Here is a 144,179-nt window from a genome sequence, read left to right on the forward strand (position 1 = left end):
CAGTACATCAACATCAGCAATATAAGATTACTTGTGCCACTGTTGACTTGAAAACATTAAAAGAATGCTTCAATTACCGGATGAGTTATTTGTTTCAGAGAGCATTTATCCACTCTGTTCAAGATAACAAAGATTTGACTTGGTTGGCTTAGATGACATTTTTGGATAACTTGAGTTTATCAATGTATATATAAGTATACTGTGTGAAGGAAGTCAAATTCAGCTGACCCCCATTTGCTTCCTGGCGTCTCCCAAGACCCTTGGGAGTTTCCCTTCCTCTGGTGGCTAGATATCCACACCTAAATGCTCATCAGTGTCTCAGATGCAGGTTTCAAGTTCAACTCAACTCTTCCCTCCACCTTGTCCCATGTTTGTTTATGATATGTTACACAGGCTTGGTTTCAAATTCTGACTTCACCACCCTTGAATTTGGGCACATTTTTCAAACTGTCTAAAGCTTCAGTTTTCTCTTTTGTACAATGGGAAGAATAATATTCACCTTATTTAGGATTGGTATAAAAATCAAAGGAGACATTGAATGTAAAGTGCTTGGCAGAGAGCAGATATAAAAAATACTTCTCCTTCCACACACTTCTCAAAATGTTAGGCATTAAGTCGCGAGAATTCAACTACTGTAGCAGGCTTTGAATCTGGTGCATCATTTCCAAAAATGTGGCCATCACCTTGCTTCTTCCCTAAATGGCTGCGATTATCGCCCATCTCTTCTTCCTTGCTCTGACTGCATGTTTTTTTGAGCCATCTTACTACAATTTTGCTTAGCAATCTACACTTAAAACAAAATAAAATTCCATTCTTAGGTTGTTACACTTGTTGATCAAGGCTATTATTCAGTCATGATCTGCAAGGCTCTGCCTTCCTCTCCAAGCCCATCTCTGCTCCACATCGTGTCTCATCTTCCAGCAGGCTAGCCCAAGCTTCTTCATATGGCAGACTCAGAGTCCCAAAGGGCAGTAGAAGACAAGCCCCAGTGAGCAAGTACTTTTCAAGGCTCTGTTTGTGTCTTTTTCTTACTGAGGTATAATTAACATATAACATTGTGTCTACTTGTGTCTTCTTTGTTAATGTCTGCTAGGACATAACAAGTCACATGGCCTAGAGTCAGTGTGGATAAAAGGGTATGTATATAAGGAGATGTCCCTCTTTGGGGGTCATTACTGCCAGTCTACCCCAGCCACTTCCTGCTTATGTGACACTGGGCAAGTCACTTACCTCACTGACACTGTTTCTTTAATCTGTAACATGCAGATACCATTTATATTGTATGGCCCCCGTAAAGATGAATAATTTTTAATTCTTTACATGTAAATTCTGTATATCTCTTGCAGTGCTGAGTATTGTGCCTTACACATAAACCTATTGTTATATTACTTTGCTAGGAACTAAGAAGGACCATAAAGATAAACAAATGGTGTCAGTAAATATCTGTTTATAGAAATAAAATGACTGCCCTGAGAAATGGACTGCTTGTAATATGGCCTTTGTCAGAGATGTTTTCCATTTTAATGACTTTTTTCTCCTGATTTAGAAATATATCTTCAGGGTAGAAAGATATAGGAAAGTACAAAGGAAAGTAAAATTAACTAAAATCCCATTCTTAAGAGAGAACCAGTCTTAACATCCCATCAGATTCCTCTTCAACCTTGTTCTCTATGGATTTTTTTTTTCCTAGAGATTTCACTCCTGTTAATAGCTTACCAGCAGTTAAAACAGCTTCTGAAAAGAGAAAATGGATGATTCCCACTTTGAAAACTTATTGAAAACATTTGTGTGTTGAAATAAAACCCAACTTACTGACATACCATATAATTTTTGTTAATAGGGCATCAGGAATGGTGACTGAGAGATTGCCAGGAGACAGAAAAACATTCAATTTGCTTGTTTGGCAGCTAACAAGAAGTCACAGCCATAAAACTCAAAATAACTGACAAATCATAAATATACCCTATTTTCTTTCCTAAAAAAATTCCTCATATAATCAAAAACTTTTCCTTTACTTGACTCATTACAGGTGCCTTTTGCTAAGAGTATCTCCTCCATGCAAGAGTGGAAAAAGCAGCTCCACCTTTTTAAAGAGGTTTTTTTTTCTGTGTGTTTTTGTTTGGCTTTTACGTAGACTGTATTCTCATCTTTCAGCAGTTTCTGCTTTTTCATGTGCTCCTTATTCAGCTCTTGGTTGCCCTGATCAATTTCCAGTTGACTTTCTCATTGAACTTTTAGCAAGTGTATTGGTGTATCCTTGGGGTCTTTACCATTCAAAATTGTTGCAAATACACATGAGCCACATGAATGTAGTTTCAATTGTCTCAATTTACCAGATTTCTCCTTCATTAGTGAGACTTTACACATGGTTAAAAAAGTAATATGGGCAAATAGAAAGAACTTTAATTACAAACCCATCTTTTTTTGTTTGTTTGTTTAATCTATTTTTGGCTACGCTGGGTCTTCGTTGCTGCACAGGGGATTTCTCTAGTTGCGGCGAGCGGGGGCTGCTCTTCGTTGTGGTGTGTGGGCTTCTCACTGCGGTGGCTTCTCTTGCTGCGGGGCACGGGCTCTAGGTGCATGGGCTTCAGTAGTTGTGGCACACCGGCTCAGCAGTTGTGGAGCACGGGCTTAGTTGCTCCGTGGCATGTGGGATCTTCCCGGACCAGGGATCGAACCCGTGTCCCCTGCACTGGCAGGCAGATTCTTAACCACTGCGCCACCAGGGAAGTCCCACAAACCCATCATTGACTTAATGATATGCTACTAATGTAACAAAGATGATTTCAGAGGCATTACATTTATTTCTAACTTACTGGAAGGAAAGAAGGGAGGAAGGGAGGAGACGAGGAAGGACTAGTGAGTGATTTCTAATTTCCCTATCATGAAGGATTAGGTCATCTTTCTATGTCTGTGTAAATACACATCCTTTTGGAATGAATTTTCAAAGGTAACCAAGTGAGCTAGGACTCCTCAGTTTCAGAATGACAGTCATGATGGAATGGGCTGAGGGAGTCCAGATAGCCTAAGGGGTAAAGTCAAAGAATTCATTTTAGGGGGAAATGGAAAAATTTTTTTCTGGCCAACCATTAGATTATTTGGATGGGATGAGGTTAGGCATATACTTTCACAATCAAAACACATCTGTTTAGTAGTTACCAAATCTCTACTTCAAGTTAATCCATCTCCCCCATCAAGCAATCTGTGAATAAGCGGGGAGCACTGCCAAAAGTTGTTGTGCATTGTTTCCTTTTTAAAAAGTAGTTTCATAACAATGGTGAAATCACTCTAGGCTAATCCTTTTCTCCAAATTTTACTCCCATCCAAAATGTGTCTGCTTTGGTTCACTCTCTGGAGCCTTTAGACAGTTTTTTATATTTTGTTCAGAGTTTTTAGTTCTCTGTTGCAGAGTCACTTTATTAGGAGCCGACTTGGCCACACAGGAAGTGGAATTCCTGCTGAATCACATTTAGCTCAGAGAACATGACCTTTATGGTACTGATTCTTTGAGCTACGTTGATACTTGTTTTGTGGACCAATTTTTATAAACTGTGTGTTTGAAAAGAGTATGTAATTTTGCCTCTATTGGGTGCAGTATTTCTCTCAGGTCACATGTGATTGTGTAGTTCAAATTGTCCATAGCCTTAATGATTTTTATCTTTTCGATATATTAAACCAGAAGTGTTAATATTTCCCACCATGATTGTGGATTTCTCTATTTATCCTTGCATTTCTATCAATTTTGACTCTAAATATTTGCAGTCTTGTACTAAGCATATAAAATTTTAGTTGTTCTGACTTCTTGGCATACTGAAACTTTTATCATAATAATCATTTAAAAAATCTTTGGAAAGGCTTTTTGCATGGTATTCTGTTCTCTGTTTAGACCTCTTGGCTGACGACTGGATTACAGACTTGTCTTGGAGAACTTCTATCATCTATCTCGTCAGAACAATAATCTTTAAGGAGATGCTCCTCTCTCACTTCATCCAGGCATTTCTGGAATTGCCAACCATAGTCTCTGTCCCCTTGTCCACAGCAAGTAGTCTGAGAAGAAGTCCAATGGCCCCAGCTGGGCCAAAGTTCTTCCCCAGACTTTTCTGGGTTATAGCTAGAGAAGAAGTTTTCCTTCCTCATTGGTCAGAAAACTGTTGAGAGGGGTGCCCAGGGTTCCCATGTGAGGTACTCTCTCTGTGGAAAATTCTCTCTGCTGTGGAAGACATTGAGACCAGTAGGGAGACAACAGCAGAGATAATGTAGTGTGTGTGTGCCTGTGTGTGTTGGCAAGAGTAGGAGTGGGAGCAGACATCACTGATGCCTATCTAGCGCCACTGCTGGTGGGTTACATGAGACAATAAATTTCTGCTCCACCCTTTTCCCATAAGGTAGTTTGATCGGTCTGTTGCAATAAGTAACACATCATGAAGTACTTTAAAGGGTGTTATGGAATTCTGGCCAAAGAAGACAGTGTACCAACCAATAGCCATCCTCGCCATTATAATTTTGTTCTAAAGCTTTACTGGAAAGAAATGAGTGCTTTTCTGTTTAATAATGAAAGTGTTCATGTTTACAGGAATGCAGTGATAAAAGTCTTTAAAATATTTAATATACCTGAATGTGTGAGTACACATAACCTGTACTTTTGGGATATACCAGGCAATGACTTGAAGAAAAACACTGACTTAATCAAGAAGACATAAGCTAATTTTAAAAATAATAATTACGACTTTATGTAGGTGGTAAAGCAATGATGTCATTTGTAAACACAAAAGCCACACAAAAAATAGAAAACCTCAGTCTGGAAGCAATAAAGTCTAGATGGTATGAAACAGGTTTTTGCATAAGTAAACTCTAATCAACAAAAAGGCCAAAGTTTAATTTACTGGTAGCATAAATTATTTTTAGCATATGCAAAAAATAATCATGAAAATGCTCTTTGAAGGCAAATTGCCTGTTTCAAAAAGGCCAAATCTACTGAGTGAAATCAGAATCATTAATTTTAAACTATATTCAATAGTAGCAGATGCAGATACTTTTCACGTGATCAATGATGAATAATCAAATACTACTTTATGCAAAACCTATTCAGCACATTAAACTCCGTAGTATGTTATGCTTTTTAGTAATTATATTTATCTCTTTAGTACACAAAATTTAATTCAAGAATAATTTACTAAAGGAAATAGACAAAGAAGAATTCTAGGTAAATATATGATAAAAAAGACATCATTCTATTCTCTCATTCTTGTCTGTGGTCATGATGCATGACCAAATATTTATGAACTCAGTTTTGATAACTTAATGATTCTTGCTTATAATCACATTTTCCCTGCCCTTTATTTTTGGCCTTCTATTTTATCTCAAAAAAAGAGAAATGAGATAAAGAGAAGCAAGTTGCTAGACTAGAGCTATATTGCAGTATTGCTCTGAACTTAGTCAAATGCATGACCTGGAGTGCTTCAAAATGTGGTCACTTTCATCCATTCAGTTTTTTCTGTATGAGTAATGTTAGGTAAACAGAAACAGCTGATATATATATAATTTGCTATTTATGATCTATTTAAAGCAATACCTGAAATATATTATTCAAATCGTGGTTGTGTGAAATGAATCAAACTTTTTGTGTGTGTGTGTGTGTGGTACGCGGGCCTCTCACTGTTGTGGCCTCTCCTGTTGCAGAACACAGGCTCCGGACGCACAGGCTCAGCGGCCATGGCTCACGGGCCTAGCCGCTCCGCGGCATGTGGGATCCTCCCGGACCGGGGCACAAACCTGTGTCCCCTGCATCGGCAGGCGGACTCTCAACCACTGCGCCAACAGGGAAGCCCTGAATCAAACTTTTGACAGTGATTTTTGTGTGTGTGTACAGCTTTCAAATACTGTGTTTTATACTAGTGGATAAGAATATGCCCTAAAAGGAATATTCTGTAACTAACAAGCAAGCTAATTTCCTAGGAGAGATCAGTTAGCAGTTTCTAGCTAACGCTACTTGTGGTTTGCTATTCATAACATTGAGATCACTAAGAAAGCAAGCTTTCGTATAGAGGACACCAATTATTTTTCAGCCTAAGCTGCACGGAGCTGAACTATCAGGGGTTGTCAACCTCTCCCAACCTCTGTGGTAGTGAAGAACAAGAGCAGGAAATGAGTGCTGACTACTCTAGTTGTATAGGATGCAGGTGAAGAAACCCATTTTTCTCCACCAGCACCCAGAGTACGGAGACAGGACCTCCACGACTGGGAGGAGGGAAGAGAACAAGAAAAAGGCAGAAAAGAATACCATATCAAAGAGTGTTAAAGGGACGTGGTTCCTGCTGAATACACTCAGCAGGAAGTCAAGCCTCTGGGAGTAGGACACCTGGGGACCTACCTACCAGGTCCGTGGGCACCTTCAATTCCCTGAATGCTAAATACACACCTCCCGCCACGCTGCAGCTGGTTGCTTGTGCACACTCCCAGGTACAGCAGTGAGAGCTAGCTCTGTAGATAGTGAGTGAGCTCAGAAAACAGGCCAGGGTTTAAGGGCAAGGGAAAAATCATAACGTGAGCTATAGTGCCACCTTCTGGAAAGCAAGAAAGGTTTCCAATAGCCATCCTGACGAGTTGTAAGAAGAGAAGACATAAAAGCTCAAGAATTGTGCCACAAGAGGAAGCAGAAAGAGCGGAGCAGTTGCACCCATACAGAAGTGGAGAAAATCCTAGATAGTAGCAGCACTAACAAACTGAATACTCTACCTGAAGGCAACTAGCAAAGATTTAAAGAAGTATCTGCTTGCTTTCACATTTGAAATAGTAATGCAAAACTTCAAGCAATATGAAAAAAAGAAAAATCAAGGAATCATGTCGTCATCAACAAAAGATACTTCTTCAATAACCAAGATGTAAGGCACAAAGTTTTGTGATCTAGTGGTAATGAATTCAAAAGAGCTGTTCTGAAGAAACTCAACAAGGTACAAAAAAACGAGAAAGACAATTCAATGAAATCACACACACACAGAAACACAAAAAAAATTGTGATTATCATAGCAAAGGAAACCATCAACAAAACAAAAAGGCAATCTATTGAATGGGAGAAAACATTTACAAATTATATATCCAAAAAGGGGTCAATAACCAAAATATATAAAGAACTCAAGAGCAAAAATGCGAACAATTGGATTTAAAAAATGGGCAGAGGCTCTAAATGCAGTTGACCCTTGAATAGCACAAGTTTGAACTGTGCAGGTCCACTAGTATGTGAGTTGCTTTCAGTAAATATGTACTATAGTATCATTACACAATCCACGATTGGTTAAATCCACAGATGCAGAACCAGGGATACAGAGAGCCGACTATATGGCTATTTGCAAATTTGACTGTGTTAGAGGGTTGGCACCCCAAACCCCTGCTTTGTTCAAGAGTCAACTATAGGTATTTTTCCAAAGAAGACATACATATATCTACAGAAAGATGTTCAACATCACTAATTATCAGGTAAATGCAAATCAAAACCACAATGAGATATCACCTCACAACTTGTTAGAATAGCTATTATCTAAAAGACAAGAAGTACGTGTTGGCGAGGATGTGGAGAAAAGAGAAACCTTGTCCACTGTTGGTGGGAATGTAAATTGGTGCAGCCACCATGGAGAACAGTATTGAGGTGCCTCAAAAAATTAAAAATAGAACTACCATACAACCCAGCTATTCCACATTTCTGGCTATTTATCTGAAGAATATGAAAACACTTATTCAAAAAGATATATGTACCCCTATATTCATTGCAATATTATTTACAATAGCCAGGATATGGAAAAACCTAAATGTTCATCATTGGATGAACGGATAAAGAAGATGTGGTGTGCATGTGTGTATGTATAGTGGAATACTACTCATTCATAAAAAGATGAAATTGTGCCTGTTGTGACAGTACAGATGGACCTTGATGGTATTATACTAAGTGAAATAAGTCAGAGAAAAACAAATACTGTATGATTTCATTTTATGTGGAATCTAGAAAGAAAAAGAAAAAAACAAAAACTCACAGATACTGAGAACAGATTGGTGGTTACCAGAGGAGAAGAGGGTTGGGGGTGGGCAAAATGGGTGAGGGGGGTCAACTGTATGGTGATGGATGGTAACTAGACTTTTGGTGGTGATCCCTTTGCAGTGTATACAAATATTGAATTATGTTATAGACCTGAAACTAATGTTATGTACTAACTTTAGGTCAATTAAAAAATAAACATTTGGGACTTCCCTGGTGGCACAGTGGGTGAGAATCTGCCTGCCAATGCAGGGGACATGGGTTCGATCTCTGGTCTGGGAAGATCCCACATGCTGCAGAGCAACTAAGCCTGTGTGCCACTACTACTGAGCCTGTGCTCTAGAGCCCGCGAGCTACAACTACTGAAGCCTGCATGCCTAGAGCCTGTGCTCTGCAACAAGAGAAGCCACCACAATGAGAAGCCCCTGCACCACAACGAAGAGTAGCCACCACTCACTGCGACTAGAGAAAGCCTGCGCACAGCAACGAAGACCCAATGCAGCCAAAAAATAAATTAAAAAAATAAATGTTCAAAATGAGGTATTTGCCAAAGAGAAAAATCATTTAAGAGAACCAAGCAAAATTCTGCAGCTAAAGAACTCAATGAATGAAGTGGAAAATGCAATAGAGAGCATCTGCAATAAAGTAGGGCAAATGGAAGACAGAATAAATGAGTGAGAGGATAGGAATTTTGAAATAATCCAGTTAGAAAAGAACAAAGAATGAAAAAGAGATAAGAAAGCCTATGTGACTTGTAGGATTCTGTTAAAGGAGTAAATATTAGAATATTCAGGGTTCTAGAAAGAGAAGAGAGGGAGAAGGGGTCAGATAGCTTATTTAAAAAAATAATAGCTGAGAACTTCTCAAACCTGGGAAGAGAACTGGACATCCAAATTCATGAAGCTAATAGATCAACTTGTTATCTCAATGCAAAAAGATCTTCTCCAAGACATTATAATAAAACTGTCAAAACTCAAAAATAAAGAGAATCCTAAAAGCAGCCATAGAAAAGAAATGATACCTACAAAAGGAATCCCCATTAGGCTATCAATGGGTTTCTCAGCAGATACTCTACAGGCCAGGACTGAGTGAAATGACACATCCAAAGAGTTGAAAGAAAAAAATCACCAGCCAAGAATACTCCATCCTGCACATAAGAAGGAGAAATAAAGACTTTCCAAGACAAACAAAAGCTGAGGGAGTTCATCACCACTAGCTCTATCTTGTAAGAAAAACTGAAAGTAGTTCTTTAAGTGGCAACAAAAAGACACTAATCAGTGACATGAAAACATATGAAAGTATACAGCACACGGGTGAAGAAAAATAAGCAGTCAGATTTTAAAACTAATTATGTAATGCAGTGGTGTGTTAACCACTTAACTACAGTATAAAGATCAAAGGAAGACTTAAAAATAATTATAGCTACTATCATTTGTTAATGAATATACAATATAAAAAGCAGTAAATAAAGGCATCAAAAATAGAAAAGGGGGGAGTAAAAGGATGACCTTTTTGTAGACAATTGAAGTTAAGTTGCTATCAGCTTAAAATGGACTGTTTTATTTTTGAGATGTCTTACATAAGCCTCATGATAACCACAAAGCAAAAAACGTAGAACAGATGCACAAAAGATAATCAGAAATAGAGCTTACCAGGCTTCCCTGGTGGCGCAGTGGTTGAGAGTCCACCTGCCGATTCAGGGGACGCAGGTTTGTTCCCCGGTCGGTCCAGAAAGATCCCACATGCCATGGAGCAGCTAGGCCCGTGAGCCATGGTCGTTAAGCCTGTGCATCTGGAGCCTGTGCTCCACAACGGGAGAGGCCACAACAGTGAGAGGCTCGCGTACCACAAAAAAAAAAAAAAAGAAAGAAAAGAAAGAAATAGAGCTTACCACTACAGAAAAACCACCTATTTACAAAGATAGGAAAAAGAATCAATGGAAATACAAAACAAACAGAAAACAGTAAGATGGCATTAGTAAATTCTTACCTACAAACAATGACTCTAAATGTAAATGGATTGAATTCACCAATCAAAAGGCACAGAGTGACTGGATGGAATTTTTTTAAAAAAATCAAGACCCAACCAAATGCTGCCTACAAGAAACTCTCTTCAACTTTAAGGACACACATAGACTCAAAGTGAAGGGATAGAAAAATATATTTCATAAGTGGAAAACAAAAGAAAGCAGAGGTAGTTACACTCCTACCAAGGTAGGAGGTAGTTGCGGTGAGGTAGTTACCACTCCTACTTTCTTGAAGCCAAAAATGGTAACAAGAGACAGTCATTATATAATGATAAAGGGGTCAATCATCAAGAAAATATAAGTCATAAATATCTATGTACACATCACAGCACATAAATGTATTAAGCAAATACTAACAGATCTGAATGGAGAAATAGACAACAATACAATAATAGTAAGGGACTTCAATATCCCACTTTCAGCAATGGATAGGTCATCCAGAAAGGAACCCAAGAAGGACACATTGGACTTGAAACACACATTAGACCAAATGGACTTAACAGACATTTGTAAAACATTCCATCAAACAGCAGCAAAATACACATTTTTTTCCAAGTGCACATGAAACATTTTCCAGAAGAGATCAACTGACAGTACTCAAAACAAGTCTAGCAAATTTAAGAAGATCGAAATCATACCAAGTATCTTTTCCAACCACACTGGTATGAAACTAGACGTCACAAGAAGAAAGCTGGAAAAATCTATGAATATGTGGAAATTAAACAATGACTCCTGAACAACCTTGGGTCAAAAAAGCAATTAAAAAAAATCTCTCAAAATAAATGAAAATAGAAATACAACATACCAAAACCTATGGGATGCTAAAAAAGCAGTTCTGAGAGGAAAGTTTAAAGTGATAAATGTATATATTAAGAAAACAGATCTCAAATAAACAACTTTATACTTCAAGGAACTAGAAAAAGAACAAACTAAGCCCAAAATTAGCAGAAGGAAGAAAATAACAAAGATCAGAGTGGAAATAAATAGAGACCAGAAAAACAACAGAAAAAAAATGAAACTAAGAATTGATTGTTTGAAAAGATAAACAAAACTGACAAACCTTTAAGTAGACTAAGAAAAGAAGACTCAACATCAGAAATCAAAGAGAAGACATCCCAACCGATACTATAGAAATACAAAGAATTATAAGAGACTACTCTGGATAATTAGCTAACCTAGAAGAAGAAATGGATGAATTCCTGCAAATATACAACCTTGTACCAAGACTGAATCATGAAGAAATAGGTAATTTGAACAGACCAAGTAAGGAGATTGAATGACTAATGAAAAATTTCCCAACACAGGGACTTCCCTGGTGGCGCAGTGGTTAAGAACCTGCCTGCCAATGCAGGGGACACGGGTTCGATCCCTGATCCGGGAAGATCCCACATGCTGCGGAGCAACTAAGCCCGTACACCACTACTGAGCCTGCACTCTAAAGCCCGTGAGCCACAACTACTGAGCCCGTGTGCTGCAACTACTGAAGCCCATGCACATAGAGCCTGTGCTCCACAACAGGAGAAACCACCACAATGAGAAGCCCGTGCACCACAACAAAGAGTAGCCCCCGCTCACTGCAACTAGAGAAAGCCCACACACAGCAACAAAGACCCAATGCAGCCAAAAATAATAAATAAATTTATATAAAAAAAATATTTTCCCAATACAGAAATCCTCAGGATCTAATGGCTTTACTGGCGAATTCTATCAAAATTTTAAAGAAGAATTAATACCAATCTTTCTCAAACTCTTCCAAAAACAAAAACAAAAATCCCCTCAAAATAAAAAAAAATAAATAAGAGGGAATACTTCCAAAATTATTTTATCAGACCAGCATTATCCTGATACCAAAGTCAAGTAGACACTACAATAAAACTATAGATCCATATCCCGATAAATATAGATGCAAAAATTCATGACAAAATAATATCAAACCAACTTTATAACACTTAAATAGGATTATATACCACAACCAAGTAGAATTTACCCCTGGGATGCAAGGCTAGTTCAACATATGTAAATCAATAAATGTCATATACCACTTTAATAGAATGAAAGGTAAAAATCGTATGATCATTTCGTTAGATGCAGAAAAAGTATTTGACAAAATATAACATCCTTTCATGATTTAAAAAAAAACAAAAATAAAAACAAAAAACTCGGGGCTTCCCTGGTGGCGCAGTGGTTGAGAATCTGCCTGCCAATGCAGGGGACACGGGTTCGAGCCCTGGTCTGGGGGGATCCCACATGCCGCGGAGCAACTAGGCCCGTGAGCCACAACTACTGAGCCTGCACGTCTGGAGCCTCTGCTCCGCAACAAGAGAGGCCGCGATAGTGAGAGGCCCGCGCACTGAGATGAAGAGTGGCCCCCGCTTGCCACAACTAGAGAAAGCCCTCGCACAGAAACGAAGACCCAACACAGCAAAAATAAATTAATAAATTAATAAACTCCTACCCACAACAACAACAACAACAAAAATGCTTTAAAAAAAAAACCCTCAAGAAACTGGGTATATAAAGAACATATCTCAGAGGGCTGCTCTGCAGGTCAGGGAGGCCACCAGCTGGAGCCATGACCCCGAACCTGCGCACCGCGCTCATTTTCGGCGGCTTCATCTCCCTGATCGGCGCCGCCTTCTACCCCATCTACTTCCCGCCCCTAATGCGGCTGGAGGAATACCATGGGGAAACTGAGACTCAGCGAGGTTGTTCAACATGCCCAAGGACACACAGCTAAGAAGGAACAAGCCATAAATCGAGCTGGTATTGTCCAAGAAGACGTGCAGCCACCAGGGTTAAAAGTGTGGTTGGATCCACTGGGCAGGAAATAAAAAGGCTATCACCACCTCTGATTATGAAAGTAGACAGAGTCTTCATGCTTTCAGTTCTGCAGCAAGTACAATAAATCACTTTGCTAAAGAACTATGGCTGGGGAAGAAAACTCTAGAAGGCTGTAAAGAAGAGTACTGTGCACCAGGATTAATTCCCTTCTTAAATATCAAAAGAACCCTGAAACAAATCACACCATTACGAAGGTTTTCATGACTTGGTTTCCTTTCTAAAAAGGAAGCTCTCTCACCCAGCTGGGGTTTGGAGGTGATCTACTTATTATTCAGTCTCTACCTCTTACCCAACTGAGCTGTGATATGAATACAAGCAACCAGTAGACTTGGGAAGATCCTAGTCTGTTTTGCCATCTTCCAAATAAGAAGTTTCAATGAAAAACCACCATACTGAGCAGCCTCATAGGGCTCTTTGAAAATGTTAAAGTTGATAAAACTCTGTGAGGACAAGAATAAACAGTTCAACTCAACTATCTCATAGGGTTGCTGCATGTTGAAAAATAAATAAATATGAAGCAAATCAAACTAAATGGGTATGCATGCCTAGTAGAAATCATGTTGAAGTAACTGAAGTGAAAATGTGAATATTAAAATTTCTTTACTTCAAAAAAAAAGAACATATCTCAACATAATAAAAATCATATGAGACAAGACTGCAGCTAACATCATAATTCAAGGGTGCAAAGCTAAAAACTTTTCCTGTAAGATCAGGAAAAAAAACAAGGGAGCCCATTCTCACCACTCTTATTGAACATAGTACTGGAAGTCCTAACTAGGCAAGATAAAGAAATAAGAGGCATCTAAATCAGAAAGGAAGAAGTCAATTGTCGTTATTTACAGATGATATGACAGAAAGGCCTACAGACTCAACCAAAATAATGGTTGGAATTAGCCAATAAATTCAATAAAGTTGCAGGATATAAAATCAACACATAGAAATCAATTTTTATACACTAACAGTGAAACATCTGAAAGAGAAACAAAAGTAGCCCACTCATAATAGCATCAAAAACAGTACTTAGGAATAGATTTAATCAAGGAAATAAAATATCTGTACATTGAAAACTATGAGACTTGGAAGATATTGAAAAAGACAAACAAAAGGAAAATATCCTGTGTTCATAGATCAGAAGAATTAATATTGTTAAAATGTCTATACTACTCAAAGTCATCTATAGATTCAATACATTCCCCATCAAAATTCCAATGGCATTTTTCAAAGAAATAGAAAAAAAATTCTAAAATTTGCATGAACTACCAAAGACCCCGAATAGCCAGGAGGTCAATAGTGGAAGCCCCACACATCCTGGTTTCAAACTATATTATAAAGCATTTACAGTCAACTAATACTTGACAAAGGAGCCAATAACACTCAATGGGGAAAGGATAGTTTATTTAACAATGGGTTTGGGAAAACTGGATAACCATGTGCAGAAAAATCAAATAAAAATACTGTATATCGCTTATGTTGAAAATCTAAAAAAGCCAAACTTGTAAAATCAGAGAGTAAAACGGTGGTCACCAAGGGCTGGGGAGCAGGAGAATTAGGGAGATGTTAACGGTACAAACTTCCGAAGAGTAGAAAAATAAGTCTTGGAGATCTAATGCATAGCTTAGTGATTACAGTCAACAGTATTGTATTATAAACTTCAAAGTTGCTAAGAGGTAAGTTCTTAACTGTTCCCACCACAAAAAAAGAATTATCATGTGATGTAATAGAGGTGTTCGCTAACACCATGGTGTTAATCATAATACTATATGTAAATGTATTAAATCAACACATACATCTTAAACTTATATAATGTTATGTCAATTATATCTCAATAATAAATTTTTAAAAATTAAGAAATTATAGAAGCCTACACTCTTTGAAATATTCACGTTTATTCATTAGTATACATTACTAATGCAAATTTTATTTTTGCATTCTGAGGCAGTCCTTGAAAGCATAATATATTTTTTTAAAAGTCTATGTTGCCCATGCAGTGACTTGTGTTACTAATGGAGCACATCCAAAGGAAACATTCTGATGGGCAATAGCTTCTGCAGCTAGTATGTATTTGCCTTTCATGAAAAACCAAACCAGCGTCAGGACCCCAGATGAAATTTGGAATTGCCTGCTTAGTATTCTCAGGCGGTACTTGCATCGGTGAATATGGGCAGGGAAAATGTGAAGGGCCCATCATCAAAGCAGATTGTTTCTTTTGCTCTAGTCATGCAGGGAATATTTTCCAAGTGGATATGGAGTTCTACTGGGGTCAACGTTGGAGTTTTTATTGTTCACCAGCTATATGTGCCTTTAAAAATATCTTCACCCCAGATGATGGGGAGTCTTACTTTGTGCTGATGTTCAAGTACCTGGTACTGGTTGTTCTCAAGTTTATCCCATCTTTTACTCCACTTGGTTCAGCCTCAAAACACACAGGGGTCTTCCAATGACTCTTTTTTGGCTGAAGCTATATAGTAGTTAGCTGTTACTATGTAACATACTATTGCAAAACTCTGGCTTAGAGCCAACATTTATTTAGCTCATGATACGGTGACTCGGCTGAATGATTCTGGGCTGGGCTGCCTTGGTCCACCTTGCCTGAGTTCACCCATGCACCACTCATGCTGGCAGATGGATGATCTAGAAGATGACCTCACTTTTACATCTGGCAGGTGGATGGGGGTTGGCTGGGGTGCTATGGAAGTGACTGGGCTCTAATGTGATTTATTGATTTAACGATCAATTTGTTATTTAACAGTAAATTACAATGTGATTTATTGTCCTCAGCAGGCCAGCTCGGGCTTCTCCACAGAGCAATCATAGGGTTCCATGAGGTACAAGAGGGGGCAAGCCCCAATGTGCAAGCACTCTTCAAACCTTTGATTGCCTCAGATGTTTTCAGGTCCCCTGGGCCAAAGCAAGTCACATGGTCAACCCAGATTCAAGGGGCGGATAAGACTACCCCTTGTGAAGGGAGGAAAATAATTATGGCCATGTTTGCAATCCACCACAGCTAGCTTAAACTGGTTTCCTATAGTTTGTGATCAACTACTGATAAAAACTGTTTTTAATTTTAATTTTAATTAATTAATTTTTCTGGCCACACCACACGGCTCATGGGATCTTAGTTCCCTGACCAGGGATTGAACCCAGGCCCTTGGCAGTGAGAGCGCAGAGTCCTAACCACTGGACCGCCAGGGAAGTCCTTATTTTTAATTTTTAAAGTGTTAATGTGGAATGTTTTTATAATCCCGGCTCGGCACAACGATCACGTAACTAATCAGGCAAACTTTACAAGAAACACATTTGAAATTGACAAACCAACAGGGGCTTCAAACCAATCTCCTACCAGCATTTTAACAGGGTAATTCCATTTTCCAGGACTTTACACAGGATATTTAATGACCTTGGAAACTCACATGGTATATATAGATATACAGTTTGTGTGCTGAAACTACTTCTTTTGTAAATTTAGTCAGTAATACTCCCAAGTGCTTTTCTGCTAGTAGGCAAAGAGGGACAGTTCTAGAAACTGCTGTTTGTGAAGACAATAACAGCTCACACATCCTGCTGCAAAAGAGAGCAGTTGTGATTACTTTGTCACACTTGGTGTATGTTTTACCAGAAATGCTGGAGGCTTAAATTTGAAACCCCTCCCAAAGTGGTAGAAGTGGCTCAGCACATATTATTTAATCTTCTAGCTCAATAAAACATTCCTATTTCCTCAAGCAGTGATGAGGCCATCTGGAGCCCAGAATGACCAGACAAATGGGCAGTATCGGTTACTATTGCTTCTCAAGGAACATTAACCAAAAAGTCCTTTTAAAGTAAAGCATCTGGACCTATTTATCACCGTTTAACAACTTGAAGGGGGGTGCGTCTTAACCAGAGGACTGCATTAAGATGCTGGGGATGCATGGAAAAGAAATTCAACAAGGAGAGAAATGACTGTCAGCATCTCTCCTTCTCCAAGACTTAGAACTCTCAGTGTCATGGGTGGCAAAAAATCCCCAATCCATGTTTCCGTGTTTTAGAGTCTCTTCGAATTTTCAAAATAAGGTAAAAAGTTGCCCCTAGATTAGATTCTTCAGAAACATATGTAATTTCATGGACACTGAGCCTTTCCCTGACCCACTCAAACACACACATACACACACACTCACACAGATCCGACCCAACTCCTGAATGAACCCTGACTTCTAAGAGGCCTCCTCATCCAGCCCCTGACCCCCCAGAATTGACGGTTCCTTCCTGAGGACCACTACTGAATCCTGAAGGTTCTTAAGCAGTGGCATGACATTTCAGGTTCATGTTTAGAAAACCATTAGAGCAGAAGGATTGGGACAGTTAGTTTTTGCTGTGTAAAACCATGAACCCCACAGAGGCTTAAAGAAACAATCATTTCATTGCTCATGATTCTGTGGGCAAAGCAAAGCACACGGCCAAACCCTGAGCCCGTGCACGTACGGACCAGTTAAAGGTGTGGATACAAACTGGGGACCGTCGCTGCAGCCATCTACTGCAGAGGGGTTCATTATTTCATCTGTGAGTTGCTTCAAAACTTGTGGATGGATTTTCTATGGCCCTGGTGATTTTTTTTTTTTTTTAATGTGAGAGATGATGAGGCTTTAAACAAGGTTCATGAGAAGGGTAATCAGGGGACAGGACAGTATGTATGTTGTGTTTTGATTTCTATTTATGTTTAAATTGACTTCAATGTATGCTCATTTTTCCACTGGGAAGAGTTCAGTGTTTTACAAACCAAGAGAATTCATCCTGTAGACTTAATATTTCTATAAAGTAATCATGATCACAATGTATGATGCCCTAGAAGCTCACGCTGTTTATAGATCTACAACCAGAGAAGTACCCATTTAAATTTATTTTTTGGTTTATAAGTTAGTTCTCTACATTAAGGAGACCACTTAATTATTTCAAGTATAAAAGAAACAAATTCTTGTTCTTCTGGTCAATATTTTTCTCTCTTCAAAGTGCCCTAATTAGATTACTCATTCATTCCAAAAATAATTACTTGGATTATGTGCAAGGAACACAGTGCCAGGTAAGATATGGTTTTCCCATTTGCTATCCCCTCCCTATCCCAGGCTTATTCATTCATTCCTTATTCATTCAGCAAATATCTACTGAGTATATTCTATATGCCAAACGCAATTATAACTCTGCATATCAAACTCATACATTCAATCAACAAATATGTACTGAGTGTCAGTTACGTGCCAGGCACTATGCTAGACAAACCTGCAAGGGTGAGCAAAGCTCAGCACTCTTTACTTTCTGTAGTTTACAGTGGACTTGGGAATACAGACATTAATCTGAAAAATCACACAAACGTGAGTATATTCAATCACAAAATGACATAAGAAAAGCACAATAAAGGAAAAGAAGAGCCTGCACTAGGGAGCCACAAAAGGCTTTCCTAAGTGATGCTTGAGCTGAGATTAGAGGTCTGGGAAGAGCCAGTGGGGGAACAAGAGAAGAAGAATCCATGGCAAAAGCCACAGCACACAAAAAGGCTCAGAGGCTGGAGTGACCAGAACTGAAAGAAGGGAGGGGTAGAGAGACTGAGGTGAGAAGTTGTGGAGATGAGACTGGAGGTGGCTGATGGGAGATGGCTCCTGCTGTTGAAACTGAGAAGGATCCTGTGGGACCCTCCTGGGTACAAAAAGCTTTTCTGTGTCCCCCATTTCTTATTTGCAGGAAAAGGGCTTCAGCCCCCTAGACCTTCCCTGCGTTTCAAAGGGCAGGTGCAAACAATTGCTAATCAGGGAAGGGAGGGAATGCAGAAACAGAGGAGGAGCAGTCAAGAAACAATAATGACAAATGCAAGACATGCAGCCACCATTATGGTATCATAGAGAACAGTTTCCTCACCCCCACGATTTCCTGTGCTTCATCTTTTCATCCTCCTCTACCCTCCCCCCAAACCTCACTCACCCCATATAAGGAACCAATTTACCACCCCCCAACCCGGGAGCAAGCAAGGGCACCTGTTACTTGTTTTCCCTCCCTCCATGAGTCCCAATTAAGCCTTGCCTGAAAAAAAAGAAACAATAGTGCAGAGATGGGGCAGCGTCCTTGGCTCTTCCTCAAGGAATACACTTAACAGTATATCTTTCAGTTCTTCTACTGTGACTAAGGCCCCCCTTCCACGTGGAGGATGGTAACTTCAGGCTGAGCACAAGAGTCCTGAAACACCACACTGTTACCTCACCACCAACCAATCAGAGGAAAGTCACACACTCTGCAGCTCTCACCCCAAATACTGCCTATAAAAACTTTTCCCCCCAAAACCATCGGAGATGGGGCTTCCCTGGTGGCGCAGTGGTCGCGAGTCCGCCTGCCGATGCAGGGGGCGCTGGTTCGTGCCCCGGTCCGGGAAGATCCCACGTGCCGCGGAGCGGCTGGGCCCGTGAGCCATGGCCGCTGAGCCTGCGCGTCCGGAGCCTGTGCTCCGCAACGGGAGAGGCCCGCGTACCGCAAAACAAACAAACAAACAAAAAACCATCGGAGAGTTCGTGCATTTTTGAGCATGAGCCACCTGTTCTCCTTGCATAGCCCTGCAGTCAACCTTTCTCTGCTCCCAACTTCGAAAATTTGGTTTGTTTGGCCTCACTGTGCGTTGGGCACACAAACTTGCGTTCGGTAACACCGTGAAGGGCTGTGGGTCATGGTAACTACATGGGCTTTTATCTTAAGATAAATGAGAGAAGCTGAAGGATTTTAAGTGGGAGGGGGACACTGTCAGATTTGTTTTTGAAGTGACTGCTCTGTCATGTTGGAGCAGAAATTGGCGTGGGGCTGGGTGGATGCAGGAAAACGAGGAGGAGGAATCCCTGTTTAGTAGTCCAAGTGGGAGCCTTGACGAGGGTGGTGCCAGTGTAAATGAAGAAAAGGAGATGGATTTCTGAATTATAGTTGGTAAAAACAACAGACTCTGGTGATGGGTGTGGTCGGGCTGAAGGAGAGGGAGGTATCAAAGCTGACTCCAAGGTCCCCAAACGGTTCAATAATACCTTTAGTAAGCTTTCTGCCTGTATCCATACCCAATTCCAATCCGTGTCTTTTGCCCGCACCAGCAAGCATTCTCTGACACCAGCTGGGTACCCTATAAGTCAACTCAATTCTGACACTATCTACACGGAGACAGCGTTAAAATGCCACAGGTTAAGGGCTCAGTCCCACAAAACTGCCCCCCTTCAGACACCAATCACAAGTCCAGGTTGTTACCTGTGCTTCTGACGCCCCTGGCTATAAGTCAGATCATAACCCCCTCCTCAGGTTTGATTAACTTGCTAGAGCAGCTCACAGCACTCAGAGAAACATTTTACTTACTTGGTCACGGGTATACGATAGAAGAACATAACTCAGGAAGAGCCGGAGAGAAGAGGGTTTTAGGGCACGTGGAAAGGGGTGCAGAGCGTCCATGCCTTCTCCAGGTGCGCCACTCTACTCAATCTTCACCAACCTGAAGCCTGTCCGAACCCAGTCCCTTTGGACTTTTCTGGAGGCTTCATTACGTTGGCCACTAGTGATAAAACTCAACCTCCTGCGCCCCTCTCCCCCAGCGATCTGGGGATGGGAAAGTTCCAACCCTCTAATCACGTGGCTGGTTCCCCTGGCAACCAGCCCCCCCGGCTTAGGTGCTTTCCAAATGACCTCATTAACATAACAAGAGACACCTTGATTACTCTCCTCACAGGAAATTCCAAGGGCTTTAGGAGCTCTGTGCCAGAAATGGGGAAAAAGACCAAATATATATATACTGTATTTCTCATTATAAATCACAGTATCACATTACCAACTTGTTAGAGATGGAAACAACACACTTTATTTTGCGTAAGAATTGCAGAGGCAATCCACGAGGTCGTCCACAAGATATATCAGTTTCTACTGTGTCATAAACCACTCCCAAAATGTAATGGCTTAAAACAACAATCCTTTACTTACAATTTTGAGGTTTGGCAATTCGAGCTGTGCTCATATGAGTGGCTCCTTTACTGCTGGCCTGTGGGCTTAGGCTGGTGAATGCAGTCAGCTGGAAGTTTAGCTGACTAACAGCTCTCAGCTGAGATGACCTATTGGCTGTTCCACCTGATCTCATCTTCCAGAAGGCAAGCCTGGCTTCTTCACATGGTGGTCTCCGAGCTCCAAAGAATAACAAGAGAATCTATTCCCAAAGGGCTATCACTTTTCAAGCTTTTGCTTGCACTTCATGTACTTTTGACCCATTGGATAATACAAGTCACATAGTGAAGCCCAGAGTCATTGTACAAGAGGATCACTAAGGGGCATGGATATAGGGAGATGTGAGCAAATGGGGGAAAATTACTGAAACAATCTGCCACACATGGTTTCATTGTTTTAACTACGAATGACCTGAAAACTGGGAGGATTTCTATGGTCTCAGGGATTTATTTACGTTTATGTAGAACCAATACAATGTTACTGCCAACTAAAGAATGTCACTCGTGTGGTGCTCCAAGGACAGTGGTGCTTCAAGGACAAAGGACGACCCTGCCTCAAAAAGTGTGAGCGTTACACCCCCTACAGGACTCTTTATCGCCCTCCCTGCCTTGTTGCGATGGTTACAAAATTCCTAAGCCCACCTGGGCTATGGGACCTGTCCCAAATGAGGAAAGGCATCTGGCCTGTCCCACTCCCACCCTATAGAAGGAAGGTGTACGTGCCTCGACCAATCAGTAAACGAAATTTTCACCTCAGACCATTCCTTTGTTTGCTGGCTATAAAAACTGATCAATAGCACATGTTCGGGGTCGACTCTCCCAGACTACTAGGAGACTAGTGGTAGTAGGAGACAACCTAGACTACTAGGTTGCTGTTCTGGCAGCAACCCTCTTCCCTCTAATAAATTCTATCTCCTTTACATTCTGTCTTGTGTCTGGAAATTCTTTTCCAACCCGCGCTCGGACCACGACAACTCGCTATCTGGCTCTGCAAGGATTCAGTCATCAGCCACTACAGTAGCTGACCTTCAACACACCCTGAAAGGAGTTCAGGGCGGAGTTCAGGAATGAAGCCCTCTGTGCTCTGGGAAGAACTGGCAGAACAGGACTTCAAATAGATATTTTCAGGAGAAATTTTTATGAAACCAATTTCTTGCATCTTCCCATACTTAGAAAAGCACTAAAATCATTAACTAAGGTGCCTGTTTTTCAGGACTAGCAGTTACCTTCTACCAAGATGTGTGCATGACTGCACGGAGCCCTTCTCCAAAATCAACATAATCACAAAATCCTGCTCTTTGGCGCAATTCCCCAGAGCTATCTGAACGGCTGTCTCCTGGGCTACAGGCCTCAGTAAGTCCCCAAATAAAACTGAAACTCACAGCTCCCATGTTCCGTGTTTTTATTTCATTCAACATTATCTAGGTACAACTACTACTTGATCTGGTGTTCTTGATTAAGCATCACATACACAGGTGTATCAAGTAAAGTTTGCTTAGTCAAACACCCCTTATCCCCTGCTAAATCTCATACTTTGTATGTCTATTATTGCCCTGCTATACCCTCAAAACAAGGCAAAATATACAAAATATACAAGATTCAACTAAATCACCTAACAAATATTACCCTTATTTCACCAAAGTCGGTATTATCAAAAACTAGCCTCCTAACTATATCAATGCATTACTTAGATATGTAAAGCTCATATAGACAGACATCCTCCTAGATCTGCCATTTACCTCCAACAAAATCAAAATTAAAGTACATTTTAATAATCTCCAAAAGAAAAAAATGTCAATACTAATTTTAACACACAATCCAAAGTACCATACCGAATACCAACATATCACTTAAATACATAATTCTTATATATATAAAATCGAACTCAACCTGTTAATGTAGCTTAATAATTAAAGCAAGGCACTGAAAAATGCCTAGATGAGCTTACTAACTCCAAAAACACATAGGTATGGTCCCAGCCTTTCTATTAATTTCTAATAAAATTACACATCCAAGTAGCTGCATCCCAGTGAGAATGCCCTCTAAATCATAAAAGATTAAAAGGAGTAGGCATCAAGCACACTAAAAAGTAGCTCACATCTTGCTTAGTCATACCCCCATGGGAAACAGCAGTGATAAAAAGTAAGCTGTAAGCGAAAGTTTGACTAAGTTACATTAACTAAACAGGGTTGGTAAATTCACACCAGCCACGGCAGTCATACAAGTAACCCAAATTAATAGAAATCCAGTGTAAAGCGTGTCAAAGAGTACCCCAAAATAAAGTCCTAGCTAAGCTGCCATAAGCCATAGCTAAAATAAAAATAAGTTACAAAAGTGACTTTAACATTTCTGATTACACAACAGCTAAGATCCAAACTGGGGTTAGATATCCCACTGTGTTTAGCCCTAAACCCAAATAATTCTAAAACCAAAATTATTCACCAGGGTACTACTGGCAATAGGCTAAAACTCAAAGGACTTGGCAGTGCTTCATATCCCTCTAGAGGAGCCTGTTCTATAATCAATAAACCCTGATAAACCTCACCAACCTTTGTTAATACAGTCTATATGCTGCCGTCTTCAACAAACCCTAAAAAGGAATAATAGTAAAGCATGATGACCAGTCATAAAAATATTAGGTAAAGCTGTAACCTATTGGATGGGAAGAAATGGGCTACACCTTCTACCTCAAGAAGATAAAATATTTTATAAGACAGTTTTTATGAAATTAAAAGCCAAAGGAGGATTTAGTAGTAAATTAACAATCAAGAGGGGGCGGGGGGAGGGATGGAAAAAAAAAGAATCAAATGCTTACCTGAATCAGGCCTGGAAGCACACAGGCCCCGCCCTTCACCCTCCCCAAATATCGAAAACTTCTTATAACCTATTAACAAGTACCAAACATGTGTTTGGATGAATCAAAAAGTGTGGCTTAAACAAAAGCACCTAGTTTACACCCAGGAGGTCTCATACTGTATGAACATTTGGAACTAAAACTAGCCCAAACTTCCCACCAAGCTCAACAATTAAAAGTAAATTAAATGAAGCATTGAAAGCAGCAAAAAGCAAAGCTTACCCCTTTTACCTTTTGTATAATGATGTAACTAGAAAACTTTAACAAAGAGAACTTAAGTTAAACACCCCGAAACCAGACGAGCTACTTATGAACAGTTTATAAGAACAAACTCACCTAATGGGCAAAATAGTGAGAAGACACATAAGTACAGGTGGCAAGCCTAAAAACCTGGTGCTAGCTGTGCTGACATAACGTGTGTCCTCAGTAGTCAAGATCAGAGCATAGAATTAATTGACGCTCATCCCATGGATACGCTCCTCCTGGATCACCGCAGCTCGAATGCACTGATTCCCAGCAAGCTCTCCAGCCCCTGCGGTCCAGCCCCTGTTGGTTTTATGCTGCTAATGAGGAAACTTGGAATTATTTTTTGGTCTCCATATTCTCTTGTATTTGACTTAACGTGTTTCTGGGATCGCTATACATTTGCTTATGTTAGCTTTCCATTTCCTAACAGACATAATGATTGTATCAGTCAGCTATTAGTATATAATTGACAAAACAAAATCTGTTGCATACAATAAACACTGATTTTGCTCACATGTCTGTGGGCCAGCTGGGGAGTCTGCTGATCTCAGCTCATCTGAGTCAGCTCCACGTATATCTTATTGTCCTTAATCCGCAGGGTTAGGTAATAAGGATTTTTCAGTAATGACTTATCTTTTAAATCTACTGGCCACACTGAGTTCCCCGGTTGGTTGGTTTGCTTGTTAGTTTTCTAATTTGCCTCTCTCCCCTTCCCTCTCCCTCTCCCTCCCCCCCCTCACCCTACTCATCCATGTTTAAAATGTGGTTTTAAAAATGTTTTAAGACACAGTAGCTTGTTTCTTTGACTTTTTATTTCCATTTTTTTTCCAATTTTTAAAATGATTTTTAAAAGATGCCTTTTCTTTGATCCACTTTTTAAATGAAATTTATAGAGACATTTTAGTTTGTCTATTGTTTCTACACCTGTCAATTGCCAGAACAGGTGGTAAGAAATTAGTTCACTAAACTAAGATATCAAGTGTATCACTCACTGTACCCTTTTTATTCCAACTATATCAAGACATTCTGTCCTTTTCTGGTATTATTCACAGAGGAAAGATCATTTTCTGTCCTTAACTTTATTTTTTTATTTTATTTTTTTTTTGCAGTACACGGGCCTCTCACTGTTGTGGCTTCTCCCATTGCGGAGCACAGGCTTCGGACACACAGGCTCAGAGGCCATGGCTCACGGACCCAGCCGCTCCGCGGCATGTGGGATCTTCCCGGACCGGGGCACGAACCCGTGTCCCCTGCATCAGCAGGCGGACTCTCAACCACTGAGCCACCAGGGAAGCCCCTGTCCTTAACTTTAAATGAAAGTTCTAGCTAGACATTTATCAAACACCTAGCACTTTCAGAGGCTTCTCAGGCTATTTTGCCAGTTATCGGAGAAGCAATGGCCATGAAAAGAAGCTCTGAAATCTCCCCCAGAGAATCAGTGATGAAAAAATAAATTACTTCTAGAATGGATAAATCTTCTGTGGTTGATGGGATAGGAATTTGCTAATTTAGGGTCACCCACTTAGGTACGATTACATATGCTTTATGGATTAATCATGGATATTAATGGCAGAAGTTACGGAAGTAGAAAATAAAGGCTTGCAAGTAAATACACCTGCAAATATTCATCATGGTAACTTTATTGAATGACAGTGAGCCACATTTCTAGGAAGCAAGCCCGTGTCATAGACTAGAATATGGAATCAAAGCTCACCCAGTAGGAGTTCAGGGCATGTGGCTGAATTGCACATGACCATCTACTCTCCCACCATCATTTCTTGGTAACACTTCTGAATGTGTACATCACCCAGATTTTGGCCCCAGAAATGCATATGGCAGGACAACAGTCAATCATGATCAGAAGAGAATCAGTAATGCTAAGAAATCTGGTAGTGTGGTTAAAAGCATTGGCTCTGGAGTCTGACATACTTGGGCCTGAGTCTCAGTTCCGTTACTCACTTGCTCTTTGACCTTGGGCAAATCACTCAACATCCCTGAGCCACCGCTAGGGATTCAGGGAGCTTGTCTGTCCTGGGGAAGATTCTAGTCCTAAGATCAGCCTCCTTGAGCACCACTCCACCATCTGCCCCTCCCCACCCCTGCCCACCCACGAGGCCTCTAAATTTCCCTCCTGGGGTTTCTGTAGGAAGAAGAACCTGAGTCTCCCCTCTGGTGGAGACATGGGGCTCTGTGTCCTTTCTTTCCTCACTCACTGCCCTTACAAGCATTTATCTTTGTACCCCCCCTACGCCCAGCCAAGCATAAAACCCTCCAATCGCTAAAAGGAAAAAAAACGTACAGCAGAAACAAAACACATTCTAATAGCTCAATAAATTATCTAGTCAGAGTGAAATAGTACTAACTAATTTTAAGGGTATTGATGAGAATTCAGTGTGATAATATACGGTAAAGTATATAAAAGCACTTAATGTGGATATATAGTAACATCTCAATAAATATTACTATTGTCTACCTCACAGGAGCAACATTTCATAAACCAGAGAGAGGGTCAATGCTTGATATTGAACCTCTTGGGCATTTCGCCTTGAAGACAGACAGGTCTAAATTCAAATTCTGGCTCCCCCTTTTTAAGGACATGCAATATTTTTCAAGCTTTGGTAACCTCTTCTATCTTCCAAGAGCTTCCGAATTTGAGGTTGTCTACTCTTACTTCCCAAATGTCTACTTTCTATGAGTAGCATTATGCTAATTAAGATAGGCAACAGGGGCCTGAATTCCCCCATAGCAACAACACAGGGTGTGTGGCCTCTGTTTCTAGAGCTCTGTCTCTGTTTTCTTTACTTTCTCTCTTCCCTTTTTAGGTTTCCTGTCTGGCCTCTTGGGGCACTTGACATTTTAACATGGGCACAAGGCATAAAGGCACCAGAAGGAAGCAAAAGGAAGGAGAAAAAACTCAGTAGACCCTCTTCCTTTTGTAACACCTTATCATTACCATTTTTCCTATTAAAAGATAATAATAGTTAACATTTATTGAGCAGTTGCTCTGTGACACCCCTGTTCTAAGCAATTTGTATGTATTATTTCTTTTAATCCTGACAACTCTAAGAGTTGGGGATCGTTACTGTCCTTATTTCTAGACGAGGGAATGATGCAAACAAACTGAACAACAAGACAAAGGCCACACAACTAATTATTGTGCATCAAACCCAGGCAGAGAGCCCAAGATCTTAACCACTACATTCTTTTTCCCCTTAGTTTTCCTCTGTTTTAAAAACATATTTTCTTTTCCTTCAGGATTCTTACCAGTTGTGATTTGCTTTCAGTTTGTTATCTATACAGTTGCAATTCTCACTAAACCTTTTAAAAAAAGTCAAACAATACAGATGTCTATACAGTAAAAGTGAAGTCCCCTTCCCCATACCTCACTAGGAAAGCACCATTAATTGTTCAGTGTAGACCTTTCTTATGAATCTCAATAGCATTCTCTACTGACATCACAATGGCCATACTAGGAGAAAACCAGTATCATGGAGTTTCTAATAGCATGACTATAATATGCAGGAACTATGTCCAGAATTGCTTTCTGAGTTCTGATTATTTCTGTTAAATTTTCTTCACTTTACCTCAACCTTTAAGAATTTAGAAGTAGAGGGGCCTCCCTGGTGGCGCAGTGGTTAAGAGTCCGCCTGCCGATGCAGGGGATACGGGTTCGTGCCCCGGTCTGGGAGGATCCCATATGCCGCGGAGCGGCTGGGCCCGTGAGCCATGGCCGCTGGGCCTGCGCATCCGGAGCCTGTGCTCCGCAACGGGAGAGGCCACAACAGTGAGAGGCCCGCATACCGCAAAAAAAGAAAAAAAAAAAAAAAAAAAAGAATTTAGAAGTAGAAAAGTGACTCCAGAGGCAGCTCCTAGGAGATAAAATGGCCCATGAGCCCTCCTTCAGACCAAACTCTGTGGGAAACTCAGTGGCCAATCACCATATACATGATGAAAAGTTATTATCCAAGCCACCAGGAGTTCCATCATTCATAAAGTGGCATCCTAAAACGGCCATTCCCAAACCTCTGGAACAATCTCTTTTGCAGCTAAAGGTAAATTCTTAGAATGCAATTCATTCAATCATTCATTCTACACATATATATTCAGCACCTACCACATGCTACACAATCCTAGGTACTTAGGATTAAGAAACAGACATATCAGAAAAAAACTCCCTGTCTTCATGGAGCATACATTCCAGAGGAGGGTAAGAGAAAAAGACAACAAAGCAAAGTCATTTAATAAAATACATAATGTGTCAGAAGATGGTAAGTATTATGGAGGAAAAATATCAGAGTAAAGAGGGTTGGATAGGCTGCAGATTTTACTCATGTTGCTTATTTCTCATTTAAGATATTTTCTTTTATGGTCTCAGCTGTTTTAAATATTTTGGCTTTTTATTGTGAGATGGAATTTACATACAGAAAAGTACCTAAAATGTAAATATGCAATTAAATAAATGATGTATTATTATAAGGTGAACACCCATGTACCCACCACTCCACTCATGAGATACAATGGCTGTCATCCTACATGCTTCCCACGTTACTGCCTGATATACACTGAGTGTTTGTGTCCCCCCAAAATTCATATTGTTGAAGCCTAATCCCCAAGGTGATGGTGTTTGGAGTCTTTGGACATGATTAGGTCATGAGGGTGAAGCCCTCATGAATGCCATTACTGACCTTGTAAGAGAGAGCCCAAAGAGCTCCCTTGTCCCTTCTGCTTTGTGAGACAGAGTGAGAAGATGGCTGTCTGTGTACCAGGAAGCAGGCCCTCTCCTGACACTGAATTTGCCGGTGCCTTGCTCTTGGACTTCCCAGTCTCCAGAACTGTGAAAAATAAATATTTGTTGTTTAAGCCACTAGTCTATGGTATTTTTGTTATCGCAACCTGAATGGACTAAGACATGGCCCAACCACAATACCCTCCACAGACTTCCAGAGGTAACCACTATTCTGACTTGCACATTAATCACTCCCTTGCATTTTTAATAGTTTTACTACCTACATATGCTTCCCTAAAAAAGATAGTATAGCCTTTGGGATTTCCTCTTTGTTGAGGTGCTTGCTCCATGCCTCTAGCCACTTTTCTAAATTGGGCTGTCTCCCATTTTCTTATTGATTTAGAGAAGTTCTTTTCGATTCTAGATACAAGTTCTGGGTCATATATGATGCAAATATTTGTCCCCTCCCTGACTAGCGTTTCCACTTCTTACGATGTCTGTGACAGGCGTGGAAGGGGCTCTGTTCACCTGAGAGGAGTGCGGTTAGCAGCTGTTGGCCCCTTTGGGTTCCTTCTCAGTTTCTGAACTGGGCTCATGCTTTTTGGGGTGGCTGCTGGCCAACGACTGAGCAAGTGGTGGTACTCAGGTCTGGCAATTTCTGCCCAATGCGGGGCTCCTTTAACAGTCAATCTGCCCTCCAGAAGTCCCTGTTGGGCTGGCAGAGGTTTTCCACTTTTTCTTTCTGTGCTCGATGCTGGATAATTTGTCCTGATCTGTCTTCCAGTTTACTCATTCTCTCTTCTGAGGTGTCCAATCCTTAATACATTCTTGACATTCTTAATTTTGGTTATGAATTTTTCTTTCCTAGAATTTCAGACGGATTCTTTTTCAAACCTGCTTTGCAGATGTTTTCAAGTTTGTCATAGATTTCTTTAAACCTGTTTAATAATATCTGAAATTATAAAAATCTCTTTCTGCTGTTATTTTAGCAGGTTCTTTTTCATGATGTCTTGTCTTCTAGTGGCACCGTGGACTCCATGCTGCTTGATGCCTTAGGGAAATTATTTCTGGTGGCCTCCAAAGGCCTAGGATGGAGAGGCTTTGTGGCTTGATTAGGTCAGACACCTTGCAGCACTTCCTGTTCAGATTGCATCAATTAAGTTCAGGCCTTGAGGGACCCAGCTCATTGAAGCTATGAGTTCTGGGGGTACAAATCTGCATGAGACAGCCATGTGCCAACTTCTCATAGACTCTTTTCCTTCTCTTTCTTCTTCTCTAGTTGTGCTCAGAGCCAAGGCAGCCTTCTCTGTAGTCTCCTGCGATAGGGAATAAGGGTTAGGGTGAGGGTTAGTCCTTATCCTGGAGGTGCAATCTTCCCGGGTCCTTCCATAATGCTGCAGAATCACCTGTAAGACTCCCTTTATTTTGAAGTGTCCTGGTCCTGGACATCTGGATCCCAAGTGTAAAGCCAATTCATCTTTGGTGCTCTGATAGCTTATACCTCAGATTACAGGCTATCATCCCAAAATTAAACATTAACCTGGGAGTTCACTATTGTTTTTGTAGCTCTTCAATACTTTTAAGGTATTATTTCAACATTTTCAATGAGAAGGTTGATCCAAATAACCTAGCGTGATAGATAAATATGGCCACAAACTATCTGCAGCTCTTTCTATCAAAAGATGGAAACTATTTTCCCTTCCCTTGAATTCAGGCTGGCCTTATGATTTGCTTTGACCAACAGAAAGAAGTGGAAGTGACACTGTAGGACTTCCAAGCCAAGGCCTCAAGAGGCCCTACAACTCCCACTCCTGTCCTCTTGGAACCCAGCCACCACTAGAAGAATTAAGAGCAACTTAGGTGCTCTGGCTGACAGTCTGAGCTAACTGTCAGATGTGTGACTAGGGTCAACTGGGGCCAGCCAGCTCCCAGCCAACTTGTCATCTGATTGCAGGCCCATGAATGATCCAAGCAAGATCAACAGCACTGCCCCTAATGAGCCCAGGCCAAACTGATGGTCCACAGAATTGTGATCAATAAAATTGTCATTGTTTTAAACCACAAAGTTTTGGGGCAGTCTCCTATGCAGCAATAGATAACTGACACACCCAGCTCACAAGTTATTAAAAACTACTGAAATTTTGATGCTAACAACGTCACTAATTTTATTTATTATTTTGAGATGAAATTTATGCAAAATTTGTTAATAATCTAAGTATATTCTACTTTAGTAACCAAATATTTGATGGCAGAATTGGATTTTAATCTTTTTCCTTTTGATTCCAGAAAATCTTTAAGCATACATGATTAGAATGGCCAAGTCTATTTGGATATACTAAAGCCAACTGATCAATAAAACATGATAAAAAGAACTTTACCTTCCTTTCTCCAATCCCTTCCCCAAGTGGACTAAAATTAGCTCCACTAAAAGCAATTTTAAAAACAAAACTCACTGGACCTAAAGATTATCATACTAAGCAAAGTAAGTCAGAAAGAGAAAGATAAATACCATATGGTATCACTTATATGTGGAATCTAAAATACGACACAAACGAACCTATCTATGAAACAGAAACAAACTCACAGACACAGAGAACAGACTTGTGGTTGCCAAGGGGGAGGTGGGGGAGTGAAGGATTGGGAGTTTGGGATTAGCAGATGCAAACTACTATATATAGGATGGATAAACAACAAGGTCCTACTGTATAGCACAGGGAACTATATTCAATATCCTGTAACAGACCATAAAGGAAAAGAATATGAAAAAGAATATATATATATATACATATATATATAACTGAATCACTTTGCTGTACAGCAGAAATTAACACACTGTAAATCAACTATACTTCAATAAAATAAAATAAAGTAAAATAAAATAAAATAAAGAAACAAAACTCATTCTTTAACCTAGAAACCTGAGTGTAGAGAAGGGAATAATATAACTCTAAGGCCATTCACTTTGTTTCAAGTTAACATCCTACTCACGTGTTTTGCATAAAAGCCTTTTTAACGTCTTTCTACAGCAAAGCTCCGAAAAGAATTTGGGGAGCAAAAGAATCTTTCACTACATCTTCCTGCTTATGTATTTTCAGCATCTATACATCTACAACTAAATTTCTTACTCATAGTACAATGCAAAGCAGAATAGCATTACTTCTTAGATAAAAATTAATTTGGATTACTCAATTCCAAAGTTGTTTATGATTCTTTTCAGAGTGGTGTATTTAACAAAATTTCTTTGAAAAAATGTATTATTTTATAGAAAAAGAATTCCATTTAAAATACAGTTTACCCAAAAGATACCTAAGGAATAAATTGTTCAAATTGTTGATTCAACAACTGTTTTATGATGAAAGGAACTTAATCCTATTTGTAGCTTACTAACATTGATATGAGTGATTGTTTTTTTCAAAGTATACCCTTTATCTCATACAATTGTATGTGGAAAATGTTTACAAATTATTATGTAAATTAGATTATTCACCATTTTCCAGATTAGTTGTGTTTTGTTATATATATATATATATATTTTTTTTTAATTAATTTACTTTTGTCTGTGTTGGGTCTTTGTTGCTGCGCGTGGGTTTTCTCTAGCTGTGGTGAGCCGGGGCTACTCTTCATTGCGATGTGCAGGCTTCTCATTGCGGTGGCTTCTCTTGTTGCGGAGCACGGGCTCTAGAGCGCAGGCTCAGTAGTTGTGGCACACGGGCTTAGGTGCTCTGCGGCATGTGGGATCTTCCCAGACCAGGGCTCAAACCCATGTCTCCTGCATTGGCAGGCGGATTCTTACCCACTGGGCCACCAGGGAAGTCCCGTGTTTTGTTATATTTGGATGCTAAAGTGCTTATAGTGGATATATGATCAACGTGCTGAAGGACTGTAGCAATAAAGAATATTTTCTTAATAACTGTAAAACTGAATATGTAAGAAGCTAATGACAATGATAATAGAGTTTTAAGAAACTTGCTTGGTATTGAAACAATAATGATGGTATCAACATAAGGTACAATTAACACAATTTTGCCTAAATTTGGTCATATTTGTGGATTGTTATAAAGAGATTATTTCTTTATAATATTCTAGAACTGCATAGGTGAAGCAGAAACAATAAAATAAGGAAGAACGAAAAATAATTTGGTTGGTATCAGGGGAAATAATGGATGCACAATATTGCCTTGGAATTGGCTTATTCTACTATGTCATCCCAAGAGTCAATTATGAAGAGAGGTATTCTAAAAAGGCTTTTAGGGCTTCCCTGGTGGCGCAGTGGTTGAGAGTCCGCCTGCCGATGCAGGGGACACGGGTTCGTGCCCTGGTCCGGGGGGATCCCACATGCCGCGGAGCGGCTGGGCCTGTAAGCCATGGCCGCTGAGCCTGCGCGTCCGGAGGCTGTGCTCCGCAGCGGGAGAGGCCACAACAGTGAGAGGCCCGCGTACCACAAAAAAAATAAATAAATAAAGGCTTTTAAAAGAAAATAGGCTATGAAGATCTTTATGACTGAATAAATTTAGGACAGTATATAATGTGTAATTAGCAGAGATATTTCAGTTTTTAAGTTGTTAAATGTTAAATTATAGATGATGAAAAAATTATCTATAAATCTGAGTTTTTTCATGAGCTGAAAAGTCTAAGAAAAATCAGAGCTGCAGGAAAGTGTAAATGGATTGATGGCTTCACTTAAGCCTTTGGTTTTTATGATCCTAGCATGAAGGCATCCTGGACATCTCCTATGATCACTACTATGCTTTCATGTAATTATGATTACCCAAAACAAGCACCCCAGCCACTTCTGCAGTATACGCTGATGGAAAGGAAGGCTACTTGAGAAGACAGAAAAGCCTGAGTGTTGAAAACAGTGCCACCTAGGAGGTGAATTTGTTTATAACAAGGCAGCTTTTCAAAAGGTAATCAGTCACTAGATTCTATTCCAAATGACCTCTAGGAAGCCAATAAAAAAATTTAGACTACAAGTGATGGACTTTGGAAACATAGGGGAATCTTGTATGGTACACATTGTGATTGGATATCTGAGACTTTTCAGCAGAAATGGCTCAGCATCCATCCATGTTATAATCACTTAATATTGGCATTACAGTATCCAAAGTATAACTCAATGAAAAAAAAAAATTACATTTGAAATCCTGTCTACTATGACCAGATTAAAGAAACCCACGTTAACACTTGTACCTTCACCAGTTCTTCTACTAGTTGTGGGACACAAATCCTTGGCTTGAACTACACAGTTGTTTGGCTCAAGCCAAGAATCTGGGAATGGGGATTTTCTTGCCTTAGTCCTGAAAGGCAACCTTCTTTCTGGGAGGCCCATGCAATTACCAGTGAGTGCAGTTCAATTAGCCAAACACACTGATCAAAGTTAATTAGGAAACAGTAATAAGCAGCAACAGGCTTCAGAGCATACTAAGCCCTGTGTGTTAGAGGCATGGTCCCGGGCAGGCCTGGCATACATGGGTGCCTCTTTCTGAGAAGGGGGGAAGGGGCACCTGGTGGCTCTCGTGAACACATATACACACTAGAGACATGGAAAAAATTCCCCTCTAATAATTCTTATTATCTATAACCCACAGAAGTCTATAACCCATAGGATGGCTCTGGTTTTGTGAATTACACCTACTTAACAGAAAATCTTAAGAAATTCTCTTATATTCACATGTGATGATGATACTGAAAATATGTACTCTGTGCATGCGTGTGTGTGTGTGTGCGTGTGTGTGTGTTGGGAGAGGTGAATGTGTATCCCTGCAGGATACACATATACACACATATTTAACAAAGAGAATGAGAGAATTATCCCAATCTGCAGGATGGATATGTAAACATAACACTGAAAAGTCAAGGAAAAATCTAAACAATTTAGTTTTATTCATTAGTCATGGCTCTTCCTTTACAAGTCTATTAGATAAAGCAACTAACTAGCAGTCACATCTCCCCGACTGTGAGTAAAGAGAAGTGAAATATCCAGCCATAATGGGGAAAAAGAAATGCAGCACAGGTGAACAGCTCCCACCAACCCATCCTCTCTGCTTTTCTGAGCACCCCGTCCCTCAGGGCGCCACCTCCCTCGTTCTTACTGTGTATGGTTTACTTCTCCAGACACCAGGGTCCTTGAAAGCAGGTTAAGCCTTCTCCTTTTGGGCACACTTGAGCTGCTGGCATGGGGCCGGGCACCTGGTAGTGGCTTATTGGTTGATTGATGTCATGGGGCAGGAGGGATGGGCCTGAAGGGAGGGCGACTGATTCCAGCTGAAGAACGAGGCAGGCGCAGGCCGAGGGCAATGAATGCCGGGAGGGTGGGGGCAGGAGGGTCAGTAGCTCCAAGGGAGTCTGCTCCCCCACCCCCGCCCTAGTGGCTCTGACCTAGGAGCTTAGGCTAAAAAGAATAGTTTACAGAAGTAATCCCTTAGAGTGATAAACTCTTAGAGGAAAACATAGGAAGAACACTCTTTGACATAAATCACAGCAAGATCTTTTTTGGCCCACCTCCTAGAGTAATGGAAATAAAAACAAAAATAAACAAATGGGACCTAATGATACTTAAAACCTTTTGCAAAGCAAAGGAAACCATAAACAAGACGAAAAGACAATGCTCAGAATGGGAGAAAATATTTGCAAACGAAACAACTGACAAAGGATTAATCTCCAAAATATATAAACAGCTCATGCAGCTCAATATTAAAAAAACAAACAACCCAATCATAAAATGGGCAGAAGCCCTAAATAGACACTTCTCCAAAGAAGACATACAGATGGCCAAGAAGCACATGAAAAGCAGCTCAATATCACTAATTATTAGAGAAATGCAAATCAAAACTACAATGAGGTATCACCTCACACCAGTTAGAATGGGCATCATCAGAAAATCTACAAACAACAAACGCTGGAGAGGGTGTGGAGAAAAGGGAACCCTCTTGCACTGTTGGTGGGAATGTAAACTGATACAGCCACTATGGAGAACAGTACGGAGGTTCCTTAAAAAATGAAATATAGAACTACCATATGACCCAGCGATCCCAATACTGGGCATATACCCAGAGAAAACCATAATTCAAAAAGACACATGCACCCCAATGTTCACTGCAGCACTATTTACAATAGCCAGGTCATGGAAGCAACCTAAATGCCCATCAACAGACGAGTGGATAAAGAAGATGTGGTACATATATACAATGGAATATTACTCAGCCATAAAAAGGAACGAAATTGGGTCATTTGTTGAGATGTGGATGGATCTAGAGACTGTCATACAGAGTAAGTCAGAAAGAGAAAAACAAATATCGTATATTAACGCATATATGTGGAACCTAGAAAAATGGTACAGATGAACCGGTTTGCAGGGCAGAAATAGAGACACAAATGTAGACAACAAACATATGGACACCAAGGGGGGAAAGCGGCGGGGGGGTGGTGGTGGTGTGATGAATTGGGCGATTGGGATTGACATGTATATACTGATGTGTATAAAATGGAAGACTAATAAGAACCTGCTGTATAAAAAAATAAAATAAAATTCAAAAATTCAAAAAAAAAGTTTACCGAAGTAATCGCTCTGAGAGTGATTAAATAAATTACCATAACTCCTGAGACAAAATATGACATCCATTAAGAGTTCTTTGAAAATTATGGGGATACGGCTTCCCTGGTGGTGCAGTGGTTGCGAGTCCGCCTGCCGACACAGGGGACACCGGTTCATGCCCCGGTCTGGGAAGATCCCACATGCCGCGGAGCAGCTAGGCCCGTAAGCCATGGCCGCTGAGTCTGCGCGTCTGGAGCCTGTGATCCGCAGCGGGAGAGGCCACAGAAGTGAGAGGCCCACATACCGCAAAAAAAAAAAAAAAAAAAAAAAAAACACACGAAAATTATGGGGATAATTGTTCAGTTTCAGAGCCCAATTTTCCCTCCCACAGAAGGGGCTAATCATTTTGTTCGCCATCCTACCGTTTTATTTTACCCACATCTTTGTGGTCTTTTATTTTTTAATGTATTTATTTATTTATTTATTTTTGCGGTATGTGGGCCTCTCACTGTTGTGGCCTCTCCCGTTGCAGAGCACAGGCTCCGGATGCACAGGCCCAGCGGCCATGGCTCACGGGCCCAGCCGCTCCACGGTATGTGGGATCTTCCCAGACCGGGGCACGAACCCGTCTCCCCTGCATCGGCAGGCGGACTCTCAACCACTGCGCCACCAGGGAAGCCCTTTGTGGTCTTTTAAACACATGTTTGGAAGGAAACAAATTTCAACCAATTTTATTATTTAGTGCTTTCTTTCAACTGTAATGAACTAGAACCTGGAATAGAATAAAACAGGTCTTGTGCCTGATTTGAAATCCAATATAATGGCAATGATCTTTTCCCCTTGATATTAAACTTAAATCTAGAATTGAGACTTTTCAGCCCAGAAATTTTCTAGCCTTAATATGTAATTATAAATGCGGTGGGCTGTCTGCAGTGCAATTATCTATTAAAATTTGTGGAAGTTTCTGTATTGGAAATAAGACAAGTATTGAGTCATGGAATTCATAACAAATGAATGGCTAAGCAAGGATATACTTTCTAATACACCTTCTTTATTCTGAATATTGATGCTTTATATGAAGTGCTTGAAATAATTGTGCCAGAAGATCAATAAGATTTCAGCCCTTTTAATTGGGAAGGGTGTCAGGATAAACAAAATTACATAATGGACAGTGAGTGGTGGACTTAGATACATACAATTAGGAGGACGATACACCTTATATTTTTACTATGAAACATTTCAAGCATACAGAAAAGTAGAGAATATAGTAAATACATCCGTACCCCACCACTCAGTCAAATCTTAAGATTTTGCTATATTTGCTTTAGCTTTTAATTTTTTAAGAAACACAACTTTTCAGGTTCCAGTGAAGTCTCTTGCCCTGATTCCATGCTCTGCCTTCCAGAAGTAACCACCATCCTAAACTTGGTATCTATCATCCCTATGCAAGTTTCATACTTCTAGTTCAACTGTATGTGTCCATACACATGATACGTTGTATTGTTGTGCAGGTTAAAATTTTTATATAAAGTTTATGAACATTCAAGATCTATGAAAATACCACCTTAAAGTTTGGAGAAAAAATAAATGATTTTCTACTCTTCTTTGTAACCTCTTATCTTCTCATTTTTCTAAGAGCAGTGTTACTCTGATTTCCAAACAAACAATTTGATCAAAAGAATTAAATGGACAGGAATGCTCATTTTACAAAGCACTCCCTCGGCTGTTGAGAAACCAGTGATGTAGAGTGTGAACTTGTAAACCTTCACTGCCATTTGAATTCGATTTACAATTATTTGAAGAGGTGGATGACAAACAGACCTATTGTTTCCTCCTCTAAACAGTAGTAAAGGAAAAGATGTGGTGGTAAATGAATGAAAGGTTGAAGGTTTAAAATGAGCTTGAGGAGAAAGAAGATGATAAACAGATGAGGCTAAACCTTCAAGAAAATTAGGAAACAGAATAGTTTCGTAACTAGAAGTCAAGTTACTGGTAATTATAGTGATACGATTTGCTTAATACGTTCAGAAGACTGCCTCTTCATTTATCAGGTCTTTGGGGAAAACGAGTTAGCTGCATCCTTTTTATCACTATATTCTATTGGACAGACCATGAAAACACCTGGGAAACTGAATGGGAGCCCAGACCTTCTACTTCATCATAATCTTTTATGTATCAGTGACTAAAGCATTTTTCTTATTTCCAGTATTAGATACTTAAAAAATAGTTAATGAAAGTGAAATAAAAAGGAGATAAATTTATTAACCTTCATTTTTCAAGGAGCAAATAAAATTTATTTCCTTCAGAGGGCTCATTTCAGGGACTACAAGTTCACATGCTATCAGGGACTGGTCATGTATATTTATTTTACATAAATGCAAATTAAAGTTACATTTTTATTGAAATATAATTCATATACCATAAATGCACTCCTTTAAAGTGTATAATTCAGTTTTTAGTATAGTCACAAAGTTGTGCAATCATCACCCCAAAAGAAACCCTGTCCATTAGCAGTCACGTCCCCTTTCCCCTCCCCCCAGACTCTGGCAGCCACTAATCCACTTTCTGGCTCTATGGATTTGTCTATTCTGGACATTTCATACAACTGGAATCATACAATATGTGGCTTTTTGTATACGACTTTTTTCACTTTGTGTAGTTTTCAAGGTTCATTTATGTTGCAGCATGTAGCCGGTACTTTATTCATTGTTATACCTGAATAATATTCCATTGTATGGATATACCAACTTTCACTTATCCATTCATCAGCTGATAGACATGTGGGTTATTTCCTTTTTGGCTGTTATGAATAATGCTGTCATGAACATTCATGTACAATGGCCTCTGAATTTAAGTTCAAAAATTTAAAATTAGTTTTGCAAAGTTAATATATTAACATGGTTCAATATTACACATATTAGCAATTAACACGGTTCAAATATATAACTTTTATGTTTTTCCCTACTCCTGTGTCCCACATGCCTGATCACTGCGTTCTGTTCCAGTACTATTTAACAGCTTCTTTTTTTCCCCCCCACATCTTTATTGGAGTATAAATGCTTTACAATGGTGTGTTAGTTGCTGCTGCACAGCAAAGTGAATCAGCTATACGTATACATATATCCCCATATCTCCTCCCTCTTGCATCTCCCTCCCACCCTCCCTATCCCACCCCTCTAAGTGGTCACAAAGTACCGAGCTGATCCACCTGTGCTATGCAGCAGCTTCCCAATTTCTTTATGTGTCCTTCCGGCACAGGCCAACATCCTAGTTTTTTCTTTTCTTTTCTTTTTTTTTAAATGGAAAGGTAGCACACTTATGCACTCCTCTGCACCTTGCTTTTTCACTTATCTTGGATGTTTCCATGTTTCTGGACAGCAACCTCATGCTTTTCTAAAGCTACATGTTCTATATTGTGTGGCTGTAGCACAGTTAATTTAACCAGTCTCCTTTTGATGAATGTTTTGGAGATGATTTAAATGATCTTTTATTTATGAAATCCACTTGTAAACTAGTCATATCATAATAAGCAATCAATGAGATAAATAATATCAGGTTTAATAATGGGGAATAAAAGAAGCTACTTAATTTTAATACTACACAGGAAAACTGAAAAAGGCCTGAGGCTGCTTTTTAAAATAAAATATTGTTATCCTCAACTATTATGCTGTCAGGTAGAACTAGTTACCTGAAATAGGATGAAAACTGGTAAACATAGATATTGGTCTAGTTAAGCAACTTGTTTTTAAACTATCTGCTGCTTCTCAGAATATTTATCTTTATAGGCCCAAATTTAATTTAATAGGTCATTTTCACTAAATCTGATGACAGGGAAACCTTTGGAAATACTTGCGAGAGTTTTTTGTCTATGATACTTAACACAATTTATACTTTATCATGAGACCAGAACTAAGATATGTACCTGTAAAGTACAGACCAAGTAGCAATCAAGTTGGTTTTAAAAAAGCCACTCAGTTTACCAATAATTGCCTGTTATGTGACCTTACAAATTGTTAGGTTGTTAGAACGGATCAAGTAAATTTCATTATTTAAATATTATTAGTTAAAACAAGTTATTACAAAGTTCTAGTTAAAAAATAATTTTTGGAACACCTGTAACATTGTTGGTGGCAATGTAAAATGGTACAGCCACTGTGGAAAACAGTATGAGGATTCCTCAAAAAAATTAAAAATAGAACTACCACATGATCCCGCAATCCCACTTTTGAGTACATATCCAAAAGCATTGAAATCAGGATCTTGAAGAGATCTCTACAATCCCATGTTCACTGCAGCATTATTCACAATAGCCAAGATATAGAAACGACCCAAATGTCCATTGACAGATGAATGGTTAAAGAAAACGTGGTATATGCATGCAGTGGAATCTTGATCAGCCTTAAAAAAAAGAAGGAAATTCTACTATTTGTGACAACATCGATGGACCTGGAAGATATTATGCTAAGTGAAATAAACCCGACACAGAAAGAAATACTGCATGATCTTACTTCATGTGTGGAATCTTAAAAAGTCAAACTCATAGAAACAGAAAAGAGATTGGTGCCTAGCAGGGGCTGGGGTGAGGGGGAAATGGGGAGTTGTTCAGTGGATATTAAGTTAATCACACAAGATGAATAAGTTCTAGAGATCTGTTGTACAACATAGTGCCTAGAGTTAACAATATGGTTCTGTGTACTTAAAAATTTAAGAGGGTAGGGCTTCCCTGGTGGCACAGTGGTTAAGAATCTGCCTGCCAATGCAGGAGACATGGGTTCGAGCCCTGGCCCAGGAAGATCCCACATGCTGCGGAGCAACTAAGCCCGTGCGCCGCAACTACTGAGTCTGCGCTCTAGAGCCCGAGAGACACAATTACTGAGCCTGTGCGCCGCAACTACTGAAGCCCACGCGCCTAGAGCCCATGCTCCGCAACAAGAGAAGCCACCGCAATGAGAAGCCTGCGCACCGCAATGAAGAGTAGCCCCTGCTCACCACAACTAGAGAAAGCCCGCACGCAGCAACAAAGACCCAATGCAGCCAAAAATAAATAAATAAATATTTTAAAAAATGTAAGAGGGTAGATCTCATGTTAAGCATTCTTAACACACAAACACAACAAGCAAAGGGATGTAAGAAAAATTTTGGAGGTGACGGATATGTTTATAACCTTGATTGTGGTAATGGGATAATGGGCGTATGCATATGTCTGAACTCATCAAAGTATATACATTAAATATGTACAGTTTTCTGTATATCAATTATACCTCATTAAAGCTATAAAAATAGTAATTTTTGAACTTCTATTTACGATTAGGTAGACACTGTGAGGTAAATACTACCGACTAGACTGCCAATACTGTTACAGTTTCTGCGCTATGACATATTTTGATTGGTGGTTCCTCCTAAATAGCTATCATTCTTCATTCCCACATGATACAAAATACCCATAAGCCAAAGAACTGACCTTTAGGCATTTCAAAAGAAACACACTAAAAAATTCTAAGATATTATTACAGAAGCAAAAATGCATTACTTATGTTACTGATTACCTGGAGAACAAAAGGTTGAGGTGTTGGCTATTGTGTTCAGAGAACAGTGGTGTACTTCACTCCACCAAATCACCCAGGTAGAGAGAAACTGAAGCAGAGAGTGGAACCAGTAGGTCATGGTTAGCCATGACCACAAGACCCTATTGATAATGGCTGCTGACCTCAGCAGGGTATTTTCTGGATGCTGAGATGGGACACTGTAGTCTTTTCTAACAGAACGAGTAAGGTGCTCATCATTCCAGAAACTACTTCTTCGGCTGTCAGTTAATTCTTCAGAGTATGCCTGATCAAGTGCTAACAGCTGAGCTTCACGTTTCCTGCAATTTCTTTCTCAATTTAACTTTGATCTAAGTTCTAGTCTGTAAATGAGAAATGCAAGTAAGAATGAGGGTTGATTTATTTTAAGTAAATTTAGCATTAAATATCACTGTGTATAATTTCAAACATTTATAAATATTGCAATTTATAGAAAATTAATGTAATCTTAAAATTATTTGAACAATGATTTTCACAACTATTTACATTAACTCAACCTACCTTTGTAGAAACATAATTATGTTTAAAAGTATCCTTGCCACAAAGTAATAATTTCATAGTACCTTTCTATAATATTTATGTCACTAAAGTGGCAGCTGCATCAATAAAACCCAGCAGATTCAATAATTTAGAAACAGCATAATCAGAACTGCAAATGAAAGCTACCATTAATTCCAAACAAAACAAAACCTTTTATATTAATACATAAATATTTTCCCATTTTCATCACTGATTGAAGAAAATAATTAGAAGGCAGTATCTTCTTGTTTGTAGTAAACACAAATTAATTTTAAGATATTTTAAAATTGACATTAAGAAGCTAGATTAGGTTAAGTTTTTACAACACATAACATTAAATTTTTTGAGAAATTCTTGGTTTTCGGTGGGGGGGAGAAAGAAATTCTTGGTTTTACTAGAAGCCATTTCTATCAGTAAAACCTTTTTTTTCAGTTGTAATATGACAATAAGCAGAGATAGCTATCTGTCATCTCAAATAGAAATTTAAATTGCTTATCAGCAATTGATAACATACTTGGATAGAAAGAGATTCTTGGCTTTTTTTCTACTTAAGTATTTTAACCTTTTTTGACATCCCCTCAAAAGTATCCTAAATATGTGTAAAATTACGTCAAAGGAAAAATAACTTTATATGAACTAGTGCTTGTATTTGAAAACAATATTTGCTGTAGTATTCCACAGTTTTTTCTTTTTTTTAGCATATAAAAGTATGGTATAAGAAATTATAGTCACAATAAAGTACATTTTCTTTTATTGACATAGAACATATACTTAAATTTTAAATGTTGGCTCTTTAAGAAAAAGTTTCTCCCGGTAAATAATATGCATAACCATTGCCCAAAAATGTATACAGCTGTTTTCTCCAAAATATTTATACACATAGAGGTCCACTTAAGACCAGCCCCATTATAACCTACCGAATACAATGTGCTCTTAGTTTATAAATGGGCTACCCTCAGTATATAAAATATAAAGGCATGTATGTTACACATACAAAGTAAGAAATATAAAAAGGAGAGACAAAAAGAAAAAAAAGAAAGTGTTGTTCCCTATAAGATCCAGACAGAAATTCAGTGTAATTAGTGAGAACACATACTCTTTTTATAAATGGGCTACCCTCGGTATATAAAATATATGGGCATGTATGTTAGACATACAAAGTAAAAAAATATATAAAAAGGAGAGATGAAAGGAAAAAAAAAAGGAAAGTGTCCTTCCCTATAAGATCCAGATAGCAATTCAGTGTAATTAGTGAGACCACGTTAAATACAATATATGAAGAATTTTCAGTTTTGGCAAATACTTTTCAGAGAAATACCTAAGCAATGAGGGTACTAAATTTCCATTTTAAGAATTTAGTAGAGGCTTCCATTTAAACATTCAGTGAAGATACTGTGGTCTCCCTAATATGCAGAAAAGAGGACTTTGGGTAGGGGGGTCTGTTAAAAAGAAGCAAACAAAAGGTCACCAATTTTTAGCCCATTAGTAACAGCCCCTTAATCAAGCATGTGTAGCTCAGCAATCAAATCCTGGCCCATCAGAGTTTGAATACATGTGATAAAAGATTCCAATGGACAGGATCTGAATTATTCCTAGATCTTAGAGGGAATGAGGCAGGAAATGATGGCAAAGGAGTGGGTCAGCCCCAAAGGTGGCTGGTCCAATCTTAACTACCGATGTCAGGAAACACACCAAATGTTTCTATAGCATTCTTTCTGCTGCATTTTCTTTATTTCAAGCCACAGGTCTACTTGGAGTGTCATGCAGCTAGTGGCTTATAAATAAAATCAGAGTCTATGAGTAGTGTCATCACATTAATAGACAGAATCACTGGATTCTCTCGATAGGTAAAGAGCTCGCATCTTTGGAATCCATGAGTTGGTAGTATTTATGGCATACCTAAAATGGGGGACAAAAATCATATATGTCAATAATAATATACATGCAATTCAGGAGTTAAAACAATGAAGACAATTCAATAATTTATTGAGCTAGAAATTCCATATGATTCCTAAATATTGCTTCACAGGTAAAAATGCAACAAATGTAACTGAGCCAATTCCAAAATTAGCAAATAAACACTATTGCTAACTGTTTACCAAGGCAAGCCATCCCCATTCTTTTCAAATCTCAGCATATGTTACCAAGAGAGATCCTAAAGATGGCAATCATATCTATTTTGGAAGCCTAGGAATTTGGACACTTACTGTATCCTTTAGCTTAGAGATATGCTACATATCCTAATTTTCATAGACCAAGCCTTTTCATTCTGTACTGGTATCAAAGGGGAAACAGAAGGAGAAAAAAAAATCAATGAAAACATTCAGCTGCAATGTTATTTTCTTTCCTTTTCCACATCATCATTATGCAGCCAAAAAAACTCACAGTAAAGAAAAAAAATAGAACTTTTCCTCAAACAGCATTTAAAAAAAAATTAATTTAAACTACAGTTCTTCTGGGGAATATTTGGACAGTTCCACCAAACATTCCCAAGAAGCAGAAAGAAAATAAGCATCTGCTAATTCTGTATAGATTTATGTATACAGAAGCCCTTTGTAAGGTATAAAGCACTAATACCAACATAAGGTATGATTATTATGGAAGTAGAAGATTTGAACAAATTTATCGTGAACATGAAGAATATAGAAAAAGGCAATCTAATTTTAAACTCTCATGCAAGTAACCCAAATTTTATCATTAACTAAAAGATAATTTAATGTTCTGCTAATGTAAATAATTTTCATCCCATTTCTGCTGATGTAAATAACTTTTCACTCCATATTTATATATAGCACTTTGGTGATGATGTCAAGCTGATTAATGCTTGTCAGATTTCTATAAAGAGATATTCTCCCATATTAATAAAAAATTTTATATTTTACACCCAGGTCATCTTCTAATTAATTAAGAAAAATAATTTAACTCTTTCCTTAATTAGGAAGATTGTTAAAATGTTTCACTTTCTTGGCAACATATGAAATACGTCATTTCCATTTAGGCCATTAATTTGAAGAAAAACTGAGAGCTATCATCAGCAACATCTTCCAAAAATGATTATTATATTTAAATTAATACAGGTTATGCAACGTGTTTTATAAAATACTGAGCAATTTTAGTTTTATAAGAATATTCAGAAGTTAATATGCAAAATAATAATTCAGTTTGAATTTCGACCCCAATTTATTTCAATAATAATTTTTTAAAAAACTTCATTTCACCAAATGTATTCTTTTAACTAAAATAAAAGTGATGATAAACTTTCCCTAGCTGTAGAGTTTTACAGAAACTCTGCTAACATACTCTGGCTGAAATTCTTACCAGAATTGAAATATTAAGACATGTGTAGCAGATTTTCATTAAGTATGAAAAACAACTTATGTACATTTGAAAGCCAATTTAATTGATTTCAAATACTATAAATTTCATCTATCACTCTCAACGTCCTTTCATTTAAACATTGACAGTAGTACTTTCACTTGTGCTTATTGTTGCAGCTGACAGCAGAATGTAGCCCCTCAAAGAAAATCGTCATCTACTAAAAAGAGAATAAAAGCAGAGTCACAGTCCTTAATTCTGACTGCCCCCAAAGATCAATTGGTCTAACTAATTAGACCTTTAATAGATTTTCCAGGTTCCTAAGAATAGGAAGAAGGAAAAACACCAAAAACTTTCTGCTGAGTCATACACAAATACATTAATGCTAACTAATACAATTGTCTAATGTAAAGAGGAACTGACCTGAGAGGTACCTTGCTCCGATTAACATTACCATGCTACTCACTATAAAAAAGCCCAAGGGTAGACTACAGAAGATACTAGGGTCACCTGTGGTCATCCAAGTAGGAGGGAATTCCAGTCAAGCAAACCAAAAGAGAGACACATAATTACAATATTTGTGTTAAGAATCACATGATAGCAAAAAAAAGTTATAAAAATAGTATATTCATAAAAGCTAGCAAAGAGTTATTACTTCAAATCAAAACCAGAATCAATATTGAAGGCTTATGACAGTCAACAAACAATACAGATAGCATGCCACAAGTAGCCAAGAACATAGAACATGCAGACCAACATAAACCTTCCACTGGCAAAGCCAAAGCTGATGAACTTTTTGGGAGGCTGTTTTTAGCTTTCTTGATTCTTCCCCGAAAGATACTAAATGAGCAATCCAATTCCCCTCAAATTCAAATTATAGATCCTTTGGCTATCAGAGAAGAGTTATATTCGTCTACTGAAAATGAATTTCAAACCCTACTGGTTTCATTTTCTTTTTTAAATAGACTTGGTGTATAAGGAAATGCACTTGAATATTAATGTTAGTATAATTAAAAAACCAAACTGTATTAATCTACATTTTAAAATATTGCCTGCGAACACGATTGTTTTGATATTTTCCAACCTGAATTCTCTTGGAAACCCTTCCTTTAAAGAATAGATAGATAGATGCTTTTCTTGAATATAAAAATTATATATCTAGAATATTTAACACTCTTTGAAAAAATATTTTGGTGGGTTTGGAGTACAAAGCCAAGAAGTCATCATTTATGATAAGCTCTCTCCAAAAAATATCAAACCCCCAATCACTTCTACAACATTTTAAACATATTGAATGTATGTTAAAAATTCTTTACACTCCATTCAAATATAGTTACAAACAAGAAGATAAATATGAATGCTTCAAAACTGGCAAAATGCTTTGGAAATTAAGCTAACATAATATTCTTCCCATAAATTAAACCTATTTAAAGAGGATAAGAGACCAGGTAGCAATTCCAATATCCTTTCACGATCATCAAAATAGGATTCTGTCTGTACTGCTATTATCAAATAGCTTATTGATAAGTCATACCGTTATATAGCTTATATTGCTTAAGGAATACAATCAGCATTTCACTAATTGAATATTATTAGCCTGTTTATTATACAGTTTTAGAGACTCTCAAAATATTATACATGAGTGCTTTTCATAAATCTACTCAAAAAGTTTTTCAAACTTTGCCTTAAATCCACTGCAGCCTAACTGAAACAAAGACAAAGTTTGAAAAATCGAAAGCTCTCAAAAAATCAAATTACTTTATCATCAATGCGGATGGCAGAAACAATAGAATCATGTAATTTTTTTATCAACTTTTTCTTGGCATTTTAAATTCACTGACAGGTAAGGTAAGCAAACAGAGAGAAAACGATCAATTGGTTTTGTGGGAACTTTGCAATTAAAATTATATCTTCAACTGCAAGTAAGGAGAAGGATGTGTGGCATTGACATGGAGGCAGCTGGGGCAGTGGAGTGCGGGAACAGGTAGGATTGTGCCATCTTATTTTATTTGGCCATGCCGCGTGGCATACGGGATCTTAGTTCCCCGACCAGGGATCGAACCCGGGCCCCTTGCATTGGAAGTACGTAGTCTTAACCACTGGACCATCAGGGAAGTCCCTGTGCCGTTTAAAAAAAATCTAACTTGTCAAAGAAAACATATAACTCATTTTCATTAGCCATTAATTAAGGGCAACCAGAAAATAAATCTAGGGCATGTCTGTTAGATCTTTCAAAGCAACTAGCACTGTGCTACAAAAATACCTATGATTGAGAAGTTTAGCTATAAAGGGTCTCAAAACTGCAAACAGTCTTAGCAAGAAAGGCTTTGCCACTATCTTAGAAAGAAAGATGAGTCTCAGAACAAAAGATTTAAAGAAAATGGATATTAAGCTTAAAGCTTATTTAGGAGAATAAACAAAAGCTTCAGGTAGGAACATCCAGGACTGAAAATACAGATCACGTAATCTGTGGTACTAGATGATCCCAGAAGCTTCTCCTAAAAGCCAGATACATTACAAGTGGTTCTATACTCGCTTTGGGGTTGGAAGGCAGGCCATATTTCATTTATATTCTCTTCTCCATTAAACTATACGCTTCAATATATTATTGGCCATTGTTTCATTCACTATGTTTGAAATCTTACATTTAGCAAAGAATTAAAATATTATGCCATATTAAAGGCATGTTTAAGGCTGTTTCTATATTAAAGGCAGCTCAGGGCTGTTTACAATTAAATGGTTTACTTAAGGCAATACCTTCCCACCTAAGAGGTTGAAAAAAAATAGTCCTCTATTTTCTGCCAAGGGCATTTGCCAATTATGACATTTCTAATTTACTATGCTTGGTACTTTTCTTCCTCTGATTCCAATGAGTTCTCATAACATACACTCACTAAGGGCTTGGAAGCAGTCTAGGAAGTAGTGAAATATATTCTGAAATTAATACAGCTTTCGGTTGGTTCAGGTCATGAAGACAGCCCCCCAGAAAGGCAAAGTCAGACACTAAGAAGAAGAAGAAGAAGAAAAAAAAGTCTAGTTGATTTTTTTTTCATTAAGAAGAAACCAGAAATAATTTTACTTTTAGAAAACTAAGTTATCATTTGAAGTACCAGGAATAAACTAATAAGGAAAGATATGGCAAGACAGAGTTAAGTATGTGTATCAACATAATAATTTACATTTTATGTTTAGAACTTTAAAGTGTTTTCAAAACATTAGAAACTATAACTTACAATAACACTTTTCTTCACAGCAGCCTTGCTAAGTATAAATGGCCAGATACTTAAAGAAGCGATTTAACATACTAGGGCAAAGTAGCAATAATAATAAAAACATTTTTACCACTTTCTGAAGACTGAGTTGTAACCCAACCCATTGACTTCATCACAGCTTTCTTCCACGTAGAATAACGAATTTCACTTTCTAGACACAGAAGGTAGGAAAACCACACATAAGAGAGGCAGTTTACTGAGGTGTTCTAAGTACCACACTTATGTTCACTCAGCGTTCTTTTTTTTTCTTTTGCTGCGCCGTGCAGCATGTGGGATCCGACCAGGGAAAGAACACATGCCCCCTGCATTTGAAGCATGGAGTCTTAACCACTGGACTGCCAGGGAAGTCCCTCACTCAGCATTCTTGACAAATAGTTACACATATTAAACTGACGTTTGTTACATTGTATTAAGCTGACATGGACTTTTCCCAGGACTCAGATTCTGGAGAGTACCGTTGCTAGTGACTACCAGTGGCTGGGAGAGAAGCTTGCTTGGAAGTTGGAGGGAAATTCAGCCTGGTCTGCACGATGAAGGGAGATGGGGAAACAGGCTACCTGCTAAGACCAGGCCATTCACAAGCAAGTGGTGATGAATTAGAAAGGGGAATCCTACTTGACCTATTTTCTCTTTTTGGGAGGGTGGAGGAGCTTGGGATATCATACAAAATCCACTTTGACGTTATTTTATACATAGGTTTTTAAAAAGGTTGAAAACCAAATTCAGTATATAAAACCTTATTTTCATACACAAATTTAATACAGGTATTGGTCAGAGCTTGTGGCTTAGCTTTGTTTATTACGACAGTAAGTCAAATATTTAATGCTCATTTATTTAAATTGTTGCTGCTTTTGTCAGGCTAGCCCTGCTGTGTTTAAAAGTTATCAGAGGGCTTCCCTGGTGGCGCAGTGGTTGAGAGTCCGCCTGCCGATGCAGGGGACACAGGTTCGTGCCCCGGTCCGGGAGGATCCCACATGCCGCAGAGCGGCTGGGCCCGTGAGCCATGGCCGCTGGGCCTGCACGTCTGGAGCCTGTGCTCCGCAACGGGAGAGGCCACAACAGTGAGAGGCCCACGTACCAAAAAAAAAAAAAAAAAAGTTATCAGAATATCCGTTACCCCACATAACCCTGTCCTAAAACTGGCCACTGGCACCAAAGATGATCCGATGCAGACATGAGGGGTCAGTGGCCGATATATCTCCCTTGTCATTGTCAGGAAAGGCTACACTAACAAGCTAGAACTGATAGTGTGGCAGTGTTATCCTCCTACATGAAAGGACTGTAAACACTGGAAGTGAATGGTAAAAAAGTGATTATAGAAGTTTTTTTTTTTAAAAATAGGGAACTATTCCTCTCATTCACATTCATTCAGTGTATCCAAATATGCTTAGTAGCCAAACCTGAAACAATAGCATTTGATATCTTATTTACTTTCTCAACTTATCAATAAACAGAAAAGCAAACTCTCTCTCACTTTTCACAGTATACCAATCTTCAATCTTTACAAGTACCCTCACCAAAAAGGAACTACTGTATAGCACAGGCAACTATGCTCAATATTTTATAATAACCTGTAAGGGAAAAGAATCTGAAAAAAATAGATATATATGTATGTATAACTGAATCACTTTGCTGTACATCTGAAACTAACACAATATTGTAAATCAACTATACTTCAATAAAAAAAAACTTAAAAAAACAAGTACCCTCAGCATTGATCTGAGGTTCAAACCGCTCCATTGTGACAGCTGACAAGTCCTCAGGTTCCAGACTCCAAACACCAACCCCTTCTGCAGCCCCTGCTGCCATGGCAGCTCCCAGGGCAGTTGTTTCAGGCATCGAGGGCTTCACTGAGGGGAGAGAGCCACATCAGTATCTTTGCAGTTACATATGCCTAAAAAAACCAGTTCTTCCGAAGAAACATTAGTCTTGGAGTTTAAAGGAACGAAGGCTTACTAACCTACTGGGATATACAGAATGTCTGCTTGTAGCTGCATCAGAATTTTGTTGTTGGTCATTCCTCCATCTACCTGCAAATGGCTGAGCGGAATTCCACAGTCGCGGTTCATGGCGTCCAAAATCTTAAATAAACCAATGCAATGAACATAATTAAAGTACTCCATAGTAACATCTCTGAAAATAGCCATCTTCTGCTCAAAAACACTCAAAAGCTCCCCAAAGCCTGCAGAATAAAAATTTAGATTTCTTAGGCTGGTCTTCTAGGCCCTCCTTGATCTGGTTACAACCAACCTTTTCTCTCACCACACCTCTGCACTCACCCCTATATCCAGTCAAGCCAAACAATTCTATTTTTCACCCTGATTTCCTGCCATGGTGCCTATGTTTGTGCAACTATCCCCTTTGCCTAATACACACCACTCAGCATCCCCTCAACTGTAAAATGCCCAGCGCCTGGCAGCTAACGGGAACTTAGAAAGTAATGACAGCTGGGAAAAGAACAAAAACTTGCAGTTACTACATTAATGTTTAGGCAGGCTTAATTTTTGATTAAATATTTAGTAAGCTTATAAATTTTAATAAATTTCTGGCATTAATATATAATTTGTTTAGGAATAATAAAGGTGGATTAAGTACAAGAAAAGGGCCCATATTTATTACCTCTCGAGTTTGGAAACAAACAGCTTCTAATGCAGCAAAAGCAATATGGCATTTATTGGTGAACTGAGTGAGCCCACAGATGATCCTAAAAATACAAAGATTTTTAAGATTAGAGTGGAATAAATGAGTCATCAACTGGAAATGTCCTAAATATGGAAAGACGGAATTTGGTAGGTAGAAATGTACAGGGTCGGGGGGAAATGGACATTAAAAAAAACAAAACTGGACATAAACATTAAGTAGCTTGGAAAGTCCTTATAGTCTACAATGCTGCACCCACATATGAAAAAGTTCAAGATCTATCCAAATAGATGATAATAATATAAAACCAAATCAATATTCATCTAGATGATGTCCCTTTGAGACATAACTTGCAGGTGCCTTGAAGATAAAAGATAATAACACTAACATGAATATGAATATGGCAGGGGCTTATTTGTCAGATGATTTATAACTTCTTGGAGGTTTTTTTTGGCCATGTCGCGTGGCATGCAGTGTCTTAGCTCCGCAACCAGGGATCGAACCCGTGCTCCCTGCAGTGGAAGCTCGGAGCCATAATCACCAGAACACCAGGGAATTCCCAACTTCTTGGAGTTTAAAGGTTCTGAAATTATACTTGCCAAGTGTAAAAGGTTTCCTCAATACTTTAAAATCGTTTGAAAATAGAAAACTATTAACTAATAAGTTATTAGCTAATATAGTAAATAAATCAACCGACAAAAGCGTACCTTATTTTCAATTCTTACCCTCTTGCACTGGGCTCCCAATAAGGTGCATATAGTCCTGAAAATGCTGGGACGAAATAGCAGCCATAAGAAGTACCTACTTCTTTAGCAAGTTTCTCTAACGTTAAAAACAAACAAACAAACAAAAATCACTCTACTATATGCTACTTATTTTAGTCAATAAACACACGTGTTTAAAAAATTAGGACAGAGCTTTTGGTTTCCTATTATTTAGTACAGCAAAATGTTCCTAATTACAGCAGAATGTCAGGAGTAACAAAAGCAAATTTCTCCACATTGAATACCCCCCAGTAAAATGTAACCCAGCCCAAGAAATAAAGGAACTGGATTAGTTTCGTTAAGGTATTTTAGCTTATTTCCACTATTTTTAAGGTTGCTGACTAGCAGATGAAGAAGTGGCCTTCAGTGTGTCCCTAATCAGAAATGTGTTCCTGATTGTCTCACCTTCAGGCGAAGTTAAAGTAGATGGTTCAAAATAATTATCCATTGTCTGAAAATAGCCATATTAATACTTAAATTACAGGTACTGGAGTTTTAATTCTCATTCTAATAAGACTTAAAGCTTTTTCTCATCAGATAAATTTAACTGCAGATTCTGGCAATCTTTGGTGTTCAGTTTTACACTTGGGTGATTTTTATGCCCTACCATGCCAGTTTATTAATAACCACCACTAATCATGTCAATTTGTTGTTTTATAAATCTTCACAAAATAATCTTTTATGTGTAAATCAAACTCATAATAGGGATTCACATAGTTTAATGTCACATACGGGGCAAAGCACATGTATTAACAGATTGCAAGGGTAAAAATATTTAAAATTCTTATTATTTAGATTCTAGCCCTTTGTTAGAACATACTCACCAATTTCCTCAGAGGTCTTTATAATTCCAAGATTGTCCCTTAGCCAGCGAATAACAGCACCGGCTATAGCTACGGAACCCTATGGGAATAAAGGAATCCGAGAGAGAATATATGTTATCACAATAAAAAGCTTTTATTGAGCATATTCTCTGTGTATGACACTACCAGATGAAAAAAATTCAAAAATTTCAATATTGGGACTTCTACAAATATCATAAACTAGGTCTTTTACTACAAATATTGTTTATCTAGGGCATTACAGAAGTCTTTCATGTGCCAGTAGGTGGACATCAGTGTGTTGATCAATTTGCTTCTTGTACAATTGTTCTATCTGTTGCTAAACTACTGAGGTATATTATCACCCAGAGTACATTCCCATCTTATCCACAAAGTTATTGGGAAAGGCCACCCTGAGAGTTTTTTCAAGCCCATTTCCCATAGCTAACATTATATTAAATCTAGCAACCACAATAAAAAAGTTAGCAAAGAAGCTAACTACAAAGTAATTATTCTTTCCAACAAAATCACCAAGGGATGGGGTTTGGAGTCAGATGAACTGGTTTGAGTCTGAGCTCTACTTCTTAACTGCTATGTGATCTTAGGCAAATTAGTTGGGCTTTCTGAGACTCCATTTATTCAACTATATAATGGCGGTGACTATAACAACAGTTACCTAAAGAAATTACGATGAGGCTCAATACAGGAAGTATACAGGAGTACACAGGAAGGTTCTTACTGAATGTAAATATTAGCTTCTTTAATTCTTTAAGTGTTAAAAAAGTATCAGCCAAATTCCATTGACTGATGTATGGGTAAATAAAATGTAGTATATCCCCACAGTGGAAAATTATTTGGCCATGAAAAGACATGAAATTCTGCTACAACATGGATGAATCTTGAAAACATTATGCTATGAAAGACCATATATTGTATGACTCCATTTATATGAAATGTCCAGAATATGCAAATCCAGAGAGACAAAGGGTTGGTTAGTGCTTGCCTAGGGTTGAGGTGATGCAGTTATTCTTTGGGGTGATAAAAATGTTCTACAGTTAGACTGTGGTGATGGTTGCACAACTTTGTGAATATACTAAAGAACACTGAATTACACACCTTAAAAGAGTGAATCATGTGATATGGGAATTACATCTCAATAAAGATGTTTAAGGGCTTCCCTGGTGGCGCAGTGGTTGAGGGTCCGCCTGCCAATACAGGGGACACGGGTTCGTGCCCTGGTCTGGGAGGATCCCGCGTGCCGCGGAGCGGCTGGGCCCGTGAGCCATGGCCGCTGAGCCTGCGCGTCCGGAGCCTGTGCTCCACAACGGGAGAGGCCGCAACAGTGAGAAGCCCGTGTATCACAAAAAAAAAAAAAAAAAAAAGATGTTTATAAAAAGATTCTGGGGGCAAAGGAAGTATCAGCACAAACCATTAGGAATTCCAAAAAAAAATAGTTTTTTTGGTTCTGATGTTTCATTCATATGGATTATTTTTTCCTTCTTTTTTTCTTCATATAGATTATTAATGTAAATTACTTCCACAGAGTCACCCCAAACCAAAACATCAGGTAATATTAAGTGTAGGAAGCAGAATGTTTTTTATATGTCACCTGCCTCCCTGTCCCCAGTTAAATTAATTGAATTACAAATGGTTACCCTTTCTTGCCATCAGTTTTCAGGATGTAAACAAACTAGATGCTGAACATGTTGATACATCCTATCATTCATAGCTGCTATGAGAACAGGTCACTAAATGCTACTGCAAAGCTGGCAAAACATTGCAGTTGCTCTTTTTATACAGTGAATTTTCAGCTATAAAAAATTATTTGAGGAACAGATTTGACATCCCTGTGCAAATATAACCAGACTTTAAAAATGGGACAAAGACAATTCAGCAAACACCTGACAAGGGACTCTAATCCAATGTTTCTCCCACCCCAAAAAAGAAAGTTCTTAATACACTTCCTAATTTTGATATATTATATATTTAGGTACAGCGTGGGACCATCAAGGAGAACTAAGTAAATTGTTTGCTTTTGGAGACAATAGTTCAACTCTCACACATCCTTTGGAAGCGAACAATTCAGAGATAGTAGCTGCCAAAGGCTAGAAAATATATAAGATTTTCTAGAACAGTGCTGTTTAATAGAAATATAATGTGAGCCACACATGTAATTTAAATTTTCTAGTTATCATATTTAAAAAGGTTAGATTAATCATAATATATTTTGCTTAACCCAATATATTAAAAATATTATCATTGCAACATGTAATCAATATAAAACTTGAGATCTTTTATTTGTATATATTTCACTAAGTCTTTGATATCAGGTATATCATTTATGCTTACGGCACATCTCAATTTGGACTAGCCACATTTCAAGTGCTCAGTAGTCAGGTGTGGCTAGTGACTACCATATTGGACAGCACAGTTCTAGATCTAAATGGAAAAACAGATGTTCTATACTCTCAAAAAGACACTGGTCCGGGGCTTCGCTGGTGGCGCAGTGGTTGAGAGTCCGTCTGCCGATGCAGGGGACACGGGTTCGTGCCCCGGTCCGAGAAGATCCCACATGCCGCGGAGCGGCTAGGCCCGTGAGCCATGGCCACTGAGCCTGCGCGTCCGGAGCCTGTGCTCCGCAACGGGAGAGGCCACAACAGTGAGAGGCCCGCGTACCGCAAAAAAAAAAAAAAAAAAAAAAAGACATTGGTCCTACATGGCATCTAACCACGAAATGTGTATATTTCCAATAGTTTTAGGTGAGTAAGTAATGAATTTTAAAAAGCCACTGAGCTAGAAGTCTAGTGGAGTGGTCTTGCAGCTACCAGCTAGTGGAACTTTATATTTTGGGAAATCAAATGCCGATGTACCTCATTTCCACTGAAAAGGGCAGGATGTTTACATGCTCAGTTTTTTTTGAGAGGAAGCAATGTGGTTGCAGTAAAAGGAAAATCAAGGTTTTCATTAAAGGTAACTGGTTGAGGACCAGAGGGCATTATTTTAGATTAAAACAATAGAAAAAAAAATTCAAAGCCACTGTCAAGGCTCCAGAAGAAAATTATTCTAAATTTGGTCAGCAGGAGTACACAGGAGTGTTCTGTTACTGAACAAAGAAGTAGGTTCAATATAAAAAACACTTATCTGAAAGAAGTACATAATTTTGGTATCAGGATATAATACTTGGTATAGCTTTTTAAAAATTAATAAAAATAAGAGAAATCTCCAAATTCACAAAAGATGTAGTCTTCTGAATCCAGAGGCAGGAGATAAAGTGGAAGATGGTATAATGCTTTGAAGATGGGCAGAAAAAAAGAGTACAGGAATGGAAACCTAAAATGATAGATAGAAGGTGACTGTCTACTTGCTATCAAATAAGTTACTGTCAATTATATCATAAATATAAACATTCAGTACTTCAGCTCGCCAACTATAAATATGAATCAACCCTTATTCTAAGTCACGATCCACTGGGAAAGCTGCACACAAACCTAATAGTGGTTCTCTAAGAAAAACATAATAGAAATGAGAGGGTAAAAAGAAGAAGTTCTATGATAACCGGACAAGAGAAATAAATTACTCGAAAACTAGACACATAGCCTGCAAACTGAAAGGCTAAGGAACAGGCTATGCGAAGACTAGATTAAAAATAATCAAGTAGATCTGATATAATGTCATAGCAGGCAAACATACTTTCCCTCAAAAGCTCCTTGACATGAATGCCACTGCCATGAACAGTATCTGTATAAAGTAGATATTTCAGGATGCAGGATGTATCTTACAATGCAGTTATGGTTAAAATCAGTAAGTGTGGAGAAAAATTATGTAAAATTAAGATTATCCTTAAATTGCTTAAAATCAACCATTAGGCACAGTAAACATAGTTTTGTGTATGCTACAGTAATATGTAACACTACATATATAACTTATATTGTACTTAACTTCTGTATGATTACAAATGCAAAATCTAACTCTATAGCATTTTTAATTGCAAAGAAAAGAGAACAGGAGCACAGAGTTGAATTGGGGAAGCATTCATGAAATGTAACCTGCATCATTAATACTTCGATAACCAGTTAGGGAATTAAAAATAAAAGCACTTATTGCTCAGAAAGTACACTTTCTAAGAAAGTACCTTAGAAAAGTCCATAAACAATGTTTATAGGCCCCCATGATCCCTGCCTCCTGCTGTTCATGGCCTTCCATGATCCTTTCCCTTTGAGTGAGGTGGGACTATGACTTGCTTCTAACCAACAGGACATGTCAAAGGTGATGGGACGTATGTGACGATGTGCATGTGATTACGTTGCATAAGATTATCACACCTGTTTTCTGGACTCTCTCCCTGCCTTGCTGGTGTTAAGTCCTCACATGGGAAGGAACTTCAGGCGGCCTCTAGGAGCTAAGGGCAGCCTCTGGGTGACTGCTAGCAAGAAACTGAAACCCCCAGTCCTACAACCACAAGGAACCAAATCTGGCCAATAATCTGAGTGAACCTAGAAGCAGATGGAGCCTCAGATGAGACTGTAGCCTCAGCCTACACCTTGACTGCAGCCTGGTGAGACCCCGAGCAGAGGATCCAGCTAAGCTTTGCCTGGACTCCTGACCCCTGGAAACTATAAGATAATACATGGGTATGGTTTTAAGTCACTTACATCAGTGGTAATATTGTTATGCAGCAACAGTTAACTAATATATGAGACTTATACCTGAAATGGAATATCTGGCTGAAGAGGGATGAAAAACTCCAAAAACAAAAACTTAACACTATAATCACAAATCATACCAAAGAGAGGAGAAAAAGGACATTCAAAGAAAACAGTGGGGGGGGATATAAGGAATCCTCTTTGAAGTTCATGTTTAAATAGACAAAAATGGCATAACATAGGATTTGGTATATAAACAATATTTATTAAGTGTCTGCTATGTGCCAGCCTCTGGGATAGAGTGGTGAACAAGACAGATTAATATTCTGACCTCAGGGAACTTATATCCTAGTGACAGAATACAGAACATGGAAGTCTCAAATCCAAAGTAAGCTCAAGTTCATAATCAGATTAAAGGCCCCCAAAAGAATTTTGTTTCGTGAAATAACATTTAGAAAAAGAAGATGAACAAGGTAGGGAAAAGCACAGTTTGGGGAAGATAGTGCACAGATGGCAGAGGGAAGGCAGAACTAATCGTCCTATTTTGGTAATCCTTGGTCTATTTTGCTTCAGTATCTTCCACCACTAAGAAAATTTTCCAACTATTAAGAGTGGGACAGGGCTTCCCTGGTGGCGCAGTGGTTAAGACTCTGCCTGCCGATGCAGGGGACACGGGTTCGAGCCCTGGTCCGGGAAGATCCCACATGCCGCGGAGCAACTAAGCCCGTGCGTGTGACTACTGAGCCTGCGTTCTAGAGCCCGCGAGCCACAACTACTGAGCCCACGCACCACAACTACTGAAGCCCGCATGCCTAGAGCCAGTACTCCAGCAATAAGAGAAGCCACTGCAATGAGCAGCCCACGCACCACAACGAAGAGTAGCCCCCGCTTGCCGCAACTAGAGAAAGCCCGCACGCAGCAATGAAGACCCAGCGCAGCCATAAATAAATAAATGTTTATTTAAAAAAAAAAGAGTGGGACAAATTTTAGTAGTTTAATATGAGTTTAAAGTCTCAAAACACCTGAAGCATCAGGTGTCCCAATTCCTTTTTACTAATAATGAAGTAAGAACCCAGAGATGTTAATATTCTTGGTGATAAAAAAGAGGTAAACATCCCTATCAACAGAGATGGATGAGTTTGCACTTTAAAAATCACCTGTCCTGGGGCTTCCCTGGTGGCGCAGTGGTTAAGAATCCACCTGCCAATGCAGGGGACACAGGTTTGAGACCTGGTCCGGAAAGATCCCACATGCCTGCCGTGGAGCAACTAAGCCCATGAGCCACAACTACAGAGCCTGCGAGCCACAACTACTGAAGCTCGTGCACAGCAACAAAGACCCAACACAGCCATAAATAAATAAATAAATAAACTACATTGTTTAAAAAAAAAAATCACTTCTGGCCCTAACAGAGGATAACAGGCAAAACGTAAAAAGAGAAAACCAAATCAACACATGCTAACTCAGATAGAGAATAGCATCGATGTGGACAGAAACAGAAATGCACGGCTAAGCAGGATTTGAGGCCACAGGCATGATGGATTGCGAGTCATTTTTCTGTGTGTGTCAGGGAGCAGGAGTGGTGGCCGGAGCTGACTCCTGCAGAGGAAAGGGATTCGAAGTGCTTGGTGTAAGATCAGGAAGACTGTCAGTGCCTGAAGCCAGGGGCTAGGTAGTGCTTTCCTGCTTGTGTAGGGGTACTGGAAAACAAGCAATTGTCTACATGCTGACTAGGGCTATTGCCTTAATGGAAAATGAGTCTGGAAGGGAAAATTCCAAAATACATGAAGAAATCTATTATTAAAACATCAACCATGGTATCGGGAAAATAGAACAGCTACATGCAAGAGAATCAAACTGGACTACTTTCTCACACCATATATAAAAATAAACTCCAAATAGATTAAAACCTTAAATGTAAGACCTGGAACCATAAAACTCTTAGAAGAAAACACAGGCAGTATGCTCTCTGACCTTGGGTCTTAGCAATACTTTTTTGAATCTGTCTCCTCAGGCAAGGGAAACAAAAGCGAAAATAAACTAAAAAGCTTTTGCACACTGAAGGAAGGTATCAACAAAACGAAAAGGCAGCCCACTGAATGGGAGAAGATATTTGCAAATCATGTATCTCATAAGGGGTTAATATACAAAATATACAAAGAACTCAAAGAACTCAACATCAAAAACAAACAATTTGATTAAAAAACTGACAGAGGACCTCAGTAGACAGTTTTCCAAAGAAGACATATAGCTAGTCAATAAACACATGAAAAGGTGCTCAACATCACTAATCATCAGGGAAATGCAAATCATAACCACAATGAGATCTCTTCATACCTGTCATAATGGCTATTATCAAAAATAATACAAACAACAAGTGTTGGCGAGGGTGTGGAGAAAAGGGAACTCTTGGACACTGTTGGTGGGAATGTTAACTTGGTGCAGCCACTGTGGAGAGCAGTGTGGAGGTTCCTCAAAAAATCAAAAGTAGAGCTACCATAGGATACAGCAAATCCACTTCTGGGTATTTTTCCAAAGAAAACAAAAACACTAGTTTGAAAAGATATATGCAGCCCTACATTCATTGCAGCACTATTTACAATAGCCAAGATATGAAAGCAACCTACGCATCTATTAATAGATGGATAAAATGGATAACTTTATGATATATATAAAATGGAATATTATGACATCTTGCCATTTGTGAAAATATGGATGGACTTGGAGGGTATTGTGCTAAGTGAAATAAATCAGACAGAGAAAGAAAATATAGCATGATTTCACTTACATGTGGAATCTAAAAAATAAAACAAACGAATAAACATAATAAAACAGAAATAGACTCATAGAAACAGAGAACAAAATGCTGGTTGCCAGGGGGTAAGGGGGTAGCAGAATGAGTGAAATAGATGAGGGAGATTAAGAGGTACAAACCTCCAGTTATAAAGTAAACAAGTCATGGGGATGTAATATACAGCATTGGGAATATAGTCAGTAATACTGTAATAATTTTGTATGGTGACAGATGCTAACTAGACTTACTGTGGTGATCATTTTGTAATGTACAAAAATACTTAATCACTATGTTACACACCTAAAACTAATGTAATATTGTAAGTCAATTATACTTCTAGTAAAAATTGATTAAATTAAAATATATATATGCTTTGTATATATACTATATAAATTAGACATTACAGCATATCATATGCTAGCTTGCAAGCATCACTTCTAATGAAAATGTATGGAAGGGGAAAAAATGACATTAGTCAACAAAACATAACATCTGGAATAGAATCCATTTCAATCCAGTGGTAAGGACTCTGCACTTCTACCGCAGGGAGCACGGGTTCAATCCCTGGTCGGGGAACTAAGACACTGCGTGTCCGCAGAAACGCCAAAAAGAGGAAAAAACAACAATAAAACAAAACAGTAACAACAACAAAACACGAAGAGGTAGATTAAGGTATGATTTCCATGGAAAAAAACCCCATGGATTACAAATTAAAAGAAAAGAGAAATAAAATCAGGTGGACATGAAAAATAACCAGTTAAAGATTCTAGAAATGAAATTACTGAGTGAGATTTAAAAATGTAATAGATGAGATAAACTGTAGAATAGACAGAGAAACTAGGCAAAGTAGTGTTCCCATATACTGCTGGTGATATTTACACATGGTAATGAAAAAGAATGGAACAATAGCTATATTTAACAACACAGATGAATCTCCCAAATAAAATGTTGAGTGAAAGAGGCCAGATCAAAGACTGCATACTGTATTACTCAGTCTCTCTCTTATATTTTTAATATATAAAGTATTAACAACATGCAAAACTAACCTCCGTGTTTAGGGTTACACATTTAAGCGTTAATTAGAATTGTAAAGAAAAGTAAGAAAGTGATCATAATAAAAGTCAGGGCAGGGTTAACTTAGGGGAAAGGGAAGAGGATGTGATTGGGAGGGGCACATAGAAGGCTCCTGGTAGTTTTCTGTTTCCTGACCTGGGTGAAGTTACATGGGTCTTCTTTTTGTAATAATTTGTTAAGCTGTACATTGATGTTTTATGCACTTTTTCTATACATGTGTTACATTTCACAATTAAAACATTTTTGTTTGTTTTAAAGAGAGAATTTGGAAATGTAAGGTAGATACTGAGAAACTCACCAGGGATGCAGCACAGAGAAACAAAGAGATTAAAAATATATAAAAGGGCAGTTAAGAGACATGGAGGGTGGGTTGGAAGGTTCCAATATCCGTACAATAGCAATTCCAGAAGAGGATGGAGGTAATGGTAGAGAAGCAATATTTGAAGAGATAATTGCTGAGAATGTTCCAGAACTGAAGACAGACTTGTATCCAAGTACCTAACAGAATAAGTAAAAATAAATCCAAACTCAGGCACGTCATAGTAAAACTACGGAACATCAATGATAAGGATATAACGTTTAAAACTTCCAGATTATCTATCTACAAAGGAACCACTTTTAAATCAGAACAGCGAAGGTCTCATCAGCATCAAAAAATGGCCAGAAGGGATGCAGGTAAAGCAACTGAGTTTTATATCCACCCCAGAGAGAGAGCAAAATAAAGACAAACCTAAAAAAGAATAGGCTCACCACACCAGACTCTATGAACTACGAAAGGCTATCCCTCAGCAAGAAAAAACTGGGGGTTGGAGGACGGTATAAAAGGTATGGGACCAAGGAAATGATACTGGACACAGAAATTGACAAAATATGTCAATTGATATGATTTATGATTGACTGAAAACAGTATGAATTATTGAATGTTTAAGAAAAAGGGGAAATGAAAATTTTAAACTCAATAACATGATTATGGATGGAGGTGGCAAGGGTAAAGCATCCAAGGTCCTCATCATGGTTGGGTGGTTATTAAAAATACTAAACAATTATAAGCACTCTTAGAAAAAGATATAGTTATTATTATTATTATTTTCACTACAAATAACTACTTTATTGGCAGTCCCACATTGAATCTACTTGAAGAGCTTCTGAAATGTTTAAGATTCCAGAACTATCTTGAATTGCTCTTAGCATTAAAAAAGAGTAGATGGTGAAGGGCTGGTAGCCCAGCAGGCCTACTCAATACCCCTTATCTAAAAAAACATTCTTATATAAGCTAATTCAGACACACAAACTTTACCTGCTTCTGATTTAAGAGTTTTACTGACAGAGAAAAAAAAAAAACCTGTGAGGAGACCCACTCCCTTTGCCACATAGCTCAGGCATATTTTTCCCCAACGTTATTCAGTGAGAGAAGTCAGGCCTCTCCAGTTTTAGTTCTCTTAGAGACATAAGATTGGCCAATAGCAGTTAGTCCTGAGTCAACCCCAAGGCACTATGATGTCAAAGGTACTTCATACCTGACAACCCCAAACCAAAGAATTCACATAGAGATTAATATACTCTAGAAGGAATAAACATTTCAGATCAGCTTGTGACTACTGACCTGTCTCGTGTTTACACCATAAGAAAAGCCGATATAATAGCTGTTTTCCTGGAAGCCTTTTCCTGGCAGTCACAACAGGAAGAGGCCTGTGAAGAACCTCAGGGAGCAGTCCTCTCCATTAGGCTGCAGCACTTAAGGTTTATCACAGGAAAAGAACCAATGATTCAGTCCTTGGCATCTCCTACTCCATCCGCATTGATGGCAAACATAGCTTCAGCTTCAGGAAGACAAGGAGAATCATAGATTTTGCAGATTCTGGTTTCCCCTCTTCCTTTTCTCAGGTACAGTCTTGTTGTTGAGGCATGAGCAATGATATTTCCTCCAATAGGTTTTTTAGGATCTGCAGCAAACATGGCTGCTCCATCCACTTGGGCTACCACCTGGTTGGTGATCACCACTGCTACACCAAACTCATCAGCAAGTCGCAGAAGCATCCGCAGAAACCTGGCCAAGTGCATCTGCCTGGCGGAAAGCTCACCTCGACCCGAAGAGTCTGTTCTGTAGAGGGCGGTGGCACTGTCTACAATTAGCAGTGCATACCTGGACTCCACCATCATGGCTGATGCTTGATAAAGGAGCTGGGTCTGGTGGTCTGTGTTGAACCCTCGAGCATATGCTACATTATCCAGGACATCACTGCCAGAGAGGCCATATCTCTCAGCCACTGCTAGCAGCCGTTCTGGCCTAAAGGTACCCTCGGTGTCAATGTACATGGCCTTTCCTTCACCTCCACCTCGATCAATGGGAAGCTGGCATGTTACAGCCAACGTATGACAGATCTGGGTCTTGCCAGTTCGGAATTCTCCAAACATCTCTGTGATGGATCCAGTTTCAATTCCTCCTTGAAGTAGTTTGTCAAGCTCTTTGGAGCCAGTAGTAATCTGTATGATCTCAGACCGCCTTTGGTGGAACTCAGTTGCAGTGGTGAAACCCATTGGAACTAATTTAGCTGCCTCAGTCAGAATTTTATCAGCTTTGGCTTCACTAATCCCCTTAATATTTATTAGCTCCTTCTTTGGTGCATAGGCAACAGCCTCCACAGTATGGAATCCAGCTTCTTCCAATTTCTTCACATCATTGGCATGTATGCCACATTGCTCTAATCGAGAAATAGGTTGTGGGCCAAAGCTCTCTTCTTCCACTGAAGTATCTGCATTTGCTTCAAGCTGTAGCTGCATAGCCATTACTTAGTGTTCAATACTCCGCCTGCTGCGTAACTCGCCCGGGCGGGCTGCGCGCTCCGACTATAGTCCGCCGGACCCGCGCACGCCCGACCCCGGACGGACTGCAGACCCCCTCACCTGCGCCCCACTTCTCTACGCCCTTACTCCGGCCTTCTGCACGAAACCCAGGCGAGTTTCAGCTCCTAACTCTATAGTTATTATTTTGAAGGTACTACCAAAAAACCCCAAAACAACAACAAAAAATGAGAAGTGCGTTATGTTGCTTCCAAATCAGCAGAGGGAGAATGAAAGAAGACTAAAAACTAAGAGGGGTAGTTATAGTTTGTTTTCAAAAAGGGTAGAAAGTTACTTTTTGAATACCTCAGATTGCCAAGCCTAACAACAATCTGTCAAATGAAAGAAATGGATATTAAATATCTGCTTTGTAAGCACTTTAACCCAAAAAGGAAGCAGTGTGACCAGGTGGAATTTGCATGAATTCACTGAGAAAAAGTTTTACCCACCTAACTTTATTCTCTGCACTCTTTTTTGATTTTCTTAATTTTACAAAATGTTTGTTAACTGAAAAGAATTCGGAAAAGAAAAAAGATTCTATTTATTGCTGTTAATATACTAGTGTGTGTGTGTTGTGGCCAAGTTGCTAGGTTAGTAGAAGGGTGTGACATATGGGAGATGCAGTGAAAAGAACAGTGGACTTGGTAGACTGGAGCCCTGAATACTCAGATTTACAAGGAAGGAGATGGCACAGTGGAGCAGCCTAGGCATCTAGACTTTGATGCCCAATAACTGGGATTTGCACCAAGGATTGGCTACTTACTCGTTGTCAAGCTACCTTGGCCAAATGACTCCAATTTCACTTGTCTTCTTCATGTATAAAACAAGGGGATAGCAGGGTGTAGCAAAGCCTGTTGTCATCTAATCCACTGCCCCTCTCTGCTTTAAAATTCTATGAAACTAAAAAAAAAAATTACATGAATCAAAACGAAATCACATGGGGCTTCCCTGGTGGTGCAGTGGTTGAGAGTCCGCCTGCCGATGCAGGGGACACGGGTTCGTGCCCTGGTCCGGGAAGATCCCACATGCCGCGGAGCGGCTGGGCCCGTGAGCCATGGCCGCTGAGCCTGCGCGTCCGGAGCCTGTGCTCCGCAACGGGAGAGGCCACAACAGTGAGAGGCCCGCGTATCGCAAAACAAAACAAAACAAAAAAACTGAAATCATAAAGCTTACCAGTCTCCAGATGAGACAAAACTGGAAGAGGAACAGTGTGAAGAGCGAAAAAGCATTCAGATTGTGTCAGAACAGGCTGAAATTACTATCCTGAAATTTAACAGGAAGAAACAAAGACCTCAATTTAGATTAACAAAAGATCATCTGTGCAAATACAAAATGGCATCGACTTGGCTTGATAATAATTCATTTGAAAAACAGCTAGGTATTTTAATATATGTTCCTGGAGCCAGTGATATGATGAGGTTATTAGACTAAATTAATGAACACTCAGGCTAGAGTAGCAGAAACAGTGTTTCTAGTCACGGAGGCACAAATCCCACAGTGGGGATACGTCATTTTATTGTGCTTCACAGGTACTGTGTTTTTTACAAATTGAAGGTTTGTGGTAACCCTGCACAGAGCAAGTCTATTGGTGCCATTTTTCTAACAGCATTTGCTCACTACTTTGTGTTTCTGTGGCACATTTTGGTAATTCTCGCATTTTTTCAAACTTTTATTATTATAGTTGTTTAAGGTGATCTGAGATCAGTGATTTTTGGTGTTGCTATTGTAATTGTTTTGGGGTGCCATAAACTGTGCCTATATAAGACGGCGAACTTAATGATAAATGTGTGTGTTCTGACTGTTCCACCAAGTGGCCGTTCCCCATCTCTCTCCCTCTCCTCAGGTCTCCCTATTCCCTGAGACAGAACAATAACGAAATTAGGCCAATTAATAACCCTGCAATGGCCTCTAAGTGTTCAAGTGAAAGGAAAAGTCGCATGTCTCTCACTTTAAATCAAAAGCTAGATAGAAATAATTAAATTTAGTGAGGAAGGAACATCTAAAGCTGAGCTAGGCTGAAAGCTCGGCCTCTTGCTCCAAATGGTTAGCCAAGTTGTGAATGCAAAGGAAAAGTTCCTGAAGTAAATTAAAAGTGATACTCCAGTGCACACACAAATGATAAAGAAGTGAAATAGCCTTGTTGCTGATATGGAGAAAGTTTGAGTGGTCTGGATAGAAGATCAAACCAGCTACAACATTCCCTTAAGCCAAAGCCTAATCCAGAGCAAGGCCCTAACTCTCTTTAATTCTGTGAAGGCTGAGAGATGTTAGGAAGCTTCAGAAAAAATGATTGGAACTAGCAGAGGTTGGTTCATGAAGTTTAAGGAAAGAAACTGTCTCTGTAACGTAAAAGTACAAGGTAAAGCAGTAAGTGCTGATGTAGAGGCCACAGGAAGTAATTCAGAAGATCTAGCTAAGACACCTTCATTAATGAAGGGGGCCACACTAAACAACAGATTTTCAATGTAGATGAAACAGCCTTATACTGGAAGAAGATATATCTGAAACTTTCATAGCTAGAGAAAATAAGTCAATGCCTGGCTTCAAAGCTTCAGAGGACAGGCTGACTCTCTTGTTAGGGGCTAACGCAACTGGTGACTTTAAGTTGAAGCCAATGCTCATTTACCATTCTGAAAATCTAGGGTCCTTAAGAATGAATTATGCTAAATCTACTCTGCCTGTGCTGTATAAATGGAACAAGAAAGCCTGGATGACAGCACATCTGTTCACAACATGATTTACTGAATATTTAAAACCCTCTGTGGAGACCTAATGCTCAGAAGAGGATTCCCTCCAAAATATGACCACTCATTGACAATGCACCTGGTCACACAAGAGCTCTGATGGAGATGTACAATGAGACTCGTGTTGTTTTCCTGCCTGCTAATGCAACATACATTCTGTAGCCCATAGATCAAGGAGTAATTTTGAATTTCAAGTCTTATTGTTTAAGAAATACATCTTGTATGGCTAGAGCTGCCAAGATAGTGATTCCTTTGATGGATCTATTCTGGGCAAAGTACACTGAAAACCTACTAGAAAGGATTCACCATTCTAGATGCCATTAAGAACATTTGTGATTCATGGGAAGAGGTCAAAATTATAACATTAACAGGAGTTTAGAAGAAGTTCATTCCAACCCTCATGGATGACTTTGAGAGGTTCAACACTATTTCTAGGAAGTAACTAGAAATAGCAAGAGAACTAGAATTGGAAGTGGAGCCTAAAGATGTGACTGGGGACTTCCCTGGTGGCTCAGTGGTTGAGAATTCACCTGCCAGTGCAGGGAACACGGGTTTGATCCCTGGTCCGGGAAGATCCCACATACCACGGAGCAACTAAGCCCATGTGCCACAACTACTGAGCCCATGTGCCACAACTACTGAGCCCATGCACCACAACTACTGAGCCCATGTACCACAACTATTGAGCCCGTGTGCCACAACTACTGAAGCCCGCGCGCCTAGAGCCCATGCTCCACAACAAGAGAAGCCACCGCAATGAGAAGCCTGCGCACCACAACAAAGAGTAGCCCCCCACTCGCTGCAACCAGAGAAAGCCTGCATGCAGCAACGAAGACCCGATGCAGCCAAAAATAAATAAATAAATAATAAAAATAAAGATGTGACTGAATTGTTGCAATGTCATAAAATTGTAACAGATGAGGAGCTGCTTCTCATTCTTACAGACAACACTGTGGTTTTCATTAGCTTTGAATGTTTCTCACATTATCTATACTGAATGAAATGTACTTACTTCTAATGCATAATACACTGGTTTGTCTCTGCCGAGTTTGTAAGCCACTGTGGTCAGAAGGCCATGTTCAGAAAATACACACTGTAGGAAAGAGAAAAAGATTTCATTAGTCAGGAAAACAAAAGGATAGCATTAGAATATTTTTAAAGCAAAAATGATCTAGTTACAACATAATTCAATAAATATAACAATTTAGAAAACAGATCTTAAAAGTCAAAATTACCAGTATTAAGAACAGTACACTTAAACAGTACAAAAAGTTTATCCCTCGTTCCAAATTAGATTTGCATTAAGAATCTGACACGGTCCTAGTGTAGATATCCCACTAACACAATTAAAAACACACAGGTAAAATTCAAAGAACCTAAAATGGTTCTTACAAGAACCATTCAAATGTAGTGATTTTCATCATTTTTACTGAGCTCTAAATTAAACCCTGATAAAAATTAAATAAAAGCTCCTGACTCAAAAGTAACTTAATAGCAAATTATGCTCAAGTATTATTTATATGAAGTTAAAGAAGACTTTCACTAATCTTTTAATTTGAAAAAAACCAACCTTACGGCCTGTATTACATAGTAAGAAACAGCCTGTTCCATACCTATAGTTGGGGGAAAATGAACAGTAGGACAATTTTATTAAAAGTAAATGATGAAACATTAATAATACAAAACTAACATTTAACTTAGAACAATAAAAGTAATTTATATTAAAGTTTTAGAAAAGTTCTAAAAGCTAACAAACATCAGAGACTCTTTGGAATAATGTTTTAAAGGACAGTCTAGAAGAAAATGTACTTAGTGCAATCCTAATGGAAAAATGCAAGTATAGTATTTGGCACTTAGTCATGGCCCAGGGCCATGTTTATAAAATAGCACTGAGTTACAATAAATCCTAAATTCTGTCACACTTACATTGCTACTAATCCCCATGGAGTGAAGCATCATGACTAACAGGCATTCAGCAATGGGGCGGGCCAGCCTAGCTCCATCATTAGCACAGTCATAAACTTCTGGCATGGAGAGGGGGTAGGTCCAGGGTACAGGAAAGTGTAGGTGGACTTTGGGAAGAGGAGGGGCCCAGAGGGAAAAGCTAGTGCTGGTCTACTTTCCCCATTCTCTGCACAGGACAGGGCGTTCTACTAACACTGGTGGCAGAGTCATAGCCACGTAACACAGCTGCCGTGGAAGAACTGAATTTATTTTGTGACAGCCTTATCAGCAAAAGCTTTGGACTCTGCAACAAATCTGGTGCTTGGACATGAGTGAGTGGTTTTGACTTGTGCCAGGCAGATAAGCAGCCCAAACTGATATCAGTAAGGGTCACATGGCAACAGTTTTCAAATCAGTTGGCTGTGACTATCATCCTTGGCTCTCCACAGCTGTCCTGCCCTGTTTGGGATTCCCTCCCCACAGGCTTTGCCTAGGGATGGGCAGCGGGATCTCAGCAGATGCTGCTACCAGTCAGTGCTAAGCCAACAGACCCCACCAGCTGGGTTTGTCTTGTGGAGCAAATAGAAAGCCAGGGCAATTTTTTCTGATAAACATTTTTCCAGGCACCACTGTTGTGAATAAGAATTAGCCCAAGACTGTCTATCTCTTCTGCTTGATTGTCGGCCTGCATGGGATTCATGAATATCTAAGTTTTCAAAGACACCAGTCAAATAACACTAGGTATGGGTAATAATATATTTACGAATTCAAAGACATAAATCGCTACGCCTTTTTACTTCTGTGATGCTGAAAAAGCTATATATTTTAAGTCGATCTCCTTTAATAAATATTCGTAAAAATGGAAGTTAATTTTCTGTTCCACACTATTTAAAGGAGAAATCTGTACTGATTTAGTTCCATATAAACACTCTGTATACTGAATGGTAGTGCATGAGTCTTAAAGTATGAAACTGACGCAGAGGCTTAAGGTACTTAATAAAAGTGAATTCTTAAGTTTGTATATACTTGATAAGTAATTAATGAGTATTATCAATATATGAAGAGACCTCCTTGCTACATTTAGGCCACAGCTTTCAAAACAGTGTACAGGCAATTATTTTACTCTTAAATTTTACTATTTTTTTCTTCCCAGTCATCAAACCTATATGGGGTTTTCAGCATTTATATGGTCTACCAATCCTACCTCAAACATCCCAGAAAGACGTCTGACTTTTCTAAGCTCTGGAAAGGTAAAGGTTGTTTGCTATTCTCCACGGAGAAGTGGGCCAAACAAAGATGGCACACAGGGGGAGCGTGAGTGGCCCTGGCCGAAGCTGTGAAAGAGGCAGAAGGACTCCTTTATTACACTTAGGGCCTCTGGGGAGAGGAAGCACTTAAAACACAAACGTAACTTAAAAACACAAACAAAATTCCCCAAAGTTGGCATGATCCTGTTAACCTAACGAACTACATACTTCACTTCCCGTTCCAGAATAGTTGCCTTTTTGCAAAGCACATTCTGCCTTGCTGTCTCTATTCTCTACCTACCCGCATCTCTTTTGACCACTTGCAACCTGGCTTCCATCTTGAGCATTGTACTAAAACTTCATTCTTGGAGGTCACCACTGAAGACCTGATTTCTATGTACAATGGTCTGTTCTCATTCTCAGCCTCCATGACCTATTTGTACTATTTTGCACTGCTGACCAAGCCCCTCTCTTAAACAGCTCTACACTGGATCTCCACTTTAATGACTAACTACATTCTATTTGTCTGACTTCTACATCCCTTCATCTCTTCCTTCTTCTAAATATCTCCTCTACCTATTTACTTTTTCATGGTAATTTATCTATTCTTATCGCTTCAAAAATCACCTCTAAATATGGACAACTCAAAATCCCTTACTTTTATACTAAGTTCATTCCCTATTACCGTATGTGTGTAACGTACAGTCTACCAGTACTGCCAACGTGTCCCAAACAGAAATTCTTCTACTTGGACCCATTCCCTACTTTGGCTAAATCTAACCACTGGGCCCAGGGGACTCGACTCCATACCTGCTTCCTGTCTCTTGTCCCTGTGTAGCGCCATGGACATCCACCCACGCCTCCCTCAGTCCTCACCCTTCTTAGTCCTTGCCCTTGTTACTGAGATGCCATGGTGGCCTCCTCCATGTCCTCTTTGCCTCTAGTCTCTCCCCACTTTAACCCAGGACTGCCATATCATTAATGAACAGCTCCAGTCATCTCTGAACAGCAGCCCACAAACCTTCAGAAGTGTCCCACTGCCTTCAAGAAAAAAATCCTCAGTCTGAAGTTTAGGGTTTCACACCGCTACCCTAGCCTTATTTTCCCACAACCACTTCCCTACCCAAATGTTCTCCACATTCTCTAAATAATGTCTTCCATTTCCCCGTTTGCATCTTGGTTCAGTGTTCCATGCATTCACCAATATTGCTCAGTCTTCAAAACATCTCATTACTAACAATCTTTTGTGATTTTTCTCCCCTCCCTTTGAAACCCAACAGCAGTACTTCCAAGTTTTTGATGGCACATAAGTTCTGATTTATAATATGATGAACTGTATATTTGTGTTCTTTCCCCTCAGGAAGAGAAACATGAGCCCAAAGATCTTACAATTTGCTATTATTCCCCTCTGCCAACGTGCAATGGCTGCAGAAGTACTCAGCAAGCCCTCCCTAACTTAAATTCATCATTTCAGGACTTGGCTGATAATGCTTAAGGGGGAGGGGAGTATAAAGAGAGGGAAAATCTGGCAACTTTATTGGGTGCCTCCCATGTGCTCTGTAGTGTTAGGTACTTGACAAAGAGAGATAGCATCTGATTTACTAGCATTAGGGTGGCTGGCAGAGGACAAAAGAAGGGGGCGGAGGGGACAGCTTACTTTTCTACCATTTCTGTCGTTTCTGACTCCTGACTCAGCTACCTGAGACCCAGAATTCAAAGAATATGTTTCCAGACGCACGCTGACTCAAACACTCTTTGATGGTAACCTTAGGATATCATGACCTGCAAAGAATTTTCCCATCTTCCCTCCCCAAAAAACTCTCACACAAATGATGTCACACTTTTGCATGAGGACTTCTGACCCTACTAGAGTACAAGAACACTTAATCTAAAACGTAAAGACATTCTATTATTGACAAAAGAAGAACGTAACCACTGAAGTTAACATTAATGAGAGAATTAGAAAATCCTCAAGAAAAAAACACTTAAACATAGATAGTCTCCTGTCAGGTATATGGAACTCTTTTCCACACGGAGGACAGTAAAGTACAGAGGTAAAGTACCCCGGCTGAATTGAATCAGCTAGATCTGGGTGCAAAGACTGCTGCTCTCACTTACTAGCTTAACCTCTCTGAGAATCTTTCCCAGCCTTAAGTGGGAGAAATCTTATCATTCTTAAATATGGGGCTTGTTACGGACTGCACGTATGAGTAGTAAGAAGATGAGATTAGGAGAAAAATGCACCAAATCTCTGCTTCCGCCATTCCTTCTGCTTCTTGTCGAAGGAGAAACTCCAGATGATGGGGAGAAAGCACAGTGCCAGGGAAATAACATTGAAAATCCCACAAAAATATGACTTTATAATTAGTGAGAAAGTCTAGGGCAGGAACACCATGTTGAAAATTGGAAGTGGAAGCTCAGAGTCTTAACCGCTGGACCGCTAGGGAAGTCCCGAGGCAAGAATACTTTAAACCAACATTTAGTTTCTGGATGGAAAAGGTACTGAATTTTATACATTAAGGTTTTCACAAGCCTCATCAGTTTGTTTACATATGGTATAGTGAATTCAATGTGAAGAAGATGAAGAAAAACAAATGGCGAAAAGTGTATATATCTGTACTGGAACTCTTAAGCTATTAACTTTCAGCCTGGATGAACTTCAAAAGCATTTCCTCATTCAAAACACCAAAGGGAAAAACAAACAAAATACCATTGGTTTTCAGGTCTGTTTCTTAAAACTCACGTGTTTTTGGCTTGTCCATCCTGGAAGCACATTTGTCCCACCAATGCAGCAGATTGGTCCCCCAAACACTGAAAGTATACATGACAATAAAGAACACTAAGACAATATTGTTCATTTCCTTTCTAGGAGAGCCGTAAGATTTATTTTCCCCTTTATTTACGAAGGAATGAACTGTCTTATGTTCTTTGCATTGCCTCCATTTGGCCATTTTCCCATGTGTTAACACTGCAAACAGGTACAGGAAGGGAGAGTTAGAATTAATTTATTCAGAAAAAATTCTCAATAGCCTACACTGTGTCACAGTGAAACAAGAATTAGCCAATTCTGCTGCTCTTACTTATTTTCCATAGTTAAGGAAGGAGGAAGATTGATTAAGGAAAGCCATAACATGGAAGGGGGCAGGTAGCAGGGAGATGTTTGGTGATGAAACTTACCCCAGATATTGGTACACCTTCCAAGGCCCCAGCTTTCTAATAAAATTTAAAAAAAGGATTATGAATAATCACAAATTTGGCTCTACTAACGTAACTTCAACAGGAATGAACACGAATAGCAACATGCCAGAGCATGTGGGCAGACAAGACAAAGCAAGTGTTTCAACTACATGAGTGGTTCAGAGAGAGATACTAGAAATATTCCTAGAATGACAAGAAGAGACATGGACGTGAAACACTGGACTGAGAGTCAGGAAACGCAGGTTCTACTCCTGGTTAGTTAGTTAGTCACTGAGCAGGCCACTGAAACTTCTCTATGCCTCAATTTATTTATCTACAAAATGGGCCTGGGCTTATATGCATGCCGAAGGCCATTAGCTCTTTGCTATTATTGTTGTTACTAAGAAAAGACTAACACATCCTTTAAAATGAACATATAAGTAGCTATTAAACCAGCATGGAACATGTTTGTTTTGAAAGGCTGTATTTTACCAACGGTTCTTCCTACCCAAACTGCTCTGAAGATAAGTAAGAAACAAGAGAGGGTTCAGGTATTGGGTATTATTTGTTCATAGCCAACATCATTCTTCAAGTTTTGATAAGCAAGAGCTAATTTATGCCATGAATAGTGGTTTTGACTTTGATCAAGTATTGCCAGCATTCTAGGGAAAAAAATGAGATTTAAGTGACTGTGGACTTTACCAAACTTAATTGTGAAAAAAAACCCAAACAACTTACACGAATACAAAGCAATTTGTACTGATATTAAGGAATTAGGGGAAAGGAATATGATCCCTGAAGTACCTGTGATGTATTAGAAGAGCACCAAACTAAAGCTTTTGCCTGACTCCTCAGTCTGCCATTTGTAAGCCCGTCTCCTGGCCTCTGGGAGCTTCAGGTTCCCTATCTGTGACAGTGAGGTAAGAACAGAAGCCACCTCACATGGCTATGATAAGGAAATAATAGCATATGTGTGGAAACCCTTTACAAAATAAAAAATACCCTCTAGCTAGTGGATAACATTTTATTTCTTTCATGCTTTGGGGTTAATCCAAGACCTGTCTTTTATTTACTGTATAAATTCTTAGAAAATCTGAACCTGGATAATAAGTGAAGGGCTGAAAGTGAATCAGGAAACCTACAGACTAGATATCTTAATGTATTTAAATACTGAAAGAAGTCTTTGCTTATACTATTGAAGTTATTATCAAACTACCAGCAGAATCTACTACGTGCAGTCAGGCACGGAAAGCGCTCTTTTTTCTTCACAGGGAGGGGGGTCTCCGGAGGATTCCTGGGAATATCCTCTGGTGAAGCATGCAGAAAAAGTGACAGTGCATTTCCAACTAACTGGTCTGAAAGGTTGGGCAAGATATCATTTAAGATAGATGTTTAGGACATCTAAAAACTACACCTACTTTCCCTATTGTGCTAAAGCCCAAAGCACATCACAACTGTACTTTGTAATAGGGACCATCAGAATTTCTCATTCCAGAAAACTACCTTAGTCTTCCTCAGCCTTATGGAAGACTTAAAAATAAATAACGTTACATTTTAAAAAAACCTAAAGCTTGACTAGAGCTTATAATAATTTGGAGGGTCATGGAAGGTTCTAGATTAATCTACTTAGTAAATGGACTTCTGCTTATCTAAAACTAAACGGAAATGCACTGTATCTTTTCCAAATGAATGGGTAGCATAATTGGTGGGCAACCTACTCACCAGACTATGAGAGATTTTCTATAGTCAGCAAGGGGAGAGAGGGGGACAGAAGCATAATATTTTAAATGCAAGAGAAAACTAGGCCAGTTAAATGTTTTTTTAACCATCCTCTGAAACTGTTTTTCAAGAAAATTTTTTTTTCTCTGACCCAAGTCAGTGTATAGGTAGCTATGAAATTATCAAAGCACTTTTAAATTGTAGATAAGCAACGACTATGCTTCCCTTAAAAAATTCCATTTTGCCTTAAAGGGCTTTATTATAAATGAAACATTTAAGAATTCTTGCTTAAGCTTTATCCAGAACACTGAGTGTTGTACTCTATTATTATTAAGTCTATGAGTAGAGTTTCTAATGTTTTTCATGAAATGTCAAAACATTATTTTTTGGCAATTAATCTAAGACTTTTCTTAATCTTTACCATAAATTCTAGTTTTTTTGAGCTTAAACACCAGTTCAAATGCTCCTAGAGGTTTTCATCCCTGATGTGTAATCAGAGATACTCAGTAATGCTAAGTGTACTTTTTGCTTAGCCTACTTTTTCTGTGGGTTTCAATGAAAGCAACAGTAAAAATGTCCATGATGAAAACCAGTTTAATCAGCAATCACAAATCAGAACAGCTCTTTGCTTTCAGTTTCTTTGCTAAAGTTTTGCTCAGGCTGACAAAGAATCTAATATGAGACGTGGTTTGGCCATTAAAGGAGATTCAACAGGAAAAAGAACAACACTAAAATGTGAAGAGACCTTCCCATAAATTAAAAGCAGGCATCACAACTACTAAACAGTTATTTGGATTAAAAGAATAAACTGGCTGAAACATTCTGTTACCACCCTCTGTAGTTAGCTTATCTCAATAATACTTTAAAATACTCAAAGAAAAGAAAGTTTATAATAGATAAAGATTTTATATAGTTTTATATAAAGTTTATATAAAATATAAACTGGTAAGAAGGACTCAAGAATTTTAAGTTATAAAACTATTTAAACAATACTAAATTCTTATTTTACATACTGTCAACATTCACAAAATGTACAGGTCTCAAAATATAAAACGTAACGCAATTGACTTTTGAATTCTGAATAGTAAAGCCTTTTTTAAGATAAAAATTATTATTATTATTATTATTTTTACCATTAGGCCATAGATCTCAGAAGAACTCCGGACATTTGGAAGAATTTTCATTGGAATTTCAAAAAATCTAAAAAACAATAAGATTGGGTATATAAACCTATTTTAAATAAACATCTAGAAACATTTATATGAATTTAAAGGCATGTAAACAACAATTAAAAATGAACGTATTTTAGTGTACAATTAAATAGTAACAAATAAATAAGCCAGCAGTATGCTTGGGTATTTAACACTCTAACTTTATACAAACAAATCAATACAAAATAAAAAGCACACAAAAACCAAAGTACTTTTATAGAGGAACCTAATTTTCCTTGAAAAATAAGCAAGACAATTACTTAATTTGGCCTATTTATTATATATGCAATAAAATGGATTAAAGACCTAAATGTAAGGCCAGACACTATCAAACTATCAAACTCTTAGAGGAAAACATAGGCAGAACACTCTATGACATAAATCACAGCAAGATCCTTTTAGACTCACCTCCTAGAGAAATGGAAATAAAAACAAAAATAAACAAATGGGACCTAATGAAACTTCAAAGCTTTTGCACAGCAAAGGAAACCATAAACAAGACGAAAAGACAACCCTCAGAATGGGAGAAAATATTTGCAAATGAAACAACGGACAAAGGATTAATCACCAAAATTTACGAGCAGCTCATGCAGCTCAATATCAAAAAAACAAACAGCCCAATCCAAAAATGGGCAGAAGACCTAAACAGACATTTCTCCAAAGAAGATATACAGATCGCCAACGAACACATGAAAGAATGTTCAACATCATTAATCATTAGAGAAATGCAAATCAAAACTACAATGAGATATCATCTCACATAGGTCAGAATGGCCATCATCAAAAAATCTAGAAACAATAAATGCTGGAGAGGGTGTGGAGAAAAGGGAACACTCTTGCAATGTTGGTGGGAATGTGAATTGATACAGCCACTATGGAGAACAGTATGGAGGTTCCTTAAAAAACTAAAAATAGAACTACCATATGACCCAGCAATCCCACTACTGGGCATATACCCTGAGAAAACCATAATTCAAAAAGAGTCATGTACCACAATGTTCATTGCAGCTCTATTTAGAATAGCCAGGACATGGAAGCAACCTAAGTGTCCATCAACAGATGAATGGATAAAGAAGATGTGGCACATATATACAATGGAATATTACTCAGCCATAAAAAGAAATGAAATTGAGCTATTTGTAATTAGGTGGATAGACCTAGAGTCTGTCATACAGAGTGAAGAAAGTCAGAAAGAGAAAAACAAATACCGTATGCTAACATATATATATATGGAATCTAAGAAAACAAACAAACAAACAAAAAATGGCCATGAAGAACCTAGGGGTAAGATGGGAATAAAGACACAGACCTACTAGAGAATGGACTTGAGGATATGGGGAGGGGGAAGGGTAAGCTGTGACAAAGTGAGAGAATGGCATGGACATATATACACTACCAAACGTAAAATAGATAGCTAGTGGGAAGCAGCCACATAGCACAGGGAGATCAGCTAGGTGGTTTGTGACCACCTGGAGGTGTGGAATAGGGAAGGTGGGAGGGAGGGAGACACAAGAGGGAAGAGATATGGGAGCATATGTATATATATAACTGATTCACTTTGTTATAAAGCAGAAACTAACACACCATTGTAAAGCAATTATACTGCAATAAAGATGTTACCAAAAAAAAAAAATAATAGTCTGGGGCTTCCCTGGTGGCGCAGTGGTTGAGAGTCCGCCTGCCGATGCAGGGGACGCGGGTTCGTGCCCTGGTCCGGGAAGATCCCACATGCCGCGGAGTGGCTAGGCCCGTGAGCCATGGCTGCTGAGCCTGCGTGTCCGGAGCCTGTGCTCCGCAACGGGAGAGGCCACAACAGTAAGAGGCCCATGTACCGCAAAAAAAAAAAAAAGTCTGTTTTAAAAGAATATACAGGGCCTCCCTGGTGGCGCAGTGGTTGAGAGTCCGCCTGCCGATGCAGGGGATGCGGGTTCGTGCCCCGGTCTGGGAGGATCCCATATGCCGCGGAGTGGCTGGGCCCGTGAGCCATGGCCGCTGGGCCTGCGCGTCCGGAGCCTGTGCTCCGCAACGGGAGGGGCCACAACAGTGAGAGGCCCGCATACCGCAAAAAGAAAAAAATAAAAAATAAAAAAAAATAAAAGAATATACAACATAGACTTGTATATTGTAGTTGAAATATCAACAGTTAAAGTTTGGTGCTCCACTGACATCTGAAAATAGTAAGATTTAGGTTATAAATAGGCAACAAACTTGGAAAACTATTCTTAGGGCAAAACACAACTCACTCGCAGAGCTCTTTATCCCATTCCAAAGAATGGATGTTGAAAAGCATCGTCCTGCTTGCATTTGTTACATCTGTACAATGGACACCTCCACTGGCTCCTCCTGTCAAGCTCTGGACAGAATGAAAAGGACATGTTAAATCTGTACTTATTTGCAATTTAATTTACACTTTGTCAAGAGCCATAATCAGTTGCAGAGCACATAAGGCAGGAGAATGGAACATTTCAATTACTTAATTTTTCAGTTTTCAGCAGTGTCCAATAGAAATATAATGTAATTGAACCACACTGAGCCACATATGTACTTGAATATTTTCTAGTAGCTACATTTAAAAAATATAAAGAAGCAGGTGAAATTAATAATACTATATACTTTATTTAATCCAATGTATCCGAAATATCCTTTCAATATAAAAAATTAGTACTGAGACATTTTACCTTCTATTTTTTGTACTAACTCTTTGAAATACAGTGTATATTTTACACTCATGCACATCTCAATTCAGATCCGCCACATTTCAAGTGCTCAATAGCCATATGTGGCGAAGTGGCTACCATACTGGACAGCAGTTCTAGCTAATTGATGGTTAAAGAAAAAATTCCGTTCTTGTTTTCATCCTCTTATCTTTGGAAGATGCAGTCTTATTAAATTTGGCAAAGTAAAATACATTGAAATGCCTGCCTCTTAGGATCTTACTGAACCCTGTGTTGCTGTTGTTGTTCTTGTTGCGTGTGCGTGTGTGTGTGTGCGCGTGTGCGTGCCATGTCCATGTTTTGGAATAACAATTCTCATTGGGCTGTGCCTGCAGTGACCCAAGCACATATCCTGAAAGCAGAGTTTTAAACTCTCTAATGTTAATACCCTTGTACCTGAACTGCTTCTGCTTCCTTTTATGTAGAAGCAATGAGAAGTAAGAAAGGAACAAAAGTGGAGAAACGGCAGCTCACAGTTCCACATCTTGTCTTAGTCTGGCTCCAGGCAATTGTGAGAATTACTGTCAGAATTATTTCAACCGTGACCGACACGTATGAAAACTGCTGGCCATGAGCACAATGCACAGCATGCCCTGGCCAAGCACAGGGAGGGCTGGAGAAGGCGTTACTTCCTGATAGAGGGTTTGAAAGATCTGCTCTGTGGATCTGGCAAGTGAGAATAGGGGCAGTGTTCCCTTGAAGCTCCCCTGAATGTTGGAAAAGATAATCACATACTTAGAGAAGTGTTTACAAATGAAATTATATGTCTGGCATTTGCTTTAAATTATCCATGGGGAGAAAGAGTGAGTAGAGTTGAAACAAGTTTGGCCACAGCTGATTATTGTAGCTGACTCATTGTTCTAGAGGTTCATGACACTATTCCCTCCGCTTTCTGGGTGTATTTGAAAATGCCCTTAATAAAAATAACAGAGAAAGATAGAGAGAGGCAGAGAGACAGAGAGAGAGGAGAGAGAACGAAGAGAACGAACATGTACTTTTAAGATATAGAGATATCTGGGAAATGTTTGTTTCTACTCATCCATGTTCAGCTTAGGCAAAAAGGTTATATATCAGAAATTTCCACTATGATTTTTCATATTGTGACTTAAGTAAAAGTCAGCTGTGTGATGTTGAAAGCAAATGTTCAAACGTAGCCTAGGTGTTTTATCATGTTAAATAGTAGAAAATAGAATAAATAAATAAATTTCTTCTAAGAAATGGCTAGTGGAAAAGAAGTACAGTTGACCCTTGAGCAACACAGATTTGAATTGTGCAGGTGCACTTATACGTGGATTTTACAAATAAATAATACAGTACTACATGATCCGCAGATACAGACAGCTAACTATCCACGGCAGGTCCTAGAACCAAGCCCAATGCACATAGCAAGGGACTGTAGGATAGGCAGCAGATAAAGGCTACTTAAATTTACTAATTGCTAATTACCTAAATTAGTTATTCTAAAGGTAATAGACATGAGATGTGGTTTTGGTAATCATCCTCCATTTTTGCTGAAATAAGACAAGAAAAAATCAAGAAGAAGCAGGCAAAAATGCCTCTCAAATGGAGTCTGAACTGTTCTGCTGTTTCTTGAATGGCTTTTCTTAATGATGCTGCCAACTAAAACGTTTGAAACTCTTTGTAGAAAAAAGATAGGCAGTTTTAAAATTTTCTCTACACACACGATATTTAAACATACCCAAATAAGCCATGAATCAACGGTCCCAAAAAGAGCTCTATCTTCTTCAACTGCCTTTTGAACTTTTCTCACATTGTCAAGGAGCCAACGAAGTTTCACTGCACTGAAATAAGTGCTAAGTGGAAGGCCTGTCTTGGACTAAAAACAGTTATGAAATTCAGCCAGGAAATTAAATTCATAACAGCTTAAAATAAAACACCAAATCAAAAAACTCAATAAATCACAAAATATTCAGTGGCCCTAAAGGCAATGCTACAGTATTATGGATAAAAATACTTTTCCTATCTCATGGCACAGGAAAGCATGTTCATGAACAAAGATCAGAGTGGTATGTTTGCAGTTCAAAGAGCATCCACGTAGCAAGGCAAAGAGAAAATTAAATGACACATGCCCTGAAATCTAGATAGTTAAGACATAGATGTTAACTTTTGTGATGAGTTAGGATTACATTTAGAAGCTAGCCCAAAACTCTGCTTTTTATTTTATATTCCATGAAAGTGATATTTAAACTATTGAAAATCAGAGAGAATATCAATTCATAAACTAATGACCACAACCAGAAGATTGTTTTAAAACATATAAGCCTTAACAATATATTTATGTGTGTAAAAAATCTAATACATTTTCAACACACATATTCAAATAACATAAAATTGGTGGAGAATAAAGTAGAGCTCAAAGACACGCCAGATTAAAGCAACACAAAGCTGTTCTATTTAAGAAAGTAGTTGCCAGTCGAAATATAATGTTGGATACATGAAACTTATATGATGTTACAAACCAATGTTACCTCAATAAACTAAAAAAAATAGTATATATATATAAAAGAAAGTAGTTGCCTAAATTCAGCAAATAGATTGAACAAAGGGAGGGTAAATTGGATAAAGGTTAAAGGGTAAAAATGAAACATGGGCTTATCAATCTTCCTTGAGAATGGATCAGGTCCAGTTCATTTTTGTTAGTATATTAAACACTGTATTTATAAGGGCTGGTGAAAGTGGTTAAGAAAATACATACATCAAAATAATGCAACTATCTTCCCCTTCTTGATCCCTATTCTCATTTATCACCCAACTACAGAAAGTGATCCCTTTTCCTTCTCATCTCCCATGGATATGTTTAGTAAAAAAAAATGCTCAAACCAAAGTTAACACTTTAATGCAACCTTGTAAGTTAAGAATCTTAACTCACATTTTTCTAGCTTTCCTAGAAAAAAAAAGATCAATGCTCAAAAATAATAAAAGGAAATAACATATGGGAATATGCTTCTTTGATTTGAAGGACCAAGGGTCATCCCACAAACCAAATAGTGAGGTAGCATATAAATATCTCATTTTCATGATTTAAGTAGAAGGTGTAAAAGTTGCCTAAAATGGCTTTGGAGAGAAAAACATGCACCTCTTGAAGCGAAGTGCAGCTGGAGGTAGGCGTGAAGGCTGGGCAGGTTGACCAAGAGAACAGAATAGGAAATGCGTGAGGGTATACTCAGGACAAGACTGAGGTTATTTGGGTGGGTAACGGTAGGGGATGGTTTGTTAGACTGCTGCAATTAATGGGATTTGAGCACTAGCTTCAGAACCAAGAACCACAAGAAACTGCTATTTAAGAGTCCCACTGACAAATATAAAGGGAATAAACCAAAAAAAAAAAAATTGGAATTTCCTTTTGGACAGTAGGAGAAATTGGCCTTGACCTTGCTAAGAAAAGTACCTCGCCTGTTTCAAAAATTTTCTCTCCCTTCATTTATCTGAAGAGAGACCTATATAAGGACTGAAAATTAGGCATTTTTTATTGGCTTCTTCATATGAAGAAAGTGGAAGAGGAGTTCAAGTAAAGGCTGGAGTGTCTTCTAGTTTCTTTCCCTGAATCCAGATGCCTAAAAACTCAAAAGCACGCAGAGCTTTCTCTGATGGACAGTAAAAAAAAAAAAAAAGAGAGAAGGATTTGGAAAGCACAGTGTAATTATAGGAAGCACTCCGTGAGGAGTGTGGTTTAAGCCACTGGGACACCTTATTATCGCCTCCAGCCTAGTTACCTTGGAATATTATTCCTCCAATCTACCACAGGGCAAGGAACATAGAAAGGTAATTATCTGTGGAGAAATATTCTATCAATTGTATCAAATAACTATTGTGCAGTAAGATGTAAGGCCTGGTGAAATCTCCAAACTTCTTTTGTTAAACAAGCATTTTTATAGTATACTTTTGAAGAGATCTCTTACCTTGACAAAGTTATTATTTCCTGGAATTCTTTTACTAAGACTCTCAACGGTAGACTGGGTTCTTAGGTCAAGCCACACTATAGACCAAAATACAATAATATGTATGAAAAACTTCATTTAAAAAAATCAGATCTTAATGAAATCACTGTCAAGGATAGGAGACTGATTAGTTTCCATAAGCAATTAAAATGCTACGGCTTTCAAAAGACAGAAATTAGAAAATTAGAAATGAATGGGCATATTGTTAGAAGAGAGAATAAATTTATGAGGGAGAATTTGAAGATTTGATGCAAAGTTATAGGCCAAGTTAGGAGAACAATACATACCTTAGGGTGCTGATTTTGTATCCTTTTTTATAGAAAAAAATGAAAAAATTGCTTTGGATATGGATTTTCTATGCATACATGAGTGCGGAGAAAATCTAAATGCTAGGCAGGCTAGTTTCCAGGTCAAAATGCACAGCCCAGGATCACCGTACCATGTATAAAGCATGTACCTTAGAAAAACTTGGTAGCAGTTTATGACAAAGTAGAGAACCTGATACTATTATAGAGGGGAAAAAAATAAGATTCAGTCGCTTATGTACAAAATGCTTATTTACATTAAACTCTTTCAAAGTAGGCTAGAATCCAGAATCGCTCCAAGAATTATTTAAAGGTCACCATTCTTTCTCCATGCTAGATTGTAAAAAACTCTCCATTTTAAAAGATCGATGTTGTTTTCACTAAATAACTATCACCCACTTTCTGATCCCCCTAGTAGAAAGTTCTGTTCTGCTTTACAGCAGCAGGCTTGAGAAAGAGAATGCATTAAATAGTATACAGAGCAATTGCAAAAGGTAAACAATAGGATCAGCTGAGCTTTATTTGTCAGATTTCAGGTTTGTACTTAACTTTTATAACTTTTAATCTGTGAGTGGTCACTCGATATTTTTAGGCACTGACTGTGCTCAGACGCCTCCTAAAAACACAGTTTATTTAAAGGGCACCAGGAAGATTATGCATGCTTGCCCACTACACGTGTGAGTGCTGGCAGTTACTGTCTAGTTTGGCTGATCCTTAACTGTACTATTCCTTTCTCTTCATTTAAAAACCAGTTATTTCCTGTCCTGAATTTTATCCAATTCTTTTAAATTCCTTAAAGCATCATTTCCCTTGAGGGCTTGCCTGTGCTTGATTTTGACAGGGGCTACTTTGCATAAGAATTAAATCAGGGGCTTCAGGACACTATACTGCTTCCCAAAGGTGGGGAAAACTTTAAGAAAACAAGGCTCATCATAACCAAGGAAACAGGACACAAAGAGGAAGACCATGGAAATACATAGCCTAGCAATGACACCTGCATTTGCTGCCCAGCACCCATTCCTCTTGCTGCTGGGAGCTGTATCTTTAATTCTCTTTAGGAAGTCAACTCTCCCTTATCCTCGGCCTGAGATTCAACCCTACCCCCAGGTCCAGTATCGTGTCCCCAGTGAGCGCGGTTCAGGAGGGGAGCAAATCAGGCTCTGATGTGCTCTGATGTGGTCAAATCAGCCCAACTGAGATTTGGGCTCAGTCTGCAAGCGTCCCTGTTCTCAGCTCAGCTTGGGAGTGTGTAGCTGGGCCTGCTGCCCTCTTGAATAGAGAGCTGAATCGGCCACATCTGGAGCCAACCCAGAAGACACAGACTTGCGGGGGATCCAGGCGATACTGTCTGACTTGAGAATCAAACAGCACCCGAACTAAGCTACTTGTAGAATTCCTTTTCTTCCCCTTATAACTTCACTTACTTGGGGTTCAGTTTTCTATTACTTGCCCTGTGACTGATACAGCCATTAGCAGCAGCATTGTGGAGTTGGCAAGGTCTCCCATGTCCAGGGAACAAGGGAAATCTGCTTTGCACACAGTGGCAGTGTTGTGTGACTGTGACAGAGGTGGACCTCCCTCATAGGCAAGCGACCTTAGCAGGTGTTGAAGGCTTAACCAGAGGAGTTGGGAAAAGTAGAGGAGGCCGACAGAAAAGTTTTAAACCTATGACAGGTAGAATTAACAGCTCATCTCAATCCTCAGGTGTCTGAAACTACAGTGGGCTACGGGTTTAAAAATCCGTGTATTAATAGTTTCCATTACCTACTTTACAAAAATGAAATAAGATGCATTAGGATGGAAAATGTCAGCATTCACTGAACTCTGTAGGATAAATATTGACCTGTGAAACTTTGTTTTAGTTATGCTGGCTTGTTGAATCGTGAGGTAAAATCAATTTCTTACCAAGGGACATGAAAACCACTGCTCTAGGCTTTTTGTTTACTGACTCAAAACCTTCCAGATCAGCATTTTTTGATATTTAAATGGACATAAAAATCACTAGGGAGCTTAAAGATAAACCCCACTCCCAGAAATTCTTGGATAGTAGGTCTGGGGAGGGGCCCCAGAAATATACCTTTTAAATAGATGCCCCTCCCGTTTAAGAAACACTGCAGTGGTTTAAGACTCAACATCAGTGGTTCTGATCCAGAAAGCACACCAGAACCAACTAGAAAACTTTGAAATCACATATCCCGGTCCCTACATTGTAGGATTCTGGTTGCAAGTCCAGGCAAGGAAGGCCTGAGTCTTTCTACCTGTGTTATTCAGTGTTATACTAAAGCTTGAGAACCTCTTTTTTGAGGGCATGTTCTTTAGGATACTGAATTTGTTCCAGTCATTAATTTAAAGACAAAACTAAAGACAAACTGATGATCAAGTGGCTCTCTGAGTCCCAGGGGCTCTGTGGTTCTACTGTTCCTTGACAAGGACTACTTAAGAAATTGGGCACTATACTCCTCACTTGAAAGCTTCCAAGTAGCCACAGTGGTATCTGCAGAATGAACCCCACACCAAAAGGAGTCAAAACACCGGAGGTGAAATCTACATCTTCTGGCTTTGCCACCAACAACCTATGTGACCCAAGCAAGTCATGTTACCCTTCATGGCCTTGGGTTTCCGGAATATAAAATAAGGCAGTTTGGACTAGATGGTCTCAAAAGTCCCTCTCCTTCCATTATTCCATGATCACAGAAGGCTGGCATAATTTTTACTTTGTTTTTATAACCCAAGAGTTTAAAGCAATTAGAATACATGGAATGAATTAGTAAAACTGCCAAAGAGAAAAATGTCAGTGGTCGGTATACTACTAAGCAATTCACAAATGCTCAAAATTAACTGAATTAAGAACAAAAAAATTAGACAACTCATTAAAGAAGCTAAGATGGCAGAATTACATTTGCAGAATAAGAGACCAAAAGCCAAAGAGAAGACCCCAAGCTGGAGGACTAAGCCCCTCTTGGAGATAATTTCTGAGAACAATCAAAAGAAGTGCCAGATCCAGATCCAGCAGCAGCAGTCAATTTCCCCCAGTGTGTCTGAGTTGGAAGGCCGGGAAGTGAGCAAGTGCCAGAGCACCAATACCTGAGGAAGCGCCAGCAGCTGGAACTGAAGAGCCAGAGGGAACAACGGCAACTGGATCTGAAGGGCCAGGAGAAACTGGAGCAGCTGGAGCATTAGGAGAAATAATGGCAATTCATGCTAGAGATGGCCAGGTTCAAGGTTTGCGTTTTCTTGCTGACCATTTAGGAAATGGTAGATCACATGGGCAAGTTCATCAGGATGAACATTTTCCTACACATTTAAGCGTAGAAAAAGAGAAGGAAGAGACATGGAGTAGAAGGGGAACAGAGGCATTCCAGTCAGAGTCTCTGGTTCAATAGCATTTCCGTTTGGACAAAGACCAGGTAAATATCTGCTTCTTGTTCAGGATGACTCTCCCCAACCTTGTCACAAATCTGCATCCTAGTTAGGAAAGTGGCTCAGTTGACTTTCACCCAACCACTGAATTGGAAGGCTATGTGATGCAGTGAGAGAGTGCATCCCTAAGGGACTTCTGAAAGGAATGCTAAGGAGCATTAGCATTGTAGCACTGCTACAATCTCTGTCTGCTGGGGCCACCTGCAGAAAGACATAAATGGGTGGCTTTGGGAAGGCACAGCTCCAGGAAAGCACTTCCCTGGTAGGGTGGCAGGAGATGAAGTTCATCTCCACAAAAAGCAACAGCATATCTAAAGGGAACAGGGAATTGCTAAGTTCCAAAGTGATTCGGAAAAATATCAGAAAAAGGAAAATAGAGTCCAGAATACCATACAGCCTGTTTCTAGAACGCATGTCCCTTACTTAGACCAAATAAATTGGATTTAAATGGTTCAGACCACCAAGCGAATAGGTTAAAAAAACCCAACTTGTGTGATCTGAAATTTTTATTTGTATTAAATAAAGTCACATCCAATATATGTCTGGTGGATTTAGTTTGTTCTGAAAACAAAGTTTTAAGAGTGAAGAAAAAGGCAGTTGCCTCAAAGCCCACGGACCAAGGTTAGTGATGTAGTGACAGCATAGAGGAAGAAATCATTTTTAGAATATTTAGAAATTTGCATCAGTTTTGGTTAGTCATAACAATAGAAGGGAAATATACCTAAGGGAAAAAAAATAAGCAAACACACTAAAGATAAACTAAATTATTTTCAGTTGACTAGAAGCAAAGGCAAATAATACACCTCCTCTGGATGGTTTGCTATGAGGCGCTACTGGCCTGACAGAAAGGGAGATGAAGGTAAGGCTCCAGGGTTTGGAACACACCCTAAGCAAGGACTGCTAACAGTTATACAAAGTGTTATTGGGTCGTTTTGCCCACAGTAGACATTACATCTAGTAAACCAGATTTAATTGCTATGTGTTACCACTAGCCAAAAGTTAAGCTATTTATTAAGCTGGGTAAGAGGTCATTTGCAAAGGGAAAGAGGCTGTCCCTCACCTGATGACATTTCCAGAAATCAGGTGGGGCTGAAAGAAAGGTGGAGAGTTGGGGAGGGGGGTGAATTAAAACATGCATGTCAAACTTTGGGGGCTGAAACCTACTTCAGCTCTTAGGTGTATAAATGCCAAAATGCCAATGGCTGACATGAGTGTGTGTGGCCCCAGGTAAGCTCTGCATTTTCCCTAAGAACACCTGTTGTATATAGATCAGCCATTTCATCTGGCATCCCTGGACTGAAAAGGCTATCATCTAATTCAGAACAGTGGCCATGTTCTGAACACTTACTGAAGGCTTACAGTCTGCTAGGCACTGTTTTTTGTTTTGTTTTTTTTGCGGTACACGGGCCTCTCACTGTTGTGGCCTCTCCCGTTGCGGAGCACAGGCTCAGCGGCCATGGCTCACGGGCCCAGCCGCTCCGCGGCATGTGGGATCTTCCCGGACCGGGGCACGAACCTGTGTCCCCTGCATCGGCAGGCGGACTCTCAACCACTGCGCCACCAGGGAAGCCTCTAGGCACTGTTTTAAGTGTCCTACACGTATTAACTCATTAATCTTCACCTCAAGCTTATGAGATCCATACTTTTACTTTCTCCAGCTTAACTGTTGAGGCAACAGGCACAGAATGGTAGTAAATGGAAAAGGCAGAGTCTGAATCCAGAATGAAATCTCTACGATATAGGTACAGTCAGGATGAAGTCATAGTCTTAAACAGAACATGAAAAAATACCTCACAGTTGAACTCTAATTTAGTTTCTTTTTATATAAACTGGCCAGAGTTGAGGAATTCAATCACTGCAAAATATGGCAGTATTTCTTTATCCAGGATTGAAGGAGATGTAAGGCATTCAAAGAACCATGTAATAAGAGACTTGAAAAAATGAAAAATAAGTGGATCGTGATAGGGCTGAATATTCTAGATTTTACAAAAGTAAAAAATCTGCTCCCTTCCATAGCAAAACAATAAAAAATAAAACCACACCTTTGTTAAGGCCAAGCATGCTTAGGAGTTTTAGGTGGTTTGCCATCTATGGTTTTCTTTCATGCTGATACTCTGAAACAGAACCCAGTTCCAGAAAAGATAGAAGAATTGAGCTCAATGTTCCTTCAGATCTCAACAGATGACTAACCAGGTTGAATCATTGGCCCAGGGTTAACTAGCATGTAAAAATAAAAAAAGGCAAAGAGGATAACCAATGTTTAAAACTGCCATACTCTGCATAAAGAGTTATGTGTCATAGGGAACTTTAAATCCAATATCTTAAAAAAATGTTTGCAATCCCATCTAAATAAGGAATAATGACTCAGAGACACATGATTTTCTTGGTGGTTTTCTTTTTTTTTTTTTTTTTTTTTGCGGTACGCAGGCCTCTCACTGTTGTGGCCTCTCCCGTTGCAGAGCAGAGGCTCCAGACGCGCAGGTTCAGCGGCCATGGCTCATGGGCCCAGCCGCTCTGCGGCACATGGGATCTTCCCGGACCAGCGCACGAACCCGCGTCCCCTGCATCGGCAGGCGGACTCTCAACCACTGCGCCACCAGGGAAGCCCTGGTGGTTTTCTTTAGTGTACTAAAGTTCTCTTTAGTATAGTAAAGTATACTGTACTAAAGCATAATAAGTATACTATAGTCACTCAAAATTAGTGACTCTTGCCTTCCTGGATATTAGTCCCTACTACGAATAATATTTTTATATTAAATCATGAATTATGCTCTACAGAAAGCTACCGAGATGAGGGTCATATTGCACTAGGCTTGCCGTGTACACCAATCAACTTCAATAGTGAGTGACAGAACCTGGACAAGAAGAGGGGAAAGAGATGGGACATCCTAGTTACGCCAGAACGTTTCACCGGTAACATTAGTGAAATGTGAATATGAACACACTAAATATCAATTGATTCAAGCCTTCCCCCACTCAACATCTGAACCACCTGTGTAGTTTTGTGCTTCTTTATCAATTTAGTCTATGGTGCATTTGTAAACCCAAACCTTCTTTTCAATACTACTTAGAAGACAGCAAGGCCTGTAGACCACTAAAAAAGGGTTGGTTTTGGAAGGAAAAGGCTTAGAAAAAGGTGGGGGTGCAGGGAATTCTTTGGAAAATAGTGATGAAGATAATGCTAAGAGGGAGAGAAAAAAGTGCCAGAGGGAGGAGGAAAACTAAAGGTAGGGGAGAGAAGTCAAAGGCCTGCTTCATTCAGATCCAGGGCCACAAAGCTGCTGCAATCCACCTGTGAGGCCATCATGGTAAATGGCTGCATCATGGCACAGTGACTGGGAAGCAGGGATGCATTTTACCTATATCTCAGATACCACACCAGTGTTCACCTCGCCTATCACAGAACTAACACATGAATTCGAAAACAATATGAAACTTCTAAAACAGGCCACCTCTACTCTCATAAGCATACCATTATAAAAGATGCCAGTAAACAAATACACCTTTATTGTGAGGAAGAACAAATAGCCTTTCTCAGTCTTCAACTTCTTCACCTAGCCTATTTCATGTCCACTAATTGGCCCCTGAAATTCTCCTCTGTGTTACTGTACTGGGGGTGAGTGAGTGGATTGCTTATTGAGGACTCCGAGCCATAAAAATGGCGACACAAAAGGCAATTAAAAAAATGTAGACTGCCCCTCTCATTTGCTTGTCTATAACAAATACTGCTCATCAGTTATATAATTTTCTAAGTAAAGAGAGAGAAGAATGAAGAGGAGCAGGATAGGCCTTCAGTGACAGAGATTTACAAGAGAGAGGGACAAGGAAGGAAGAAAACATATGGGGGGGGTAAAAGCAGAAAACCCACAGGCTCTGATATAAAAAAGACAAAGAAGCTCAAAGACAAAGATATGTAAAAATTTGATTCTGTTTCCATCAATCCCACCTTGTGTTGTTTTAAGATAAAGCTGCTAAAGATTTAATATCGTGTTGATATTCTCAACTGAAAACTTGCACGGAGATATGACACCTTAGTGTTTTCCTAGATGGAATAAAACTGGAGGCAGAAATCTACCCTTGTCATTACTTAGTGGCTTCTCTTCCCAGCTAATTACTCTTCTGTCATCCTTTTCTATGCCCCTTCCTCATCTATCCTCCAAATTCCTATCCGTAGCCTCTGTGTCACAAAGGCAAGCATGGTGATTGCCTGGTTTGTCACTATATGCCTAGGGGTCATCACAGAACCTGTCTACAGAAAGGTACCTAAACTTCTGTTGAATCAATTGATTTTACCTTCATTCCTATGGTGAATTCTTCTGTAATAAACTGAGACTATCTAAGTTAGCAACTTTTAAGTCTACATTTTGAACAACCTCTTTACAACAGAGCTACAAATTCTAACTGTCCAGAAATGAGCTTTGATTGCAAGTCCAATATTAACCTTGTACAAGAAAGAAAGCCATTTTTCTCCCACGTTGGTACTCTTTAAATATTACTTAATTTCCTTCTGTTCTCTCAGGCTAAAAATCTTGCAGCCCTGTTTTATTTTTGCCTCATCTTTATGCCCTATTCAATTTCCAAACATACCAGCTGCATCTTTCCTCTGAAACGTCTGGCAAAGTTGTCTCTCCATTCTTACCGCTCTAATCCCATTAGCTCATTAGCAGTCTCAATTAACTCCTTTGCTAGATTTTACTGAAGAGAGCAATCTTGTCCTTTTTAATATAATTACTTACATGTCTGGATATAAATGCTTTCTATTTGTCCTTCCTTTCTGTTTCTACTCCTTTTTCTTTCCTTTCTTGCCTTCTTTTTTACAGTCATTCCATTTTCCCCCTTTATAAGCTTGTGACTTATACATTATTCACTCTTTTACTGCTTACCCTAGAGATTACAACATGCATCCTTGACAATACTGGGACCACAAGACACTTTAACCTCATCTACCCCATATTCCTTTCATGTACTACTGTTGCCATGTAGTATTTGAAATTTTAATATATTTTGAATATCACAATACATTATTTCTTTATACAGTCAAAATTCATTTAGATTGACCTACATATTTACCCTTTCTAGGCCTCTGCACTCCTTCCTGCATTGCCAAATTTCCACCTGAGAACATTTTTTTCCTTCTACCAGAAAAACATTATTTAGTTTTTTTTTTAGTAGGGGTTTGCTTGTAATGATTCCTATAAGTCTCTGTTTGTCTTTGCCTTTATATTTCACCTTCATTTCTTAAGGATATTTTCACTAAATATAGAATTCTAGGTTCACGTTATTGTCTTTTAGCACTTTAAAGATTTCATTCCATTGTACTCTGTTTCTTTGAGAAATCAGCTGAAAGTTTTAGTGTTGGTCTCTTGAAGGTCATATCCTCTGGCTACTTTAAAATCCTTTTTATCTTCAGGTCTCAGCATATGTTTGTGTACGGCTTTATGTGTATTTATCTTGCCTGGGGAATCATAGTGCTTCTTGAATTTGTGGCGTGATATCTTTCAACAGTTTGGAAAAACTTTTATCACCTATCTCTCTTTCCTTTTCTTTTGGGTCTCCAATTACAAATATGTTGGACCTTCTTACCTTACCCCATATTTCTCTTAGATTCTTTTCTGTATTTTCTAAACCTTTGTCTCTCTGTGCTTCAGTCTAGATATTTACTTCTGATCTCCCTTCCAGTTCACTAACTCAGCTGTGTCTAATACGATGTAAAACTCATCAACTGAGTTTAACACAGTTCTAGAATTTCGATCTTTAAATTTCCATTTCTTTGCTAAGATTATCACTCAATGATTTCCTTGAACATGTAGATGATGGCTATTTTAAAGTCTGATAACTCTAATATCAGGATTTCTTATTGGTCTGCTTCTAATGTCAGTTGTTTCTTTTCGTTTTCAGTCATTCTGTTTTGAATGCCTGATATTTTTTAAATAGAAAACTAAAAATTGTAGAAGAAAAAGGAATGAGTAAATAAGCACATCTCAAAAAGTTTTTCTGGTAAAATATTTACTGAAATCCTTCACTTATGCAAAACTTCAACTAACTTAGTTGCATTATTTTAAAATGACAACTCAAAGTCCAAAGCTGCATTTTTACAATTCAAAGTTTAGAATTTAACAGGAACTTTCTGGTTCCTGTGAGTCGGACCTTCCTTTCACGAGGGGTAAAACAAAAAGTAAAACCTTAACTAGTAAAAGAAGTTGGTTAACATTGGTCTGTGAAAGAATACTCTCCTAGATACTAGCCATTAAAATTGTAATATCCTGCTTATATTCAAAATGGGCTGCTCATGAGAATGAGAACAAAATAAAACTTTAAAAGAGGTACTTTTGTGTAAGAGAACCTTTGGTTGCAATTCTTTGACCTTTTTTGTGTCTTGAATTTTTTATCACAGATACAGAAGACATACTAAATGCTTTCTTATAACACAATAACATTAAAGACCTTCATTTTTTATAAAGATTATTTTATTTTATTTTATTTTTTTTTCTTTTTGCGGTATGTGGGCCTCTCACTGTTGTGGCCTCTCCCGTTGCGGAGCACAGGCTCCGGATGCGCAGGCCCAGCGGCCATGGCTCACGGGCCCAGCCGCTCTGCGGCATATGGGATCCTCCCAGACCGGGGCACAAACCCGTATCCCCTGCATCGGCAGGCGGACTCTTAACCACTTGCGCCACCAGGGAGGCCCTATAAAGATTATTTTCAAAGGAATTCACACTACTCTTACAAGGCACCTTGTTAGTATATTTTCTGCTTGAGTATCACTTTTTTCCAATCAATACTAAAGTAACTAAATATATTACTAAAGTAACTGTAAAGTAAAAAGAGCTCACTCTATAAATCATCCCATCTCTGACAACTTCTGCCTCCACTATCCAACCCACAACCTGTTACTTTATTGACAAAAAAATTGTGCTTTGCTATTTGTGACAGAATAACACCTTTTAGCGACTGTATATTTAGAACAAAACTTTCCTTTTAGCAAGTGACAGTGTCATTCAGTGCTCAACTGTCATGTGCTACTAAGAGTGAGGCTAAAATATACCCATGGTTATTTACATTTTTATTTTTTATTTTTTTCTTTTTGCGGTATGCGGGCCTCTCACTGTTGTGGCCTCTCCCGTTGCGGAGCACAGGCTCCGGATGCGCAGGCCCAGCGGCCATGGCTCACGGGCCCAGCCGCTCCGCGGCATATGGGATCCTCCCAGACCGGGGCACGAACCCGTATCCCCTGCATCGGCAGGCGGACTCTTAACCACTGCGCCACCAGGGAGTATTTACATTTAATAAGATGTGATATCTAATGGTGGTATATTTGAGATTGAGCTTTTGAACCCCTGCTGAAATAGCCAAGTTTGTAGCAGAAGGAGCTAAAATTTTGACATTTTATTTTCATAAGCTCAACAGAGTCGATTCAAATTTCTAGATGGGAAGAACAAGTATACAAGTACTTTATGGAAAGGTAGAGAAGGGAATGGGGACATCTGTAATCTTGATTTTTGAGGGGAGGAGGAGGTGAGATCCCTTTCAGGTGTCAGAAACAGCAGGGATTATAAAAAGTTCTGGCAACAATGACTCATTTGTATAATACAAATTATCAGGAAGGGGCAAGCATAGGAAAGAGTTAATTCAAATTGGGAATAACTATCTGAAAATGGTAAAATATATAACAACTCATTTCTTAGAGGACTCTTCAGCCCAACCCATGAGATTACAGGGAACATGACTACATGCTTTGTTAGCCAGATGTTTTAGTATGACAACACCTGCAAGTGGAGAAAGGCCTTGAGTTTGACATCCATGCACAACAGCTTACCCACAGCATTGTAGAGAGGCTCTCCAGTTAACTTGTCCCAGACTACAGTGGTTTCCCTCTGGTTACTGACACCAATAGCTTTAAAGAGAAAGTTAAACAGAAAGGATTAAAAAAACAAGCAGAAATCTGAGGATAGTTCTCACTTTTTTTTTTTTACAGGCACAACTAAACATAAAAATTTGAAAAAAAACATTTGGAACGTCTGTGGTGGTATTGAGTTGATTTTCTTTGACTGGCCCAGGAAAAGCGAACCACCAATGTCAACTACTTCTTTTTCTTTCTACAGACTTCTTCCTGCTTCACTACCAGCACACCATTACATGGACCCAGATCAATAGCCAAATAAAAGACTCTCAGGTTGCCTTATAAATAGGGAATGCAGTAACTTCCCAAATTTACGATACCCAATTTATCATGCTGAGGAGACCAACAATAACCTCATTCGTTTATTTACTAACTGCCACAAGAAATTTCCCTCTGTGTGTGTGTGTGCACACATGCCTATATTTTGAGAAAATAGTCACAGACAAAATCCTTCATGCTGGGCAAACTCATATTACGCTTAGTTAGAAATTCAGTTTTCTTCATGTATTTTAATAATATGTTACAAGACATAGAGTTTGAGGGACTCCCCTGGTGGCAGAGTGGCTAAGACTCCATGCTCCCAATGCTGGGGATCTGGGTTCGATCCCTGGTCAGGGAACTAGATCCCACATGCATGCCGCAACTAAGAATTCGCATGCCACAACTAAGGAGCCCATGTGCCACAACTAAGGAGCTGGCGAGCCACAACTAAGGAGCCCGTGAGCCACAACTAAGACCCAGTGCAACCAACCAAACAAACAAACAAACAAAAGACATAGTGTTTGAATCAGGCATAAGTACAGTATGTGATGGCAATTACATTATACTAACCTATATACAACTCAAGGGCTATAGTTACAGTAAGTTACTATAAGTAAAATATTATTCCATACCATCTTATTCAATTCGGCTTGATTTGGCTAAATTGGAGGTTCTCAGACTTGGTTGTACATTAGAATCAACTGCAGAGCTTTTAAAAAATACCGGTGCCCAGGCCCTGACCCAAATCTTCTGATTTAACTAACCTGGGGTAGCATCTGAGCATTGGTATTTTTTCTTAATACTCCCCAGGTGATTCTCCTGTGTAGAGTTGCACACACTGGGGTAAAGGATGGAGCTTTTCCACAATTTAAGATTAGGACAGACCTTAAAGGTTATACAATCAACCCACCTTATGCTCAAATCTCTGGAATTGCCTGTTACGTGACCATTCAGACAGCACTTCTAGTGACAAGATACTCACTACCTCTCTCCAGGCAAACAAATCTCTACTGTACAGCTTTGCTATTTAAAAATAATTCGTTTCCTCATCGCTTCCACGTATAGATCTTTGCTACATTCTTTGGATATACAAAGAACAAGGTAAATCCTTCTTCCACATGTCAGTCTTTCACACTTGAAGCAGCTATTCTGTCCCTCCAGGCTTCTCTTCCCCTGCCTAGGCTAAACAGCCCAATTTCCTTCCACTGCCCCACCTCCATAGGGCATGGTTTAAAGTCCCTTCACCACCTCTCCTAGGAACATGCAACTATCTGTCCAAATTACTCAAGCTGTACACCCAGAATAAGACACACTAGGAATGTTCTGACCAACAGAGAGCTGAAGGGGACCAGCAGCTCCCTTGTTCTAAATAATCTTTATCCAACACAAATATATTTACTTTATTTAACACCTTTTCTAGAGGTATAAAGATGAATGAGATTCTACTACCAGGAAACCTAGAGGCATAGGGTAAAAGGAAGAGATTTGGGGGTGTTTTTTAAAAAATAGAAGGCCAAAAGGTCTGTAGGAATAAAGGAAGAGAAAGGAGAATGTGGGGGGAAAGGGGTCTGGAAATGTATGGGACACAGTCCTGATTGTTGTAGTGACAGGAAGGAATGGGATTAATACACAGGTGGAGGGAGGAGCCTCAGTAGGGTGGAAGGCTATTGCTTCCCTTGTGATGGAGGGAAGGGGGCAAGAGATCCAGACATTAAGTACTGGGACAGGAAGTTGAGGAATTTAGACCCCAGAGCCTCAACTTTCTCTGCAAAGTAGAGCGCAAGGTTATCTGAGAATACAGGGACTGTGAAGCTTGGGTGCTATTCAACAGAGCTCAGGCTCTGAAGCCAGACTGCTGGGGTTCAAATTCCAACTCCTCCGCTTCCTAGCAGCATGATCCTGGGTCTCAGTTTTATCTTCTGGAAAATGGAGATGATAAAAGTTCCCATCTTACAGGGTTACAAAAAGGAAAACCTAAGTTAATGCATATTAAAACAGTGCCTGGGACACAGTAACCACTCCACAAATGTCACTTATTGCTGCCATTCACTGTCATCATTGTTACACAGAGACTGGAGTACCAGTTGCAAAGAATGGGACTGAGTTAAGTGGGACACATAAAGGAATTCCCCAGCAGCACTGTGGGCACAGCAGAGGCTAGAGACCACGGCGGGACCCTGGCAATGGTTGTTAAGGTGGAGTATTGTGAACATGATATGTGACAACTTTACAATGAGGGCTCACAATGAATTCATGGTCTACTAAACTCTCCTATTCTTCCCCACTGCATTAATTTCCCATTAACTAGCTGGCTGCTTCCTTAGTTGCAATCCTGGAGTTTCTTTTTTTTAATAAATTTATTTATTTTATTTATTTATTTTTGGCTGCATTGGGTCTTCACTGCTACCCGCGGGCTTTCTCTAGTTGCGGCGAGCGGGGGCTACTCTTCGTTGCGGTGTGCGGGCTTCTCATTGCGGTGGCTTCTCTTGTTGCGGAGCACGGGCTCTAGGCGCGCGGGCTTCAGTAGTTGTGGCACGTGGACTCAGTAGTTGTGGCTCGCGGGCTTAGTTGCTCTGCGGCATGTGGGATCTTCCCGGACCAGGGCTCGAAACTGTGTCCCCTGCATTGGCAGGTGGATTCTTAACCACTGTGCCACCAGGGAAGTCCCAATCCTGGAGTTTCTATTCTATGCCCTTCACGCTACCTTTCTTTATTGGCTCATTCTAACTGGTATCCAGAACATTATCTAGAGCTATTTCAATCTGATTCATTAATCACAGGTTTCACTCTAACCACTTCTTCTTTCCCCTCTATCTTAATTTGGTTCCTTAGTGCCAAGCAAAATTGCTTTTCTTTCAGACAGTCAAAGTCCAGTGAACCAGCTTCTCAGGATTCTCTTCCAGCCACAAAAAAGTCTAGTACTGGTTTCTCCTGACACAGGCCTTATGCATTGCCTCTGAACTTCTAATTGTGTTAATTTCTTGGCATTTTTACCCTAATATCCTCTATGTTTTTCTATGTTTCTTAAAGAAAACTTTTCTGACTGCTAATCCCAGCACATGTGCTTCTCTTAATAGTTCCTAATTTTACTTCCTTCTTTTTCAGAATATGTTTAGGTTTTATAATCCTCCACCCTAGTTCACCTACCATAAGAGCAAATGAATGTGACATGCAAGTCTTTTAGCTACAGATACTAAAATCACTGGACAATATAAAACCTAACACATTACTCTCGTATCTAGCAGGTCCATGCTTCATCCATATATTCTTTTTCAGGGGATTTTTTTTCTCAAAACTGAGTGTCATTAGTACAATTAACTAGTTAAATGCTATATTCAGAATCTGGTTAAATTTTCCTTAATATTGCCTGTGAAAAGTTATAATCACAGTTAAGAAAATATACTTAGAAAAAAGCCTTTGGAAATACTCCAGAATGTTATCATTGTTGTCTTGGTGGAATTATAGATGACATGCACCCTTATTTAAAAATAAAATTATAATTTCTAATTGGAACACATTTCTGGAGAAAACAACAACAACAACCCAATAAACGCACAGAGCAAAACAATGTGAGCCCCAGAGGAAGGCTCTGGGACTACTAAAAGCGCCATTGGGAAGGGGTAGAAAGCTTCCATGTCTGGCAGACGTGTGCTTGTGGCAAGTTATACCACTTGCAAGGGAGATGTGGCCATTGCTGGGAAGCCCTTTAGGACAAAGAGTGCCTTTCTGAGAGGCCGAGTCTCAGAGGCGAAGGAAAGGTGGGTGGATGTGTTGGCTAGGGCGAGGCAGTGGGTGTGCGGGCTTCCCTGTCCTCTAAGGGTGTGAGAACTACTATCTAACCTAATCACTGAGGACTTGATGCTCTCAACTTTGTAACAGTGTATGTTGTATTTTGTTTGTATCTCATGAAGGAGGATGAATGAGACTATTTTGTATTGTAACTCTTTATAGTTTGTATTTCCTTCAGTCCAGTGACAGGCAAACAGAGTGGCCCAGCCCTCTAAGCCAAGATGGAAAGAAGCAGCCCATTTACTTGTCTTGGGCTCATGTGAGCTGTTAAACTGGAAAGTGAACTTTAATTTTGGAGACACTGTTCATAGGGACCTGAAATCAACAAACTTTGGCAGATGAGGACAACTAAAATCAATGAAACTGGAGTTTGCCAAAGAAATACAACCAGCTATGATGAACTCAATGATTACCAGGTAAGATGATAAATGAATCACCCTTTAGCTGGAAAAAAACTCATTTCTTTGCCACTTTGGAACCAAAAACTCAAGTGGTTTTTGAGGTTATTATCACTGTGGCTCAGGAAAGAGAGCACTGGACCAGGAGACAGGGCAGTTGTGCTTTCATGTTATACCACCACTAAATAGCTACACGACCTGCAAAGGGTCCCTGTTCTCTCATTTGCAGCTAGGTCTAAGGGATGGAAGATCCTTTACAGCATTAGGGTTCTGTGACCTAGAGCTCTATATAGGCAAGCAAAAGCTTGGCCCTTGACAGTGCCAATTCAATACATTATCTGGGAAAAAAATTTTTTAACACAACTGGCCTGGTATGGAGGGGCTTGTGGAACGTTCTCTTCCTTGGCCATAGGCTGGTAGTTGTTGAGAAGGAAGTGCTGGGTCACTTTGGTTCAGGTATGGGTTTCACACTGGCCAGACACAGAGGAGCGTAGAGCAGAGAGCTGTGTGCTCAGTATTCTTACAGACAGTGCAAGTGGAAGACAAGTGACCTGGACTGGAGTTATGTGTCATCTTCACGAACACCACAAAAACAAGAGAAAAAAGAATGCCACCTGAGTGGGTCCAGAAGGCCAACATGCCGCAGCCTACCTTACCTGAAAGGGAGGTAGAATGAGGTCAAAATCATGGCCAATGGCTCTGAAATCTACATCGTGAACATGGCATTCCGCCACCTAGATTATTTACATCACTGGTAATGGATATTTCGACAACAGAGTATGCTACTGAATGCCTCTTACATGTTTACACTGTTTAGACCATGAAAGCTGTGAGGACAGTTCAAGGAAATTGACCAACAATCACTTTGACACAGGACTCTAAAACTTGGTGAATGCAACTCTAAAAGAAGTTTGAAGTACTTCACTTAGATGTAGGGATAAAATGAAGGTAGGATATTAAAAAAGTGTTAACAAAACTGTTATCAAATCGTACATGGGTATTTCTTGTAAAAATCTGCAATAACAGAAATATCACTGTTACAATTTTCCATTAATCTGCGATTGGATTAACATGTTTCCCCCATTGGACAGCGGCACGACCCTATTTGTGCTCCACTGTTTCCCTAGCACACCTAGCACATCATAGGCACTCTGAGTTTGCTGAATGACTGGTCTTGATTATACTTAGCCTTTTTTTTTTTTTTTTTTTGGCGGTACGCGGGCCTCTCACTGCTGTGGCCTTTCCCGTTGCGGAGCACAGGCTCCGGACGCACAGGCTCAGCGGCCACGGCTCACGGGCCCAGCCGCTCATGTGGGATCCTCCCGGACCGGGGCACGAACCCGCGTCCCCTGCATCGGCAGGCAGACTCTCAACTACTGCGCCACCAGGGAAGCCCTACTTAGCCTTTTTTTTTTTTTTTTTTTTTTTTGCGGTATGCGGGCCTCTCACTGCTGTGGCCTCCCCCGTCGCGGAGCACAGGCCCCGGACGCGCAGGCTCCGGACGCGCAGGCCCAGCGGCCATGGCTCACGGGCCCAGCCGCTCCGCGGCATATGGGATTCTCCCAGACCGGGGCACGAACCCGCATCCCCTGCATCGGCAGGCGGACCCTCAACCACTTGCGCCACCAGGGAGGCCCAGCCTTTTTTAAAGTGAGTTTTAGTTATACAAATAAGGGAAAGTCTGAAAAAAAATCAATGTTTCAACTCAGGAGTGCTGGTAAATTTCAGAGCCCAGATGACATGAATTAAGGAACCACTACCAACAACTGATGGTTCCCCCTATCTAGAGTCAAACTACCTAAGAAAGAAAAAAAACGTAGCCCTTGAATGGTGAACTTGAAAAATTTAAACTCTAAGGAGATGGCAATTACCACATTATGCTTCCACCCTTTACACTAGTAGCATATCAATTTTAGATGACTGGGTTATTTTTTTTTCTCCCTTATGAATGATGCAAAGCCAAACTCAGGTAGATATTCTATTAAAACTACTAGGAATTAAAGGGAGATACTTGTAATAACCTGGAATTAAAGGGAGATACTTGTAATAACCTAACACTCTCAGACAGTTATTTAAGGGGAGATTTCAAAAGTGAAGTGCTTTGATTTCAAACAACCTCCCCCCTCCCCAAGCTGTTCCTTATTCTAGTCTTTCTCTCCCCAGTAAAGGGCATCCTTATCCATCCAGGAGCTCCAGCAAAAACCCCAAGCCTCATCTGTGACCCATCTCTTCCCCCCACCCCACTACTCTCTCTGCTACCCTGACATCCAATCCATCAGCAAGTTCTGGCCCTTTCTCCCCACCTCCACTGCTACCACTGTCAATCAAGTCATCGTCCTCTCTCTCAGGACTTCCATGGTGGCCTCCACACTGGTCTCCTTGTGTCCACACTTATGCCTTTACTGTTCACTCTCCACACTGTTCCATACAGCAGTCAGGAAGTTGTTTTTAAATTGCAAGTCAGATCCTGTCATCCCCTATGGCCTTGCTTAAAGGCTTCTCGTGGCTCCCTGTGATACTAAGAATAACATCCAAACTCCTAATTGTGGCCGACAAGGCCCCATCCACTTCTCAGATTTCAGTTCCTTCTGAAACCCCTTACACACCCAACCTCACCTGTCACCCTTCTTCCACTGTATTTTTGACATGCTGGCCTTCTTTCTTTCTTTTTTTTTTTTTTTTGCGGTACGCGGGCCTCTCACTGTTGTGGCCTCTCCCGTTATGGAGCACAGGCTCCGGATGCGCAGGCTCAGCGGCCATGGCTCACGGGCCTAGCCGCTCCGTGGCATGTGGGATCGTCCCGGACCGGGGCATGAACCCGTGTCCCCTGCATTGGCAGGCGGACTCTCAACCACTGCGCCACCAGGGAAGCCCTGGCCTTCTTTCTAATCCAGGAATGGGCCAAAATTATTCCCACCTCAGGGCCTTTGCATGTGCTGCTTTCTTTTCCTGAAACATTTTCCCCCCAGATATTTGCATGGCTGGCCCCTTTTGGCCTTTGACACCGCAGCAAAAGTGTCACCTCCTCAGAGAAGACGTCTCTGGCCTTCCAATCTAAAGGAAGCCTCTCTATGCACACTCTAACATACCACTGGGCTTTACTTTCTGTATGGAACTTATCTGCATCTGAAATTAGCTGGTACTTATCTGCTCTTACTGTTGGTCTCACTCCCACCAAAATAAAAGCTTCATGAGAACAGGGACCTAATCTTCCTGTTTATTGTTGTATCCTCAGTTCTCAAAGAAATGCTTGCCACTGCATGGGCACTCAAGTATGTGCTGAATGAATGAATTTAATTGAGATAATCATATATAGAGTAAAATATTAAAAATACCTTTTATGTTGGAAATATCAATATTGAGCTGTCCAAGTTTCTCACACGTTTTCTCTATACACTCATAGACAGAATGCAGAATTTCCTTAGGGTCCTGCTCCACCCATCTTCAAACAAAAGAATGTATTTGGTTAGTCCACAAGAGAGCAAGACAGATATAATTTATTTCTCTAGAGATGTTCACTTATGAGGGAGTGGCTGCACAAATCGAAGAAAATCAGATAAGCAAAGCATATCCAATATTCTAAAGAAATGATTTAAAGAAGAGACTATTTACTTTACATTTTTATTATTTTTCATATAGTAATTAATTATTTGAAAGGAGGTAATACCAGGCCACAAATAGCAAATATTCTACCTATTTTTTAATTATTTTTCAAATCCAGTAAGAAACTGTTTCCCCAATTCTTTATATTCTGTGGGTGTGATGAATTCTGATATACTATCTTTATGTTTCACTAGTCTTTTTTTTTTTTTTGCGGTACGCGGGCCTCTCACTGCTGTGGCCTCTCCCATTGCGGAGCACAGGCTCCAGACGCGCAGGCTCAGCGGCCATGGCTCACGGGCCCAGCCGCTCCGCGGCATGTGGGATCCTCCCAGACCGGGGCACGAACCTGTGTCCCCTGCATTGGCAGGCGGACTCTCAACCACTGTGCCACCAGGGAAGCCCATCATTAGTCATTTTTAAACAGACTAGATATAGATATTATTCTTTTGATACATTGATTTCCTCATTTACTTACTTATATATTTGTGTATTTATTTATTTATGAAGCAAAACAAATTCTAAGAAGTCAAATAAGTATACTAATCTCTTTTGTCATTTTATTTCCTAAAATGTTTTGTTAGAATTTAGGGAAAAAATTTACATTCCTTCCAATAACTATTTCATGTAGACAAGTGATTGGTCCCAGTTTTCAGACCCAATCCCAGTGCAATTGTGGTTAAGGTACAAGGACCTCAGAAGGATGAATGGCTCATAATAAATGAAAAGGAACAATACCTGGGAGAAACAAATGGCATACTTTTTCTACGCAAAAGTAGAAATGACACAAGTTAAAAGAATCCTACGCTAGAATCTGGAAGTAGCAAGGGTATTCCAAATGCCTTTCTTCTCTGCCTTCCTCAGGTCTGCTTGGCTTTCCTGAGCTTTGAGTTCTGTCTCTAAATTCTCTTTTTCCAAAACCCAATCTCCTTCCACATATTTCTAATTTTTGTCCCTCCAAGTCTAGCTATTCTCTCTCTAAATTGCACTGGGATCAGGCTTGTGGACGGTCATTCTAATGCTGCTAACATATCAATAGCTTTTATTATTAAACAAAGGAATTCTCTAAAACATAGGAGAAAATTTTTAACGGAAAATTTGGTAAGACACTGTTTTCCCTCTCTTTCTTAAATTGAAGTAAATTTTATGATGAAATGAACAGATTGAAAGTGCACAATTTGTTGAGTTCTAACAAATGTATATACCAATCTAACCAACACCCCAGTCAAGATATAGAATATTTCCATTGCTCCAGAAAAGTTCTTTCATGCCTCTTTCAAGTCAATCACACACTCCACAGGCAACTACTTTTCGGATTTCCATCATCCTAATTAGTTTAGCCTCTTCTTGAATTTCAGATAGAGCCATGCAGGATGTATTCTTTTGTGGCCAGCTTTTTTCACTCTCCAGGATATCAAAGAGATTCAACGATGTCATTGCATGTATCAGGTCACTTTTGAAAAACTGTCAAACAGTATTTCATTGCTATCGTTCTACTGATGGCAGACATTTGAGGGGTTTCCAGTTTGGGCTAGTATGAACAAAGCTACTATAAACATTCATGTAGATAAGTCTTTCTATAGGCATATGCTTTCATTTCTCTTGGATAAATTCCTAAGAGTGGAATGTTGCAGATGTGTGATTAATTTTATAAGAAACTGCTGCACAGTTTTCCAAAGTGGTTGTATTATGAATATCAATTTTTAAATAAAATACTGTATAATATATGTATATGTACTATATAATACATATATATAAGTAGTAATATCACAATTACTATATATGAACATTATTCCCCAAAAGGATGATTTTAGTATTAGATGATAAGATATATGAATGTTTTTTTAAAAACATATTTTTATTTAAGGAAAAAACCCTTCCATGCAAATCAGTAAAGCAGCAGTTTGGCAATGATGGAGACACAAAACTAAATGATTTCAAAGTCAACGTGGAATTTCTGATATCTAACACTCCTATGCTTTATTACTTTATTATCGCTTCCTTTTGTCACTGAATTCCTAAGCCATCAATCATCCACATGTTTTTGCTGAGCTACCAAGTTACTGCTTCTTTTTTTGACTAATACCTATCCCTCACGTCTTCTCAGGAGGGTGTTTGGTTAAGTTTACTTTACAAAAGCACAGGGCAGGTGGGGTGAGATGGACTAATAAACATGATGTACATTTACATATTAAATTAGGAAACATACCCTTCTCTTGGAAACTCTTGTTTTATTTCCACTTGATGATGACTAAGTAGTTCGGCTGTTTTTGAATTGAAAACCTGAAAAATATATTGCAATATTAGGGTAAAAATGGAGGTAGAGAGCAAAGATGTTTAAAAGTTACTCAGCAACTGAAGTTCTTATTCACTGATAGACAAATCATTTCAGACGAAATGCCTTACAAGATGTTCCACTTTCTCTTCAGATAGAATCATGTAAGTTATAAGGTAGCTTAAGAAATAATAACTTCTCTTTAGATAAATGAAAATCTATTAAAGATAAAACTAAAGAGGCAATGCCTCATTCTTTAAAACAAATGGTTCCAGGTGTAGGAAACTTAATACATCAACCAATTAAGAGTATGGATTTCTTTGAGAGAATAGGAAAACCAAAAATAAAAGAGAGCTGGCCAAATGCTGATAGTGATAGTATAAGGTTCCATTCTGCATCTACCTTGGATGTGGAGACAGGAGTCAATAGATGCCCAGGCAGGAAAGTATTCCTGTGAAGGGAAGTGTAACAATGCATCTAGCTCTTAGGAGAGGTAAGTAGAGCCACATCAGCAGGGGGAGAAGAGTGCCCTGGCATCAAGCTGAGTGCCCTCTGTGACATGCTTGTCATGAATTGCTGACCCTTGATGATAAAACATTAAAACCAATGAATGAAAGCTACCAAAGAAGAAGTGCAGTACAAGCCTCCACAAATTTAGAACCACTAAAACAACACTTCTTAAAAACTTAGCGACCTTTTTTTCAGATATATTTATTTCTCACCTGGGTGTACCTATATTTAAGTATCAAATTACTTAGTCTTTCAGAGCAAGGATTCATATTTTAATTAAAACTAACTTCCAAAATCACTATAATTGCAGCAATAAAGGCACATCCAATTAAGAAAGTGTTTCCAGGCCTAGGTTTCCTGTGGAAGAAAATTACTTGCTGAATGCAGACTAAGAAAGGAAGTAATAAGGGAAAACACACAGTGGGTCGGGTTGCCGCTCCCCTCCTTCCCCACCACACACATCATTTCTGGGGGAGGAAGTAATAAACACAATGAAAGCAAGAAGGCAAATTCTCAAGTCCTTTGAGGAGATAAAATATCTTACAGGGCAAAGGTTAACTTGATACATCATAAATAAAAGGCACTTGGCTGAAGCCCATGTAATAGCCCAGTAATTTACAACTTAGCATTGGGTAAGTCTCTAGGATGTCCACTCCAATTGTCCCATTTTATTTGCTGAAGCATCTCTAGGGCCTAGAATAGTGCCTGGCATAGGGTTTGATAATCAATAAATATTTGTTGAATATCTAAAAAACTGTGGTCTATCAGGTACTTATTAGGAAAAAATTATTAAATAAAATGGAAAATGGGGACTTCCCTGGTGGTGCAGTGGTTAAGAATTCACCTGCCAATGCAGTAGACACGGGTTGGAGCCCTGGTCCAGGAAGCTCCCACATGCCACGGAGCAACTAAGCCAGTGTGCCACAACTACTGAGCCTGTGCTCTAGAACCCGCAAGCCACCACTGAGCCCGCGTGCCGCAACTACTGAAGCCTGTGCACCTAGAGCCCATGAGCCACAACTACTGAAGCTCACACGCCTAGAGCCCGTGCTCCACAACAAGAGAAGCCAACGCAATGAGAAGCCCGTGCACCACAACGAAGAGTAGCCCCTGCTCGCTGTAACTAGAGAAAGCCCGCGCAGCAATGAAGACCCAACACAGCCAAAAACAAAATAAATAAAATAAATAAATTTAAAAAAATCACCAGTTCTGTATTCATCTCTAAGCCCAAATCCTGTCTCAGTTCCAGATTTTGTTTTTGCTGGGGGAGGGCAATTAAAAGCTGAAGAAACAACTTCACATAGGAAAGGAATTCAGCACAGTGCAGGCGCATAGCATAAACCCAAAAGATGTTACCACTACTGCTGCTACTACTACTACTGCTACTTATTATTATTATTACTACTACTGCTACTATTACTACTTCTATCATAAGGGGAGAATTAGAATTAGAAGTCATTAGCTCTATATTTACAATTGTGCTTAAATCGTGGTCAATTCCAGATTTGGAGAAGGGGGACAGTTAAAAAGCTGAAGAAACAAGGAAAATTACTTCTATAAAAATTGTTTTAAAAGGACTTTCTGGGCTTCCCTGGTGGCGCAGTGGTTGAGAGTCCACCTGCCGATGCAGGGGACACGGGTGCGTGCCCCGGTCCGGGAAGATCCCACATGCCGCGGAGCGGCTGGGCCCGTGAGCCATGGCCGCTGAGCCTGTGCTCCGCAACGGGAGAGGCCACAACAGTGAGAGGCCCGTGTACCGCAAAAAAAAAAAAAAAGAAAAAAAGGACTTTCTGAAACAACGCATGTCTTCTGTCTCAGCAGAAGGGTAGTGGAGAGATAAAGACGAAATGCAGTCCTTGCTAAGTAACTGTCTTTCATGCTTGCCTCACTCACCCTATGACTAACTCAGCCATCCCATCATAAACATGCATTCACTTCCCTCCCCACGTGGTTTCCCCACTAGCCTACTCATGCCACACTAAACTTTACTGTGTGATAAGTCAGACATTTTTCAGGAATATAAACTCCGTCTCTAAAACACTATGTAAATTTGCAGGACCTAAAATAAAAATATTAGCTACAAACATGTTACATTGCAAACTTGACCACAGAAGGCATAATGGCATCTTCCAACAAGCCACAGAAGTAAACACAGCAAATGGCATTATATTTTTCTTAAAAAAGGAAATTATATTAAATAGCATATTCATACATCTAACATAGCTATAGTTACCAAATTCAACTTTTTCCAAGACCCTGCAAGTTCTCCCTTTCTAGTCTTTCAGTCCAAGAGTTCTAGTCAACACATCAAGCCCTGGAGGCCTCTCTCTGCTGTTGTCTATTCATGTAATGAGCACCGACCAGACGCCAGATGCTGTATTAGGCTTTAGAGAGGGGGAAAAAAGACACCATTCTGCCCCTCAAGGAACTCAAAACTGAAGGCTCGAAACATTTATGCCTATGAGACAAGAGGACAAGAGACGGTGGCAGCTCTCTGATGAGAACATGTTCTTGCCATGTCTATAATGTGATGGGCAAGAAAACTAACCAACTTAGTGTGGGGGGGGACACAAAAGAATCACAGTTACATTTATTATAAGAGGGGCCTGATTCAAGCTATGAGCCAAATTAGTTTTACCAAATTTACTGTTCATTAGTTCCTGGCCCTTAATGGGTGCCTAATACTTATGTGTTGGATACATAAATGAAAGAAAGAAAGCGGAAATCTATCCCTTAACCTTGAGATCTCTAAGTATGATGAGACAACCGGGGTCAAGGCAATGTTTCCTGCCAAAATAAGCATGGAGCTACAATTCAAGTCATTCTTCAGAGATGCTGGCTATTGGAACAAAATGGTTACACAACCATTATCCACGGTGACTACACCTAAGCCCTGCCCAGGCCCCTCTTAATCTGAGTCACAAGATGATCCAAACCAGCAGCACTTTTTCAAAGGCAACATTTTTTTTTACATATTGTGAAACCTGTGTTTAAGTATGTTTTTCTTGGTGAAGATTCATCTGTGACCATAATCAGAACTGGTAAATGGCCTTCCCCAGCCTCCCAGCTTCCCTTCACAGTGCAGTCAGCCCTCCATATCCACGGTTCCATTTCTGTAGATTCGACCAGCCACAGATCAAAAATATTTTTTAAAAAATTCCAGAAAGTTCCAAAAAGCCAAACTTGAATTTGCCCTGGGCCTAGCAACCACTTACATAGCATCTACATTGTATTTACAACTACTTACATAGCATTTACATTGTGTTAGGTTTAAGTAATCTAGAGGTGACTTGAAGTATATGGAAGGATGTGCATAGGTTTTATGCAAATAATGCACCATTTTATTATAATAAGGGACATGAGTATCCTAGGATTTTAGTATCCACGGGGGTCCTGGAACCAGTCTCCTAGATACCCAGGTTTGACTGTACTCAGGTAGCTCGGGAGCCTAAGGCAGGAGGTGTTAGGAGGATAAGCTTCTGACTGTGACAGACCTGGACTTGAATCCCAGTTCCACGTTACTCTGAAACCTTGGGCACACTCTTCAGCACGGTCTAATCATCTGGGTAAAGGAGCTTAATAATACTATCTACATCATATTTGTTACGAGGATTAAATGAGATAACGCTGGAAAAGTCCTCAATGCAGTGCCTGACACATTTCAAGTCACAACACATTCTAATCCTTTGTTTTTTGTTTTTTGGGTTTTTTTTTTTAGCAGTCAGCTTAATGGGGAAAGAGTAAAGTTACCAAATTAAAGAAGGAAGTTGACTGTTTAAGCTGAAGCTTTTGTCTTACGGAAGAAGTGGCTCCTCCTTTAAACCTGTTACACTAATTCTCTTTCCAAGAAGTTCCTACTCTGCAATCTGGGTAAACACATGCCAAGCCCAGTTCACTTTCCTATCAGACAAGTTGGAAATTTTCCTTTGGTACAAAACACATGCATAGGGTCCCAAGATTTAAGTCTTTGACAACTAGAGGAAGAAATGAACATGTTCTAAAATTGCAGGTCTACTACTAAAAGAGAAGAAATTAAGTAATCAAACATACCTAAGTCAGAGAGTTTTAACATTTTTGACAAGATAAAAAAGAAAACCAGATTTAAAATTCAGTTGACCTATAAAAATCTATTCAACAAATATGTATAAAGTGCTCCTGTAGATAAAACAGGTGTTCGTTTGTCATGTTGACCAAGATATTTTAAGGAATACAAAGATGAACAAGTCTTAAAAAGGAGGTTCCTGCTTTCAAGTACAGCAGATATACAATGACACGAAGTAGGTGCTAAGAGCTATTAACAGATAAAAAGGAATGCTATAGGAAGGGGGAGAAATTCTGACTAAGGGTTTGAGGAAGACTTCTACCAAGAGATGGCAGTTGAGTACAATTTGGAGGTAGAGTACAATTTCAAGAAGCAGATATGGGAAATTTTCACAGGGAGGCATTTCCCTTGGATGAAAGAACATGAATAAAGAAATCTTGTGTCCCTTATGGGAGAAAGCCAATATAGCTGGCATAGAAAAAGGGAAAAGAAAACTTAGCAAGGTTATGGGTCTTGTGAATGTTGAATGAGATATACAATTCAGTGAATAATGGTCAGGAAATTATTTTAATATCTTTCACTTTATAAGCTTCCTTATGACAGTTCTTATCTGTTGTATTCTTTCCTGAGATAAGCAAATATTTTTGAGTCATAATTACAACGTGGAACAATATGACTAGAACAACTCCTGGGAATCACCTTGTGACTGAAGCACTTATTCAGCAAATCTATTATCTGTATTTTGTAGGGAGTGCTTTAGCAAACCTCTTTCCTTATAACCAAGGGGAAAAAACCCCTTTCTAAACCATTCCCAAGTTTTTCTCTACTTCACACAGGATCCCTTCACACAGGTAGTCTTTTATCTACCTCTGAAGCTTTCTTGCATAGTTGTTTCTCAAGCAGCAGGAAACTTTATTGATCAACTTTTAAACATCATTCTATAAGCAGGACAGGAACCTTCTGAATGTGCACCTTAGCTTACTCACTGAGATCAAGCCACAGTAAACAGCACCCGACTTTTTAAAGGCTCATGACACTGAACAACTGATTGTGATGATACGAAGTTTTCATTCCTTCCCCACCAATGCAGAAAGATGCCTCTTGGGCAACAAAATCTGAGGGACCAGGAACAACCTGCAGTAGATAAAGAAGATTGCTGGGCTATATGGACAGCAACAGTGAAAAGTCAAAAGGAAGAAAGGCACAGTCAGGTTGGTAACTAAAAAGGCAGCCTACAGACTTATGAAATATTTTACCCACTTTCACAGAGGGCAAAGGCTGCATAAACTTGAGAACAACTGCTATGTTTGGTTTGGCCCCTACAATCCATTAGGAACTAGTTGCCAACATTTAAGAACAGGAAGATTTCACTGAAAACTCTAGACTACCAGCTTTTCTTAAAGAATTTGAAGATTTGGCAGCACGGGGCTAGTGTTCCTGCCTGGCAGCTATAGGTTTCCCCTTAGCCTGAGTCTGCTCTCCAGTCTTCCCTCCTCCCTCTACCTGCCTGGCCCCTGCAGGCATTTGTGTGGGCAATTCTTGAATTGCTTCAAAACTCAACCCACAGTGAGCGCACTGTCTTAATGGTCTTCCTTAATTTGGGAAGATGGTAGTGATGATTGTGTATTTTATTAATCAAATCCAGTTAGGCTAAGTTTCTTACGTATGATTCAGGATTACTTTATGGACACTTATATGAAAATAAGACATAGTGAAACCTGCCCTGGGTGATCAGAAGGTAAACAATGTAAGAGACGGTAGAGTTATGTCTTGGCAGCTCAAACCAGGGTAAGTCATTAAATAAGAACCAAGCTAAAACTGGACTGAAGGCTTTTGACTTTAGACAAGAGAGATGAATATCAAAATGAAGGTACAGGGGCTTCCCTAGTGGCGCAGTGGTTGAGAATCTGCCTGCCGATGCAGGGGACACGGGTTCGAGCCCTGGTCTCGGAGGATCCCACATGCCGTGGAGCAACTGGGCCCCGCAACAAGAGAGGCCGCGATAGTGAGAGGCCCGCGCACCACGATGAAGAGTGGCCCTCACTCGCCGCAACTAGAGAAAGCCCTCGCACAGAAACGAAGACCCAACACAGCCAAAAATAAAAAAAATTAATTAATTAAAAAAAACCAAAAATACTCACTCACTAAACAAACAAACAAACAAAAAAATGAAAGTACAAATGCAGGTTTTGGTCAAGTGGTCAACTAAACAGAGCTCTGAAAAATATATATATACTGTATGTACAATGTATACATACAGTATATATACATACTAAATAATGCATGAAAACATGATTTGAGACAAAGAAGAGGGAGCTCAGTAGTCATTTAATATTTACATCAACTTGCCAGATTAGTCAAATGTCCACTGAAAGCATGGGCTCTTAAACAATAGTTTTTTTAAATTACTTTTAAATTATCTTACTGAAGTCAGTTCTAGATCACTTTAAGAGCAAGTTTCCTAATTGCCCAAAACAAATTAATCAGCAGAAAGTCACTTAAATAGAACTCCATTATGGCAAAACTTTGCTGTCAGACATGGTAAATAAAAAGAGAAATAGAATTTCCCTGCCGCTTTACACTGTGAAGCGCAGAGACGACAGTCATCTTTGTAATGGGAAAAGTATCAGAACTGAAATTTACGAATCTTCGAAATTAAATAAAGATTCTGGTAAAAGCAGTGTAGTGTGACTTTTTCCTTATGTGCTCCGCCACTCGCCGCCCCCCACCCCGCCTTAGCAGTCTACCTTCTGCAATGTCTGTGGGAGAGAATGACAAGGCATCATCACGCTAATACTATATTCGTTCCACTGCTCCAAAGGACGCTGTTAGGCTACCACAGCCGTGACACAGCTTCCTCCATCCAAGGACGTCCTGCCCCCGGCAGGCCAAATGCTTCTGGGGAAGACTGCAGCAGCGGTCAATGTGGCCACCTGTCCCTGGCTGCAGGCGGGCTGCTCTGCACGGACGCTCGACGAGTCCTAGCTCCCTTCGGGGGAGGAGTCCCCCCATTAGAAGGCGGCCCGGTTCCTCCTTCAAGGCCAGGGCTGCTCAGCTCAGCCGCGGGGGTCGCGAGAGGCCGCGTTCCCCCAGGCCCGGGCGGGGCAGCTCCAGCGTGGCAATTCCCGCTCCGGGGCTCTTGGCCTCCTTCTCTTGCCTGGCGGCCGGGGCCCCGGGCCGTGGGAAGAACGGGATGGGGACGCGACACCCAGCCCCGGCGTTCCAAGGCTCCCGCCCCGGTTCATCACCTCCTCAGGGGCACCCCGGGCTCACCAAAAAGCGCGTCGAGCTGGTGCCCTGGTCCACTGCTCCCACCAACGGCCCCAAAACTGCTTTCTTCGCGGCTGCCATGAAACCAGCTTGGGGGCGGCGGGCGGCGAAGGGGCGGGCGGCGAGTCTGGAGGGACGGGGGGCCGGCAGCAGTAGATGGCTCGGACCGCGCTCGGGCGGCCCCTTTACCGGCGCGGAGCCTTCTCACCCCGCCCCTCCAGCCCAGGCCCCGCCCCCACCAGCGTTCCCCACGACTCCGGGGGTAGGGCGGACGGGGGGGCGCTGTCTGCCTGGCCGACCAATTACCGAAAGCGGAAAGAGAAGGAACATTCAGACAAGCTGAGGTAGCTAGACGTCACGGGGGCGGGGCCTGGGCGCGGCGGAGGCGGTGGCCCGCGCGGCAGGTCACGTGGGCCCGGCGACCAGGCGGCCAAGCCGGCCTGCCGCAGGGCCAGGGCTGAGGCAGGTGGTGCCCACGGTCCGGGAGCGTCTCTGGCCCGCGGAAAGGGCACAACCCTACCAGCGCCCTGGGGCTTCGCTCGCGGATGGGTCCCAAACGGCAGAACTGCTTGTTCCTCTGGTGGGCTGTGCAGAGCAAGACGTGAGTCACTCTTTGGACCGACCCTACCGGGCCTTCCCGCGCTTCCCACGCCCCGCCCACTTCCCGGTTGCTCGTCCCAGAAAAGAATAATCGCCTCTACTGGGACTGACCCTATGTAGTGTCACCTTCAGGAGCAGCGCGAATCCTTCGCCTTTGGAGGCTTTTCAGGGATAATGAACGAGGAAGTTCTTTCGGTTTAGCGTTTAAGTGAAGCGCTCAGAATCAACCTCCTTGGGGTCATCAGTAGACTATCCGGAAAGAAGTCGCCGGGTTCCTCCCTGTCCTGATGCACCCTTGCTCCTCGCTTGACCTCAGTCTGGTGTCCCCTCCCTCAGAGGCCCTTTTCCTCTCCCTCCGGTAAATGATGTAGACAGCAAAAGGAGAAAAGAGTCCTCCTTATTTGACCTTGAATTTACCTTGCTGGATTCTTTTAGATTCTATGTTCCAGGAGTTTTCAAAGTCTGGACAGAGACCCAATGTGTGAAATAGCTTACAAAACAACCCCAGGCCTGTGTGCCGACGTGTGTATGTGTGTGTGGGTGTGTGTGCGCGCGCGCATTTATTTATAATTTATATAGTTACATATATATAAATACATTTTATATATTTTTACATATATTTTAAATGTTTCCAAAACAATATTTATCCTTCAATGCTATGCATTCTGTATCTTTTTTATTCTATTGCATATCATTTTTTTAAATGTTGGTTGAAAAATCACTAAATTGATTTTGTAAACCAGCATGCTCAATCAATTTCAAAAGCATTTTTTTCCACCCCATTTCCTCAATCTCTCACGGTTCTGGAACATCATTTCTATTTTTCCCCCCTCTCGCCTTCCTCTACATCACCTCACTTATTCATCTCTGTGTTTATAGTTTTACAACTCTTGCTCTGGAAGCAAATTTTCCTATACTCTGTCTAGAAATCAAATTCTTGTGTTCCAGATGAGGCCTACTTGTAGAGATGCTGGACTTGGTAACTACTGATAAACTGGCTTGCTTTAGGATAGGAGTGCAGATGAATCAGTATTTCTGAGTTTCCTGGGAGAGGAAGAGACACAGACAGGCATACAGGCACATGTAAAGGAACTAGGCTAACTTGCCCCTAAACACCCTGAAAAACTTAATTGACTGAAATAGATAAGGATTTCCTTGATGCTAACAGGCAGTAAAAAGAAAGCCACCAGGCTTCCCTGGTGGCACAGTGGTTAAGAATCTGCCTGCCGATGCAGGGGACACGGGTTCGAGCCCTGGTCCGGGAAGATCCCACACGCTGCGGAGCAACTAAGCCCATGCACCACAACTACTGAGCCTGCGCTCTACAGCCCGCGAGCCACCACTACTGAGCCCGCATACCGCAACCGCTGAAGCCCGTGCGCCTAGAGCCTGTGCTCCGCAACAAGAGAAGCCACCGCAATAAGAAGCCCATGCGCCACAACTAGAGAAAGCCCCCGCGCAGCAACGAAGACCCAATGCAGCTAAAAATTTAAAAAATAAATAAAATAAATAAATTTATTTTTTAAAAAGTTAAAAAAAAGCCACCAAACCTACCACTTTGATCCATTAAAAGAAAAAAAAATCCCTGACCATGTTTGCACTTCCACACACTTTTGACTCTCAGATTCTAACAGGACAGCCAACTATTTGTTCAGCAGCATCATGTGATCAGAATTCAGACATTTCAGTGAAAGTGGGGCTAGACGTACATGAGAGATTCTGAACCTTATTGATCCTGTGGTTCCCACAATAGTCTGTGTTCCACGTCCTTATTCCTTTCACCAAAACAGAACTTAAGCCACTGAGGAAATGTGACTTATGCACGTCTCATCCCAGATGGAATCTGAACTATGATCCCTTCTTATCTTAACACAGGCATTCAGAACATCTGCCCAATGTTCCAGAAACTCAAGATACTTATCGGACTCCTACCCTAAAATAACTCACTTAAAGACAAATATTTCCTTTCTTGTGCTGGGTCAACTGTAATTCTTGAACAACCTTATGGCTTTTGACTATATAAGCCCCTGACTCTTTCTCTTCCCCAGAACAGAACCTGAATCTGTGTCTCCAGAATTGCAATTCCTAAGACTCCCACAAAGCTCTTTGTTTTGCAGCCTTGATGCTGATTATTGATACCAAGGGAAGGGTCTTAAATGGCAGAATCCAGCTCAACCTTATCTCAACTCCACACCCTAAATATTTACTGACTGTCATAAACCTATTTGCCTTTATCCTTTTGGAATCTCCCCCATTTGCCTGCCCTCTCTCATCCCTTTAAACCCCAGCTACAGTCTGTAAACTTAAATCTATATAAATGTAAAAGTCAACCAATATATCTTCTGATTCCATTTTTCATACTATGATTGAGAAAAAGTTGGAAATAACTGTTGATGACAAATTAATCAAGGGACTTCCCTGGCAGTCCAGTGGTTAAGACTCCGGGCTTCCACTGCAGGGGGCACTGGTTCAATCCCTCATCGGGGAACTAAGATCCCATGTGCTGCATGGCACGGCCAAAAACAAAACAAAAAAATTATCAATAGTCAATCTAAGAAAGAAATGGAAAATTTTATTCGATCCAACCTGAGGATTATAACCCAGGAGACAGTCTTTTAGAAAATGCTGAGGACTGTTAGAAGACACAGCACAGTTATGTTTTTGAGACAAAGGGTGATATGTCAAATGACATATTGACAGTTTGAACAATGCAGATCTGCATGTAGAAAGCTAGTAGTGGGTCACCCTGTCTCTTTACAAAATTAAGAAGGAATGTTATCTCCTAAGGAGGTCTGGTTAATGCAGATGCACAATACACACCAAAGGGGAGGGAGGAAGCCCCAACAGGCAGAGAATAATTTTATGTTTACATTTTTCTTGTCTTGCCATAAAATATGAATTTAATTTCATCCTAACAATGGTCTACGTGAGGCCCAGAGTGCATAAGTGACTCATCTGAGTCCTTCTGTGATAGAACCAAGACCAGAATTTCCATCTCCTTGACACAAGCCTAGTGCCCTTTGATAGCAACCTGAGGAAAACTAGGAAGAGAAATGGATAAAAAGGAAAAAGGTAGGAAGGTCCACCTTGATCTCCCCAACACCCATTGAGATTTGAAGGCAAAGCGGTAGAAGAAACACTGGATTGGAAAACTAAGGACCTTGGTCTAGTGTTGGCCCTGGCATTCAACACTTAATCTTCCTAAACTTGAGTAACTCATTGCCTCCCATGTCTTTCTTTTGCTTGTTTGTAAAATTGGGAAAATCACTGATGTGGGTGGGTTAATGTGAGACTGAAGTGACATAGTGTCTGTGAAAGCACTCTACAAGCAGCACAGTTCATCATGAAAGGCAAGATGTAGTCTCACTGGCAAGTGTGTTTCTATCAAAGAAATCCAGAGGTAAAGACCAAGGTCCTTCATGCAAATGATTTAAGTAGGTTGAGTCATCAAAAGCTCACTGTGAAATATTTCTGACTGGTAGAGCAAGAAATCAGTGTTAACTCCCCACCCACCCCTTGGAGAGTCTCTGGCTGTTTCACTTATTCCTCCTCTAGTTTTTCTTGTTCTTTAATTAACACAGACTTTATATAAGCAGAAAGGCTACATTTCCTTAGGGATTTTTTTTTTGTCCAGTAGTGCTTCTTGGTCTTTCCATATTTGCCTGTCTTAATTTTTCTAGTCTAGTCTATTTGGAAAGCTAGCCTTTCCTTAATCTCTCCGTGCTATTCTAATGATTACTTGGATATGGATTGATATAGATACGAAAAAAAAAACCCATAACATGGAAAGTTAGTGCTGGAAAGGATGACAATAAATAGGAGAAGCACTCCTTTATTTTATGGGACTGGGATGATGTAGGCAGATGTACGAAGTGCTTTGCCCAAGGTAGCAGAGGAAGTTAAAGACAGATCCAAAACTTAAATATACTTGATAAAAACAGCCAAATTGGGCGCCTTCCCCTCTCCCCATGCGAACTGGACAATCCACTCACATGCATGTTAATAATCTAAGTATAACTACCTAATATTATGTATCACTTCATGCCATGTTACAGTTGTAACAGAGTTAGGATATGGCAATGATTCTCAAACTTTACCTACATTAGAACCACCTAGAGGACTTGTTAAAACCTGGGCCCACAACCCCAGAATTTCTAGTTTAGTACATGAGTTCTGAAAATTTGCATTTCTAACAAGCTCCCAGGTGGTGCTGATACTGCTGGTACAAGGACCACACTTTGAGAACCGCTGTGCTACCCGTATGCTGGAATTTCGATTTTTCTAGGATTTGGCAGAACTGTGAGGTAAGAGAAATTTGTCTTATGACTTGTATAGACCTTTTTGTCCCAAATCTTAGTTTTCTGCTAACAATCAAATAATCCACTGAGAATATTGGTAGTAAAGGTTCAGGGCAGAGATTCTCAAACATTAGTCTGTGTCAGAATCACCTAGGGCACTTGTTAAGGATTCAGATTCCTGCCACCTTCTCCCTACCCCGACCCCTCAAATGCAATGTGCAAGGCTCCTTGGTGCCAGGGATTTTGTCCTGGTCATTATTATATCCCTAGGGTCTGGGTGTTCTACAAGTGATGGTTGAATGAATGAATGAACCAATCAATCAATGTGATAGACTGTTACATAGGTGGTTCCTAATGAATCATTCCTTTTGATAATAACGTCCTTGTGTTGTAACTTCCCACATTTGTGGGGGGGATTATTTTAAAGTTTCATTATAGGCTTTGCTGCTGGATACAAAATAAAGGCAGACAACTGTCACAGGTATCATGGGCAGTACATACAAAGTCTAAGCTGTAAAAAAACATTTCAAAATATAAACTTGTTTCTTGGAATACACTGTGTCAAAGGCTGTCCATATTAATGCCTTTGGTATAAAGCGGTAACATTTCCCTTGATAAGCAGACAACACCCATCCATTACCTTATACACATTTCCACCTCCTGTAACTACTCTACTCTCACTCACCCAAACTAGTCACAACTCACTTCTGTCCCTTCACAGGTGCAGAGGAGATTTGGCTTGGGCCACGTCAATGGTCAATGGGATGGTAGCAACTTTCATGGTCAATGGAATGTTAGCAAACATGATGCAGACGGAGACTCAATAAGTACTTGTACAAGAAACATATGCCCTCTTGAAACTGAGCCGCCATGCTGTTAAGAAAGCCAAACTAACCAACTAGCCAATGAGAAGCCATGTGGAGGAGAACTATGGCATTCTAGCTGACCAACACCAACTTCCAGATATGTGAATGCAGCCATCTTGCATATTTCAGCCCCAGCAGAGCTCCCAGCTGACTACAGCTGCTAAATGAGTGGCCTAGTTGAATGAGTGACCTTAGCCAGTATCACCTAAAGCAGAAAAACCAGATACACCCAGCTGGTTCACAGAGTTATGAGAGATAATAAATAGTTGCTGTTTTTAGCCACTTGGTTTTGGAGCAACAGAGAAATGACACAGTGAGTACATTTTGGTGTGATCTCTATTCCTCACAGAATTTAATTCTTAGTCATATTTGGTTACAACCAAGACACTGGCTCTTTTGGAAAAATCAAAGTATGAGCATCCAGAAGCTTTCTTGTTTTCCAAAAACTTTCAACTGATGCAAGTTGAGAAGCTTTCAATTTGAAAAACTGTTCCTGATAAGGTTCTGGGGCAGGGATGATACCTGGAATGCCTTTGAAGTCTTGGTTGGGTCTGTTAAGGGCAGTGGTGCTTAAGGTGGGACCACTGTCACTTTGGTTGTTTTTATTTCCTTCCCCCAGCATCTGTTTGGCCCTCTAGTCTCACATTCCTCTTATATCCCTCACGCTTTCTCTTTTGTGTGCTTGTTTGTCTTTCCCTTTTTATATGCTCACCTCCAAGCCTCCAGTGGCTAACAGAAGACAAAGATGTATGTTCCTTTTTATTTTCTGCCTTTTGCCACTATAAAGATGTAGAAAGTATGAATAATGACCAAAATGAAGTCAAAGTAACCACAGTTATGTTCAATATTGTGTTCAATTATGTTCGTGATTAGAAATTATGCATTACATTCATAATCATGGGGCAATGACTTTTCCAGTGCTCCATTCACACATTCATATCAAACAGAGAAAAGAAAATTGATTTAGTGCCTTTCTGACAAGTCCCATAGTAGGCACAAAATACATGTTGAATGGATGAAGGGAATTCACTAATCTCAGTGAGATTACAATAATTGATTTGCCAATTCTTTGAAAAAAAAAACGTGTGCTCTTGAAAAGAAAAGGTAACTTTACAGTTTATTTGTTTAAGCTCCCTATTTAAACTTGACTAAGGGGGCTTCCCTGGTGGTGCAGTGGTTGAGAATCTGCCTGCTCATGCAGGGGACACGGGTTCGAGCCCTGGTCTGGGAGGATCCCACATGCCGCGGAGCAACTAGGCCCGTGTGCCACAACTACTGAGCCTGCGCGTCTGGAGCCTGTGCTCCTCAACAAGAGAGGCTGCGATGGTGAGAGGCCCACGCACCGCGATGAAGAGTGGCCCCCGCTTGCCACAACTAGAGAAAGCCCTCGCACAGAAACGAAGACCCAACACAGCAAAAATAAATTAATTAATTAATAAACTCCTATCCCCAACATCTTCTAAAAAAAAAAAACTTGACTAGGAAAAAAATTGGAGGAAAATCTATCACTTATCACTCAGTAATGGCATGTAAGGAAAGAGGAACAGTGATCTTAGTTGAAGTATATTCACTGTTCTTTTAATGGGAGACTCTATTCATTTTTGAAACATTCCACTGAAATTATGTGTCTTTGGGGAAACTTCTTATGTGTGAAGAAACATATGGATTTATTTTTTTAATTAAAGGATTGGAAATAATTTTTCAGATTACCTAGCTCAGCTGAACTTATTAGAGTGGGAGAAAATAAAGGCAAGAATCTAAGTCGCTTGTCCAAGGTCACTCAAATGTATGAAGTTGGTCACGAAGCGGTGAGATGCACATGTGTGTCTTATGAATTTGTTACTATTCATGGAAAAAGAACTCAGAGTATATGCCAACCTACAATGAATCAACAGTACTATTTTCCAAAGATACTGTAAACATATAAACATTATATATATTAATTATTGAGCCATCAGTGAAAAAACCCTGTAGCTTCTTTATTTAGTTATTTATTTTTGGCCACACTGTGGCTTGTGGGATCTTAGTTGCCTGACCAGGGATTGAACCCAGGCCCTTGACAGTGAAAGCACAGAGTCCTAACCACTGGACCACCAGGGAATTCCCTGTGGCCTTTTTTCAGAGTTTTTCTACCATACTTTTTGTACTCCATCCTCCCAAGGCCCCATATCTCACCACTGTACACAAAACCTAGGTCTTCATCTCTATCACCAATCTATGTTACAGAATGAGGAATTAAAGACCATAGAGAAACACCAGATGCTGGCAAGGATGTGGGGCAGCAGGAACTCTGATTCACTGCTGGTGGGAACGCAAAATGGTAGCCACTTTGGAAGACACCATGGCAGTTTCCTACAAAACTAAACAAACTCTTACCATAGGATCCAGCAGTTGTGCTCTTCGGTGTTTACCCAGAGGAGCTGAAGACTTATATCTACACAAGAACCTGCAGCAGATGTTTATAGCAGCTTTATTCATAACTGCCAAAACTTGGAAGCCACCAAGATGTCCTTCAGTAGGTGAATAGATAAATAAACTGTGGTACATGCAGACAATAGAATATTATTCAGCGCTAAAAAGAAATGAGCTATCAAGCCATGAAAACACATGAAGGGATCTTAGATGGACATTGCTAAGTGAAAGAAGGCAATATGAAAAGGCTACACACTATATGATTCCAACTATGTGACAATCTGGAAAAGGCAAAACTATGGAGACAGTAAAAAGATCAGTGCTTGCCTGGGGCTTGTGGGGTGGGGATGTGTGGGGATGAATAGGTGGAGCACAGATGATTTTCAGGTCTGTATCGTTACTATAATGATGCATACATGTCATTACACATTTGTCTAAAACCACAGAATATAAATACTGAGAGCAAACCCTAATGTAAACTATGGACAGTCGGGGTTAATGACGTGTCAACGTAGGTTCATTAGTTGTAACAAATGTACCACTCTGGTAGGGGATGCTGATAATGGGGGAGGCTGTGGGTAAGGGGGCAGTGGCCACGTGGGAATTCTCTATCTTTCCTGCTCAATTTTGTTGTGAACCAAGAACTGCTCTAAAATAATCTATTTTTTTAAAAACTGTAGAAATAGTTTTGATAGATATGAATGGTTCTGTCCCCTACTTATTCTCCTCAGCTGGCTGTATGTTACTGGGCATTCATTACTTTGGTTGAGAAATCACCACTCTTTCCCTCCCACTGCCATTTCGATTCTCTGGTCTCGACCTCCTTTACTTACTTACTTACTTATTTATTTATGTATGTATCTATTTATTTATGGCCAGCGCCTCGAGGCATGCACGAGTTTAGTTCCCCGACCAGGGGTCAAACTCAAACCCATGCCTCTGCAGTGGAAATGCGGAGTCCTAACCACTGGACCACCAGGGAATTCCCTCAACCTCCTTTACTTTTGACCACATTGCTTGCATTGGTATATTTCCTTGCTTATGATAAAATAAATTTTATCAGAATTCTTTTTAGTCATATTTTAATAAGCTTATGAATTTAATAATCTTTTAAAGCTAAGGCTATTTTAAATATTTTGTGAAAACTGGCACATGATGGAATCACTAACTTCTGGAGAACAGAGGGTTTTTTCCTCCTTTTAAGAATAGCTGGTCCCCAAATCCCTGCTATTCAGGAGAATTTCAAGAACACTTTGTACTTACATTTTCAAACGTACCTTAACTTCTCCACTCCCTTTCATGCCCTTTTCCCTAATTGCTGGTTCATGACACTACAGTCCACAAATGGAAATTTTCTCTTTGTAGTTCATGTCTGGAAATGATGGTGATGTCACAATCATTGGTTAGGCAACATAGCAAGAGGAACCTGGTTAAAGGGAAAATAACTTCTATCTGTAAGTTGGTATTTGTACAATGAAGAATCCATGAGTCTGTATGACTCTCGTCTCATGACCTCCTTTTCTTTTGGATGGGGTGAGAGGACATCTCTGCCCATTAAAGAGAACTTGCTTTGATGTAGTGCCAATGTCTAGATACTTTGAGATGCCTGAATATTCCACAGGTGACAGAGTCCATATTGCTTCATCCTTCAGAGATCTCCAGTCTGCTAGTCTCACAGATATGGACACCCACACTGGCATATGTGTTCAGAAACAGAGGACAGAGCGATGATTCACAGCTATGTGGTTATGAAGCTTAAAGGAACAAGCCCCATTTTAAGTAAGGGTTTGATGCCTTCTGTGGTACCCTCAGTGAAGTGTTTTGCAGCAGAATAGCTCTTCCCTCTATAATTACATTTATTATTTGGGAGCCTTCTCTGCTAAGAAGTAAAAGAGAGCTTGTTATGTGGATTGCATTCAGGAAAGACTATTTTCACTCTTTTGATATTTTCCCCCTGTTAATTCTACTGATATTCTTTTTTTCTAAAGGAGGGAAGGCAGATTATATATTCCAAGGAGAGTGAAAATACTACAGAGACTTGTATATTTGATAACATTTTTCCTTTCCTTTTTAAAAAAATGGAGGTATCATTGACATACAACATTATACTACTTTCAGGTGTACAATGTAACCATTGGACCCTGCAGACACTGTAAAATGATCACTATAATAAGTCTAGTCACCATCCATCACCATAAAAAGTCCCCCTCAAATTTTTTTTCTTGTGATAATAACTTTCAAGATCCATTCTCCTGGCAACCTTCAAACATGCACGACGATGCCACTGACTATCATCCCCATGCTGCTCACCATACCCATGACCTATACTTTTCACAACCAGAAGTCTGTACCTCCAGAACCCCTTCACCCATTTCACCCACCCCCCCAACCTTCCTCGCTCCTGTCAACCACCACACTGTTCTCCATATCCACGAGCTGTATTTTGTTTGCTTTGTGTTCTAGATTCCACATGTGAGATCATACGGTATTTGTCTCTCTGTCTGACTTATTTCACTTAGGATAATGCCCTCAAGTTCCATCCATGTTGTCGCAAATGGCAAGATTTCATTCTGTTTTGTAACTATTTAGACTTCTGTTTCTATGGCTTTAGAGTCACATGAATCTCTGACTTAAAATCCTGATCTCTTCTAAAGGTATGTAGGACAAGTTGTAGCAAACTGGAGGTTTTCTTAGACTCACTCCTTTAAAAAATACCACTCCCCTGGCCTTTGGCCTTTGCTCACAGGTCCTTCTTTAGCAATATTCCCTCCTCCCTTCCTGTCCATTGTAGTTTCTCCTGCGTTGTTGCAATAATGGCTTCCAATGTGTTCACTCCTTCCTGTATCCAAGCCCTTGCTTAGTCTCCATCACCCTGGTTTACACTTGACCACGTGACTTGCTTTGGCTAAGGGAGCAATAGTAACTAAGACATGAGCAGAGACTTAAAACAAGCTTCTTCCTTTGGGCCAGGGCTCTTTTGCTGCTCCTTTGGTAGTCCTCAAAGTACCACATGGAGAAGACTGGGCTAGCCTGTTGGAGGGTGAGAGACCTCATGGAGCAGAGACAAGTCATTGCTACTGAGGCCCTACCGGAAAAACCAGCTTAACAATCACCAGGCATGTCAGTGAGGCTATCCTAGAATGTCTAGTCTCAGCCCAGCTGGCCTCATCGAGAAGAGCCATCACAAATGTGCCAGTCATCACAGATAATCCACAGAATTGTGAAATAAATAAAATATTTTGTTATTCTAAGCCCCTAAATTTCAAGATGGTTTGTTATGCAGCAAAAGCTACATGATACACAGTCTCAATCAGTTTGGTTTTCTATCATGTGAGGGAATACCGATCTCACAACTGGTTGCTCATCTTTCTTCTTCTTCCATTAAGGGAAATATCTTAGTCCAGTTCTTTAGTTACAAGGAACAAAACCCATTTAAGTTAGCTAAAAATAAAACTCTGTGTGAATATATGTGCGTATGTGTGTGCAGGTGCACATGTGTATATGCTAAGTGAGGTAAGGGATGGTCTTTTTTTTTTTTTTTTTTTTTGGCTGCGTTGGGTCTTTGTTGCTGCGCGCGGGCTTTCTCTGGTTGCAGCGAGCAGGGGCTACTCTTCGTTGTGGTGCGCGGGCTTCTCATTGCAGTGGCTTCTCTTGTTGCGGAGCACGGGCTCTAGGTGTGCAGGCTTCAGTAATTGTGGCTCGCAGGCTCTAGAGCGCAGGCTCAGTAGTTGTGGCACACAGACTTAGTTGCTCCGCGGCATGTGGGATCTTCCCGGGCCAGAGCTTGAACCCATGTCCCCTGCATTGGCAGGCGGATTCTTAACCACTGCGCCACCAGGGAAGCCCCTAAGGGATGATTTTGATGACAAAACAGACAACGTCTTATACACAAGACCTGTGGCTCAACCAGGCTTTATGTTTGCTGGTGCTGGGAAGCCTCTGAGAAATAACTCTAATCTTTTCTTTTTTTTTTTTTTTTGGTCTCTCTGGGACTCTTCTCTGAAACTCTTTGAGCATCTGTTCTGTTTTCCTACTTAATTTTGAAGACTAGCTTTCTCTGTTTATTCATCAAGTTGCACAGGGCTTCAAATGACACCTCAGTCTCCATGGCTAGAAGACTCCATCCCTTATTGATTACAATCTTTTCCAAATACAAACCCTCAAACATTTAATTGACTCATTTGCCTACTGCTTATGAGTAAGCTTCCCTTTAATCAAGTGATCACCCTGATCTAGTCATCAGTGGTGACATGGGAGAGACAGGTTGGGCAAGGACTCTGTGCGTCTGCTGGTTGTCTTGAGTTCTGCTGACCTAGGCTGGACTTGGCTGGGTGCCACTGCTTCAAGCTGCGGCAGCTAAGGTGGCCCTTTTCCTCACTGCTAGTTGTGTATTGGATAGGGAGACTCCACTCCACGTGTATTCCTTTCCTTCCTTGCTTCAGTGAGCTAGCTTGTTCTTAGGCATGTTTATCTCATGCTGATGGCAAAAGTGCAAGAGAACACATGGAAACGTGCAAGGCCTATTAAGGCCTAGGCTCGAAACTGTCACACTGGCACTTCTACCCAGATATCATTCATCACAGCAAGTTACATGGCCAAACCCAAGGTCAAGGGGCAGGGAAATCCATTCCACCCACGATGAGACCATGACAAGTGTCTGCCTGCAGGGAGGGCTGAAGAATTGGGGCCAACAACGCAATCTAATACACCTTCCCCTTTTCACATCTTTGATAGGCTCATCTTTGGACCAGCAGAGATGGTCATGGTGGTGATTAATGGTAAAGAGCAGGAAGAGATGGATCCAGGGGCTAGAAGAACTAGTCTGTAGGAATGGCTTCTAAGACTGTCAGCAGCAAAAACGACACAGTTTAAAGGGACATGGTAGATATGGGCTTGCTCTGGTTCAGCACTGTTATTCTAGGAGATCCAATGTGGTACCACAGTTGCAATCTCTAGGTCATGACAAGACCCTACTGGAGAGGGCCAGCCAGGTTGTTTGGGGTGGAGCCATACTGGTACCCTGGAATGAGAAAACTGCTGTGTGTATCAGGAAAGCAACACGGACATATAGTCATATATCTGGCTGAAACAGAAGAGGTCAGAGTCAAGGTGGCAGCATGACAGCAAGCACTGGGCCAAGGTTAATAGCACAAGATTACTTCAGGCCCCAGAAGGTTTGCTTTGGTCAGGCTTGGCTAGGGCCAGACATGAAAAGTTATTAAAGGTCCTCAGGGCCTGGCAAGAAAAAACAAAAACAAAAACATGGACTAACTCTGTTAGCTCACAATGTTTTTTTATGTCTCATAAACCCACTGCCTTTAGCCCTTAACCTGCTATACCACTTGTCTAAATGATTCAGTTGGCAATTATCATGTTCCACCTTATCTGTTTAATTTGTCATGTGTGGATCATGTGAAAAATCATGGGACTATTTAAAATAATAAAAATCAGGGCAGGCCCATGCCCATGTGGTTGGTTCTGATTGTTTAGGGAACAGAAATTAGGGTAACAAAGTCAGAAGACCCAGTATGTGTAAACCGATGGTAGGAAGAAGAGGCAATGAAAGTAAATCACTAGTAGAGGTTTACTCTGATAGTCCCAGAAGAGGCTCCCAATACAAGCTAGTTACTAATGGTGGAAAAGAGGCTGTGCCCTGACTGTAAGGGTTAGGAGAAATGGGGGAGGAGCCTGTTCCGAGCACTTAGGGGAAGAAATGGACGTTGGCCAAGCAGCAGTGGGAACTCTTTAAAACTTCCTCATCTCTGAATTCAGAGTAAGCTCCTGTTTATTTTTACAGCCTCATCCTCCACAACTTCCCCATCTGTACTCTACCCACTGCCAATGAGCATGCTTTCTGTTTCCCAAAGACATCCTGCTCTTTTCCTGTTCTGTGCCTTTGACTGTTCTGTTCTCACCATCTAGGATACTGTCTTTCTAATTTTTGCTTATCAAATTATTCTCATCCTGCAAGGCCTATCTCCAATTCCACTTCTTCCATCAAGTGGATTCCTCAAGCAAATATGACCTGTTCTTACTTTAACTCCCACAGAACATCTCACAGTCTGCCCTGTATTATTATTTTACTTGTTTTATCCATCCTTTCTCTCGTCTTCCCTCTGTATGACTTATCTGTTGGACATCCTATATTTTATCTGGACTTCTAAAGATGCTTGTTCTCGGGCCTCCCTGGTGGCGCAAGTGGTTGAGAGTCCGCCTGCCGATGCAGGGGATACGGGTTCGTGCCCCGGTCTGGGAGGATCCCATATGCCGCGGAGCAGCTGGGCCCGTGAGCCATGGCCGCTGAGCCTGCGCGTCCGGAGCCTGCGCGTCCGGAGCCTGCGCGTCCGGAGCCTGTGCTCCGCAACGGGGGAGGCCACAACAGTGAGAGGCCCGCATACAGCAAAAAAAAAAAAAGATGCTTGTTCTCAAAGTCTCTGCCCTCAGAAGACTCTCATTGGTCTAGAGGGAGATGTACACACGTGAATGGGAATTGAAACATGTGGTAAAGACTAAACAGAAGTAAGCATAAGTACTATGGAGCCTCTAAGAAGGGAACACTAGCCAGCCTTCTAGAGCCAGAATCCGGAGGGTAAAGGGCAGAAGTCATTCAAGCAGAGTCAGGAGCATGTGCAAAGACCCTGGGATTATTCACAAATTGCTGTAAGGAGCAATACATTAAATATCTATGTTTATATCTTGGTAAATTAATAACCAGAATGTATCAATGATATAAAAAACTTTCTTATTTGTCATATCTTCTGGCAACCTTCAATAAGCTATCATTCATTGCAATTTATAAACAAGGAAACCAGGCTCAGGGTTTAAATGATTAACCTGGAGTCAATCAAATTCAAAGTAGCAGAGTAAGGGTGACAACATAGGTCTTCTGATGCCAGAGCCATTCTCTTTCCTCTATATTCTGCCTCTCAGATCTGGCTCCTCTTGAAAGGAGAGAACTGGTCAAAAGGTCAAGGAGAGGCTGTAGAAGAAACGTTAGGAGCTGGAGGATAAATGACATAACCTTCAGTTTTGGCCCAAGACTAACCCTACTTAATAAAGTATACAAAATCCAATGTTGGTAGTTGATAGACCAGAGTGCCTTAATCCCTTCCCATGGACTCCTCTGCTTTCAATTGTTGGCACTGCCTTTCATATAGGTAATAAAAAGGGTGGAGGTAAAGGATGACTTCTAAACTACTTAAAGAACTGATGTGGATGCAGTGATGGCAGCCAGCAAGAATATTATAACATTCAAGTGTAAAGAATTATTTTGGAGTTGCACAAATCGCCTGACTGAAATTCTAACCTCAGTACAAGTGACATCCCAATGGTGAACTTTTTAAAAAGATAATAGGATATTACTACATTCTAACTCAAAACAAAAAGTTTCACTTCATCTCCACTTAACAAATACACATGTGCATATACATATATAACATTTAAGAGGGGTAATAAGGGTAAAAATCTAGAGATTGCTGTAATTCCAAAAATTCTGGTCTCTACAGAGATCAGCACTGCCACCCTCAGTAAAAGGTGGAAATTGCAATTATCTAGTAAGGACACTGTATCCTTAAATTAAATGTAAATCGCTTCCCTAATTAACAGCCTTGAATGATGGAATATTTGTGTTGGGTAAAACCTTGGAGATCACACCTCATTTTCCACATTAAAAATTAGATTCAGAGAAATTTGATGATTCTTCCGGGTAACATTTCTTCAGGATTTTCATATGTGTGATGCCATTTCATCACTGAAATCTCGCAAAGTAGACAAGTGGTATTCCAGTTTTACAAATAGGAAAACAAAGCTCAAAGAGTTTAAGCCTTGCTTATTAGCACAAGAGTAATAAATGACTGTGCCAGGATTTCTGTGCTTTTCCCTGTACCATGTGACCCTTCATGAATTTTTACTGATCTGAAGGAAATGACAGTTAAGGAATAATAATAACAAAGAAAAAATTGGCATTTCACTGTTTTCTGATGCAATACAACAAGGAGGTGGGAAGAGATCCAGATTGGAGCTTGAGACTTATTTCCAGCAGTTATAGCTGAGTGACCTTTGGGCTAACTTCTTACATGTGTTCATCTCTGAAGTCACAAATCTGGAACTTGACCTGCCTCCCAAGGTTGATATGAAGCTCAAATGAGATAATTGATGTGAAAATGCTGTGTAAACTAGAAAACATTAACTGATTATATGGTGATTCCAACAGACTACTTAACAGAACTTAATTATCTGTAAACTTTTTATGGAAAAACATTCAAGCAAGCAATGTTTTTACAAAAAAAGACTGAAGTGTAGGATTTGCTCTGCCAAACTTTTAAATGACTGTCACAATTTTCTGGTACTATCTTAAGTACAGAAAATAGAATGATGAAGTAGAAAAGATATAAAAAACAGACTAAAAACATTTTAAGATGGCAATATATGGCAAGTCAAGTTACACAAAGTAATAAAAATGAATCTAATAAATGTGCTGAAGAAAATGGATAGGAATATGAAGAAAAATTAATTTATAGTAATATCTTATATCCCCAATATATTTCAAATTAGAGTTAAATTTTAAAAAGCCATCTATGACCAAAGCCAGAAGAAAATAGAATCATAAACCTTAAATTGGTTGTGAAAGGGAGATAATTTCTGGATAACTAAACTAATAAAAATATCTACAGTAAAATGGATAAAATAAGAAATGAAATGTTTTCCCACAACAATGAATAATAAAATGAAAACAACTGAGTGAGAAAGATATTTGTACTTGATATGTAGGAATAAAAATTTTGGATCCAAAATATATAAGTAAGAGAGATACTGGTTTATAAAGGCAATAACTACTTTCTAATGGTAGCAGGGTCAAAAAATTTGAATGTACAGTTGCATAAGAAAAAACATATGTAGTAATCAAATGTTTATTTATTTTTAAATTTATTTACTTTATTTGTTTATTTTTGGCTGTGTTGGGTCTTTGTTGTTGCGCGTGGGCTTTCTCTAGCTGCGGCGAGCAGCGGCTACTGTTTGTTGAGGTGTGTGGGCTTTTAATTGCGGTGGCTTCTCTTGTTGCGGAGCACGGGCTCTAGGCGCATGGGCTTCAGTAGTTGCAGCACGTGTGTTCAGTAGCTGTGGCTTGCGAGCTCTAGAGCGCAGGCTCAGTAGTTGTGGTGCACGGGCTTAGTTGCTCTGCGGCATGTGGGATCTTCCTGGACCAGGACTTGAACCCGTTTCCCCTGCATTGGCAGGCAGATTCTTAACCAATGTGCCACCAGGGAAGCCCCAAATGTTATTTAAAAGTTAAGCTCCCAGGGGCTTCCCCGGTGGCGCAGTGGTTGGAAGTTCGCCTGCCGATGCAGGGGACGCGGGTTCGTGCCCCGGTCCGGGAGGACCCCATATGCCATGGAGCGGCTGGGCCCGTGAGCCATGGCCGCTAAGCCTGCGCGCCTGGAGCCTGTGCTCCGCAGCAGGAGAGGCCACAGTGGTGGGAGGCCCACATAACGCAAAAAAAAAAAAAAAAAAGTTAAGCCCCAGAAGAATTTAAAATTTTTTGAATTAGAGCAACTATAAGGTATCATTGTAACTATAATTAGTAAAAAATAAATCAATTTAAATAGGCCATTGCTTGACAGGGTTGTGGGGAAAAAAGATATTCTTATACAGGTGCTGATAGAATGTGTACAATCTTTCCCAAGGAAATACTTCAAAAGAAAAGAAAAAGACCATCTTGTAGAAAGACGTTTACATTTGCGTATCATATTCCAGGCAAAACTGGGAAGTATCTGAAATACTGTGGAGAAATTACTAGGCAAACTGTGATCTGTTTCGGCAATGGATTAATATTCCCATTAGAAATGACAAATGTTTGGACCATATAAATATATGTAAATAAATATATAACATAGTGCTAAGTAAAACAAACAATGTACAGATGTTGATGCCAGCCTTATAAAATTTATAGTATAAGCAGTAGGGTTGGAAGGGACCCAGTTGCTAAATAACAAATTTTATTTATTTAATGTATGTATGTACGTATGTATGTATGTCTGCGTTGGGTCTTCGTTGCTGTGCGCGGCGAGTGGGGGCTACTCTTTGTTGTGGTACACGGGCTTCTCATTGCGGTGGCTTCTCTTGTTGCAGAACACGGGCTCTAGGTGCGTGGGCTTCAGTAGTTGTGGTTCGTGGGCTTAGTTAAGCTCTGCAGCATGTGGGATCTTCCCGGACCAGGGATTGATCCCCTGTCCCCTTCATTGGCAGGTGGATTCCTAACCACTATGCCACCAGGGAAGTCCCATAACAAATAATTTTTAAATGAAGGTTTCCCCTCTCATTTAATCATTTTGGTTTGACTTTATTTTATACCACGTATAGACATAAAAATATGAAAATACATTAAAAGTCAGAGATAAAATTTTTCTTTGGGGCTGTGGATTATTATTATCTTAAATTTTTTTTTTACATCTACAAATCGTGGTTTATTTACTGCTCTACACTGAATTTTTGTGTCCTCCAAAATTGGTCTGTTGAAACCTAATCCCCAATGTGAGAGTGTTTGGAGGTAGGGCCTCTGGGGGATGATAAGGCCATGAGGGCTCAGCCCTTATAAAAGTCCCCAGCGACCTCCCTTGTCCCTTCTGCTGCGTAAGGTTATAGTGAGAAGATGGCTATATAAACTAGGAAGGAGGCTCTCACCAGACACCAAATCTGCTGGTGCTTTGATCTTGGACTTCCCAGCCTCCAGAACTGTGAGAAATAATAAATGTTCGTTGTTTATAAGCCACTCGGTCTATGATTTTGTTATAGCAGCCCAAGTGGACTAAGACATTTATTATTTATAATTGTGATACCCATTGGTCCTTTTTTCTTTTATCAACTCTATTTGTAGACTTGGAACTAGGTATACTCTTAGAGATTATCTAATTAAACCTTGTCATTTTGAGAATGAGGACACTGAGGCCCAGGGAGATTAAGGGATGCCTCAAAGTGACAGAGCTTGTCAGTTGCAAATTAATATTTAGACTATATACAAGTATTACTTATTTTCTTATAAACACATTTGTCATACCTCCAAATAAGCACATTATCCATCAGAGTAACTCAATGTCAAAAGTATTATTACCCCAACCTTGTGCATAAAGAAATGAAAATTGAAATAATAAAATGCTATGTATCTAAGATTAGTAACAAATTAAAATATATTATGATATCTAGTGATGGTGAGAGTTTAGCGAAACAGACATTCTCATATTGTGTTGGAGGGAGTGTCAGTCGACAGCAGTGACTTCTAGAGGGCAATTTGGCAAGAACTACCAATCACTTAAATGCTCTTTTCATCCAGAAATCCCACTGCTAGGAATTTAACCTAGAAATACACTTGGAAAAGTTCTTCAAAGTGTTTGCAAAAGGATGTTCATTACAACATTATTGTATAGGAAAAAAAGAAATCACTAAAGCACTGATTAATTGGAAACTGGTGAAATAGATTGGGAACACCCTTCAGATGGAGTATGATATAACCACTAAAAATGAGATTTTGCGTGTCAAACTGGGAAAACTCCATAAGATAAATTATTAAGAGAAAAAAAGGTACACAATCATGAATGGTCCCTGATGTGTATGGAACATATACACACACACATACAAACATACACACATATGTATGAATTCTAGAAGAGAACACAAGAAACTTTGAATAGTAGTTGCCTTTGGAGAAAGGGATATAGAAGAAGAGAAAAAGGAAATCTTTTACTTAACATCTTGTCCCATCTGTACAGTATGGATTTTCTACTCCTTTACATCTATTACTGATATTTTGAAATTGTCAGCAGAGTTTATGTAGGTTGTGGAGTCATGGGTCAATATTTTTTTCTTTATGTTTCTTGTTTTAACTTTATACTTTTCTGTATATTTTTCTTTATATTCCCCTGATAAAAAGAATAAATATTTTAACTTTTATATTGAGTTACATCCATGTGAAAGTACCTGGAAAAATGTCCATGGAATTTTACATGAAAAAAAGCAAGTTGCAAAAGTGAAATTTTTCATTTAAAAAAACCTGGGGAAGGATAACTATTACATTATAACCTTGGATGGGCAGGATTAGTGCGGAAGAACAGGAAACTTTTTAAAAAATAAAAATCCGATAAAGTAAAAATATATATATTAAAAATATCACCAAGAAGCCATATGAGACCTGTATTAGTTTCCTATCGCTTCTGTAACAAATTACCATAAACTTAGTGGCTTAAAGCAACATACATTTATTATTTTACAGTTCTGAGGTCAATAGTCCCAAATGGCTCTCACTGAGCATAAGTCAAGGTGCTGTTAAGGCTGCTCTCTTCCTGGAAGATCCAGGGGAGAATCCTTTTTCTTGCCTTTTCCAGCTTCTCGAGGCTGCTTGCATTCCTTGGCTCAGGCCATCTTCAAAGTAGGCAATGGTCAGTCTAGTCTTTCTCATATTGCATCACTCTGACAGTCCCCTTCTTCCATATTTAAGGACCCTTATGATTACATTGGGCCCACTGAATAATCTAGGAAAATTTCCCTATCATAAGGTTAGCTGATTAGCAACCTTAATTCAATTTGCAACCATAAATCCCCTTTGCCACGAGATTAGAACATGGTATGGCTCAAGGGATCACAACATGGACATTTTGGGAGGACCATTATTCGGCCTACCACAAGACATGAGGACATTGGCCACTTCTGGGACTACAGAGGGATGCTCCCAACGTGAGCCAGAGGGGTTGGAATGCTAGTAATTTATAGAGGCTGAATGTGCTTTTATAATCTCACACTGACAGTGCCTGTGTCTAGTGTAGCCTAAAGGAAAACTTGTTATGCTAGTTTGGTACTCGAGTTGAACCTGGGAAGCAAATAGGACTCCCAATTGTTTAATTCCTTTACCTTTTCTTCCTTCCTTTTATTTTGAGATGTATTTGTTGGCCCTATGTCTGCATCAGTGCTTTTGCCCTTTTGTGGAGTCCTTCACCCACCAACACAACCACGTTCTTAGTGTGAAAATACGCTGCCACAGTACTCTGCCCTTGCCACACTTCCCGAGAAAGTTCCACCACTCACAAAAGCCCTTGCTAAAACACACTTATCATCATCACTCTTCACTGACAAAAGATATGTTAGCAATACTTATTTGAGGTGCACATGCGTGACACACCCACAGACACACATACACAAAATTTACTCTAGAGGTTTAGGTGGGAAAAGAAAAGGAAAATACAATTTGACTTGAAATAGAAACCCTATGCAAAGTTCGGGAGTAAAAGTTAATTTGTGGATAATGAGAGAAATTGCTTCTGTAATTAAAATCATACTGTTTAGGAACATCAATTCTTTTCTAAGGTCCCAGGTGCACATTTTTGTGAACAATTATATATAATCCTGCCCCCCAACCCCCAAGCTTAATCTTCCCTTCTGATTTTGTGGCATTAGGAGTATCCAACTCAGAATTCGAAAACGAGGTTTAAAAAAAATCACCATCTGAAATGGAGGTAATTATGTATCAAAATGGGGGAGATTAATCATGAACAAGAGTGATCTCCCTAGAGAGGTGATATGGGTTAGGAAGGTTATGAGGGAACTAAGCCAGAACTTAAGTGCAGGTCTTTGAACTTCCAGTTCCAAAAGTTTTACTCTTTAAAGTGGAGATAAAATGCTGACTAGCTGCATTGCAGAAGGATGGGCAAAACTTCAAGGCTGGCTGAGATGGCTGTCCAAATAGAATCCCTCATGGGTGGCAAAAGGTAGGATTAGAATCTCCTGTTTGGGAGGGCACTTCCTGAATTTGCTCTACCCGGTATTAGGTAAAGGTGTGGGGCTATAGCAGGCTCTCAGCAAATATTCACTTGTACTATTCTTTTTATCCTGGTTTAAAGGTGAGAAATATTAGAAACCAGGTGACAGCCTCCACGGTGGCTGGTTCCCAAGGAAACCATGTCAGGAGAATGGGGGTTGAGGAGGGGTTGGAGCGGGATAAGGTGTGGAAGTTACGCATGGCATTGGGCATGTGAATCCAGGGAAAGGCATCTGAGAGACCCACAACTACTGTGTCCTTTTCAAGGCAATACATAAAGAGCTTCTTTCATCTGCAAAGGGCTCTTTATGTAATGTGGCTGTGTGCGTTGGGTAGGGGGATGAATAGGGAGCACATGCTTGCCTTTCTTCAAGCGGGCCTACAGTAACATTCCTGCCACCCCTGCCTCTCTCTCCCGTCTCCTTCCACTCTACCCACCAACAGGAAAGACGGGAAGCAACAAAGCCCACTTCAAACTACACTTACGAAAAAGCCAAGTACCCTTGTGTATTTAGCATATGTTACTTAAATACGTTGCTGCTGTTGATGACATAACCTGAAAATGTTATGCAATCTGTTTGTGAAATGCACAGCAAAGAAAGGTAATATAATATCTTCAATGGCAATCGTCTGTAAGTTGTACACCTATCTTTTTTTCCCCTTAACTCAAAGAGTGACTGTATAACAATGTGCTCACTGAGTTTGGAATCCAGAACAAAGGGCACATCAAGTAACAGACAAGAGTTTTCATTTTGCTAAAATCTAAAGGTCAACCGTATGACTTTTATAAAGCTTTATTTCCTGAGTTAATGGAAAACATCTTTAGCACCAGAAATTTAATGGTGCCATGTTTTTTTCTTTTCCAAAAAAGGTTTATGTCATGGCTTATCTTTCCTGTCTGCATGTCCTTATGTTATAAATCTTAAGTTTGCACTGTGCTTATCCTGACTATAGGTCCTTTCAGCAAGGAAAAACATATTGAGAAATCACAAATCATTGCTTTGTTTACATTTCTATTATAAGAGTTGAATATTTGTTTTAAATATTACTTTCAGTCACCTCTTTTAATGAAAGTCATTTAGTGAAGCCACCAAAGCTACGAGAACATGAAAACTGTGTCTATTTCTTATTCCATTTAATAGCAGGAATCAAAGTTTAGTCAATGCTCTAACTTGCAAAAAACTCTAACTTAATAATGAACTAAATTTTTTGTGTATTTAGTCTTTGTTGGGCGATATTTAAGGAATTTAATTGTTCTTTGGAAATTAAGAGGTAGTTATAGAAGACCAAGTGGGGGTGGAGAAGTCCAAAAACTTCGTTTTAAGGCCATAACTTATTAACTGAATGACCTTGAGCAGTGGATTGATCTGAATCACCTCCTTGATCTGAACTATATGAATTGCACATGAATTGAGGGAGTGGTAGCTGTAAAACCCTAGCGTGGAATAATTAGTATACTAATTAGTTCCCAAGAAAGGACTCTAAAATCCTTTCGGCCTGGGTTCAAATCCCAGCTCAGCTGTCTACTGAACTGTGACTTGGAGTAAATTACTTAACCTCTCTGTGCATCACTTTACCATCTATAAAATGTGGATGAAAATAGCACCTACCTCATAGAATTGTTATGATGATTAAATGACCTAGTATATGAAGGACACAGAGAAAGTACTATGTAAGAGTTAGTTATTGTGCTAAGACTAGTTTTAATGTATAAATTGGTTAATGATCAATAACAGAATAATTTGCCGCATATCATGCTCGCTCACCAAGAAGAAAAAGAGAAAAAGAAAAAACTCCTTATGGATGACAACCAAAACCATCTACCCACACAGCTTACTGTCCACAATTATTAATGTGACTTTATTCCTCCATACTCCACTATCTTCATCACCATAATTTACTATCTCAGCAGACTCTTGCCCAAGAAGATAATATTTGCAAATAACTATCACTCATTCTGGGAACTTTCTGAAAGACATATTACATGCCCAGACTTTCAATTCCTTGCCCTGAAAATCCTCACCTTGCTATGTCCACCAATCCTAAAACTGTGTTATCATATACCACAATTCTTACCTAATCCTAACCAAGACTCCTCATCGAAAGGCCTTCCTTAATCCAGACTTCCAAATCTCATATATATCCTGATTTTCCTCTCCCCACCTAAGATTCTGCCAAGGTTGCTCTTTTTTACTGCAGTAAGAATACACTCAAAGCAGCCGCATAGCACAGGGAGATCAGCTCGATGTTTTGTGACCACCTAGAGGGGTGGGATAGGGAGGGTGGGAGGGAGGGAGACGCAAGAGGGAAGAGATGTGGGGATATATGTATATGTATTACTGATTCACTTTGTTATAAAGCAGAAACTAACACACCATTGTAAAGCATTATATTCCAATAAAGATGTTAAAAAAAAGAATGCACTCAGTTATGTCTTGTCAGCAAGTCATCTCAGGGATATTTATGGGGAGCCAGTATTCCACATGGATTAGTGAACTCTGGAACTGGAGTCAGAAGGTATGAGTTGAAGTCATAGCTCTGCCACATGGGCACGTCACTAATTTTCAGATGCCTCTTCTGTAAAATGTATGTATATAAATGCACACATATACATATAATGTAATAAAAGTGCCCACTATAGTATGTGATAAAGAACACTTCATAAATGTCTCTTACGTTACCCTTCCTTTTCTTTTTGGTTGCCTGCTGGGGAAGGTTAAGCTGGGGAAATGACGACTATACTGTTAGTCTGTTCAAGCCACCATCTCTGGGTAAATGCTCCTGGGCTCCTAGTAAACCGCCTTATAAATATAGCCAGTGAGAGTTGAAGAGTCTGGAGGATGAGGATACTTCTTCCGGCCTGAGATACCATAGTTTTCTGAAGGGAAGACACACAGGGCCCAGAGCAAATGCTAAACTGTTCTTACCTGCAGAGAGCTAATGGCTGACTCAAAACCTTATGGGTGGAGGGCTGAGGAGGACCGGTGCACTCAGTTCCCTGTTCCTCAGAACATGGTGGGTATGTGGGAGGTGTGCTGTGCGGACATGTCCTTAGGCCTTCATCACCTCGCTCGCTGGCTCCTCGGCTCCTCCTTTCCTCTTCCTGTGTCAGTTATTGATACACTGACTCTAAGGTTCAAATACACCCTTTTTCCCTGCTGTGGGAAAATGGGTCTGGACTTCTTAAGATCTCCTTCCTTTGCCAGTTGCACAGTGTGAAGCGTTGTCAGTAGAAGGTGCTGGAGAGACATTGCGGGAGGAAAGGATTTTGGGTCATGTCTGATGTGCTTGCTCAGCAAGCTCCTTCAGGATGCTGGGTGGCCCCAGTGTGGGTAACTTCTCCAGCGCCCAGCTCCCACAGTGCACAGAATCCAGCAGCACCTACTGTCCAGAAGCTTCCCATCTGCAGTGGTTTTAGAGCAGAGTGGCTCTTGTGACACACCTCCCTGTGACCAGCTTCCCAGGAATCCTAGAAGATTCCTAGAGTGGGTTTCCAGCAAGCTCTGCTGACATGACAACACAATGACTTCTCTGTCATCCAGTGAGTCATGGTCATGACTTCTTAGCAAGCTCTGGATTGGGTCTAGGAGTGGTGGCTGCTTCTCCATCTTCTCTTCCTAGATTCTGTAGAGTTCTCTTTACCTTTTACTAAGCAATCCCTTATTACCCCAACTTCCTGTGATACTTAATGATTCTTTAAAAAATTTAATTAGGCATTTTTATTTCTTTCTCTGTGAAATGCCTCTTTGTATTCTTTGCTCATTAAAAAAATCCCACTTTATTGAAATATGACTGACATATAAAAAGCTGTAAATACTTAATGTATATGACTTGATGAGTTTAGAGATAATTAGATACCCATGAAACCATCACCACAATGTATGCCAATCACTTCCAACAGTTTCCTCCTGCCCTCTTTATTTATTGACTTATATTATATGATAAGAACACTAAACATAAAACCTATCTTCTTAGTATACAATGGAGTATTGTTAATAATAGGCAGTATGCCGTGCAATAGATATCTAGGACTTATTATTTTGCATAACTGACAGTTTGTACCCTTTGACTAATACCTCTCTATTCTCTCACTCCCCCAGCCTTTGGCAACCACCAGTATACTCTCTGCTTCTATGAGTTTACTATTTTAGATTTCTCATATAAGTGATATCATGTAATGTTTGTCCTTCTGTGTCTGCCTTATTTCATTTAACATAATGTCCTGCCGGTTCATCCATGTTGTCACAAATGACAGATTTCCTTCTTTTTAAGGCTGGATAATATTCCACTGTAAATGTATACCATATCTTTTTTATCCATTCATACATAAATGGACATTTAGGTTATTTCCATTTCTTGGCTCTTGTGAATAATGCTGCAATGAACATGGGAGTGCAGATATATCTTTGAGATCTGATTTCCATTCTTTTGGATATATACCCAGAAGTGGGCCTGCTGGATCATAATAATGCACAAATGTTCCCTTTTCCCCACACCTTTGCCACTTGTTATCTTTTGTTTTTTTGATAATAGCCATCCTAACAAGTGTGAGGTAATATTTTACTGAGATCTTGATTTGAATTTCCCTGATGATTAGTGATTAAACACATTTTCATATACTTGTTGGCCATTTGTATGTGTTTGTTGAAGAAATGTCTATACAGTCCCTTTGCCTATTTTAAAAATTGTGTTTTGTTTTCTTTTGTTTTTGCTATTGGGTTATAGGAATTACCGATATATTTTGTATATTAACCCTTTATCAAATATATGGTTTGCAAATATTTTTTTGCCACTCTGTAGGTTGTTCTTCCTTTTGTTGATGATTTCCTTTGCTGTGCAGAATCTTCTTAATTTGATGTAGCCCCATTTGTCTATTTCTGTTTTTGTTGCTTGAACTTTTGGTGTCATATCAAATAAATCATCACCAAGACCAATGTCAAGAAGCTTTTCCCCTTTGTTTTCTTCTAGGAGTCTATGGTTTCAGGTCTTACTTTTAAGTCTTTAATCTATTTTGAGTTAATTTTTATGTATGGTGTAAGATAAGGGTCCAACTTCATTATTTTGTATGTGGATATCCAACATCATTTATTGAAGGGGCTATCTTTTCCCCATTGTGTGTTCTTGGCACCCTTGTCAAAGATTATTTGATTATATATGTGTAGGTTTATTTCCAAGCAATTTGGTTCCACTGGTCTATATGTCTATTTTTTTTTTTTTTTTTTTTTTTTGTGGTACGCGGGCCTCTCACTGTTGTGGCCTCTCCCGTTGCGGAGCACAGGCTCCGGACACGCAGGCTCAGCGGCCATGGCTCACGGGCCCAGCCGCTCCGTGGCATGTGGGATCTTGCCGGACCGGGGCACGCACCCATGTCCCCTGCATCGGCAGGTGGACTCTCAACCACTGCGCCACCAGGGAAGCCCTATATGTCTATTTTTATGTTATGACCATACTGTTTCGATTAATGTAGCTTCATAACATATTTTGAAATCAGTAAGTGTTATGCCTTCAGCTTTGTTCTTTTTGTTCAAAATGGCCTTGGCTATTCGGGATCTTTTGTGGTTCCATATAAATTTTAGAATTGTTTTCTCTATTTCTATAAAAAGTGCCATGCAGATTTTGATAGGGATTGCACTGAATCTGTAGATCACTTTGGGTAGTACGGATATTTTAACAAAAATTCTTCCAATCAATGAACATAGCATTTCTTTCCATTTATTTGTGTCTAATTTTTCATGAATGTCTTACAGTTTTCAGTGTACAAGTGTTCCATCTCCTTGGTTGAATTCATCCCTAAGTACTTTATTCTTCTTGATGCTACTGTAAATGAGATTGTTTTCTTAATTTCCTTTTTGGATAGTTTGTTGCTGGTGTTTAAAATGGTGACTTTTTATCCTGTAACTTTAATGAATTTATTAGTTCTAACAGATTTTTTTTGGGCATGTGGGGAGTCTTTAGGGTTTTCTACATATAAGATCATGCCATCTGCAAACAGAGGCAATTTTACTTCTTTCGCTCCTGTTTGGATCCCTTTTATTTATTGTTCTTGCCTAATTGCCCTGCCTAGGACTTCCAGTACTATCTTGAATAGAAGTGTTGAGATTGGGCACCCTTGCCTTGTTCCAGATCTTAGAGGAAAATCTTTCATTTTTTCACCATTGAGTATGATGTTAGCTGTGAACTTTTCAAATATGGCCTTTATTGTTTTGAAGTAAATTCCTTCTTTATCTTATTTATTGAGATTATTCTTAATCATGAAAAGGGTGTGGAATTTTGTCAAATGCTTTTTCTACTTCTATTATCAAGTGATTTTTATCCTTCATTCTGTCAATGTGATATATCACATTGATTGATTTATATATGTTGAGTCACCCTTGCATCCCACTTGGTCATGGTGTATGATCCTTTTATTGTGCTGTTGAATTCAGTTTGCTAATATTTTGATGAGGATTTTTGCATCCATGTTCATCAGGGAAATTGGCCTGTAGACTTCTTTTCTTGTGGTGTCTTTGTCTGTTATTGGGATGATGCTGGTCTCATAAAATGAGTTTGGAAGTATTTCCTCTTCTTTTCTTTTTCGGAAGAGTTTAAGAAATATTGTTATTAATTCTCCTTTACATATTTTATAGAATTCAACTGTGAAACCATCAGGTCCCCGGATTTTCTTGGGAGGTATTTTATTATTGATTCAATCTCCTTATTAGTGATTGGTCTATTCTGATTTTTATTTCTTCATGATTCAGTCTTGGTAGGTTGTATGTTTCTAGGAATTTATCCAATTCTTAAACGTTACCTATTTTGTTGGCATGTAACTGTTCATAGTAGTTTTTTATGATCCTTAGTATTCTGTGTTATCAGTTTTAGTGTCTCCTCTTTCATTTCTGATTATTTGTGTCCTCTCTCTCTCTTTTTTTAGTTAGTCTAGCTAAAGGTTTGTCATTTTTGTTTATTTTTTAAAAAGAAACTAGCTCTTATTTTCGTTGATCTTTTCTATTGTCTTTCTAGTCTTCTTAAATTTCTTTCTGCTCTGATCTTTGTTATTTCCTACCTTCTACTAACTTTGGGCTTAGCTTGTTATTCTTTTTCTAGTTCCTTGAGGTGTAGATTGTTTGAGATATTCTTTTTTAATGCAGACATCTGTGCTATAAACTTCCCTCTTAGTATTGCTTTTGTTGCATCCCATAAGTTTTGATATGTTCTGTTTTCATTTTTGTTGAGATATTTTCTAATTTCCTTTTTGATTTATTCTTTGATTCAGTAGTTGTCAAGAGTGTGTTGTTCAATTTCCATGTATTTGTGAGTTTTCCCATTTTCCTTTTGTAATTGATTTCTAATTTTATTCCACTGTGGTCATAAAAAAATACTTAGAAATATTTCAATCTTCTTAAATTTGTTAAGACTTATTTTGTGACCCAGCATGTGATCTCTTCTGGAGAATGTACCATATGTACTTGAGGAGAATGTGTATTCTGTTGCTGTTGGGTTGGATGCTCTATATATGTCTATTAGGTTCATTTGGTCTACAGTGCCATTCAAATCTGCTGTTCCCTTAATGATTTTGTCTGGAAAATCTAACCATTATTGAATTTGGGTTAGTGACGTTTCCTAGTATTATTATTACTGTCTATTTCCCCCTCCAGATCAGTCAATATTTGCTTTACCTATTTAGGTGTTCTGATGTTGGGTACATATACATTTACAGTTGTTCTATCTTCCTGTTGAACTGACAGTTTTATCATTATGTAATTTTTTTTGGTCTTGTGACAATTTTGACTTAAAGTCTGTTTTGTCTAATATAAGTATAGTCATCTCTGCTTTCTTTTGTTTACCATCTGGGTGGAATATCTTTTTCCATCCCTTCACTTTCGGCCTATATGCATCCTAAATCTACAGTGAGTCTCCTGTAGACAGCATATGTTTTTTCTTTATACATTCAATCACTCTGTATCTTTTGATTAATGGCTTTAATCTATTTATATTTAAAGTAATTATTGACAGGTAGGACTTACTATTGCCATTTTTTTCATTATTTTCTTTCTGCTCTGTAGTGCTTTTGTTCCTCTCTTCCTCTTTTGCCGTCTTCCTTTGTGATTTGATTTTTTTTGTAGTAATACACTTTGATTATTTTTAATCATCTTTTTTACTTCTACTGTAGTTTTTTGTGTGGTTATCGTGAGGCTTGAATAGAACTTCTTATAGTTATACTACTCTATTTTAAATTAATAACAACTTAACTTCAATTGCATATGACATTTCTACATATTAATTCCACCTCCTTTATGTTATTAATACCAGTATTTACTTCTTTTTATATCATGTATCTACTAACAAATTTTTGTGCTTACGTTTATTCTTAATGCCTTTGTCTTTTAACACCAGGGTTAAATGTGTTCTATGCACCACTATTACAGTATTACATTATTCTATATTTGCCTATATATTTACTTTTACCAGTGAGATTTATACATTTATATGCTTTTGTGTTGCTGTTCAGTGTCCTTTCATTTCAATTTGAAGGACTCCCTTTAGCACTTCTTGTAAAGCATGTTTAGTGGTGAAGAATTCTCTGTTTTTGTTTGTCTGGAAAGTTTTATCTTTCCTTGACTTTAAAAAAATATTTACTTATTTATTTATTTAGGCTGTGCTGGGTCTCAGTTGTGGCATGCAGGATCTTTAGTTGTGGGATGCAGGCTCATAGCTGTGGCATGCATGTGGGATCTAGTTCCTTGACCAGGAATTGAACCCGGACCCCCTGCATTGAGAGCGCAGAGTCTTAACCACTGGACCACCAGGGAAATTCCTCTTTCCTTGACTTTTAAAGGACAGTTTTGTCAGGCACAGTTAGTATTACTGGTTTGTAGTTATTTTCCTTGAGCACTTTGAATATATCATCCCACTCTTTCCTGGACTGCAAGGTTTCTGCTGAGAAATCTGCTGCTAGTTTTATGGGAGTCCCCTTGTATGTAATGAGTCACTTTTCTCTTGCTGCTTTCAAGATCCTCTTTATCTCTAACTTTGACAGTTTATTGGCATACCTTGGAGATACTGTGGGTTTGATTCCAGAACACCACAATAAAGTGAATATCACAATAAAGCAAGTCACACATTTTTTACTTTCCCAGTACATATAAAAGTTACAGTTACACACAAAAACAACTAGAACTGATAAACAAATTCAGCAAGGTAGCAGGATATAAGACTAACATACAGAAATCTGTTGCATTTC

General features: G+C 39.6%; 3 protein-coding genes across 5 annotated transcripts; 1 reads left to right on the top strand and 2 right to left on the bottom strand.

Annotated features, from left to right (window-relative positions):
- Positions 1-12,608: 12,608 nt before the first annotated feature.
- LOC132482609 (small integral membrane protein 20-like) lies at positions 12,609-12,892 on the top strand. Its single transcript, XM_060087919.1, has 2 exons — positions 12,609-12,728; positions 12,784-12,892. The coding sequence occupies exons 1-2, from the start codon at positions 12,625-12,627 to the stop codon at positions 12,881-12,883; spliced, it is 204 nt and encodes a 67-aa protein (XP_059943902.1). The 5' UTR covers positions 12,609-12,624; the 3' UTR covers positions 12,884-12,892.
- A 30,229-nt stretch (positions 12,893-43,121) lies between these two features.
- Positions 43,122-113,189, bottom strand: GK (glycerol kinase). Of its 3 annotated transcripts, XM_060086572.1 has the most exons (21): positions 112,983-113,189; positions 105,092-105,165; positions 102,618-102,724; positions 94,751-94,828; positions 83,171-83,247; positions 80,950-81,087; positions 78,780-78,889; positions 76,459-76,525; positions 75,329-75,346; positions 73,607-73,642; positions 73,173-73,240; positions 68,809-68,851; positions 68,251-68,331; positions 53,146-53,224; positions 52,283-52,379; positions 51,537-51,621; positions 50,878-50,998; positions 50,624-50,767; positions 48,988-49,068; positions 46,069-46,155; positions 43,122-44,229 (listed from the first exon to the last, which is right to left on the bottom strand). In XM_060086572.1, exons 1-21 carry the CDS (start codon positions 113,058-113,060, stop codon positions 44,219-44,221), a joined length of 1,680 nt encoding a protein of 559 aa, XP_059942555.1. In that variant the 5' UTR covers positions 113,061-113,189; the 3' UTR covers positions 43,122-44,218. The 3 variants fall into 3 exon arrangements, with proteins under 3 accessions (XP_059942555.1, XP_059942556.1, XP_059942557.1); XM_060086573.1 differs by lacking the exon at positions 75,329-75,346; XM_060086574.1 differs by lacking the exon at positions 46,069-46,155.
- LOC132482020 (DNA repair protein RAD51 homolog 1-like) lies at positions 62,751-64,624 on the bottom strand. Its single transcript, XM_060087011.1, has 2 exons — positions 64,558-64,624; positions 62,751-64,456 (listed from the first exon to the last, which is right to left on the bottom strand). Exon 2 carries the CDS (start codon positions 64,438-64,440, stop codon positions 63,421-63,423), a length of 1,020 nt encoding a protein of 339 aa, XP_059942994.1. The 5' UTR covers positions 64,441-64,456; positions 64,558-64,624; the 3' UTR covers positions 62,751-63,420.
- Positions 113,190-144,179: the final 30,990 nt, after the last annotated feature.

Source organism: Mesoplodon densirostris, chromosome X (assembly GCF_025265405.1).
Source record: "Mesoplodon densirostris isolate mMesDen1 chromosome X, mMesDen1 primary haplotype, whole genome shotgun sequence".
Taxonomy (NCBI): Eukaryota; Metazoa; Chordata; class Mammalia; order Artiodactyla; family Ziphiidae; genus Mesoplodon; species Mesoplodon densirostris.

What these genes read in the sequence shown, in the direction of transcription:
- GK (XM_060086572.1), bottom strand. Translation starts at nt 113,060, where the DNA reads ATGGCAGCCGCGAAGAAAGCAGTTTTGGGGCCGTTGGTGGGAGCAGTG. An exon ending in TGATATTTCCAACATAAAAG is followed by an intron (nt 94,829 to 102,617) that starts GTATTTTTAATA and finishes TTCTCTTTAAAG; the next exon opens with CTATTGGTGTCAGTAACCAG. An exon ending in ACCTCAGATCAATGCTGAGG is followed by an intron (nt 49,069 to 50,623) that starts GTACTTGTTTTT and finishes TTCTGTGTCTAG; the next exon opens with AAAGTGAAATTCGTTATTCT.
- LOC132482020 (XM_060087011.1), bottom strand. Translation starts at nt 64,440, where the DNA reads ATGGCTATGCAGCTACAGCTTGAAGCAAATGCAGATACTTCAGTGGAA.
- LOC132482609 (XM_060087919.1), top strand. Translation starts at nt 12,625, where the DNA reads ATGACCCCGAACCTGCGCACCGCGCTCATTTTCGGCGGCTTCATCTCC. An exon ending in CCCCTAATGCGGCTGGAGGA is followed by an intron (nt 12,729 to 12,783) that starts ATACCATGGGGA and finishes CCAAGGACACAC; the next exon opens with AGCTAAGAAGGAACAAGCCA.